The 121,896-nt window shown below is 54.6% G+C and overlaps 1 protein-coding gene across 2 annotated transcripts; it reads left to right on the forward strand.

The window, feature by feature from the left end:
• The first annotated feature begins 33,568 nt into the window (after nucleotides 1–33,568).
• On the forward strand, nucleotides 33,569–121,660 carry PHF21B (PHD finger protein 21B). 2 transcript variants are annotated; one of them, XM_036931473.2, is made up of 13 exons: nucleotides 33,569–34,046; nucleotides 34,876–34,941; nucleotides 99,227–99,319; nucleotides 102,812–103,138; nucleotides 105,286–105,423; nucleotides 109,883–109,934; nucleotides 112,175–112,251; nucleotides 113,325–113,379; nucleotides 114,475–114,497; nucleotides 116,400–116,558; nucleotides 118,158–118,233; nucleotides 118,471–118,574; nucleotides 119,499–121,660. In XM_036931473.2, exons 1-13 carry the CDS (start codon nucleotides 33,993–33,995, stop codon nucleotides 119,715–119,717), a joined length of 1,443 nt encoding a protein of 480 aa, XP_036787368.1. In that variant the 5' UTR covers nucleotides 33,569–33,992; the 3' UTR covers nucleotides 119,718–121,660. The 2 variants fall into 2 exon arrangements, with proteins under 2 accessions (XP_036787368.1, XP_036787369.1); XM_036931474.2 differs by lacking the exon at nucleotides 33,569–34,046 and adding an exon at nucleotides 34,439–34,730.
• The last annotated feature ends 236 nt before the right edge of the window (nucleotides 121,661–121,896 follow it).

Genomic DNA, 121,896 nt, shown 5'->3' on the forward strand with positions numbered 1-121,896 from the left:
GCATGCTGTTCCCGGAGGCGCCCGCTCATCTGCTGGCCTGGATGCTTCTCCCTGCCCCCGTGCCCTCCAGGATGCAATGAAACTGGCTCAGACCGTTTCTCACCATTTCCTCAGGGCCCAGAATGGCTCCTGGCACAGAGCAGTTGGTCAATAAACGGGGCTGAACAAGCAGACCTCTATTTCACAGAACAGAAGTCAAGCCCAGGGCAGTCAAATGGCGAGTCCAAAGTCAGCCTCTTCACAGCAGGCTTGGCACCCAATCCCAGGGCTCGTTGTGAGGAACCAAACCGCCCCTCTGTAAAGGCGAAAATGAAAAAAGGGCATCAAGAAAGATGAGGGAGCTTAATAAGCTCCTGAAATCAAAATAATACTTGTGGAAACATGTGGTTTGCTTGGTGTTGAGAAATGAATTGTAACGCAAGCGTCCGTTACGTACATTTTCTCATAACGTTCTCTGCTGAGGATCATGGGCCCTTGGAACTGTGAGGCAGGTGCCGTGTGATCGCCCACTCCGTGCAGGCAGGCACGGGCGACACATCAGGAATTTGTTCTCTGAATCTGCTATACGTGAGGCAATCCAGGCTGATAAATCATATCAAAATAAAAGTAAGTGCCTGGAATAGGAGCCTGAGAGGTGCTCTCAGGAGCTACACACATAAACCTCAGGGTGTAGGTTCTGGGTGTCTCTTTTGAATGTGAGGGTCCCATCTGTGCTATTTCCAGTTCCAGAGAAATGTTCCGGACAGGGAGGGAGCCGACAGAGGCCGGGTGTCACTCTGGGGTCGGCTTCGTCACGGAGCCTGCCTCTGTCTTTCTTTAGATTGGGAAGAGCTGCTGCGGCCCCTGTCCTCATGGGGCCCTGGGGGAGGGACAAGGGCTCATCGCTTTCTTCAGCTGGTAGGAGAGGCAGTGCCATCGAGTCAGGAATAACCAGCCGCAGGCAGCGGGAAGGCTTCTGCTGGCATCTGAGCTGCCCGCAGTGACTAAGAATGATGCATGAAAATAGCAGCTGAAAATGTCACCGCCTACCTCCCGACTTTCCAAGAAAAAAACGAACCCTGGGGCCAGGGTGACGCAGTCTGTGAGCAAAACGAGGAAGCCACAGTTCATTCGCAGCCAGAGGTAAGGCCTCCCTTGAAATGAATGTTGCTCATGTCCATCTTTGTTTATTGTCCAGAGACAAGCAGATCCCTTGATGGGTCTCTGTGGCTAAAACCCAGTCAATTCTACTTAGCAAGACCCCTTGCCCCCGCCCCTGGAGGGGCATCAGTCAATGGTGCTGACGCAGGTCAGTTCTATCCATAAAATATGCCACTTACAACCCACCAGTCTCCGATCCTCATTTATGAAGTGGAGGTGATTCTTGCCCAGGCAGATGTGAAATTTTGTGAGGACTAAAGTGTTGTCCGCCATTTAACCCAGACAGGAGACCCTGATCACAGGTTGTTCTGACCACCACAGATTGAGGTCTTATCTGGCGAATGGGAAGTGGGGGCCACCGCATCACCCCGAGGGAGGCTGAGTCCCTCCCAGGACCTCACTGGCATCCCCTGACCTTGGACATGAGTGCAGGGTCCATTACTACCTCCATGGGGATGGACTTGGGGTGCCCCACTAGGGCAGGGCATGCTGAAGCATCCTGACCAGCAGGGACCTTAGTCACAGACGATCAAAGAAGGTGTTGAGAAGTTGCTACTAGTGGCTCAGAGAGCCTGTGACCTCAGAGTTGCAAGAAGAGTCAAAGGGTATTGGCTCGCCCTGGGTGAGGCAGACATTACCCCTGATGCAGAGGAGGCAGCTGAGAATCGCTGGGTCATGCCGGCTGCACCCTGCAACCTAACCCCCTCTTGGAGAAAAGCAGGAGGGCTTGGCCGGGCTCCAAACACTACCTGTAAGACCCATTTTTTCACTTACAGCAAACAGGGTGGTTTTAAGGTTCTGATCACTAGTGCTAAGCCTTTAAAACCAGTCCTGCTAATAAGTGTGATCCAATAGGAGGCAGACATTAGAAGGGCGGAAAACCACACAGCCCTTAACCAGACAGGAGAGGAATGGACACAGGTGGTGGTGGAAACAGATGCCCACGGATTGGGGGTTAACGCCACAGGGACCGTCCCTGGTTAGGACGAGGACTTTAACACTGATGGTTGCTGGCGGGTATTTATTGAGCTCTTGCTGTGCCCCAGACAGGTGCTCGGTGCCCTCCTGGGCTCACTCTTTTTGTCTGGCTGACGACAGCCCCATTCTGTTGACAAGAATACTGAAGTTCAGAGGCGTGAAATAAGTCACCCAAGATCATTCTGCTAAGTGGCTGAGTAGCACTAGAATGTCTGTGTGTGTGTGTGTGTGTGTGTGTGTGTGTGTGTGTGTGTGTGTGTGTGTGTGTGTGAATGTGCATGAGAGAGAGAGAGCCTGTCACTGATTTCCAGAAACTTCTCTAAAACTGGTCTCCATAAGGCAGTTGATGGAGAAATCAATTAATTTTGTTTGGACTTGTTTATTTGGCCACTAAGGGCTCAGGATCCTCTTCAGTTCTCTGCCCTTCGTATTGCTGCACTTTGCTTCATGGTCTTCACAATGGGTTTAAAAGAGCCCACCTCCAGGTTCAGGGTGCTCTGCCTTCCCCGGGGCGTCCCTTACCTGCCCTTGGGAGGCGGCCAGGCCAGCCCCTGGCAGCTCCCCTGTGACGTCCCTGGAGGGCCCTGTCCCTCCTGCCGCTGGCCCTGCTCCTCCTGTGAGGTAACTGCCACCTGGCCCTTTGCTAAGGGTGCCAGAATCTCTCCCAAACCTCTGCATGCCACGCGGCCTCTTTGCTCGTTCATGCGAGTCCCTCAGGAGCCTGTCCCCAGTCCACTCTCGGGCTCCAACCCCACACCAGCAAGCCCCCCCAGAGCTGCCCTGCAAGCCCCTCCTCTGCACCCACAACCCCCTGCTCGCCTGGTTGTCCTCGTTGGAGGCTCAGGGTCTCACTCCTTCCCCCCCTCACAGCGCCCACAGCCTCCCCCCCGGGGAATCTGCCTCTCTGTGGCTCTCTTATCCCTTATTTCTGCCTCTGTCCCTTCCCGGTCAGGGGCCTGGGAATGACATGAGTATTTAAAGAGCTCTTAAGACCCTGACTCCCCAGGGCCTTGGAGCGCACGTGGACATGGGAGGCAGGGGTCTGTGCCTCGGGGAACCTGCAGGGGGTGGGGGCGCCCTGCAGGTTGGACACAGGCTTTTTTGATGAGGATAAGTTGGGTCTGCACACCTGGGTTCTGAAGGTCTAGAGGCTCTCCTGCTTGACATTTTCATTTGACAGTTAAGAGGCTTTCAGATCTTAGACTCAGAAGCGGCTGTTGGTGTTGGATTCAGCACCACGAGATCAGAGATTCATGTGCAATAGATCATAAAACCCTAACAGAGGATCTGAATATATTCACCACAGCATGGCTGAATCTTCCAGAAATTACATCAAGTGAAAGGGGCCAGACACAGATGGTATGTATGTTCCATGGCCGTGACGATCTGGAACAGGCAAAACTGATCTCTGGGGACTAAGATCAGTGGCAGTTGCCCCTGTTGGGGGGCGGGGGGCGAGGGGATTAGAGCGGCTCGAGAGGAGTCAGCCCGACAAGCGTCCAGGTCTTCATGAGGTGTGGACGCCGTGGGGACCTGTGTGCGCTTCCAAGTCGGAGAACTGGACTGTGAAGACATGTGCGCTTCCTGTATCCTGAACTTGTGCTTAAATGATGAAGAGGAGAAGTTCTAGGGTCTCCCTCCCCTCTGTGCAGATGTGTCCAGAGACGGGGAACCCATGCCTCCTTCAGAAGCCACACCTGGTGACTGCAGGGCGGCCCCTCTGAAGGGGAAGTGGGGGAACCCAGCCTGCTCCTCCTTTGCAGCCGCCACCTGTCCCAGCCACCCCCCAGCAAGTCTCTCAGGACCTGGAGACCCTGACTCTCAGGTGACCAACAGACTAGTGACAGACAGGGGTCTGGGGTGATGGGGTGAGACGTCCATACGGGAGTCACATAGGAGGCTGTCAACAGCTCACACTATTTATAGGACACTGATGTCTTCCGAGTGGTGATTCATTCTCCTACCTAAATACGTCAATGTCTTTAGAACACAAAGCGTGGCATTAAAAAACTTCCGCAAATGAGGACGGAAGGTGGGCTGACAGGCCTGGCGTTTACACTCCAGACCAGAGAGCAGCAATTTGAAGTCCTGGAATTTCCAAGTTGGAAGTTTAGGGGCCACTGAGCCTCCCTGAACACATACACAAGGGTGCACACACGTGGATACACCATCCACGTCACAAACACACACGTCCCACAGGCACACACCCCAAATACGGACATACACGCCATACCTGCAGATGCCACCATGCTCAGGCCCACCACACACCCCCCAGGGACACACAGACACCACACACCACATGCCTCATAGACACCAACACACGCACACACACCCACACATGTCTTCTTGCCCAAGGACCCGTGCAGAGCCTGCAACGTACTTGATCTCATCTTGTCTTTAGAGGGTAGCTGTGATTTTGGGAACAGCCGGAAGATGGGAGATGAAAAAAACACTGAAGGCGTAGAGCAGTGTCCACAGTGTCACAGTGACACCAGTGTGACCTCCGTGGGCCTTGCCCCGAGGAACCCCCTCCCCTTGGGTGTAGGTGGGCCCCAGGCCTTGCTTCTCACTAACAGAATATGGCGGTGGTGTCGGGGGTCCCCCCGGTGATGGGGTTGCTATCATTTGGTGAAGGTGATAGGACGTCACTCCTCGGTTACATCCCCTTACGTCACACTCCATCTTAGCAAATGGCAGCGAGAGACCCTCCCTTCTGGTTTTGCGGAAGTTAGCAGCTGGTGGGAACTGTGGGGCTCTGGCACTGAGCACGGCCCCTGGCCAACCCCAGCAAGACCAGACCCCAGTCCTGTAACCCCAAGGTGCTGACTGAGCCTGGATGAGGACCCCAGGCTCTAATGAGACCCTGGCCCAGTGGACACTTGACGGCAGCTGGTTAGACCTGAGCAGAGGGCCGGCTGAGCCGACTCCCAACCTTCAAGAGTGTGAGGTAACCGACGTGTGTTGTTTCTGCTGTTCGTGGGAATCATTTACACCAACATATTACCACTTTATACAAAGTAGAATTAATATTCATATTTGCCTCTGTGTACATTAAAATATCCTGAGAGGATACCCAAGAAACTGGTAACTGGTCACCTATTGTGGGAAGGGCAGTGTGGGGGCAGAGACTGGACTCTGTGCCTGTTTACTCTGTGGTTTTGGAAAATGTGAATGTTGAAACCTACTCAATGTGAATGAACTGGTGGTGATCGTGGCCACTAATAGCCCTCGAGGCACCAACTGAGGTACCGTGTGTGAAGTAACTCGGTTAACCTTATGACACCCCTGTGAAGTGGGGCTCCTACCACCTGTATTGAACAGACAGGGAAACTGAGGCCCGTTCAGTTATGTACATGGCATGGTTGGGCTCACAGACTTCTCCGAGGCCAGGATTCAGGCCGGCCCGCTTGTCTGTGTGGCCCTGCCGGCCAGGCCCCGCTGGGCAGTGCAGACGCGGGGGAGCCTCAGAGGCGGCTGTCGGTGCTGGAGCGTGGGGCTGGCCCAGGCGCGGAGAGCTGGGTGGCTCCCCTGCGTGCGGGGAGCCAGGCCACCCGCCGGAGCTGTACAGACTCCAAGCGTCACAGCCTGTGGGGACCTTTTGGCATTCAGACCTGGGGAGGAGGCACCTTGACCTCTGGACACCTCCTGGCCGTGACCCAGTGGTCGCATCTCTGTGACCCAGCATCTGCTCCTGGCCCCGCCACTCACTCCTGAATCTTCCTTGTTAAAAATTCAGTGGAGAAATCTCCTTTGATTTAAAAAACTTGTTCTCTGAGAAGGACTTTCTATGTTCCACCGAGAGGGAAACATTTCTAACCCTGTTATTTCACGTGGAAGAGTTAGATTTCGTCAGTAGGTCCTTTGAGTTTCTATGTTCCATTATATTATTTTTGAAGGTCCATATGCAAGGATTGTTTTCTTAGGCACCACTTCTGATCTCAGTGTGGCTAATAAAAACCACAGTTTATAAATCAGGTGTGTAATTTGCAGGTTCCAGGATGATGCAATGATAAATCCAGCAGTGTATGTCTTCCTTAATTTTCTTCTTTTATTTTTTGTCTGAATTTCCCAGGGGGCACAGCCCTACAAATACTTTCTCTGGGAGATAAGGACACCTATGTTTCTGCTAGCTTTATTTTCATGCCCAGATGCACCTGCAGGATATTTCTTCTGTTTTACATGTCTACTAACTATGAGTATCCTTATATCATCTACCCACCATGTGGTTTTAATCATATTTCTCTTTTTTCCCCTTCCTCTTCCCCTGCCCCCCTCTCAATGGAGTGTCTTGAATAATGATGAAAAGGACAGCAGAGCAGAGGGGTCAAGAGCCTGGAGACCCCGAAATTTGACTCCTGGGTTTGCCACTACCTCAATACCTGTGTGTCCTTGGGTAGTTGCCAAGCCTCTCTGGAGCTTGGGTTCCTCATCGTCAGGGTATCGTCTCTGCATCTGTGTAGTGCTGTGGGGATAGAGGAAATCTTTACGTAAGAGGGCTGCTGTCGTGATAGTTGTGAATATTCCTCAATCAGCACTTGGCACACAGAGAGGCTGGACGCTGGGCAAGCCTCCTCCATTGGATTGCGGTGTGTCCACAGGTCACCATGAGACATTCTCTGTGACAGTGGAACAGGTGGTTCTGGCCTGGCGCACACCAGCCCTGAGGTTCAATCTTAGGAGACCTGGCCAGCCTGGAGTCCTTTTGTATTGGTATCTGTGCATCTGCCAATGGCTGGGATCTCTGGAAGAAAATCCCAGGTGTTCAAATTGTTAACAAGCTTCAGGTGACTGCAAAAGTGAAGGTGAAAAGGGGTTGCAAAGAAAACATAAAGGTCCTTACACATCTTGATTATGTATTTAAGATACAGTGGAAAATTCAAGGCTAGATGAGAAACTTTTACCTACTTGACATATCGGTGCACACATCGGTCCTTCCGCGTGCTCACTGGTGGATGTCTGTGTGTGCCGCACACAGAGGGGCTGGAAACAAGCCAGTGAGTGCGCTACTCCGGCCTCTGGGCTGGGCAGTGGCTTTGCACATTTGTGCATTTGTAGACTTGGTGGCCTGCCTGGTTCACGGAGCTCCTTGGCGATAGCCCTGGGTGGTCCCCCTGCCCCCAGGATGTGTTCTGTGACCTGCCTCTCCCGCCATGGCACATTGGTTCACCCCAGCTACCCCTCCCCAAGTCTAGAGGATTAAGAGTGCAGTGACCTGTCACCACTGTCTCTTCCCTCTCCAGTCCTGGGTGGGTACAGGGAGGTGGGGGCCTGCCACCGAGCAAGCGATGTGTGAACGGTCCTTAAAGGACAGGTGCGGGTTGGCTGGGTGTAGGGGGAGAGGGGAATGGGAAGGAGCATCTTGGGATGTTGGGGGGAAGGTGTGGACCCCTGGCAAATTGGGGGGAGGGGAGTTGGGGAAAGTGGAGGAGGCATATCAGGGAGCCGGGAGGTGGGGGAGGAGCCGGAAGCCAGACTCAGGCCCTAGCCAGGGGTGATGGCCCAGGGCCGCGTCTCACCCAGCCACCGACAGGGGCGTTTGCGTCCTGAACAGAGCAGCTCGAACTCAGCACCACACAGTCTGGATTCCGCAGGCCCTGTGCATCCGTCATTCCTCCTGAAGCTCCATTAGATGGCAGTTAGCTCACTTTACCGCATTTTATGCTGAAGGCACTTCCTTTGCTGTCCCTTCATCTCTGGGGAAACTGGCAGAGCAGAGGCCCCTAGGGTGTTTTTATTTTCTTAGAAGCCAAGAGAACTAATGTGTGCTATGTACTTTAGTGTGTGATCTTCATAAAACCCATAATAGTGTTACTCAAAAACCAGTTTCATTTCCTTTTAAACATGGCAAAGTCACTGGTCCTAATTCAAGAACTCCAGCATCTGAGGTTGGAGGTGGCAGGTGGGTCGCAGGGAGAGAACAGAAAGATGAAATGCCATGTGGACATCCTGAGACCCACAGGGAGACTTCTGAGAGGGAGAGAGGCTGCAGGTTTTAGGTGTAGCTTCAGGTTAAGGAAACGTTTCTGACGCCGTCCTTAGAGCAAAGCCCCCCACCAGACCAGAGCATACAGCGGGCACACCGGCTCGCGACGCCCCCCGACCCAGTCCAGTGAATGTTCCCTGAGGCTCTTCTACTACTTCACTAGGAAGGACTCTGGCTCAGAGCTGGGTGCCCACATGGAAGGGCCCTGAGCGTGGTGACTGGGAGTCGATGCTGGCTCAGCCGGAATGTCCCCCACGAGGCAGTGCGGTGCTTTCTCACGGTACCTTTTACTTCTGATAGCCTCTCATTTACCCTAACCCGCAGGGATCCTCTAAGCTATTTTCCCCCTTGTAACTGAGCTCTGTTCTAGATGAACAGAGGAAAATGACACCAAGTTAAGATTAGGCATGCTTTTGCCATTGTTTGAAACTTATTTCCTTCTGTAAATTAATAATCTCTATTGGTCAGCCCTTTCAGGGTAAATAATCCACTCTGGGAGACAGTGGCAGTGTGAGATTGTACCTGATTTACCTTAAATGGCTTTGAACTTTAAAAATGTCCCCCTCTAACTGTGGAGTTGAAATAGCTCAGAATTCTTATAATGATTGTAATTACAGCAGCTGTTTAGTTAGTACCAGTGATGTACACTTTCCATGATGTACAATTTACAGAATGAGCACTTTACATCCATTCTCTCTGGTTCCCAGAAAACTTCTGCATGCCAGGAATTATTATCCTGAAAGAGAAAGAGAGAGAGGTTGAGAAATTGATTGATTTATTAGGAATGTATATCTTGGAGCGGTTAAATAACTTCCTTCAGGTCACACCGCTGATCAGATGTGACCTAAGGTTTGAACTAGGCCTGCCTGCCCATGCCTCTCTCATTTTCCAGTACAGCTCTGATCCAAGGAGTGAAGCTAGAAAGACTTTAATCTTGTCCCCCACCTTGCTGGCTTTGCAGGTGAGGACACCCACCGTCCGAGGGGAGGTGAGGATGGCTGCAGAGTTCTTAGAAGGCTGTGGAGGGGTGGTCATTTCCTTCTGGAAGTGTTCAGGGTGACAGAGGGGACGGGGTCGAGGCAGAGAGGAGGGAGGGGTCATGGCCCATTGGAGACAGACTGGACCCAGGTGGGCCAGAGACTCATGTGCAGGGGGTGGCAAGGAAAAGGAGTGAGCCTGCAGTGGGGACAGATGGCTGCCAGGCTCAAATGAGCAGAAAGAGCAGGCTGGCAGGGCCGCCAGTACCACTCCGACGCTTCTGCCCCCACACCTTGCCCCTTCTGGACACCTGCTGCTGTCACTTACCTCCCTGTTACTGGTGCTCACAGCTCTTCCAACATGCAGAATCTGCTATGGGTTCGGCTCCTGTGCCGGTTGGGTTTCCCAGATCTCTGTGCTCTGCAGCAGCTAATCAGCCCTCAGTCAAGAATCCAACAGAAGCAGCAGTCCTTAGGTGGGCAGGGAGGAGGGGGCGGGGAAAGAGACCATGCAAAGGCCCGGGGGTGAGCGTGAGCTTGGAGCATTGGAGGGGCCACTGGTGTTCTGTGCTGTTGGGGTGACCAGTGAGGCCAGGAGGGGAGGGCGCCAGCTCACAGAAGCTCTCCTTCCGGGGGGCCGATGAGTTTGGGGAAGGACAAGTTCAAATTTGCTTCCAAGTGGTGAATGAGCTGAAAGGAGGCCAGGCTGGGTGCAGTGAGTTATCCAGGTCAGTGAAGGACTCTAGGTAGCAGGGGACACCTGGAGAGCCATTTTGCAGTGGGACCTGGGGACCAGTTGTCCGTGGGGGTGAGAGCCAGCTCAGAGATGGGCCAGGCTTTTCCGTCCAGCATGGGTGATGGGCCACTCACCCAGCTCACAGATGCAGGAGGAGGAGAGGAGGAGGCTTGGGGTGGAGGGTGATTCTGTTTTGGGGCAGATTCTGTTTGCTTCTCCTGGGGGCCGTCCGCAGACTGATACCTAGAAAGTTCAGGCGAGTGGGGCAAAGGTTTTGCCATAGATGGAGATACAGTAACAAGCAGTCATTTTCCTTCCCAAATCCAGGCAAAACCCTAACAGCCAAGCAAGATAGCACTAAAAGCAATATTAAAAAGATTAAATTTAATAAACATCAAAACATTTTAAATATTTATATTTAGCATATAGATATTACATTAATACATATAAGTATATAAATATGAATATTAAAAATTTACAATTTAGAACAATATGTAAAGAAACCCCTAGACACAATTTAGCCCCTTTGCCCTGAGTCTTGAATCAGCGCTGCTCTGATCCCACACTGTTCGTTTAACCCTAAACCTGAGGCAGAGTCCGATTCCCATCCCTGTAAATCGCTCATCCTGTCCACACTTCGCCCTTCCTCTTTGAACCTGAGCCGACTGGAACCTGCTCCCTCTGCTGATGGAGGCTTCCTGCCATCCCTGCAGCTCTCCACTTAGCTTGCTGGCTGATACGAAATACTTTGGACAGCAGGTGGGCCCCTGCTGACCTCTAGAGCTCTTTGTCCATCGCTTATGGACATTTACCCCAGGTTGCCCTGGTGTGAGTCCCCAGTCTAGTACCCAACTGGAGAGATGCGGCCACAGGCCCAGGACGGGGGAGGCGACCCTTCCCTGCAGCCCTCAGAGGGAGCACCGCCCTGTCCACACCTTGATGTTGGACTTCTGGCCCCCAGACCCGGGAGAGAATGAATGTCTGTTGTTGTAGGTCCCCCAGTTTGTGGTGCTTTGTTACAGCAGTCCGAAGACCCTGAGGACAGACTAGCCCCAGTGTGCTCTGTGGTCCAGTGGCCGGTCATCTCCAGGGGGCTGCTCAGAAAGGCAGCTCTCAGCCCCCCTGTCCCTGGACTTGCTTTAATGGGCCTGCATTTCACAAGACCCCTACGGGTTTCCCGCACACACTAGGACTCAAGAAGCTGGACAGGACCCTGCACCTGCAGGTGCTTTGAGTATACAAATAACTCCTCAAAAACCACCTGTTGAACATAAAGATTCAAACAGTAACCAGAAGCTATTTTGAGACAACTTTAGGGATTCTTAGCACATTGCCTGTTGCATAAAAAAGGCTTGTTGAGGGAATGATTGGATGCATAAATTCTCATTCTTGCAACGTACCTTCCTCTGAGCAGAACTGAGACATTTTTACTGGAATCTGAGGGGTTGGAAGTACCCTCTTGGAGGCTGACCCTTTGCCAGGCCAGGTTCCTGGATTGCTTCGGGGTCTAATGGGGATAAACGGTCTATAGGAATCTGATTTCAGGAAATAAATATTTATGTAAAGAAGTGACAAGAGCAGACACATGGCAAGAGCATAAATTTATTATAACTTTTCACTGAATAAAAAATAAGCACGTAGTGTGATGGAGTTTAGTGGATAGACAGGGAATAACTAAGGTATAGGTTAAAATTTTAAATCTACAGATAAACTGCCTCATCAAAAACATTTTTTAAGAAAGAAGCTTTTTGTTATAAAATAAAATGGTGTAAAATCAGGAAACACAGGAAAAATAAACAATTCTCCAGATCAAGAAATGTGGCTTCAGGGTATCTCTCGCTTGGTTACGAGTATTTAAATAAATGTCCTGAAAAAGGCAGTACACAGAAAAATATTTGAGTTCCTGTTGCTAACTCCTCTGGCAATAACTTGCTAAGCCCAGGGAAGACTGCAGGGTGGTGGGTGGGAAGGAACGTGGTGGTCCAGCTCCGCGTGGGCACGCATCACGTCATGCCTCAGGGAGATAACTGTTGTGTTGGTCTGATGCCAGGTCTGAGCTATCAGGGATTTAATGAAGAGCGCCAGGAGACTGGCATATGCAATGATGGAATTCTAGAGTCGTGAGGACCATGTTGACAGCTGGATCTGATCTGTGTTTAATAGAAGAGGAAACTGTCATAGAGAGATTCAGTGACTGGCCCAAGGTCACTGTGTACCAAAAAATTTGGCCTTGCTCAGGGACAGGTCTGGCTTTTGTTCTTAGCTTCTTGGAGATTACCTCCAAACCCTAGGGATTTCTCAAGAGTGATAGGAGTGTCTTTATTATTTGTGGGGTTTCCTTCAGACCCAGCTGGCAGCTAATGCAAAGAGGCAGCTGATGGTGGGCCCATGGGCCAAGTGGCATCAGCCCAAATCTCTGGGCAGGGGAGCTGGAGACTGAGTTCAAGCAGTCAGTCATGGCTGCCTAATGAAGTCCCAGTAAAATCTCTCTACGCCAAAGCCTGGTTGAGCTTCCCAGGTTGGCAGTTGGGTGAGGGCTCTGGAACCCTGGCTGGCCTTCAGTGGAAGGTCTTGGTGGAGGGACACACCCCTGTAGGGCCACGGAGTCCTCTGCCACCCGCTCCATGCGGGATGTGCAGGCCTGGCGAAGCAGGTAACACACCCCTGCAGGCAGTGTGCTTTATTGTTCACAAATAGGTGGGCAGATGGCACTGCCACCTCCGACCCCTCTACTGCCTGGGGGCAGAGGAGTCCGGCGGCAAAGGAGCTGGGGGCCATCTGCGGCCGGCTTGGGAGAGCAGAGCCCCCAGGTGGGTGGAAGGATTCAGGACGGGGCTCAGGCAGAGGAGGGAGGAGGCGGTGCGGGGGGCCCTGGGTGGGGGTGAGCGTGAGCAATCCTTCCTGCCAACCCCCCGCCGCATGCCTGTCCCCACGTCACACACTCATTTGTGCCTTCATTTATTCCGTGTGCACTCGAGGACCCCTGAGCTCCTCTGGGTTCCGAGCCCATGTCAAGGACCCAGAGGGGATTGGGCCTAGGTACCTGCCCTCTGCAGACGTCCTCTGGATGGGGGCAAGACAGGCGTGCCAACTGACAGGTACAGGCGAGGGCGTGAGGGTGGTAAGACAGGCGTACATGGTTCTGAGGGTGGGCTGTGGAGGGGTGGCCAGCTCCACTCCAGGCATAGTGACATTAAAGCTGGGTTTTGGAGAATCAGTTGAGATTCATCACAAAATTCCCCTCCCTCGAGCACTTGGGTCCGTCCCCTCAGACCTCGCTCTCACCTCAGTGCCGGTGACAGTCACCATCTGTTCCACAGTCCAGCGTTAAGAGCCACCCGATCCTGCCCTACAGGCAGCTCCAGCCAGGCCAGGACTCCCCTCTGCAGGCCCTGGGGGACGGCCTGCTGAAGCCCCTCCTGCTCCCGGCCTGGGCCAGCTCCTTGGCTGTGGGACCTGGGCCGGAGCACGGGGCCCGATGTCAGAAGGACCCGTGCTTGGTTTCTCCACTGTTGCTGCCTTGAAACCCTTGATCAGTTTTGAACAAAGGACCTGCATTTTCATTTTGCACTGAGCCCTGCAAACTGTGTAGCCGGCCCTGGCCCAGCGAAGACGCTAGAAATGTACTTCATGGTTTCTTGGACACTTTACATAATCTTAGTTAATATTTCATTGCATTTTCTGGCCCAGCCATTCACGGGCATTATTCTGCCCCTGGGAATAAAGTTTCTGGCAACAATGCATGTCCTTGTAAGATGTTGTTTTTATTAAGAGAGGCAATATTGTCAATGAAGATTCAAACAGGGCACCATATGAATTAGGGAGTGATTATTCCCATTAAGAAGAGGTTCTCGTTTTTAGAAAATGATTCCCTGTAGAATTCCTTTAAATAGCCAGCTTTCCTAATGCATTTTTAATGTGCTTCAACATATTAAAAATTATTTACACACAGCCTGCTCGGGTCTGGTCGTGTAACCAGCATGCTCCCAGCTCCTGCTCTGTGCCAGCCCACCAGCCACCTGGAAGGGGTGCAGCCGGGGAAACGCACTCCCTCCTGGAGAGGAGGTCCACCTGGCCGGGGGTCTCCAGCCCCATACAGAGCAGGAGGGCTGGCAGGATGCAAGCCCAGGGAGACATCACAGCAGCCTGGGGAGTGTGGGACGCTCTCCCGAAGCAGGGGAGATACCAGTGGGATCTGACAGGCTGCCCTGGAGCCTGTGGGGCAGGAAGTGGCGGGAATGGGGATTCCAGGCAGAGGGAGGCTTGTCAAGGTGTTACAGTAAGTGAGGCCTCTGGGCCAGGGCAGGCGCTGTGCTGGGGGAGGGCTGTGTCCAGAGAGGCTTGGTTGGTGGTGAGAACAAAGGCCTTCACACTAGTATGAAGGGCAAGGCCATGGGGCTGTGGGAGTGGGGAAATGTCACCTCCTGAGCTGCATTCCAGGAGGATAACTTGGCTGCAGTAGGAAGACAGAGCAGAGCCTACAAGCCTGGACTGGCGGCTACGAGGCGGCTGATCCAGAGAGCGGTGAGCGGCCTGGCCGGGCTGAGGCAGAGGCCCTGGGCGTCTGTGAGGGGGCAGATTCTCTCCACGGTGGTGCCGGACAGGACTGACGCATGGCACTAAAGGGTGAGGAGGAGGAGGCGAGAACAGCCGTTTTTCACTCAGGCCAAAGCTGGGGGAAAGGGTGAGCCCAGGTGTGCATACATGTCACCAAGACCCAGTGGGAACACGGGGTCCTGGAGAAGAAGACAACCTGGCCCAGCAGAGGTTGGCTCCTCAGTGTTTACTCTGCTGGAAGTTTCTGACGTGGGAAGGGAAGGTGTTCAGAAGGGAACTGAGAAGAGAAGGGTTAAATGTGGGCCTGCAGAGCCCAGCCGCAGGAGGGGGCGATGGGGTGGTGGGCGCCCCAGGGTGGCAGAGTCCGATGCGAGCCAGAGGCCGGGCGGTCGCCTCAGACCCAGGGGAGGCTGTGAGCTGAGACCCGGAGTAGAAGGGGGGATGGGGGGTCCACGCGGGGTCCAGGCTGGAGCCACCTGATGTTTCCCTAAGGGCGGCTGAGCTCCCCACAGGCATCTTGTCCCTGGGCCCCACAGCATCACGCACACTTACCAGATGGGAGCCTGACCCTCCAGGGCTGCCTGTCCAAGGACACGCAGCAGTGAGGGGCGCCCTGGGTTCACACCAGCCCGTGTGCCCCACCACTGTGTCTTCCCTGACTGAGGAACGGACTTTCTTGAACAGCGAGGGAAGTGATAAAAAGAGGAGGCGCAGAGCTCCCTTAGGACACTGTGTCAGCGTCCCCTTGGCAGGCACATCTGACAGGCCCCTGTTGGTGCCTCTATAGCTGGGCATTCACACAGCCAGCCTGGGTGCTGTCTCCGCGTCAGGGGAGCTTCTGGGGCCACATGGCTGGGTGTGTCCCTGCCTATTCGCCCGTCGGCCAGGCCTAGGCCACAGCACACACAGGCCAGGCTATAGGAACTTCCATAGTCCTGCAGACCCTTCCCACCCAGCCCACACCACCCAGGTGAAGCAGCATGACCACCCTCATTTTGAAGACCAGATGGCTGGGCTGCTTGTCGGTGGTCACATGTCGGGGTCACATGTATGCTTGTCGGGGGTTAGGTGGGACCGGAGGCTGAACCTGCCTTGATTCAAGGCCAGGATGGTTCCCACCACGTCACTCCCACCAGCACCAGGGAAACTCTGTCACCTGCCACTGGAACGCTGTCGCCTGATCAGTGGATCACTATCACCCACTAATGGACTGCAGTCACCCACCATGGAACACTGTTGCAGTGGGAAAAATACAAAGGGACAAGGTTATCTTGGCATGTGCTGGCCTGGAGGCACCTGAGGACATCCAGACGGACACAGAGTCGTCAGTGGGACACCTGGCTCCTCTCCGCAGCCCCGTCAGCAGAACCACATGGGCCGCACAGCCCACCGTCACACACCTGAAACGGCTGGAGCATCGCCACCCTCCCCAGTCCCCGGGGACTCCTGGCTGGTGCTGTTTCTCCTCTCTTCCACTAGAACCGCTCCCTGTGTCCACACTGGGCCAGCTCACTGTGCCCCTGTGTGCTCCCAAGCTCCACTCCTTGTCATTGGCCGGGGGGTAGAGAACTAAGGGTTGGCCTGGGATGGGGAGAGGAGGGGCAGCCAGTGGGTTTGGGGGTAACCAAGAAGCTTGGTTTGGGAAAGTGAGGCAGGGGAGGCCATGGCCAAAGGTGGGGGGGGGGGTGCAGTTTCCATGGTGGTGGCCCAGACCTCTTCATTTTACACCAAGAGCCTGAGTTGGGGAGAAAGAAGAGACAGGGGCAGGAGAGAGTGCCCAGGCTCAAGGTCAGTCCCATGCACCCCCTGCCACGTCCCATGGTGGGAGGTATGCAAGGCTGTACATCAGCACATGTTGGACGTGGATCCAGCCCATACCTCTGACCTGCTGGTGGCAAATGCCTTCACCTGCTCGAGCCTCGTGCCCTCACCTGGAGAGCAAAGATCAGAGGCCCCTCGATCTGCCGCCCTCGTGGGGTCCACATGAGAGTCCAACTGAACCATGCTTCCAGTAACACCCCAGGCTAGATGCAGGCTCCCCTGGGCCTCCTGTGTGCTGGCCGGGCTGTGCAGAACTTGGGGACTGGCTGCTTCATCCCCTGGAAGGGGCTGACAAGGGAGGTAGGGATGCCACATGCATACACTTGTTCCCAAGGGAAATGGGTCTTCCCGCAGGTGGCAGCTCTTTCCTGGCTTCCACACCTGACCCACCAGGTCAAGGAGACCTAGGACAAGCTGCCAGTGAGTCGCTGGTGTGACAAGCATCTGTGGTCACAACGAAAACATCCAAATATGGCCCACGGTCATGGCAATTCACCAGAGGGCCTGGGGCAGGGCCAGTGTGCACCGGCTGAGACATGTTCTTCCAGGAAGCCTCAGACTCCGTGATGCTGTGCACTGTGACGGGGAGGGACTGGGTGCGATTGGAACAACTGGCTTCCACTTGGGAAATCTGCAGAATGTGGACAGGAGAACGGGCTTTCCAGAAAATGCCTTTTCTTCTAGGGCCGAGCAAAAGAGCCCCGGGCTGGGAATCCAGCCAAGAAGGCCCCTGGTTCCTTTACTGTCCTGGTCACGCTGGAGATTCAGCTCCCCAGGTGCCAGGTGAGAACCCCAAAGTCTTCTCAGGTGAGCCCCCCAAGGGGTTGGTGAGAGTAAAGTCCCATAAAAAGCCCTTGAACGCAGGGCCGCTTTGAGGCAGGGACCGTAGAACACCTAGCCCACTGCCTTTAGGGCATCAGGGAGATGCAGTGTCCACGGCCGGCCTTTGCCTGCCATGGGGCTCAGCAGCCCCCTCCTCCCCCAGGGGGACCGGAGCTAACATTTCACCGAGTCCCCCGTGTGCCAGGCCCACCGCCCTTGACAGCTCATTTGGTAGGAGTGGTCACTGGGGGTTACAGGAAGTTGCCTGGGTTGTCCTGCCTCGTATTTGGGCCCAGGTCCATGGGGGGCCAAGGGGAGGCAGACCCCGCCCAGCTCTGAAGGACCAGCACTGTGGGGTCTCAGTGGCCTCGGCAGGAGAAGGAAACAATTCCAGCCTCGGCGCCTCACGGGAGTACTGAGAGCGTCTAGAGGAAACAGGCACATCACGGCACCAGCCCCTGCACTCCGCACAGCCAGGCCTCCGCGGGCGGTGTTTTCTCAACAGCCCCGGCTGTAGTTCTGACTCCGCCACGCGCTACTCTGTGACCTTGGCCGGTGACTCCTTTTGAGCCTTAGTTTCATCATCTGCAGAGTAGGCAAAAGCACTTGGGCCTGGTGGGGCACAGTAGGGAGAAGGATGAATTCAAGCCCCCAGCCCAGCACCTGGCACACAGTGGGGGCGCAGTTCACAGCCACTGTGGCCGCTGTCTGCCGAGGCAGCGCCGGGTCACCATGAGGGCTCTGTGACAGCACCCGGTCTCAGAACAACTCAGAGGATGTCTGCGGCCTTGCTCACGGCCTCTCCTTCCCTCCCTGCCTGCACGTCTTTGGAATCATACCTTACCAGCTTACAACTTCCAGAACCGAGGTTCCCAGGGCAGCCCTGCCGAGGGGGCTGCTCGGGGTAGAGCCTAGAGTTGGGACTTTTCGGGACCCTTCAGATCACCCCGCCCACCCTTCTGTTTCTAGATGGAGAAGCTTAGTCCCAAGGTCAGTGTCGCAACTATTAAAGCAGTGAGCGGCCTGAACCACCAGGCGGTTGCCTGGTCATGCCAGCCTCGGCAGCAAGCACAGGACGACACCAGGAAAGCGGGACACCCTGCACGGTGTGGCGTCGACGGGAATCTGTTCTGGTGAGAACGCAAGTTCCCAGGTCTAGAGAACGTGGCGCTCACTGGCGGCCGTGAGAGAGGATCTGCTGCTCGCGGCCACTGCCCGGGCTCCAGTTCGCATCCAATCTGCACACCGCTTCCCGCCATGATCCACTTAGAATCTGTCTGTAGGATGACTCTCAATGGGGTTTTTTCCTATGAAATGTAAATAATACATCCCATCTCCTCACTGGACTTCTTTGAATCCCAAATGAGAAGGGATTTTGAAGTATTTCTTAAATACAGAAGTGGCGCCGGGGGGTAAGGCATCCCCAGGCATCCCCTTTCCCCGTGCAGCCTAGGAGGCACGCCTGGGAGGCACGGCTGCCCTTTGCAGCCCTTCAGCCCTGGGTGGGCCTCGTGATGCTTCCATCCTCGTGATGTGCCTCTGCTCGGTAGCCCACGGACATGTCCTCCCGTTTGTGGCCTCCCCCGTGGTGGCTGTTTCATCGGGGTAAGTGTAACATGGGTGGACCCCCCCATTACGGTTCTCCTCGTCTCTGGACACATGTGTCACATACTCAATATCATACAGAGAATATTAGGAAGAGAAAGGACTTTAAATAACTTAAGAGCTACCAAACATCTCTGCTCTCATTTCTTTTAATAAACAAAAGTTCCTCCCTCTCTCCTAAATATAACACAGAGACTATATGCACTCTGCTCATCCCGAGGAAGGGAAACTCCAGCCCTGTGACGGGCTTCTCCTGTTAAAGCATTCAACTTGGGCTGTGGGGCTTACTCGGCACATTTTGAGCATCAATCTCCAAGTTTGACCCGAATGTCAGGGGCAGCTGTGGTTGTCCCCGAGGAGGTAGGACCCGAGCATCCTAAGACCCCATCCTCCTGGAAAAGGCCTGCCCCGCCCCCAGCCTGTGGGCCACAGAGGAGGCCGGTGGGGGCGAGTGTGCGGTCAGTCCCGGCTGGATGCACCCTCCTGGGGGAGCTGTTCAGCCTTTGTGGGCATGGCGGCCGTGATTGTAGGTGCCTGGCTTTGTCAGGGGCGTCCTGTGTGAGCCCCGAGGCACCGCAGCTGCGCGGGACAGGAGTTCAGTAAGCCGGGTTCCCGACACGACACCCGAATTCCACCGTGACCCCCGACTCTCTCTCTGGGTGCCTCTGAGCGTCCCAGGGCTGCCCGCAACAAATGACCGCACATGGGGGAAGCTTCAAACAGCAGAAGGCCCCCCTCTGGCCGTTCCGGAGGCCCAAGGTCCAGCCCGAGGGTTGTGTTCCCCGGCGGCCGCAGGCAGGGACCCCTCGCCTCCCCGGCTCCCGGCGGCTCCAGGAGCTCCTGGCCTGTGGCTCCATCACTCGGGTCTCTGCCTCTGTCCCCTTCTCTCCTCTGGGTGTCTCGTAATGACACTTGTCGTGGGATGACCCAGGGTGCTGTCAGCTTGAGTTCCTTAATTTACTTGCATCTGCAAAGACCCTTTTTCCAGATGAGGTCACATTCAGGTTCCAGGAATCATAACCTAGACCTGCCTTTTCGGAGACCACCATTCGGCCCTCTACGGGTGCCGTGTCCAAATCTCCTCTCGCCTGTGTAGTGTCAGGTGGCCGCCTTTCCTTCTTAGGCCTGCCAGCTGAAAAATGGGGGAACAGTCCCCAAGGGCCTTGAGCCCCTGTGATTTTGAATAGTCCCAGCTTGGCCTCTGGATCCCTGGGGTCCCTGGCCAGTGGTTGTGTGGGGGCCAAGGGCAGGGAGCCCCAAGGTGTGCCACCTTGGTGTGCATATTATAGCGAGAGCTGCAAACAATCAAGGCTCAGAGACTCAGGAAGACCCTTTGACCTTCCCCCCAACTGCCTAAAAGAATTTAGATAGAGTTCTCCACAGACGTCATAGCATAATACCAACTAGGGGTGGCAGATGGAGGACTTAGCAAAGTCTGTCTGCTAAAATCCCTATGTCCCATTGTTTCTGTGTAGCCCAGCAGACATTTGTTTACCAAACATTTACTCTTTTTCATCTTCCTGTGAATTGCCTTCTTTCCCTTTGAAGCCCCAAATCCTCCCCCTTCTCCGGAGCCCAGGACACCATATAAGCCTCATTTTGCCTCATTCAGAATCTCATGTCTGTGTGGATTCCCTATATGTATGAAATTTAATTTGATTTTCTTCTATTACTCTCTCTTACATCAATCTGATTCTTAGAACAAGCCAGAAGAACCTTGAAGGGTAGTGGACAATTCGTCCTCCCCAACGGCTGCCCATCTCTGCCTCAGTTTCTCCATGCACACCATTTTCTTTGGCTTGAAGATGGGATGCTGCATCGAAGCAGGGGCTCTCAGAACCAGGTGCAGTGAGAGAGGGCAGGTTCCAGGCTCTGGGCTTTTTGCTTCCCCTAATGGGTCTCTGCATTCAACCCTGGACAAGCACTTTTTGAATGCCTACTGGATACTGACAACACCTGCTTAATTCCCACAGCCAAACGAATTTACCAGTCACTCCTGGAGGACCATGGAGCAGAGACCATCCTGAGCAGGTATGGGCTGTGGCCAGGGGCCTGGGGCCTAGAGTAGAATCTCTTGGTGGAATTTGTCTCATGCTTCCAGGTGGCTGAGTGACATAGTTCAGGGCAGTCACCCGTGGTCACTCAAACAAGGAAAAATAAATTGCTTATGTTCTATCTGCCTTGGATATATTTTTACCCCTCAGACGCTATTTATAAGTGCTGGGTGCCAGTTCTGTGCTCAGCACTGCTAACATGCCCTGCATAGGACCCCTCTCTCTGCTTGACCCAGGCCAGCCCAGCAGGGTTTGCAGGCTGCTCTGCATACAGGTAACTGGGCTGAGCTCTGTGGGACACAGGTGGGCAATGTGTCCCTGACTCCAGGAGCTTCTGTGGTGGGGCAGACACAGATTCCACATGATGGTGGCACAAGGCAGGGAAAGCCAACCTGGCTACCGGAGGGCCTAAGGGACACGGAAGCATTCATTCCTCTGGGAAGATACTGTTCCCACAAGCACTGAATGTGGTGCCGCGGCAGGAGAGACCCGAGGAGGCGGCTCCAGCAGCTGGCATGCGGCCCCAGAACCGGGACTGGGGTGCCAGAGCAGGAAGGCAGCAGCAAGAAGCATCACGGGGGGCTTGGGAGGCTTCCCTTCCCCTAGTGAGAGGACAAGACAGGAGCCGGAGCCAGGAGTCCTCTACCCCTTCTGGGCCTTGGGTTCCAGACTGGGGCGGATCCATCAGCTAGGGCTTCCCTAACACAAGGGGACAGACTGGGTGACTTAAACAGCAGGTGTTCACTTTCTCACAGTTGTGCAGGCCAGGGGTCCCAGATGGCGGTGCGATCAGCGTGGATTTCTGGTGAGGCCTCTCTTCTCGGGTGGAGCCCCCACCTTCACTGTGTCCTCACGTGGCCCTTCTTCTGTGTGTGACAGAGACAGAGACAGAGTGAGATAGAGAAAGAAAGAGGTTTCTGGAGTTTCTCCCTCTTCCTATAAAGGACACTAATCCTATGGGCTCAGGGCCCCACCCTCATGACCTCACTGAACCTTAATTGCCCCCTTAAAGGCCCCATCTCCAAATACAGTCACACTGGGGGTGGGCTTTTACATGTGAGTTTTAAGGGAATACAAACATTCAGACCACAACACGGGGAGGGGCCGGCCTTTTGCTCCAGTATTACTGTGATGATGAAATGAGTCACTTCAGCAAGTGCTTGTCTCAATAAAAGGACACAAAAGCTCTCAATAGTCACTATAATTATTATTATAAAAAATTCCACATCACAGAACCAAAATGAAAGTGACATCGGCTCTTCTGTTTTTGAATCTAAATTTTGCTCACTTGAATTAGATTCTGATTACGAAGTCCCAGGATGATTAAATTTTTAAATGTCATATTTGAAAACTCAGCCTTTATTTTCACCCAGAGAAACTCTGATGTAGGGTAAGGTCTTGGCTTATCTGACACATGAGTGTCCTTTGCAAAAGACTGGGGAGAGAGCTCTGATTCACTAGCTTCTGGCGGTTATTCCTGGCTGTGCGCATTAACCTCTGCGCAGCTGGAAAGCAGATGTGTTCACATGGGTGGTCCAGGCAGAGGTGTAAGCAGACGCTCTCACTGTTTGGAGTGACAGTGGGCAGTGCTCTGGGGCTGGTTCTCGGCTCACTGTACCCTTTCCTGTCATGTGCAAGGTTACCTAGGATCCAGGGCTAGAGCTGCTTCCTACCAAGGTCAGGTCTGTTGCTTCCTAGCTGACCAAGGTTGATCCAGCACCTCCCAGGATTCAGTGGACTTGGGGAGGTTGGTGGGGAAGTTCAATTAATGACACTGAGATGAGAAGTTGCTTGGTGCTGCACGTGTCAGCACGTCTTCCCATCTCTGATCCTGGATTCTTCCTGCGCTGGGGTGGGTGGAGACCAGGACCTTCACATTCACAAAGAAGAAAGCATCCCTAAGACTTTGTGACTTGAGTCTTTTGTAGTACATGGTTTCAACTGGAAATTTAAGGACAAACATCAAGTTTTCATGGTTTCCCAATTTTTAACAAGTTTATTTAGCACCGAGTTGAGTCCTTGTTAGAACACAGAGGCAGACCAATAAATACACACACGCCTGCTAGTGTACGCAGACCAAAGCCTTCATTGGTCCTATGGTATGATGTGTGGGGCCGAGCCAGTGGTTGGCTGGATGAAACGCCCCAGACTTGACATTCATTCACGATGACACCACAACCAGAAACAGAGAAACAGCAATCAGTATGACTTCCATATGCACACATCTTATTTGGGCAATGTTCTGGCTACCGGGAATAAGGTAGTGGAGGAACAGACAGTGCTCCCCACCCCACCCCACCCCACCCCACTCCGCACACCCCGTCTGCTCTGTGCTTCACCTGTATTGTAGTCTGGGCATCTAAATAGCTGCATCTTAGCATGGATAGAATGACCCAAGGGGCCAGAGGGACTTTTCTTTTTTCTCCCTCCCTCCCCTCTTTCTTTGCATTTTTAGATGATCTGATAAATCAGCAGTTATCTAAGGGGGAAATCCTTGGGTAAACAATTGTTCTGAAATTCTTCTCCAGCCACTGTCAGGCAGATATTCAAAACTTCCACATTCACACATTTTCTCACATACTTGCCTTTCTCGTTCCTCCTGATTTACACGCCTTGAGTCATCTTCTTATCCCCCAATAAATTAGTAATCATTGTAATTAACGCTAGTTCATGGCAGCTCTCATTGTTCTAATAATGATCTTGTTTCATTATTATGAGTGTTATTAATAACTCTTAACTCCTTAACTACCATTCTTGCCAGTGACTGCCACGTGGAAGTTGAAAGATGTTTACCCATGCCCTGCCCACAGTGTGATAAACTGGCCTATAACATCCACAGACCACGGCGGCAGTCAGCCCTCCGGCCAGCGCTGGCAGGCATTTTTTGCAAGGCCAGCATAGGTGCGACACGGAGGGTGGTAACCAGGCTTGGACCTGGGTTCGTTTTGGTCAGAAACAATCACTGACAGGCCATGCTTCCTTGGATAAGCCGCTCAGTGTATGTTGGCCTCAGTTTCCACATCTATACAGTGGGGTTAGTAATACCTGCCTCTCAGGGCCTCTGTGAAGGAGGAAAATGATTAAAATGAGACAACATGGAAGGCTGTTGATGGAATACCTGGCATTTAATATGCCCTCATTCAATAAACTTTATCAACATCATCATTATTATAACCTAACGTGTCTCCTGTGGTATCTGACACATGGTGGGTGCCTAATAAATGATCTTTAATTTGTAATCTATAAGCTCAGATGTGAAATGGACGTGGGGGCAGGTGAAACAGGAAGCAATACACTGTTCTGCTCGGCTGCCTTGGCATTCGGCTAACTGAACGGAGAGAGTAACAGAAATCTTTTTGAAAGTCCTTGAAAGTTTGCAATGAACTATGGAAAAAAAGCATGTGCTGAATAAGTGAATGAATAATTGAATTTGACTTTCTTTGCCGGCAAACATAGGCCCCAGAAGGAAGAACTGGCAGGATTAGAGAACGACAGGGCATCGAGGTTGGAGCCGCTGTTGCCCATCGTCACGACCAGAGGGAGGCGTTACACCCAGCCTGCCGGAGCCCAGGGGAGGTAAAAGCCAACTAAGGCCGGTGGGGCGAACACTAATTGGAAGAATCAGACCCAGCCTGGCTGGGGAAGGAGAGAAAGGGCTCGAGGATGTCGGGGGCTGCGTTCGGCAGTACGTGGCTTTTTCGAGCAGACATCGATTCTCCTGATCTGGAGGCTCTTGGTCCAGGTCCGCAGGGCTGTGCTTCCGCTGAAGGCTCTAGGTGGGAACCTGTCCCTGGCCTCTCAGCCTCTGCTGCGGCCGCCAGCTTGGGGCGATCTCCACAGCTGTCCATCCACGTGGGCTCTCTCTGGGTGCCTCTGTCCCAGGTGCTCAGCTGTGAACTCCTGGCCCTGGCCTGTGACTACCCACCCAGCTGGCTGCTGCCCAGGTGACAGATCCACGTGGAGTGCAAGCAGGGTCTGTCCCAGCAGGCCATGGGCAAGGCCACCGACTTGGTGTTCGGCTACCATAGAGTTCTGCTCCTGGCTTGAACTCTGCTCTGTCGTAACAATTTTAAAGAAAGCAAAGCTATATAGGATGATTTACTGCCGTGCCTGTCAGGTGGGCCTGCCATGTTCTGTGATTGTTGAGAGCATGGTGCCACCTGCCCCAATGCTTCTGCTGCCTGCCCTGCTACCAGGGATGCCCAGAGCCTGCAAGGGGCACAGCCAAATGTTGGAGCTCAGCGCTGATAGGAAGGGCTGCCAGGCTGGCCTTGCCATCTCTCTCCACAGCCACGGCTGAGCTGTGACTGCAGAGCTGTGGGACCCTTTTTAATAAATAGAGAATTGTTTTTTAAATAATAGTAAGGGCACAAGTCATTAGATCAGGGGCCTACATTGCTACGGTATGACCTTGTCTTAAGTTGATCACATCTGCAAAGACCCTATTTCCAAATCAGGTCACATTCTGAGGTTCTGGGAAGAATGTGAATTTTGGGGGCACATATCCAACCCCACATAGGGAGGAAAATGAATGGGAGAAGGAACAAGGGGATTGCTGATCGTGAACCTCACCCCCGCTTCCATACCTACCCCTGTACTGGGGCCTGGCCCTTTATGGTTCACACAGTGAACCCCAAACTAGCCTGGACAGGGCAGCGCCTTAACACCCAATCTCATGCTCACCCAGCCTCCCCTCCCCAGCCCACCCAGTCCTGCTCTGCCATCTGGTCCCCCAGGCAAGGAACCTGAGGGCCTCCCCCTCCCCTGCCCCACCTTACCTGTGCACAGGTGCGCCTTCACGCCTCCTCCCCAGGGCTCCCATTGCTTTGCCCCATTTCCAGTCACCGTCCAGCCTCCGGGGCTGGGGGCTACAGCCCCTCCATCCGGAGGCAGCCATCAGGAGGCCGCCAGTGACCAGCAGGTCCTTACCCCACCCAAGGCCCGTCCTCCTGGCCTCTGGTGCCAGGAGGCTGCCTCCCAGTGGCACCACGTGCCCTCTGGGGTCCAGCTGCACCCAGTGCGAGCCCTCGGGGCCAGGGTCCCTCCTCCCACTGGTCCCCGGGCCTGGGGCTGTCCCAGCACCCACGGCACAGCCTTCAGGCTGCCCTCTAATCCCTCGCTGGGGCGGATGCTGCCTCACCCCGACCCTCCCATGCTCTTGCCTTCCTCCCCTGCATCCTGAAGCTGGTGTGGTCTGTGGGGTTCCTGGAAGCAGCTCTTAGCCACTGATGGGCAGAAAGCTGCAGGGGAAGCACCCCAGCCGTTGTCACTGAGTAGGACAACTTGGAGGTGAGGTCCAGGGTCTCCAGAGGGAGCCCTGTGGCCCACCCTCGTGACCTGCTCTGTAACTCGCTCTGCTCGGCCCCCTTCCCACATCCCACAGGTGCTTCCTGGGGTTCACCTCCCAGGATCACCTAACAGCTAAACTCTTTCACTGGAAGCCTGTTCAGGGTCAGCTTCTGGCTAAATCCAAGCTAGGCCACCATCTCCCCCCTCTCCTGGAGCCCCTGCGCCCACACCCACCTGTGAGATCATGCATCCACACCGCAGCTCACGGAAACCTTGTCCTGATATGCCCTGCAATTCAAAGGCAGTGGAGCTCAGACTCCAGGATCTAAACCCTCACTGACGTCCACTAACCAGGTGACTTGCGAATATCCTACCTTGAGCCTCAGTTTTCCCATGCAGAGTGGAGGTGATAGCCATACCCCAGGGTGCTGGGGCAGGGTCAGTGGAAGGATGCGGTGTGAGGCTGCCAGTGGGACCAGGGGCTCCTTCTTGGAGCTCCCCAGTCATGTTTACACATCTCACAGGCACCTATTCTGGACCCACTTGTGAGGTGCGGAGTGGAAACCTGTTGTCCCCATCAGACTGGGAACCCCTGGACGGCGCCAGTGTCCCCATAGCCTCCAGCGTGCTGCCTGACACGTAGTAGGACCGTGATGCCACGGAGCACAGCCAATTCTTCCTCACTCTGTTCCCCAGTAATTACTGCCTGATGCACTTCCACTCTGTCCACAGAGAGAACCAGGCTCAGGGTCAGACAAGTGAAAAATAACTTTAGCATCATTCTGCAGAAAGGTCCCAGGGTCAGAATCACTGCTTGGCCAGAAGCCTGCAAGTAAAAACACCACCAAATGTGAAAATTGGAAACTAATTCAACTCCTGTGCTCCTTGAGTCTTCCAAGCATAGAGATAAATAAATGATTAGGTCACAGTGCGTTCTGGAGAAGTTTTATTTCTCCTTATAAAGGGCATCCTACATATCTGCAACACACGGACTCATCCTCAGAAGAGGATCCAGCGGCTGACTTAGACTCTGTGATGAGGTGGGTGTGCTGCTGAGGACGGTTCTGCTGGTAATGGGAGCTCGAGACAGACACCTTCTCAGGTGGCACCCAGGGCTCAGCTCCCTTTGGGGACTGCACCTGTCTTCGTGGTGCCCAGTGGGATCCAGGTGGTCAGGGATGCACCCGGGGAGCTCCTGTCCTTCTGGGCCATTTCCTCAATTTATGTCCAAGTTATCCACCTTTACCAGGAGGAACCCCAAACTCCCGGAGGTGAAGCCAGCAGCCCACGGGCACCTGCCAAGCCATGGGCCCAGTTCCTGAGTCCGAGGATGGCCAGGTATCCACCTCCCGACTCCTTCCTTCCCTGAGAGAAGCTCGTGCTAGGAGGTGGTGTGGATGCTTCCCAGAGTCTGTGGGCACAGGGGCCATGCCTCCCAGAAGAAAGGCTGAGGATTTTAGACAACAGCGGGCACACGGGGATGCCCATCCCCTCACATGCCCTGCTACTCCCCAGGCCGAGTGCCTCCCCTTTGCTCTTCCTCCTCCTGAATTCCCGAGAGCTGGCACTTTGGGGTCGGGCAGAACCTGGCTTCAAATACAGGGCTCCCAACAGACAGGTGGGAGGACTCTGGTTAGCTCACATTCTGCACCTTGGTTTTCTCACCTATAAATTCGGCAAAATGTCAGTGTTTCCCAGGTGTTCACATTATATAACAGCGTATGTATATGCCTTGGGGTGCTGGCGCTGGAACGCTCTCTATAAGTGCTAATCCTGGTCTCTCTCCTCCCCTGCCAGCCACCCCTGTGCCAGCTCTGACCCTGCCCAGTCTGCACCTCCGGGTCCCCTTCCCAGGCTCGTCACCCTGGGGAACAGTGGTGTTCACGGGGGCCGGGCAGCAAGGCACAATGGGGGCTGCGCTGTACAGCATCGTGTCTGTAGTTAGACACTGCACCGTGTGCTTTAGGCTCCACCAAGAAGGCACACCTCGTGTTAATGCTCCTACCACAAAAGAGAGGAAGTTGAATTAAAAAAAAAATTAATGAAGGAGGTGGGAGGACACTTTGGAGGTGATGGATCAGTTCATGGCCTTGATGGCGGTGATGGCTCCAGGTGTACACTTATCTCCAAACTCATCCAGTTGTATATGTTAAGTATGTACAGATTTTTATACGCCAGTCATACTGTGGTTTCTGTGGGTTTTGAATTCTCCCTTTGAAAATTGTACTGTTGTTTGCAGGGGAGATAAGAAAAAGTACGGGGGTGGGATGGGGAAACAACTCCCCGAGAGGCTTTTTGACTCCTAAACTGATGAGAGCACTGAGGGAGAGACCTGTGCAGACGGGTGGATGGCCGGACGCGATGGCAACATTCTGGGCCAGGAATCAGACAGCCCTGGGTTTGGATCTTGACTCTAGTCCACCCTGGCCAAGACATGGGACAAGTTACTAGCTTCCCTGGGCTTCCTTTAAGAAAACTTGGTAGTTATGCCTGCCTCACCAGTGTACCGGAGGCGTGAGATTTACTTAAAGGATGATGTGATGGAATGGTCTAGTTAGCCAGGGTGGGCACACGTGGTGCTGGGCCACCAGTCCTCATCCTCTCCCTCTCTGAACACCCAGGGAGCCTCAGCCTTGGGGCAGACCCTTAGAACCTTCTCCATCCTGGAAAGAGGTGCCACCCTGGCCTGTGGACGTTCTGTCAGCCTCCAGAGAGGCCTTGTTTGTGTTTAAAGGGATTTTGGATTATCAACATAACAGGGAGGACTTGCCTTTCATCTTTAGCTGACTTATCAATAGGTGTGTGGTTTAGAAATACATTGTGAATCTAAATAAGCTTTTTCAGGGAAAAGCTTTAAGAATTCCAAAATAAAGGAAACACTAATGTCAAACTGTAGTCAACTAATGTGTAGCTGATATGAAGGAGGAGAAGCCAGGGGGCCAGAGCTCCAGTTCCAGGTCCCCTGATCTTGAACCAGAGCTTTCCACTGAGTGTTAATACAGGAGGAAGGGCCCTTACCAGGGTCAGTGACCTGCCCAGGGACCTCCTAGGGTTGGCCAAGCCCTGGCCAGCAAGGCCTCCTCCCACCCCACGCTGCCTCTCCTTCCCCATCTGGTGGAGGGTTCCCAGGGTTCATGACAAGCATCCTGTCGTCTTCCGTTTGTAAATCAGGTGAAATACATCGCTTCAGAATAGAGGGAGGGCAGAAGAGCAGAATCCGCACCAAACTTGCAAAAAGTCCAAATCAGCGCGTGTTTGTAGTTCCTGGGCCTGATCCACAGGACTAGATACATAAATCAGGAACAAGGTCTGAGAACTAAAATGCACGGGGTTAGCGTGCTCAGTGCAGGGATGGGCATTGGTGTTCAGTAAATACGCAGTGAATGCCTCCAAACCAAGTACCCACCAGGCCTCCATGCGCAGCTGGTCGTCTCAGAGAGAAATGTTCCTCATAGGCTGTTAGAGCTGAACTGTGTTCTCCCAAATTCATATGTTGGAGTCCCAGCGCCCAGTACTTCTGAATGAGACCGTATTTGGAAATAGGGTCTATGTAGAAGTCACCAAATTAAAACAATGTCATCAGGGTGGCCCCCTGATCCAGCATGACTGGTGTTCTTATAGAAAGGGAAATTTGGACACGGACACACACAGAGGGGAACCCATGGGAAGGTGGAGGCAGAGATCCAGGTGAACGCCAAAAAATTGCCAGCACAACCCAGAAGCCAGGAGAGGGGCCTAGAGCAGACTCCCCTCAGAGCCTCAGAAGGAACCGGCCCTGCCTGCGCCTTGACCCCGGGCTCCCAGGCTGGGAGAGAGCACATTTCTGTCGTTAAAGCTGCCATGTGAGCCCCGGGATGCTAGTACAGAGAACATGGCATTTCACTTCTGCTCTGGACAGTCACACAGGCTGAAACCCACACACAGGCAACTCTGTGACCAGAGTGTGTGGGGGTGTCCCGGGCTGCCTATGAAAGACCACCAACTGGGGGCCAACAGTAGAAATAGCTTCTCACAATCTGGAGGCTGGAAGTCCTCAGTGAAGTTGTTCGCAGGGCTGCTGCCCGTCCGGAGGAGAGTCCTTGCAGGCGCCTGTCACCGCTCTGGCGGCTTTGACAATCCTGGGAGTCCCTGGGCTTATGGGCTCCAGTCTGCTGCCCCGTGGGGCTGGTGAGCTCAGTCTGTGCATCACCCCAGTCAAGCTGGTGCCCTGAGCATCAGGTCTGCAACCTGTGATGTGGGGCTACCCACCCGACCTCCTGGGGCTCTGGTGAAGGCCAGGGAGATCCTAGATGTGGGGAATGTGTTATGAATAGCAAAACCCAGAACAAAGGGTATTGTTACCTGTCAAGGCTCTGCTCAAATGACCTCACAAGCCCCTCTCAGACCACCCCTCCCAGAATTAACCCTTCCCTCCCATTATCCCATCTCTGTCAGTTGGTGCTATTTTAAATGCAGGGCTCTTTGGATTATAACCCGTTATGCCTGTGTTTTCTCTGTCCAAGCCCTCACTACTACCATGGTCTCCCAGGACCTGGGACCCGTCTAATTGTAGTGTGTCACCCAGTACTTGGCATAGGACCTTGCACACCATATTGCATATTAAATGCTTATTGAGCTGCTTTTGAAGTCCTTTTTCAAGATTCGCTTTGACCTTTTTATAGGAACCTTTCACGTGGGGGAGAAGCCAAAGACCAATCCTCTAGTCTGAGAATATTCACTAATATTTTCGGTTTTTTCCCGCATACTTAGGGCTTTTGTAGATGTGATCTCATTAATCCTCCCCAGAACCTTGTGGTATAACAGCTACAGCTATGCCCCTTAGGCTGGGGGTGCTCCTTCAAAAACAGAAGCACAACACAGCTTCAGTCTGTGGCTGAGGTGCAGTCCTAGGACAGCAAGATGGGAAAGGGAGGGAAGGACAGTGGGATCAAGGTGTGGATTTTGGTGCTGTCTGCCATTCAACCAAAGACAGCAACTTGCTAGGTGATGTGGGGTCACCCAGACCGCTAGCTGGGACCACTGGGCTCCGAGCATTCCAAGAGGGGAGCAATACTGATTTGCTGGCTCCTACCAGAATCCTGCTTCTAGTTGGTCCGAGTTCATTTGATGAGGTACTAACTCCCCTTGGCTTCTGAGTTTTCACTCAGCCAATATTTGGCCACCAGGGGGCCAGGTCCATGCCCTAAGGTGCGAAGCTTCACTCCGAAGCCAACAAAGAGGGAAGCAGCCAGGGCCCCCATGGGTGCAAGGGGTTGGATGTGGTGCATGGACCCAAGTCTCAAACCCAGATATTCAAACTCCCATCCAGGCCCCCATCCGCTTGACCAGTGCAGGTGAAGAGAACCATGGACGCTGGGATAAACTGTAGACATTGCTCATTTCCATTATGAATAGCCTACCTTTCTAAAAACAGAATCTCTCTCTTAGCATTCATTCATACCTTCATCAGCTAAGCACCTACTTGGCTCCGGGACACTGTGCCCTATTTCCACAAACATGTACTGAGCTCTGTCCACAAACTGGGCTTGGAGTTGGCTTGGGCTCCAGTGGGGAAGAAAACACTTACCTTTGTTATGGACCAGAATGCCCCCCGACTCCCCATGCTAAGTAAGCTCTTCGTGGTGGGTCTCCAGAGGGAAGAATAATTTATGGGTAGAAATTAGAGGAAGTTTCCCAGGAAAGGTGAATCTGGGAGGATGAAGAGGATTGTTAAAAGTGGGTTAGGAGGGAAAGGGAGTTCCAGATGGAGGGCACAGTGTGGGCAAAGGGAGGGCAGCTAGGAGTGCAGGGCACGGGCAGGGGAAAGTGCTTCTGCAACAGCAGCCCAGGACTCTTTGCAAGAGGGCTTCAGGGAACCCCAGCTTTGGCTTTGCTCCACAGAACCAGCTCCCACCTATTCAGCGAGCACCCCAGCCCTGGTCTCAGTTGCTTGCTCAGGAATTGGGTAACTATGAAAACAACAAAAGGGCGTGTAGATGATCATTACTGTGACTCAATTAATTAACAGAAACTTGCAAATGGTACTTTAATGGCTGGATGGTAGGAGCCACTATCCTTCAGCCAACATTGCCTGAGTCTGCACAGGTCACAATCTGACTATCCTCTGTTGATTTAATTACACTCATGGCCAATGAAATTATTATGAATTTTTACCAAAAAGCCAGTGACATTTACAGAGATTACAGTAGGGATCCTCTTACATGCACTCCCTCTGGCTCTCTGAACACTGGTCCCATGGGCAGTCCACTTTATCAGGCTGGTGTCTAGGCCAGCAAAAAAAATAAGTAGGGGGGATCCTCAGTTGGGCTGAACCCTGAGGGGAAGGAGCCAGAGCAACTTGGGGTACCCAGAATCAGCCTTTCTGTTCTGCATTTGGGGAACCCTGCTCCTGCCTGGTTGGTGCTACACCAAATGGGTTGTGACCACTTAGCACGTGTAAATTCTGCGTGGGGATAACAAATCTCACAAATTACCCAGTGATCCCTTCCTGAAGGCTGGGTGCTGGGGTCAGGGATGAGAGGCCCCCAGATTTGGGGCAGCTCAGAAGACAAACACATAAGTCACTTGTTGCAAATGCCTTAGTAACAGCCACAGCAACATTGGGGTTCTGACCTGAAAAAAAAAATTCCAGCGACTTCTGCTGATGGTGGAAGTAAGGTGTGGCATGCTGGCCGATGCTGAAAAGGGCACTTGTTGATTCTGTGTACCTGGGTATTTTTTGTGCTATGGAATTAAGAATTATGAAATTATAGTGAAGTTTCTCTTTTTACTGTGAAATACCATTGCCCTATTTCTCCCCAGCATCTTTCAAACATACCAGGATGCTACCAATAGGGTACAAAGCATTCCAACGATATTGATGAGGATGGTAACTCCGTGAAGGTCATATCGACTCGGAGGCATTAACCTCCTGGCTGCGGGGCTGGGAGTTTTGAAATGCGACCTCCGCAGCTGTAGTTATAATTGTTTTATGTCACATTGACCGGGCATGTTTACGGTTTTTAACAGGTCTTAAAAAGTGCAGTGACATCTGTTGAGACTTTAATTGTAAGCGTAAAAAAAAAATCATTAAAGTAACAGCCGAGAGATCAATTTTCATGCTGTTTAAACCACACGGTGGCCATCAGGCGGTGGGGGACCTAGTGACTAGTTTGATGTCCTGAGTCGCAGCGCAGGAGGCAGGAGGGGGACGGAAGATACTTAATTTAAATAAAGTGGGAGCGCGAGGAGGACGGAAGCAGGAGTTAGGAGGGAAATGCGGCAGAGAGGGAGCCGCGCGAGCCCCGGGCGGAAAGAAATGAAAATATGGGCATTTTTCCTCCCACCGGAAAAATGCTACAGCCCCGGCGTCGGGCTGGACGCCCGTTTCCCTCGGGTCTGGCTGGGGCGGGGGCGCTGAGGAGAAGCCGCGCCTGGCCGAGAGGTCGCGGGCCGCGCTTCCCCAAGAGGCGGGCCGGGAGTTTGCGCCCCTCCGCGCCGCTACTTTTGTTCTCGGCTCCGGGCACCGGGCCGCGGCCGGGCGTCAGTGCGCACGCGCGGGAGGGGCGGGGGCGGGGCGGGTAGCGGGCTCCGGCACCGCCCCCTGCCGCCCCGGCCCGCTCCATCCGGGCATTGCCGAATTAGCATCGTGCCGAGGCACAACTTTTCCGAGGCCCAGCGAGATCCAGGCGCGCGCCGGAGGAAATATAGTCCCTGCCGGCCGGCGGCTCGCGCTGACGGCGGCGGCAGTGGGGCGGCCGCGCGGGTGGCTGCGCGGGGCTCCCAGCGCCTGGGGGCCATGCGCCGGGCCGCGCCAGCAGCCCAGGGACCCGGCGCAACTTGCAGGGCAGCCTGAGGAGTTGGGGTGGCCGCGGGCCCGGCGCCTTTCTTCCCCTTCGCCAGCCCCCCTCCCTTTAGGCCGTGGGGAAGGGGGAGCGTGTCCCCCTCCCCGGAGGACAGATCCGCCCCGCCCGCTCCCGTCCCCGCAGGGCCGCGCAACTTCCCGGGAGCAGGGGCCAAAGTGAGCGCAAAGTGCTGCCCAAGTTGCCGGGATGGAGCTGCAGAGCCGGCCCGAGGCGCTCGCCGTTGAACTCGCGCGCCACCAGGTAGGCAGCCCGGGGCCCCGGGCCAGGGTTGGGGGCACAGGGACCCGAACGTGGCGTCCTCTTAATCGTCGCAGAGTGCAGATCTGGAGGTGCCCTGAGGGGGCTCCCCCTGGAGCCTGGCCCGGGGGTGAGGGGAGTGTGTATACGCACGGACCCCACTCTGAGCTCCCCTCTGGTTGCAATCCTGCATAGTTTTGGGGACTGGGGGTCCGTGGGATCCGAGCCCTGCATCTTCTCTTTCGCAGCGCAGGTTCTGCAGGACTGAGGGTGCCGGGAGGGGACCCCTTGGTGAGCCTGCCGTGTGTGTGTGTGTGCGCGCGCGCCGACCCCCACCAACGCCACCCCCTTGCAATCCTGCACAGTTTGCAAAAGTAGTTTTGGCGATTGTTGCTCGAGCTAGCAGCGGCGTGGCGGCCGGAGCACGGGCGGTATTGCGGCGTGCGCGTGTGTGTGTGTGTTGGGGAGATTAGGACGCGACTTGAATATTTATGAGCTTTGCTCGACACGGACTCGCCGTGTTTACTTGGCTCTTTGTTCCTCCCCCCTCCCCCGGCACGCAGGCACACTCACATTCACTCGCACACACACCCCGGCCTGCAAACTTGCACGGCTCGGGGCGCGCCGACGGGTGGCCTCGGCCCCCGCCCCGCCCCGCGAGCTGCCCCGATGAGGCGGCAGCCACAGGTAAGTGAACCCGCGCGGTACTGCCCAGCCGCCGTGCGTGCGGGACGCGGCTTGGGAACTTAGGGCAGGGGCTGCGGCCCGCCGGCTCCGGGCGCACTTGACCTCCGGGGCGGCAGGTCTGAGCCCGCTCTCCTTGTTTCCACAGAACGGCGACGTCAAGAAGCAGCTCCACGAAAGACAGCCGCGGATCGCCGCGCTCAGCGACAAACCAGTAAGCGAGCTGGCGCTGCCCCCAGCCCTGCGCGGGGTGGGGAGGAGGGCTCGCCGGCACTTTGGCTGCACCCTAAAAAGTGCCGGCCTGGCGCCGCGCGGTCAGACTCCCAAAGGAGCGCGTCTCCAGCCCGCAAAGTTGCTCTCGCCCCCCCCTTTCTGGAGAGAAAGAGCCGGGCCCACGGAGGCCTGGGGGGCGAGCGAGGCCACGGCAGTGGCCGAAAGAGAAGAGCTGCGCTCAAGGCGACGAGCCCGGCGTCCATTTTGAGTTGGTGGACATGTTTTTGGAATGTCCGATCTCTCCCGGCCGGGGTCCCCCACTTCAGGCTGTGTGTGAGGTTGGGGTGGGGGACAGTAACTGGGGCTGGACACCAAACTACTTGGAAGCAATTTCCGGGTTCCCGTGTAAACCTGACTCGGAATCCTTTCTCCGGGCTCCCCCACCCCGCCACTTCTCAGCACCACTTTTTATTCTTGGAACCTGACGCCAGCTCCCGGGAACAAAAGAAAAGGTGCCCCCAGGACCCCCCAGTTCTGCCTCAACTTTGGTCTGCGGACGTTAAGCGTAGATCGGGACCCGCGAGGAGCTCCATGTGGTGGGGGACACCGCCGCCAACCCCCTCCCGGCCCCTCGGGGAGGAAAAGTTGACCATTGTGACTTAGTTGAGCTGAGCTCTGAGCTCGGGGTTTCAGCACCACGAACAGATGCCAATGCCGGAGCGCGGCCGGCCGCGCGCCCCCGCCCCCTCCCCCTCTTCCTCCCTCCCCGCGCCGCGCCGCGCGTCCCTCCCTCTCGCCCCGCCCCGCTCCTCTCGCACGCACTCCCGCCCCTTCCCCGCGCAGCCGGGAGCCGAGAACTTTGAGCGGCGCAGCCAATGGCGCGCTCGGGGCTGCGAAGCTGGCGGGGCGGGGGCGCCGGCGCCCCTCCCCGCGGCCCCCTCCCCTTCCGCGCCCGCCCCGCGGGCCGGCCGGCGCCCCCGCCCCGCCGCGTCCCCTGGCCATCGATCGCGCTTCCTTCGGAATGCCGGCCGCCGCCGTCAGCACCAAACTTGGACAGCGCTCGTCCCCGCCCCCGCCCTGCCCCCGTCTCGGCCGGAGAGCCGGTCCCCCGCCCCCTCCCCCAACTCCGGGCCCGGGGCGGCCGGATCCGAGGCCCCCTCCCGGAGGAATTTTCGGAGGGGGTACAGACGGACGAGATGGGCGGGGGTGGCGGCGGCCCTGGAGGGGGAGAACTCGGAGGCCGGGTGTTCATTTCGAGTCTTTAAAGTTGAAAAGTGGTGGGAGGGGGCGTGCGGACGAGGAGGGGGCCGGGGGTTGCGGAAAGAAAGATGGCTGTTCCCGCGGGTCCACGCCCGGTCGGGGGCGCCGCGCTGGACTGGAGGTTGGGACGAATCCATTAACCCTTTTCTGCCGGTGCCGCGGCCCCCTACCCCCGCGTCCGCGCGCGCCCGCCCGGCCCTCGCCCCCGTCCGCGAGTGGAAGCTTCCATTCCTGCCGGAGGGGGGCCCGGCGCGCGGCCCCGGCGAAGTCGGGGAGTTCGCGGGGGGAGGGGACCCGGGACCGGCATTACCATTTTGATTGCTTTGATGCCATTTTTGGAGGGGGAGGGGTTGGAAGACCCTTCTCCGCTGAGCACAAAGATGTTTAATCACTGTGTAGAATCAAATCAGATACTTTCTTTAGGAAAAAAAAAATCCACCACCAAATCTGGTACAGTGTGATAGCCGAGGGCTTATCAAGGGCTTTTTTCACTGGGTAAAAACGGGAAGTTGTTGACTCTTACGCTCAGAGTAGAAGATTGAAAAGAGCTAGCGAGAGAGAGAAAATCCAATAATCCAGCAGCTTTAATTGCAACAATGTCTCTTTATGTGTGCTTCTACACAGCAATAGTTTTACTATTTGGAGTGGATTTTCGGAGCTTAGGTTTGATCATTTCTTCTGTATTGTGGCAACTGTTTCAAGGCTGTTTAAATTTTTATGATATTAGTAAATGAATAGCTGTTTATTATCTGGCATGCCGGAATTTAGACGAGGAGAAACATTTGAAAATTCTGTTTGGAGGCTGCGGCGCCGCTTGGCGAAGGAGCTGACCTGCTCCAGGCTGCCTTTGCCTTTAAATTTGAACTCGGGGAAGGATGCTTGTGAATGGAATGTACCTCCATCTTTTTGTGTGTGAGTGTGTTTAAAAGGAAAGAAAACAAGGAAAACTTTTGTTCTCTGGCCTTTTAAAAATGTTTCCCTTTTAAATGGCTTAAAAATAACATCTGGTGGGCAGCCAGGGTTTGGCCTGGCCATGGGAACTTGTGGTTGTAACTGTGTTGTTTTCCTCTTCTCTTTGTGGCATTTTATATAACAAGGGCTCATAAAAGAGGGAGGGGAGGGGGCTGAGGCCGTGGTGCAGCATGCTAATAAAGCTGCCTTGTCTCTCCCAGGCTCCGCGGTGAAATCTTTCAGAGGTCACCCACGAATGAGTTGGGTAGACCTAACATTTACTCGTCTGTCTCTCCTTGGGAGAGTTTGGTGATGATTGGCAGCTTGGCTGGGAAAAGGTCGATGAACAAGCTCTTATTCTGGGCTACTGCACCCAGGTCTTGAAGAAGAGCCGCGAGGCTCTGCTGGGTCACCCCAGAACCTGCCCTGGAGGAACTGAAATGTGGAAGCCAGTATGAAAAAGCCAGCAATTCAGTTCGTTTTTAATCCAACATAAAATTAAAGGTAGTGTTCATTTATAGATTTGATTGGGGAGAAACTCATAACTATCTCCACTTCCAGAGATGTGTTTTTGTGCTGCTCCTGTTTAGAGTATGGTGTACAAATGTTTAAGTTTCAATTAAAAGTGCACACGTAGATAGTAAAGGAACGGATGTCCCCATTGTCCGCAGCTGTTAGAAATACAATAGCCACCAAGTAATATCTTTTTGGTGCCCAGCCATCAATTTTCCATTCATGCCCTTGGCGCTGAGATTTTTTCAGTTACTTCTAGAAACATGGACAAGTGTTTAAAGATGTTTGTCGAGAACTCATCGAAGTAAGTAGGCTGGTGTTGGTCAGAAGTAGAGCTACAAATGCTATATAGTTCTCGGTGTTGTTCTCAGTTGGTGGGCTGGAGATGAACAGGAAACCAGGTTCCATAGGACTTTGCTATTTGAAAACAGAGTTCATATTTTTTCCCTTACAAAAAAGGAGGAGGTGTGGGGGAATTGGTCAGAGCTGAGTTGTGGCCCAGCCAAGAGTGGCCAGGCTGCATTCCCAGGTGTGGCCACGTCCGGCTGCTGGGTAGTGATTCCGGTGGAGGATGGACCCCTAGTCTTTAACGAGATATGATGTGTGAAGACTCCATTAGTTGCTCCAGTGGTTTTACATCATGAATTTGCAGCACACGCAGAGAGGCAGTAACATTTTTATCTAAATTGTCAAGCAACAAGCACTTCCATGTAAATAACAGGTCCATCATAAATACTGGGGTGTTTTTTTTCCCCTCTTAGAAGTTCTCTGCATGACATTTAGACACCACATGAAGCGGGCATCTCCAGGCCTGAACTTCATGCGAGTTCAGCCTCACCGTAGAGTGAGGTGAACCTGCTGTGTGAACTGCAGTCATGCTGATGTGGGGAGGAGGGGGAGAGAGAGACCCTGGAGGTGAACTTGGGGCCTTGTGCACTGCTCAATCCATTGATTTGATGGACTCTGGATTCCAAGGGGCTGTCCTCAAGTGCAGCAATAAAAATATGTCTTCTTGAAAGGTATTATGTATATGGCATGCCCCGGGGCACTGAATCATGTCTTCACTGTAATTCACTAGCCACATTGGACGGCAGAAGGATTCTACCTTGGAGGTACCCACCAGACGGAATTGCAGGGTGGATTTATCCCAAAAGCTCCCTGGTTGTTTGCAGCCCTTTAGTAAACGGGTGTCCCATATTCTAAGCTTTCTTTCCAAATCTGCTCTCATCCAGGAGGGTACGCTTTAATTTCCCTGACCTAGACACTGAAATCTCATTTTTAAAACAGCATCATTTCATGGTAAAGAGAAAACCAGTGCTGTCTCCAAAAGCTCCACGTGTCATACTCTGCCGGAAAGAATGTTGGATTGAGACAGCTTTGACCACTGCCACCTGTGTGGCCTTGACCTCTGGCTCCTGTCGCACAGCCAAAGTCTCCCAGGCTGATACTTTTATCTGAGCCACATTCCTGGGGCCCCTCTTCCCCCCCATTCTTCCACCACTGTGATCCCTCCCACATCCCCTAGCTGGAATATTGCAGTAGCCTCCTCACTGCATCCCTTAAAAAAAAACCAAAACAGCTTTATTGAAATATAATTACCCCAGTTAAACTGTACAATTAAATGTTTGTATTCACAGGTATTTGCACCCATCACCACCATCAATTTTAGAACATTTTCATCTCAGAAAGAAACTCTCTGGCCATCACCCGCTGCTCCCTGCCCCCTTCCCACCCCCCCACCCTAGCCCTGGGTACCACCTAATGTACCTCTGGCTCTGCAGAGTGGCCTGTTCTGGCTTTCATATGAATGGAATCATACAGTACGTGGTCTTAACGACCAGCTTCTTTGACCACGCACGTTTCAGGTTCATCCACAGTGTAGCATGTGTCAGCCCTTTATTCCTTTTTACATCTGAATAATATTCTGTTATCTGGAGAGACCACATCCTGTTTATCCACTTACCCATTGATGGACAGTTGGGTTGTTTGCACCTTTTGGCTACAGTGACTGGGGTCCAGCATCTACTCCTGCCCCTGGGGCACATTCTCCACACGCATAAGCGTCTTAGAACCTGAATGTGATCATGATGTCCCCTTGCTCTTGGGGTGAAACCTGAAGGCCCACAGAGCCTACGGGGACAGCCCTGCCCAGCCTCTGCTTAGGGCACCTTCCTCACTCCTGCACTTGGCCGTGCAGCACCCCCAGAAGCGCCATAAAGGGCGAGGGCTGTCCGCTTTACCCTCTCCCATGTATTCTCAGAGCAGTGCTTTGTAGGGGCTGAATAATATCGACTGAGCTAGTGACTTTGTTAAAAGATGGGTGTGAGGATTAACAGTGATTTACTTAACGGATCCTGGTAGAGTCCCCAGCCTGTAGTTGGCATGCAATTAGTAGTAGATTGAAGAATCATATGTTTGAAATGAGTGGACACAGGTGAACAAACTAGCAGCTCGCCCCCATGGAAACTCACAAAAGAGTGAGGCATAGATAACTGGGCTTCAAGGAAATTACAGAAAAGTGTGTAAACCATGCCGTGGGTGCACCTGCATCATTCCTGGCTTGGAGATTGAGGACAGCTTCCTGGAGGAGTCTGGGAGGGGGGGTCAGGGAGGGGACATCTGGGTTGTAGACAGGAGTTCCTGGTGGCCAAGCTCGCTAAGAGATAACACCCTGAAGAAACCAGCAAGTGCTAGTGAGTTTTCTGGCAATAAAACCATGAGAGAAGAGGAGAGAGATGGCGGAGGAGGTAAGCTGGGGCCAGAGCAAAAGAGGCTCCAAATGCAGGAAGGACGGATGTGAATTTTACACATTAGTCTCGGAAATGGCCAAGAGCTTTTAGGGCATGGGTCAGGAAGGTGTGGGAATGATGCTGAGGGCGGGTTAGAGGGGAGGAGAGTGAGGAGGCCTGCGCTTCACCGTGGGAGCCCCTGGTATCTGTCACCTGTATGGGCAGGCTCTTGCAGGGACTGTGGGGTCCACACATGATATGTAAGGAGGAAGGGAGGCTGCTGAGGCCACGGCCATGTGGTGACCCTCCTCCTCCTCCTCCTGCCTTCCCCAGAGCCGCTTAGAGCTGCAAAGTTAATGGGAGATGCCTGGAAATCTAGAAATTTCCATATGGTGACTCAGTAGGCGACTCTGCTCACTTTAAGAAAATAAAATTATGTGTGTTTGTGTGTGTGTTCATGCATATACACATATGCATCCACATTTTTATATTGATTTTATTTTGGCTATGTATCAAATGTGTAATAAAATTGATGTAGGTCAACAAGTATATATGAAGCCTGTATTTTAAATATATATATATGTACAAAATCAGTTAATAATTTGTCCAGAATTGTGTTACTAAAATTAGAAGTTCCTTTTTAAAGTAAGGAAAATCATTACCATTCTCTTGCTAAAGTGAAATCTTAACTGAGGAAGGCAGTCATCCATATTCTTTATTCTTTCTGTAACATTCAGGAGATAAAGAAGAATTCTTTTTTAAAAGTTTTTAATGTCAAAGCCACACATGCTTGTTGGAAAAACAGTTCACAATATGGACCTGAAAGTTGTGGAGTGTGAGCCCCCTTCGTCCTGCTGCGTGCAGCTTGTGACCGAGAGCAGTGCCGGTTTTGAGGTGTTTTCGTGAGGTGTGCTCTGTGCGCACAGCTGTCCGTGACCTGCACAAACATGCTCAGTGAACGCACTGACCTACTGCTCCAAAACTTGCTTTTTACATTGTATCGTGGACTAGCTCTGTTTAATTCCACAAACATTAACAAGCTCCCACCAGGTATTGGGGATATGGGGTGTTGGCGGGGTGTCGTGACGTCTCATAAGGTGTTACACGTACAAAATGCTTTCACTTGGTCTCTGCTCACAAACGTTTTCACATATAGCTGGGGACACAGGTGTCTCCACAGTCCCCTGTCTGTAAGGCCCCATGCGGTATCTCTATGAGAAGTCTACCCACCAGGCTCACTCTGACAGCGGATGGGATGGTGGCCCCTGACGGTGCATGGGGAGCCCTCTGAGGGGGTGACGTTTGCATCTGCAGGGAAGTGGGGAACCAACTGCACGCGCCGTACCTCGGCTGTGAGCAGCACCCAGTCTTGGGCGGGTCTGCCTGCTTCAGCCCCTCTTTGATGCACGTGTTTCTCTTTGATTGTCAGGATGATCCCATGGCTGGGTCAGGAGGGCAGGTGAGTCTTCCCCGCTGATGAGAGAAGGGCAGCTTCCCGAGGTCAGACAGCTTGGGACCTTAGAGAGGGTACCCCGTGTGTCAGTCCCTGCACTGTGGAGTGTCATGCCACGTAGCCAGAAGAGCAAAGGCCCGAAGGTCACTGTGCCTGGTCCCTGTCCCAGCTCCTTGCGTCCTGCGGAGTACCCTTGGGCAAGTCCTTTTTGCTTCCTTGAATGCATTCTGTCTTCTCTTGGTAAACTGGGTGTGGTTATAGATCTGTCTCCTCAGGTTGAGGTGAATCAGAGAAGTGACTTTGAAGTGAAGGGGTTGACTTGAAGAACAGTATGGCCTCTGTGTCCCTGCCCAGCCCCGCCCTGCACCCGGGAGCTGAGCACCTGTGTTGTTGCGTGTCCCTGCTCGGGGCATCCTCTTTGAGTGCGGGAGCCCTGTTGCTTTCTACCTCCTGCTAGAGGTCTGCGGTAACTCTGCGGTCTTCTCCAGCCAGTTCAAGGAGTTCACTTTGATTTTAGTCTCTTAAAACACCTGCTGTCAGAACTGTACAATTGATTTCGGTTAACTTTGAATTTTTTCAATGAGACGACTCTGGTAGTAACTTTGGTAATCCCACGACACCTCATTAGAGCTGCTGGTGATGGTGATTAGCCCTGTGATTTAGCAAGTTTTCCTCCGCCTTTGTTCAGGAACTGAATCTTGGCTCGCTGCATCCATTTGACTGGGGCGCCCGGGGCTTGCTGCGGCCTGAGGGCAGCACGGGGGGCTCCTGCTGCAGAGCTCACTCTGCCACAGACGGGGCTTAAGGAGGCCCCTTTGGGGTGCCTGCTGGCTCAGCCTCAGAGCCTGGCCCCAGAGACTGGAGGATTTGAGGGGAAACGGCAGGTTTCTGGAGGAGGCTGTGGTGGTGACCCCACTCATCTTCCCGATGCTGTGTGGACTTCAGGGTGTTGAAGAAAATCAGACTCTGAATTTGATTTCCCTTCCAGAAAAGTGCACCAATAAGCCTTTTCACTTTTGTCTCTGAAAGGCATGTGACCAGGAGGTTTAAAACCTGGCAGCCTCGGATTATGAGCCCAGTGCCATCCTTCAGTGGCTGCACCATGTTCATGGCTGTAAAATGGGAATAACTGCATCACAGGCCAGGTGACAGCGCTGCTCCAGGATGTGGAAGTGATGTGGAAGGGGTGCCAGGAGGGTTAGATGAGATGATGCGGTAAGCTCCGTGTCCACAGTGAGTTCCCAGGTGGGGCTTGGACGCTGTCCTCCGGTCCTCCACCAAGAGTCCGCCTTCCTGTCTGACACTGACCCTGAGCCAAGTCCCTGCGCTCTCCTGGGCCCGCCCATTTATTCACACAGCCCTTGGGGAAGGCCTGCTCTTAATCTCCATTCAGGAGGAGGCTGAAGCCCAGAGAGGCACAGTGGTTTGTTGATGTCACACAGCTGATGTGGTCCAGGTTTGGGCCCGTGTGGCTTCCCGATCTTCGCCTCCACACTGGGGTGTGTGGATGAGAGATGACAGCACTTTATACCATGAATTAGAAAAGTGTGGTGTGTCAGAAAACCCCGGGGCCTGTGTTGAGATAAAAGTAAATAGAGTCAGTGATCCAGAGCGACCGCCCGCCCTCCCTGGCATGTGAGTAGCCCTTCTGTGATGCAGCAGGTCACAGCACCGTGAGGGAGCCTGGGTCTGAATGTGGCACAGGGTGGGAAGCGTGGCAGGCTGGGTGCTGGAGGGGTCTCCGCAGTGTGGAAGCTGAGCCAGCAGCCGGCGGGAGGTTCGGACTGACCCGGAGGAGGCCCTCCTCCCCACCCTGCCGTGGAGAGCCCTGGGTGTGCCTCCCCAGCCCCTGCTGGCCAGCCCCGTCTTGGCCTGAGCCCCTTTGGCCTGACTGCTGTGGCTCTGAGGTGAAGGCATCTTCTTGTCTTGAAGTGGCCTCTGTTCTCTGAAGAAATAAATAGACTTCTTTAAGATTTTTGTGGTTACTTCCTGTTCGCTGGTAGCGGTTTCCAGAGTGTGGTGAGACGGCGCTGGTGCCCCTTCCGTTCTGGTTCCGGCCTCTGCTGACAGCGGGCATCCCGTGCAGACTCCAACAGGCTGCACTTTACTTTTTTTTTGGCACTTGCGTTTGTCTTGTTAAAACAGTGTAAACAAGTGCATCCATGGGGGATTTTAGTTTTTTTGTCCAGGGTTCTGTGGCTCCCTAGACCCCAAGTAAGATAGGAGGGGCAGGTGGATCTTGTCTCAAAGTGGGGATAATGCTGCTTCCCAGGCAAGGCTGTCCTGAGAGTAATGAGGGCACGTGTCCCAAGTGCCGGGTGTAATTCCTGACACACAGTGGAGCAGTTGGGCTGGAGGGAAACTGTTCCCAATATTACTTTATTGACTTATTAACAATAATATGAGAGGCAGAAAGCTGGCAGCGCCGCAGAGATGTTACTGCCATGGGGAAATAGAGAGGCAGCGGGGGTTTTTGTCGGGACAGCTACCCCGCAGATTGGTGTGTCCACAGCCGGGACTGGGCCCTCATCTTGGGGTTCGGTGGAGTGGAGGGCGCATGTCCCCCACACTTGGCATGATGGCCTGAAGCGGAGGAGGGGAGAGCCACGGAGGCTGTGCAGGGCACCTCTGCCAAGCCCCCATTCTCACATGCGGGCAATGACGGCCCGAGTCAGGAGCCAGCCCTGAGGCCCGGGCACCGGTCTTCCTGATAGTGAGCCACAGCCACGGAAGAAGCCTATTGTTTTCATTTAAGCAATTAAATTCTGTTCACTAGAGTTTCCTTTTGGAAGTTGCTTGCCCAAGAGGGCGTCCTCGGTGTATGACCTGCCTGGGTCCTGTGCAAGGTGTCCTCATGTGCTAACAGGGCCACCAAGGAAGGAGCTGGAGGCAGCACGTGAGTGGGTCTCAGAAGGGCCGTTAGACCCTGGGAACCGTGACTGCTGAGGCCGCAAGGGAGGGGCGGGCAGCTGCAGGGGGGCGCGGCGCAGCGCAGAACTGTCCCCCGGTGAACTGTCTGGGTCCGGCTGACTGTGAATCACCAGGTGCGGGTGAGTGTCCAGAAGAGGGCTCTCAGAGACCGGGGCTGTTTGTCACCCAGCGCTGCCTGCGCTTCGGCTTCCAGAGCCTGCCCTTGGGGTACCCACCCCCCAAAATAGGAAAGGTGCTGAGAGATAGGAATGAGGGGAGCAGGTGTTGTTAGGGGAGGTGATACTTGCCTTTGATCTCCTGAGTGGAAACAGCAGGAAGTTACCTGAAACCTCAGTTGGCGGGAGGGTGTGTGGGGGCTTCCCGGTGGGACCGGCTGGCTGTCCCTGGTGATGACATAACAGATTTGGAGAGAGGCTTTTTGCCCCAGGAAAAAGAAAGAGGCAGAAATGGGGCAGGGAAGAGGAGAGAGGAAGAGGGAGATGTGTTTCTCTTTGATGTCACTGAGGCGGAAAAGCCAATCTGCACATGTAAATGAACTTGAAAATGCAATTAAAAATATATACATATCGGAGACCGTGATCTGGGATTTAATGTGAGATGCAGGTTACAAAGTGACAAGCAGCATTTCCCACAATCAGCCACACCGACTCTTGTCTGTGATTAATGCGTCTCGGTGGTAATAAATGCACCACAGATGAATGCCGGAATTATTTCTTAAACTAGTCTGACAGCCTCACTGAATGTGAAGTTTTCTTTGCCCACATCTCCAACCTCCTCCCAACTGCCACTGCCAAGGGGACATGTGCTCAAGAAGGTCCTTTCCAGGGTCATCCCAGCTTGACAAGAGAGGAGACAAACGGCGTTGTCGTCCGGCACAGAGTTGGAAGGGTGCCGCGTGTTGCCGCAGCTGCAGGAGCTGGGAAGTGGGCCATCACGGGAGGGCTGCAGGGCGTCCCCCCCACCCTGTTCCCGCCCATGGCCGGAGCCTTAAAGCAGGAGCCGGAACCTGCCGGACTGGAAGGGACAGGGTGGCAGAGCTCTCTGTGCCTTGAGCCCTTTGGCATCTCCTCTGGGTTGTGTCCACTGGCCTTGGCAGGTCGTATGTGTCCAGAAGAGGGTGCTCAGATGGTGGGGGCACACGCAGTCGCTGTCCGTGATTTAGGTGTGATGTTCAGCACATGCCCACTCAGTGCCCACTCTGCCAGCACCACACTGGCTGTGCAGGACAGAGCGGGGATGGAATTGGCCCCTGAGATGTGCTCACAGTCTCAGAGGGGGAGACAGGTAATAGACAAGGAACATAGTAAATGAATTACGGGGAGGGCTAGGAGGGGACAGTGCTCTGCTGAAAGAGCGGTGAGGGATATGTGTGTCTGCAGGGCAGGTGGCCATTAAATAGGGTGGGTGAGAGAGGCCTCATGGAGAAGGCAGCATTGGAGCAAAGGCACACAGCATCTGCAGGAGGGAGCCCTGTGGCTCTGCAGGAGGAGTGTTCTAGACGGGGGAAAGGTGTGCAAAGGCCCTGAGGCAGTTTCTACCTGTGTTTCCAGTGGCAGCCAGTGTGGCTTGAGAGTGAATGACAGCTCAGTGTGAGAGAGGGTGTCAGAGAGTAGGTGGGGCAGGGCCGGGGCTGTCCTCTCCGGATGACTAAGTCCTGCCTTTAAATAACCAACTGACCGTAACATTAGAGGGAGCTTTTGACTAGAATCTGGAAGTTATCCCAAGGCCTATTTCAGCCCCAGGTCTGGAGGAATTCCCTGATCATGAGAGCTGTCCCTTGATAGAACTGGTTGTCCTGAGACCTTTAGCACCTAATTGGCACAGGGATGGTGAATGGGAGACGAGGCTGGTTTTCTGTGGTGCTGGGATTCTGTGGTGCAGGAATGTTAAGATGTGTCAGGGATTCTGTCCCTGCCTGGTTACAGTCTGAGATGGCTCTAACATAGAATCTCCAGCTCTGATGCTGTGGGACTGGCAAGCGGTCCCCCCATGGAGAGTCCATGCCTGCAGCAGGGCAGCAGTGCCCAGCACTGCCCTGGGCATCACGTGGCACGGGCCCCCTGCAGCCTGCGCCTTTGGGGTTTCATGAGAAGCCAGAAATGCAGGCTCCTGTGACATCTCCTGAGGTTTAGATGTGCGTGGTGCTTTGGGGCCCTTTCTTTGTGCTGCTGGCTAAAGTCACGTGCCCACAGGCCAGGTCCCGCCGATCCTTGGGTGCCCGTCGTCCTCTCGCCCTTCTGAGTCCTCTCTCCTGGACCCTCGGCACCGGGCTGCTTCCTCTTCATCATCCCGGCCCAGCAGAGGCGGGCAGTCACCCTGACCTCGCCAGAGGGGTCAGTGTCCCTCCTCCAGGCTCCATCCTGCGATGTGGTGCTCTAGTAATTTCCCGCCCCCATTCACCATTTCAAGAAGAGCCTACGTATGTAGAGCTGAATAGCTGAATACGGAGCTGGTGAATGAGTCAGCCTGAGCCCTCCGACTCTGTGACCTAAGATTCTGAGATAAAAATAGGGAGCCCTGAGATCCAGCCACTCTTCTATCCCAGGGCCCCCAGCTGCTGTCAGGGGCAAGGGTCCATTGCCCATCTAGAGGACTGTTGAGGTTCTCATTTAGATAAGGAAGTGGGGCTCAAATACATTTTCACAGATAACACAGCCCCCCAGCACCCCACCCCCGCCAAAGTCGGTGCCTTGTCGAAGTTATTTTATTAATGAATTCTGCTGAGTGCGCTTGAACGGGGGCCGCGGCTCTCATATTGTGGATCTAATTATAAACACGAGGGTCGGTACCAAATAAGTAGCATTTAAAGGGAGAAGAGTCTGGCAGCTTGGTTTAAAGTGTCCTTTAATGAACTTCTTTGGCACTTGTATCTTAGCAACACATTTTATTACCTCCTGGTGCAGCTGGACGCTGCAGGGTAATTTATGCCCCCACACAGCCCCCTCCACCCCGTCCCTCTCTGGTGACTGGAGGGAAGAATGTGTGGACCCGCTTTTCCAAGGCTGTGTTTGCATCGCCTCTGCTTTGTTCAGTTGATGAAAAAGGCAAACAGGCGCTGGCGCTGGGGTCCATGCTGGCTGGTCGGTGCTGGCACGGAGGGGCCCAGGGCCTGAATGGTGGGCGGTGCTCCTGGAGCTGGGCCACTGGGCTGCAGGCCGCCTCCTAGATGTGCTGACTCTACTCAGTGCTCCCTGGGTTTGGGTATTTTTATCTGGACTTCTTTTCTTTAATGACACTAATTTGGATACAGCGGAAGTGGGGACATTTGCAAATCTTTGGTTGTAATCAGCAGCCTGTAAGTGGGGATGAGAGAGTGGGGACGCGGGGGCAGCACAGGAGGGGAAAGTGGGCTGGGACACTGGCCCGAGGTGGCCTTCCAGCTTGGCTCAGCTGCTCACGAGCCCAGGGACCTTGGCCAGTTCCTCGCCTGCCTTGCCTGCTGTGTGAGTTTCCTGTGGCTGCTCCAGCAGATGACCACAGACTAGGGGGCTTACAACAGAAATTACTCTCACTGCTCTGCAGGCCAGAAGTCTGAAATTGAGGTGTCAGCGGTCCCCTCATAGAGAGTCCATGCCTGCAGCAGGGCAGCAGTGCCCAGCACTGCCCTGGCCATCACGTGGCACGGGCCCCCTGCAGCCTGCGCCTTTGGGTCACATTCCCTCCGGAGGCTCTAGGGGAGGCCCTTCCTCGTGCCCCCAGGGCCTCCTGGGCTTGTGGCTGCATCACCCAAACTCTGTTCCGTCCTCGCACTGCTGTCTTCCCTCTGTGTCTGTCCCTGTCTTACAAAGACAGTGGTCATTGGATTTAGGGCTGTCCTGCTCCAGTATGATCTTAACTGGTTGCATCTGCAGTAATCCTATTTCCAGATAAGGTCGCATCCTGAGGTTCTGGGTAGACATGCCCTCTAGGAGGACACTATTCAGCCCACTACCTCTGCCAACTGAAGCTGGTCAGGCCTACGCCAGATGGGAACTGGGGCACCAAGATAGGTGGTGGGTGCTTGTTGCTAAGCCAGCACCGGGTGCACCTTAGGCTCCGTGTCTGTCTTCTCCACTCTTTCCCTGTGGCCAAGAGCTGAGACAGAGAAACTGCTAAAACCGTGCCCCGTCCTGCGCAGTAGGATGGCCGTATTTTCTGAACACATTATCTGGCAGTTGGTTTGAATATTTGAAATGACGACTGTCCCAGAAAATCTAGAATGCTTCATTTATTATGGTTTGTGGCTCTCTGGAAGTGGAGAGTGGGATGTCACTTGCAGTTTTGAAAACCAATCAGGTTTTGCCCTGATTTGTTCCCATTTATGGTGGGATGCTTTAGAATAAAAAATAGGTGGTAAGTGGGAATGTGCGCACCTGGGACCTGCATGTACTGCTTCCATTTGCCCTGCAGGAAGGTGAAGGCCCCTGGTGGGAGGCGGAGGCGCCCCCTTACTGGCCACACTCCCAGGAGCTTTATGCCTTTGCACAAGTTGTACATCTCACTGGGCATCACTTTTTGCATCTGTATAATGGCTGTGAAGGACCCTGCCTCTGGGCCTGGGGCGTAGCTTAAATTCCTTATGTGGAAGTACATTTGTAAGCTGCAAATTGCTGAGTATGTGTGAGTTATTTTGGAAATTGTTTTGGAATTGCTGTCTGGTGGCTGTGATCTGTTCTTCTGGCTGACCAGGAAGCTGGGGTGCATGTTTGTCTCATGAGCCACACCCTCTCTGGGCTGCTGTAGAGCCCTTGTGGCCAGGAGAACGGGGCCAGAGCTGTCCTGTGACAGGGGAGAGTGCACCGGCCCCCCATCCCTTTACTGCTTCTGATGACTTCGAGTCCTGTTCGTTCGTGTTCCCATTTTACAGGGGGAGGAAACTGAGCCTCCGAGGCGTACAGTTACTAGTGCAAGAGCTTAGCTGCAGAACTGAAATGTGCAGTCAGGTTGGTCTGGGTTCCAGCCTCTGAACTGTGTGTCCAGTGGGCTGCCTGTCGAGATGGACCCCAACCGCCTGGGCAGCTGGTCCCTGCCAGCAGCCCCAGCCCAGGGATGCTGCACGTGTATGTGGCATTTGGGGTTCCCGCAGGCCCTGCCTGTCCCTGACGCCACACAGCCCTCAGTGTCTCAGGAAGTGGAGGGGTGGGGTGGGGTTGCCCCTGACTGAGTGTGAGGGAGCAGAATCCCACCGTGTCCCTGGAGCCATGTGGGCAAGGTTTTGATCTTTCTGAGTCAGTTTCTGCGTCTCTGACATGGGGTTAAGACTTAACTGTCTACATCGTAGGGTAACTGCAAGAGTAAAATGGAAAACACAAGGGAAGCTGGCTAGGGGGCTCGGAAGGCTGGGCATGGGACTGACGGGGCCCTGAGGCCCTGCTCGTGGGGTAGGGTCAGGTGACCACCCTCTTCCCCATCCCCACCACGTTCTTACTTGCTTTGCACCCTGTGTGCTTGGTGCTTGACATGCTGCGGTGTCACGCTAAGTGGCATACCAGAGCCGTGATCCCCGTTGACGGAACAGCAGGTGGGCTGGAGTGCCTCGACGGGGATGGTAGCTAACAGCACGGGGCTGGGTGCTTAGACAGCTTAACTCTGCTTTTGCTACTCACATGTCCAATCAGAGGTTCCTGGAAAATACCTGGACAAGGATTCCGATCTCTTAGGGTTCTGAGGTTCACAGGGATGATGCACTCAGTGATCGCCCACTGGGCGGCTGTTGGCCACTGTCAGTGCCGGCTGGCGGTGGAGCAGGTGGAAAGCATGCCTGGTAGGAGAACCGTGGGGTTGCCACCCCTCCCACCCGGTGGTTCAGGGCTGGCAGCTCCTAAGGCCACCCTGAGGGTTCACCGCCAGGGTCGCAATGGCTTGAGTTTGGAGCAGCCCCTCCTTTGGCAGGAAGCCTTACGCGGACTCCAGCTCATGTCCCCCAAAGGCACAAGGGCACAGGGAAAAGCCACGGGATCCCATCTCCAGGCCCTTTATTACTTTGACCCCTGCTTATGGCACATAGAGTTGAGCAGTCCTGCAAGGTTAGGAGGTGCTGGGCCAGTTGGTAGATAAACAATTGAGAATTCTTCCCCCACAGAGTGGATCAGGAGGGGGCTGTGTGCCCCTTCTGCCCTAGTGAAGAGACCCACTGCGTCTGCACACAGTTCCCAGCTGCCCGAGCACAGTGGGCTTTGCTCCAAGAAGTCTTGTGATGTTGTAGTGATCAGGCCGCAGGCTTCTGCACTTGCTCACTGCCTGCCCTCAAGGAGCTCACTGTCACCATGGAGAGCAGCTGTGTAGCAGCCTGGGGACAGGGCGTGACGCCCAGAGATGGCATCCATCAGTGTTCCACGGGGCCAGAGGACCAGGAGATTAGTGCCGCTCTTGCTCCCATTCTGTTGGCCAGAGCAGGTCACGTCCACATCTGACAGCAGAGAGGCCCTGAGGGTACCTAACAATCGTCGCTGGAGATGTGATCCCACCAGGTTGTGTAGCTGGTTCTAGGCAAGCCCGCTGCTCAGCCCTTCACCCCTGCACCCCTTACCCTGCAGGTTCTGGAGCCCAGGCCAGGAGGCAGCGGGAGGAGCTGGAAGAGTGGCCTCCGGAATGGACAGACCGGGTGCCCGTCCCACCTCTGCTTCCATGAGCTTTTTGGCCTGTAGGAACTTTTCCTGCCTGCTCCCTCTGCCTGGGTGCATGTGTGCCATCCAGCTCCCAAATCCAGCAGGCCCGGCGGGTCAGGGAGTAATGGTCCATCCTTCAGGCAGTGCCCCCCACCGCCCCACAGAGCCTCTGTTCTGTGTCATTGGACCCGTACCTGCCCTCTGCTTCCCTGGTCATCACTAGTTGAGTGGGGGCTGCAGGGGGCAGGGCTGCCATCCCTACCCCTCCCTGAATCCCTGCTGGTCCTGGAAACACAGCAGGAACTGGACAGGTGGCTTGGCCGGCTAAGGACATTGCTGCCTGTAGAATTTTCCTCTCATTACTGGAAGCATTTTCAGTCACTCTTTAACCAAGTGCCATAGTTTAGAACTGTAGTAAACATCCGTCACTCACCCAGTGTTCAGTGAGTGACTGTTGTGTGCTGTGGCCGTGACAGGCCTGCAACGAGGAGGTGGCCTGCGGTTGCTGTTACCACCACTGTCGTTAACAAGTCGTCTTCACCCCCAGAGGTTCTTGTTTGTCCCGAGCCCCCACTCCTCTGTCTGTCCCTCCCAATTCACAAGGTCCCTGCCATCAGCAAATGCCGGGATGTGGATGTAAACAAGCCGGGGCCTGTGAGAGAGAAAGACATCAGGAGAGCGCATGCCGTCAATGGCTGCATCCAGTCATCCCGCAGCCCTTGGGGTGATGGGCAGCTCCAGGGAGGGAGCACTTGGTTCTCTCTGGGAAGCTCTATGATATGATCCTCCCCATTTTACAGATGAGGAAACCAAGGAGCAGAGAGATTAAGTGACCTGCTCAAGGCCCACAGCAAGCAAGGGGCAGCGCCAGGATTCCAGAAGCTTCTACGTGACTCTAGGAGGCACTTTTATACCCACTTTATCCCTGAGCAGCCAAGTCACTTTCCCAAGTTACCCACCTACTGGGTGATGGTGCTCAGACCCCCACCCAGATTGCTTGACCCCCAAGGCTTTCCATCTCCCCTGGGCCACGCTGGCTCCCAGCGCCCCAGAAGAGCCGCAGCGGCTCGGGGATGGAGCACCCTGCACGCAGCCCTGACCACGAGGCTGCTCGGTTGGAGGGCCTCTTACTCAGGGCCGCACCCTCTCCAAGGGCAGAGTTCCCCCAGGGCTGAGCCAAAGCCCACTCAGGAAGGGCTGACCCCTCATGTGACGGCCTCTTTGAGTGTTCACTACACACGTGGAAAAAAAATGAAAATTTGATGGGTAAGGATTTGGTTTTCAGCTCAGGTCTGGGACCTCCTGTGATGAATTTGCAGGTGCACCTTAGTTTGAGGTCTGTCAGTTCCATTCTGCCATCTCTTCCTCCACTCCCTGAGGAGACCTTTATGATCCGTGGACCAGTAGACACTGGAGTGTGTGTGTGTGTGTGTGTGTGTGTGTCGGGGGTGTGGGGGTACTCCATAGGATTGAGTACTGACTGTGAGCCTCACTGCCTGCCCTCAGGGAGCTCCTGTCACCTTGGAGAACAGCTAGCTGTGTAGTAGCCTGGGGACAGCGTGATGCCCAGCGATGGCATCCATCAGTGTTCCAAGGGGCCAGAGGACCAGGGGATTTCTTGCTCTAGATCCTGACCCTGAGCAGCTGTCCATGGTTCAACTCTCAGATCCCATGTGTGACCCACATAAGTCTTGTGACCTTGGAGAAGTTACCAACCATCCTTATTGCCTGTTTCCTCACCTGTGAGGTGCTTGCCTCATAGACCTCAAAGTACAAGGTAGAATGGTGGGTACCATGGATGCAGCACAGAGCCTGTGCACAGTGAGACCCCGAGAAGTGTGTCTTTGTCTTCATGTCTCTAGGCCAAGCCATTTTCTTCCCATGCTCAGCTTCTGAGATGCCACCTCCCCCAGGGGGCCCACCCCAACTCCCCATCATCTTGCCAATTTCACCTCCTAAATACTTCTCTCACTTTCCCGCACCTCTGCTGTCCTGGTTCACTTCCCAGCGGCTGTCACTTGGAACGTGCCCACAGCCTCCTGGCTGCCCCCTACCTCCGGCACCTGGCCTCCACACTGTTGCTGAGGTTCTCTCTCTTGAGGTCAGCCCTCATGCTCTTCCCGGGGCCGAGGGTAACACCCCCCAACTGCCCACAGCTGGAGCCGCCCAGCTTTCTCTGCCTCACCCAGGTGGGAGCCAGGCAGGAGCTGCTCTGCTTGAAGCGAGCATGCAGGCCTGGAACCCTCTCTGCCCCCAGCTGCAGACCCACTGGCCGTTGACTTGAGGAAGAAGATCCAACCCCCAACTGCCCACAGCTGGAGCCGCCCAGCTTTCTCTGCCTCACCCGGGTGGGAGCCAGGCAGGAGCTGCTCTGCTTGAAGCGAGCATGCAGGCCTGGAACCCCCTCTGCCCCCAGCTGCAGACCCACTGGTCGTTGACTTGAGGAAGAAGATCCAACAATTTTTTTGCAATTGAAGGATAGGCCTTTCATTATCTGGCCTCAGATCGCTTCAGCCTCGTCTCCCGACAGAACCACTGACCATTTCCGGACACACTGAATACCTGTGGATGGTCCTTCCCTCTTTAACAAGATCCTGTTCATCCCCAAGGCCCAGATCATCTCCTGACCCTCAAGAAAGGCACCTCTGGATTCCTTTGGATTGGGTCATTGGTGGTCATGATGGTCCCAGTGGAGGTGATGGTGATGGAGGCGGCGGCGGTGGTGAGGATGCTGGTGGTGGTGGTGATGGGGATCACGGCGCTAATGGGGCTATTGCTGGCGATGGTGACAGTAGTGTCAGTGATGACGATGGCAGCCACCACCTGTGGCCCCCTTCCTCTGGTAGGTGTGAGACTGTTTTCCAGGTTACCTTACCATCACGGCAGCACCCTGCGAGGAAGCACCGCCCCCAGTGTGTACCGGGCGCCTGGCCAGTCTTGGCTTTAATGCTTTGTGGCAGATCAGACTCCACAGTAAAATGAAGATAGTAAGGGGTGTGGTTTGCACCTGACACATAGGTGCTCAAGTTCCATTTTCATTAGTGAGTAGTGGGCATGGACATGCCTTTGAAACTGTAGATTTGATGGAAATGTTTCTGCTGCTACGTCTTGTCCCTAAAGAAAAGATGCTTGTGTGTGTGTGTAAAGGTGAAGCAAAAAGCTTTTAAAAGTTCTGAAGTCACTGAAGTGTATACCCAAGTGACAGATTGTCTTGTGTACCCGGATGCCTTCCTGGGAACCTTCTACAGAGTTAATAACAAGATGACAGAAACACAAAATGTTGCCAACATTACTTTTAAAGACTGTGAGGCTCAGAGCGTCTCTCCTAGTGAGTATGTCTTGCTGTTCTGTGGTTATCGTTGTGACATTCGCTGTCACTTAGTGGGTCTGAGAAGTCCCAGGTTGGCTGCTTGGAAGCTGTCTGTTCCTGTTCTCTCTGAGCCAACAGTTCTCTTGGCTGCCAGTGAGTAGTACCAAGGTTCTGGGGGGGGAAAATCCCAGGAATAGAAAACGATTTGTGGTTTTTCTTAAAAATTAAAACTTTAAATGAAAAAGAACAAGATAAACAGTCCTACAAACTCAGCTAATGAATTGTGGAGTGAGATTAAAAAAAAAAAACATTCATGCCGAGCATTTCCACTGACTTCATTGCTGGTTATCATACTTAAGATGTATATTTTAACTCTTAGGTGACTTGTTATTTTCAACTACAATATTTTCAGGCTTTGCAAAAACTCAGGCCCTGCCTGGACCTTCACTCAGGGTCCCCTAGCACCTGCCGCTTGACTGTTGGCTTCTGGCTTACATTCAGGTCTTTGATCCATTTTGAGTTTACTTTTGTATATGGGGTTAGACAATGGTCCAGTTTCATTCTCCTACATGTAGCTGTCCAGTTTTGCCAGCACCACCTGTTGAAGAGACTGTCATTTCGCCATTGTATGTCCATGGCTCCTTTATCAAATATTAATTGACCATATATGTCTGGGTTAATGTCTGGATTCTCTAGTCTGTTCCATTGGTCTGTGGCTCTGCTCTTGTGCCAGTACCAAATTGTCTTGATTACTATGGCTTTATAGTAGAGCTTGAAGTTGGGGAGTGAGATCCCCCCTACTCTATTCTTCTTTCTCAGGATTGCTTTGGCCATTCGGGGTCTTTGGTGTTTCCATATGAATTTTTGAATTATTTGTTCCAGTTCATTGAAGAATGTTGCTGGTAGTTTCATAGGGATTGCATCAAATCTGTATATTGCTTTGGGCAGGATGGCCATTTTGACGATATTAATTCTTCCTAGCCACGAGCATGGGATGAGTTTCCATCTGTTAGTGTCCCCTTTAATTTCTCTTAAGAGTGACTTGTAGTTTTCAGAGTATAAGTCTTTCACTTCTTTGGTTAGGTTTATTCCTAGGTATTTAATTTTTTTTGATGCAATTGTGAATGGAGTTGTTTTCCTGATTTCTCTTTCTGTTGGTTCATTGTTAGTATATAGGAAAGCCACAGATTTCTGTGTGTTGATTTTGTATCCTGCAACTTTGCTGTATTCCGATATCAGTTGTAGTAGTTTTGGGGTGGAGTCTTTAGGGTTTTTTATGTACACTATCATGTCATCTGCAAATAGTGACAGTTTAACTTCTTCTTTACCAATCTGGATTCCTTGTATTTCTTTATTTTGTCTGATTGCCGTGGCTAGGACCTCCAGTACTATGTTAAATAACAGTGGAGAGAGTGGGCATCCCTGTCTAGTTCCCGATCTCAGAGGAAATGCTTTCAGCTTCTCACTGTTCAATATAATGTTGGCTGTGGGTTTATCATAGATGGCCTTTATTATGTTGAGGTACTTGCCCTCTATTCCCAGTTTGCTGAGAGTTTTTAACATGAATGGATGTTGAACTTTGTCAAATGCTTTTTCAGCATCTATGGAGATGATCATGTGGTTTTTGTCTTTTTTTTTGTTGATGTGGTGGATGATGTTGATGGACTTTCGAATGTTGTACCATCCTTGCATCCCTGGAATGAATCCCACTTGGTCATGGTGTATGATCCTTTTGATGTATTTTTGAATTCGGTTTGCTAATATTTTGTTGAGTATTTTTGCATCTACGTTCATCAGGGATATTGGTCTGTAGTTTTCTTTTTTGGTGGGGTCTTTGCCTGGTTTTGGTATTAGGGTGATGTTAGCTTCATAGAATGAGTTTGGGAGTATCCCCTCCTCCTCTATTTTTTGGAAAACTTTAAAGAGAATGGGTATTATGTCTTCCCTGTATGTCTGATAAAATTCCGAGGTAAATCCATCTGGCCCGGGGGTTTTGTTCTTTGGTAGTTTTTTGATTACCTCTTCAATTTCGTTGCTGGTAATTGGTCTGTTTAGATTTTCTGTTTCTTCCTGGGTCAATCTTGGAAGGTTATATTTTTCTAGGAAGTTGTCCATTTCTCCTAGGTTTCCCAGCTTGTTAGCATATAGGCTAGTTTTTTTAGCATATAGGCTAGTTTCATAGTATTCTCCAATAATTCTTTGCATTTCCGTGGGGTCCGTCGTGATTTCTCCTTTCTCGTTTCTGATACTGTTGATTTGTGTTGACTCTCTTTTCTTCTTAATAAGTCTGGCTAGAGGCTTATCTATTTTGTTTATTTTCTCGAAGAACCAGCTCTTGGTTTCATTGATTTTTGCTATTGTTTTATTCTTCTCAATTTTATTTATTTCTTCTCTGATCTTTATTATGTCCCTCCTTCTGCTGACCTTAGGCCTCATCTGTTCTTCTTTTTCCAATTTCGATAATTGTGACATTAGACCATTCATTTGGGATTGCTCTTCCTTTTTTAAATATGCTTGGATTGCTATATACTTTCCTCTTAAGACTGCTTTTGCTGTGTCCCACAGAAGTTGGGGCTTAGTGTTGTTGTTGTCATTTGTTTCCATATATTGCTGGATCTCCATTTTGATTTGGTCATTGATCCATTGATTATTTAGGAGCGTGTTGTTAAGCCTCCATGTGTTTGTGAGCCTCTTTGCTTTCTTTGTACAGTTTATTTCTAGTTTTATGCCTTTGTGGTCTGAAAAGTTGGTTGGTAGGATTTCAATCTTTTGGAATTTTCTGAGGCTCTTTTTGTGGCCTAGTATGTGGTCTATTCTGGAGAATGTTCCATGTGCACTTGAGAAGAATGTATATCCTGTTGCTTTTGGATGTAGAGTTCTATAGATGTCTATTAGGTCCATCTGCTCTACTGTGTTGTTCAGTGCTTCCGTGTCCTTACTTATTTTCTGCCCAGTGGATCTATCCTTTGGGGTGAGTGGTGTATTGAAGTCTCCTAGAATGAATGCATTGCAGTCTATGTCCCCCTTTAGTTCTGTTGGTATTTGTTTCACATATGCTGGTGCTCCTGTGTTGGGTGCATATATATTTAGAATGGTTATATCCTCTTGTTTGACTGAGCCCTTTATCATTATGTAGTGTCCTTCTTTATCTCTTGTTACTTTCTTTGTTTTGAAGTCTATTTTGTCTGATATTAGTACTGCAACCCCTGCTTTCTTCTCACTGTTGTTTGCTTGAAATATGTTTTTCCATCCCTTGACTTTTAGTCTGTACATGTCTTTGGGTTTGAGGTGAGTTTCTTGTAAGCAGCATATAGATGGGTCTTGCTTTTTTATCCATTCTGTTACTCTGTGTCTTTTGATTGGTGCATTCAACCCATTAACATTTAGGGTGACTATTGAAAGATATGTACTTATTGCCATTGCAGGCTTTAAATTCGTGGTTACCAAAGGTTCAAGGTTAGCCTCTTTAGTATCTTACTGCCTAACTTAGCTCGCTTATTGAGCTGTTATATACACTGTCTGGAGATTCTTTTCTTCTCTCCCTTCTTGTTCCTCCTCCTCGATTCTTCATATGTTGGGTGTTTTGTGCTGTGCTCCTTCTAGGAGTGCTCCCATCTAGAGCAGTCCCTGTAAGATGTTCTGTAGAGGTGGTTTGTGGAAAGCAAATTCCCTCAGCTTTTGTTTGTCTGGGAATTGTTTAATCCCACTGTCATATTTGAATGATAGTTGTGCTGGATACAGTATCCTTGGTTCAAGGCCCTTCTGTTTCATTGTATTAAATATATCATGCCATTCTCTTCTGGCCTGTAGGGTTTCTGTTGAGAAATCTGATGTTAGCCTGATGGGTTTCCCTTTATAGGTGACCTTTTTCTCTCTAGCTGCCTTTAACACTCTTTCCTTGTCCTTGATCTTTGCCATTTTAATTATTATGTGTCTTGGTGTTGCCCTTCTTGGATCCTTTCTGTTGGGGGTTCTGTGTATTTCCGTGGTCTGTTCGATTACTTCCTCCCCCAGTGTGGGGAAGTTTTCAGCAATTATTTCTTCTAAGATACTTTCCATCTCTTTTCCTCTCTCTTCTTCTTCTGGGACCCCTATAATACGGATATTGTTCCTTTTAGATTGGTCACACAGTTCTCTTAATATTGTTTCATTCCTGGAGATCCTTTTGTCTCTCTCTATGTCAGCTTCTATGCGTTCCTGTTCTCTGATTTCAATTCCATCAATGGCCTCTTGCATCCCATCCATTCTGCTTATAAACCCTTCCAGAGTTTGTTTCATTTCTGCGATCTCCTTTCTGACATCTGTGATCTCCTTCCGGACTTCATCCCATTTCTCTTGCGTATTTCTCTGCATCTCTGTCAGCATGTTTATGATTCTTATTTTGAATTCTTTTTCAGGGAGACTGGTTAGGTCTGTCTCCTTCTCTGGTGTTGTCTCTGTGATCTTTGTCTGCCTGTAGCTTTGCCTTTTCATGGTGATAGGAATAGTTTGCAGAGCTGGGACGAGTGACGGCTGGAAGGACTTCCTTTCTTGTTGGTTTGTGGCCCTCCTCTCCTGGGAGAACAGCGACCTCTAGTGGCATGTGCTGCGCAGCTGCGCGCCGACAGGGTTTCTGCTTCCTGCCCGGCTGCTATGGAGTTAATCTCCGCTGTTGCTGTGGGCGTGGCCTGGCTCGGGCAGCTACTCCAAAATGGTGGAGTCGCGCTGGAGCAGGAGCTGCTGGGAGGCTATTTATCTCCGTAAGGGGCCTCCCTGCTCCCTGCAGCCCAGGGGTTAGGGTGCCCAGAGATCCCCGGATTCCCTACCTCTGGATTAAGTGACCCGCCCTGCCCCTTTAAGACTTCCAAAAAGCACCCGCCAAAACAAAACAACGACCACAAAAAAAAAACAAGAAAAAAAATTTTTTTAATTAAAAAAAAAAAAAAATTTTTAATTAAAAAAAAAGGTGGTCGTTCGTTTTTCTTTATTCTCCGGTGCCAGCCTCAGGCCTCTGCTCACCGGTCTTTCTGCCCTGTTTCCCTAGTATTGGGGTCCCTGTCCCTTTAAGACTTCCAAGAAGCGTTCGCCAAAACAAAGCAGCAAAAAAGCGAAAAAAAAAAAAAATGGTCGCGTGCTTTTCTTATGCCCTCTGTCGCCCAGCCTCCAGTGCCCGCTCACTGTTCTTGCTGCCCTGTTTTCCTAGTATCGAGCGCCCTGCACTCTGGCCCGGATGGCTGGGGCTGGGTGCTCGGCAGTCCTGGGCTCCGTCTCCCTCCCGCTCTGCCTGCTCTTCTCCCGCCGGGAGCTGGGGGGAGGGGCGCTCGGCTCCCGCGGGGCCGGGGCTTGTATCTTACCCCCTTCGCGAGGCGCTGGGTTCTCTCAGTTGTGGATGTGGTCTGGATATTGTCCTGTGTCCTCTGGTCTTTATTCTAGGAAGGGTTGTCTTTGTTATATTTTCATAGATATATGTTGTTTTGGGAGGAGATTTCCGCTGCTCTACTCACGCCTCCATCTTCCGCCCCTCCCTGCTGACTGTTGGCTTCTGAATCGGTGTCATTCCATACTTGCAGAACCAGCAGCTCCACCAGTGGACCCAGGAGTGTGTGTGTGACATGCTTCCCACAAGATTCTGAAGCCCCTGAAGTGTGAGAACCAAGGCTTTGGGTGACGATAACCCTTTCTCTGGCCACATTATAAAACACAGCAAGTTTCCTTAGCCCCTTTCCTCTTTTGTGATGATAATGGTGATTATTATGGTGATGGAGATGGTGGTGGTGGTGGTGGAGATGGTGGTTGTGGTCGTGATGGAGATGGTGGTGGTGATGGAGATGGTGGTGATGGTGGTGGTGGTGGTGGTGGTGGAGATGGTGGTGGTGATGATGGAGATGGTGGTGGTGGAGGTGGTGGTGGTGATAGTTGTCATGCTTTGCTAACCTCAGGGGAAGATTTAGGAGATGGGGCACGGGAGAGGGGCCCAGCTCCAGGTCCTCATATTACTTACCCTTGGGTAAGGGAAGGAAACTTCCTGAACCTGTTTCCCTAGGTTATAATGGAAGTAATAATAAACTTATAAGCTGTAAGGGCCTGTGCAAGGATTACTGGTGTTATTATTTTAACTCAGAGGGCCATACTGTATTTTAGTCATGTGCTACCTTCATGTAAACGGGTAAAGGAGGAAAGCAGGCTAACTGTGTAAATAGTCTGTGATGTTAGACTGTTTTCAGTTATATTTTATGTGATTGGTATTTAGACAGTTCTGTTTGTCTGCATTGGTCTTTCTTGGGGTGAATTTTAAAACATATTTCTTTACAAATTTTTGTAAAAAACAAAGTACAAAAGGTAATCTAATAAGCCTCCATTACCTGTCCTTTGGCTGGTGTTTGGGGTAGGGCTGGGCCCCCTGTCCCGTGTCCTGGGTCTCTGAGCTCATCTGCTGATGCCTGCGGGTAACCCTTGCAGTCATGCCCCGGTTCCATGCAGGGGGTCTTTGCCACTCATGGTATCACCACTGCAGCCTCTGCCCGAGTCAGCGAGCTGCCGGAAGCCAAGTGGCCGGACGGCGGGACCTCCCTGTGAGGCACCAGCCGAGGCTGACAAGCAAAGGGAGCCCAGCTCTCTCTTCCCAATTAAGTTTATTAAATAGATTGCCCCCCTCTTTTGCCTTTGGTCAGTCCAAATCAGATTTTGTTTTATCTTCTGGAGCTTCGGTTCATGATTCTGCTGGCTTTGATCTCATCGTTGCAGTTTAGGCATCTTCCCTTGCCAGCTTCTCCTCTCAGCCCCAGGTGCCTCCTTCCTGACACAGAGCCTGCTGCTCCTGTAATACATACTCATCCCTAATGAGCTACTTAAAAAATAAGCATTGATTTCTAGATAAAAATCACAATTAATTTTAAATGCCCTCTGTAAACCTTGTTACAAATAATTGCCAGAAACACACAAAGTCTGAAATTAATTAAAATTGACAGCCTCATTTGATGCGGCATGTGCGTCTCATTTTTTCAGTTATGCATGTGAGCCGTGCGGGTATTGCTCAGCAGAAGCAGTGCTTGTGAGGCCCCGGGCAGCGGGTGTTTGCTGGGGGGCCAGCTGGCCTGCCTGGCCCTGGGCAGAAGTGGGAAGAGCACAAGTTTGGAGTTGTCCAGACCTGGCAGGTGGCCCTGTGTCCTCTGACAGTGGGTGGATGGCCTCATGCTCCTCATCTGTGAAATGGGTTTGGTAGCATCAGCCTCATAGGCTCGCCGGAAGGTGATGGTGAGGATATGGCTGCTCAGAGTCAGGGCTGGTGCCTGTTCTTGCTCTTCCTTCCTCCCCAAGTGTCTGTTGATTCACTGTTTCGTTTGCTCATTCACTTGAGGAAAACAGCGGCTCACAAGAAACAGAGATGTTGGGCCTCCGGGGGAGTTCCTGTCATCTGGGCAAAAACGTAGGCTGGCAGTGGGGAAGCGACTTGATGAGGCCAGGCCCTGCCGCAGCCCTGCCCTCTCGAAGTGGGTAGGGTGATTGGGAGTTGGTGTTCACTAAGGCAGAAGGGCTATGGCTCTGCGGTCCCAGCCGCCTGGTGCACACAAGCCCTTTCACAGCAGCAGAGTGGATGTGCAGCGGTGAGTCCGTTCTTGAGCGGGATTGCTATAGGAACCGGGCACATTCATATCGAGTTGCATTCATGGTCAACCTTTTGTCAGTTCCACTCCAGAATGCTCAGAATCGCCCCAGTGTGTCCTTGAGCAGTGCGCCCTGTAACCCTCCCATTTCCATATCGGTCCCTGGGTAGCTCTTGTTCAGGCCACAGAGGAGCCAGTGCCCCCTCCACCCCATTTCTGGAGGAGCACAGATGGAAAGCCAGACCTGCCTGGGACTGGTTCTCGGGTCCTGCTCTTCGCTGGTCACAGATGCCCAGCAGTCATTTAGTGTCCCTTAGTGCCTCGGTTCTCTCGTCTGCACACAGGAGAGTGATGTGGGTAATGGTTGGGCTTGCTTATTCCTTGGTTTAAGGGTGATGGTGGTTCCTGAGCACCTGCCATGTGCCAGGCCTCGGCTGGGAGGACAGACTGACAACACAGGGTCTCTGCCCTCCACAAGCTTGTAGCCAGGTCTGGGAACAGATCAGGGCAGAGTAGCTTGGTGAGTGAGAGGTGGGCGCTCAGAAGTCTGAGGGTGTCCCAAGAAGAAGCCACCTATCCAGCAAGGCGCCAAGGAGACACTGTCCCCGAGAGTGTGGAGATGACACAGGAAATGTGCTCACCAGCCTCTGGTCTCCCTCGCTCCCCCCATCCCGCCTGCCTGGTCCCCCTCTTCCCTCCCAGTCCCCAGGTACCTCTTATGCTCTCTTTGAGAGCTTTTGGACAGTGAAGGCTAGTCCCTCATTAGATTTCTTCTATGCCTTGGGTCCCAGAGACAAATGCCCTCCACTGACACTCCCTGCCCATGTCTCTGCAGATAGCAGCTACAGAGAAGAGAGAACAAAGCTAGGAAGTTATTTATTTATTTCTCGCTTTGCAGAAACGTTTACTTGAAAGCATGGCAAGGTAGAATGGTTTGATTTGATTAGCAAGTCTAAATGTATTAGCAGCAAGACAGAAACGATATTACAATTAGTGGTAATTAGCTGTGCTGATGACTCTGGGTGGCAGTGCAGGGTGACAGATGTCACTTCCTGGTCCCAGGTTAGACTGGGAGGGCACTTTACCCTTGTGAGGGGACTTGGCTCCCTGGGGATAGGGGACCCTGGCCTAGTTGTCAGCAAGTCTGAGTAACAGCTCATTAGTCACTTCACAGAGACATATGTGCGGACCTGCCTGCATGCTGTAAAGTGACTGCATGGTTTGGTGGGGTAGCAGGCCTGACGTTTGGGGAGCAGGGGCCTTCTACACTGCCCTGATGTGGCACCATCGAAGTCAGCACAGCTTTGTGCAAGACTTTGTTCAGGCCATCATAGCACAGCCCTCCAGGCCCATTCACCGAGGTTCTCAGCAGGCTCTCTCCAACACCAGGGTCTGCGCTGGGGCCAAGACACCCCCAGTTACACTGCTGACATGCTGGATGCCTGGTGACACTGTAAGGTGCTGGGCACAGACAGGAGACACTAGGAACTGTGTGGCTCCATCTTTACTCATTTGCCTCAGCATGTTGTTAGTGACTTGGAACAAGGATGAGGGATGGGGTGGATACGCCCAAGGCTGCCCTGATGCCCAGGAGTTCCCGGGCTTCCAGTGGGGGCACCAGGGCGCAAATACCCTGCTGAGAAAAGCCGAGTGTTTGTTGTGGAGTGATGGGAATGTTCTGGAACTGGAAAGAGGTGCTGTTGCCCAACTTTGTGAATGTACTAAATGCCACTGAATGGTTCACTTTACAGTGGTTATTTTTATGTTACCTGAATTCCACCTCAGTTGTTTAAAAAAGCAGCAAATGCTAAGAAATATTTTGGAGGCCTGGACAGTGTAAACTGGGCACATCTCAGAGGCTGTAGTAAGATAGTTTCTGAAAGCACAGAGCCCGCTGGTGAGGTGGTGATGGATGCTGAGGCTGCCTCTGAGATGGGATGGAGCTGAAAGATGAGGGGGAGGCGGGCCCACTGCAGACCCGGATTTAGTGGAGACCCAGGCGTGGGAAACACAGCGCTTGCTTTGGGTGAGAGTGAGGAAGAGGCAGGGGAAAGTGAGCAGAAGTGAGACCATGTCTCTGGGCCCCCTGCTGCCCTCTGAGGGCTGCAGGAGGCAGACAGCATGTGCCGTTCTCATGGCTCAGTGGCAGCGGCCCCTCCCGGCTACCATGCACGTAAGAGACCACAGCAGCCTCTGTAGTATGGCTGCCCTCCCTGGCATTACAGGGGGACTTGCCCTCAGCTGAGGCGTTTGCCAGGGCTGTTTGGAGGGACAGCCACCAGACCGCCTCCTGCCAGTCCCTCACAGCTGTCAGGAGGATCCTCTGGACTCCAGGCCTGGACCCGGCACTGCAGGGACAGCAGAGTGAGACGGGTGTGGTCTGTCCAAGGGGGCTGTCAGTCCAGAGCTGCTGAGGCTGTGTGGCTGGGGGAGCTGGAAGCGGGTACAGCTTGAGAAAATGGTTTTCTGAACTTAGAGTGTGATTAGAGTTTAAAGGATTATTGTTATGAGGGATGGTGGTGGTGGCTATGTTTATATTTAGCTGTAAGCTGGGAAAATATGCTTCCTTGTGGGGTACCCTGTGGGTTGGTGGGTGGGCCTGCCTCACTTGGAGGCTCTGGGCATGTCCACACAGAACACTGGCCTGGCCAGTCCCCCAAAGGACATGGGTTTGATTCCTTGCAATGAAACTATGGTGCAGAGCCTTCCTACAGGAGTGGAGGGTTGGACAAGCCTACATCAAAGAGGGAAAGAATAGTCAACATGTAAAAACACACTTGGCCCTACCCGTGTCAGGGAGATGCCCATGAAAAGCACAGTGAGAGACCATTTCCTCCTCACCAGATTAACAGCGATAGAGAATGCTGACAGTGCCCAGGACTGGTGGGCATGCAGCCCAGCCCAAACTCTTAACGCAGTGCTTGTGGGCCAGAAATTGGAGAATTTGAAATCACCCAGTAAAGCTGAAGGTAGATACACGTATCCTGTGGCCAGAAATCCCCCTTGTAAGTCTATTCCTTAGAGAAATTCCTACATGGGTGTACAGGAGACCTGCACATTCCCAGCAGCCAAAGCAAAACAAGGTGAGGACTGAGATAAATAAATAGTTTAAATGAATAAATTGGTACATGCACTCACTGTACGACTGAAAAGGGGTGAGCCAGGGCAACAGGAACAGTGAACCTTAGGAATGTGAAGTTGAGTCCAGAAATCAAGTTGCAGGAGAATACTTTGGTGTGATTCCATTTATATAAAGTCCAAATCACGTAAAACAAAACTATATTTTGATAAACACATTTGGTGAGCTGTAAAGGAAAGTCAGGAAATGATAAATATAAAATCATAGTTACCTATAGGTGGGGAGAAGTGGGAGGGCACAGGCTGCCCTTAATGTTTCAAAACTAATGTTCATTTTCTAAGCTGGGTTCTCTGCACAGATGGTATTGTTCTTCTTTAAATGTTATATATACATTTTAGTATTTTAATATCTCTTCAGTACTGAATAAGGCACATGCATGTTTTATAAATGAGTTTGTGGGTGTGGAGTGAAACCCACCGTGAGAGTGTGTGCAGAGGCAGACGGGACAGGGGTGTCCTTGGCCACACAACCAACCGCCAGGAACAGGGCACCTCCAGCTTCCCCGAGGAGAAAAGTGTAACTTTTGGATACAAGACAGAATGGTCAAAAGTGAACGAAAGCAGCTGTGTAAATTGTGAAACGTGTCGCAAATTTGCTTTTTTGCTAAATTAGTAGTGTAAAGGCCCCATTTTTAGTTTTGTTTTTAACAAAGGTTAAGTTTGCAAATGAAGCAAAAACTGCTTAGCGCCCTCTCCTGGGCGAGGCGGGGTGGAGCCCGACGTCCCGAAGGGAGGAAGACTGCGACCGCGTCGGTTCAGCACCGCGGACAGCGCCCGCGGCCCGGCGTCGGGGCGGCTCGCTGACCGGGGCCGCTTTGCGGAGGGATCGCGAGCCTGGAGCCTGCGCTGGAAGCCGCCTCGTGCTCTCAGTGGTCCTGGAGTCTCGTCCCTCGTATCTTAGTGGTGGGGGAGAAGAGTCAGGAAGCTGCTGCCGTGGCACCCGGCGTGTGCCCCACATGGTTAGGAAACCTCTTCTGCTGTCGGAGGGGAAGGGGCTGAAGGGGCTGGAGTGAACAGGTCAGGATCGGAGGTGCCGGACTGGTCCCGCTCTCTGGAGCCCCGTGGTTTGTGAGGGACCCTAATCAGTGGCCGGCGTCACCAGGCTCTTGACGTACGTACTGGGTTGGCTGGCCCAGGTATGAGGATGGGGGACAAGAGTGCCCCCCCTGTGGTTCTGTGGGCACCTCATTGTCCACCACCTGCACTTCCTGCTCAGGACCAGCCTCAGGATGACCAGAGGGGGGAGTCCGGGCGGGCGCTGCATCACCTTGGGCTCATCCAAGTGGTGGGGCAGGCGGAGGAAGCAGAGGTCCTTGGCCAGGAGCTTGGGCCCTTGACCCTTAGTGCCTAGAGAGAAGGTGACTTGCTGCATGATGGCGGGTAGAGAGGTGGTGGTGGTGGTACCTTCTGGAAAGTTCTTTATTCTCATCTTTTCTCAATAAAGTAGAAGCAAGGCCCTCAGCTGAGTGTGTGGATGGGGGAGCAAGTAGAGGAGGTGTGAGGAGAAAAGGTGGGGCATCATTAGCCAGGAGAGCCAGCCCGGTGGCGGCTCTGTCCTGGAGCTAAGGCAGAGGCTCAAGGAAGGTCTCTGAGGATTCTCTCAGCTTTAAATTCTAGGACATTTGCTTCTAGTCAGAACACCACCTATTTTTTAACTCACATTTATTTTTGATTTATTTGTTAAGTGATTAGGCACTGAGTAGTCTTATATGGTCTAAACTTTCAATAACAGTGAGAATGTTACACCATTAATTGAAACGAATTGGTTGGCATCTGTTTGTCTATACACCACCCTGGTCTTTTTAATCTAAATCATACTCATGCTTGGCAGCTCTGACATGAGCTGTAAACCCAGCATGGGGGGAGGATACCTGCTGTTTAAAGAACTGTCTTTCTCCGATTTCTGGCTTGATTTGACATACATGGTACAGAGTGAGGCCACATCTGTGAGAGCTGGTGAGATGGTGACAGCAGTCCAGAAATGACCAGCTGTGGGCACAGTTTACTTGTTTAGTGTAAAAACTCAACATTAATTGCATGGATGTAGCACCTAGTATAGGCTTTATATGTGAAAATGCAAGCATTTGTCCCATCAGGGCATGTCTCTGCAGACCCTTGTGTCCTGAGCCAATTATGACTTCACACACCAACTCTCTAGAGCCAAGAATGGAATGGATATTTCACTCTAGTCTTTTGTCATAACTGCTATGGCCCCAACCTAAAGGTTAGTGCTTCTGAGCAAGGAGAAGGGGTCAGCCTAGTGGAGGGGGTCCAGGGACACAATCCCACCCCCACAAACTCCAGACTTGGATGGCTTCATCAGTGTGGAAAGTGTATGCTGATAGTATTGTTCGTAATTCTGCCTGTGTGTTGGGGGCCGCAACAAAGAACTGAAGGGCAAGACACCGTAGCAAAGCAGAATGAGAGCTGTATTTGAGTCCACTCTAAGGGAGAAGTGGCCAGAGTCAAGGCAGACAAAGGCAGGTTTACCTAAATAAAGCAGAGAGGAAAGAAAAACAGAGGGAGGGAAGGGACGCTCTTTGAACTGCTGGGCAGATCCCTTGCCGACTCCTGAAGCCAGGCTCACCTGGTGTCCAGTGTCCCCTTGAATCTGCACAGCGTGGGAACTAAGTCCCTACCACCTACTGCTTCAGGACTTAGGGGAGCCGCAGAGCACTGGACAGAGTGAGATTATGTTCTGAGAATTTCCCAAAGGCAAAGAAAGGAGATTTTCAGACAGGCTACTAAAGAGCATGATTATAGAGCTGTAGGCCTGTCTGGTCACCCAGGCGACGGGATCAGAGCCCAAATCAGAGCTCTCAGTAGCTCTTCCTACTTATCTGGAGTAGAACAGAGAGAGTGACACACTTGAAGAAAAGCGAGTGCAGGCAGCCTCAGAGGGGAGGCGTGCTTACGGGTCTGGGGTTTTCTAGGGCCTTTTGGGTAGGAGTCAGCATAAGGCATGATGTATACATGTGATTCATAGTTCCTTTGAAGTTTTGTTTTAAGAATAGGGTTATTTAGATGACTGAGCTGGTTTGGATCTCAGCATTCTTTGTCCACATAGGTTTGTTTACATTTCCCAGGTTTGTCTCCTGCCCTGGTTACAAAGTTACTTGATTAAGGGGCTGGAGGAAGAGGAAAAAACAGCATATAGATTAAGTTAAAGAATAAGCTGGGCCTTTTTGCAGGCTAAGTAGATTTTACACTGGCGTGATCTAATTGGTACAATGAAGACATGGGCTGCGCTCTGACACTTTTCTTTATCTGGGGAGTATTGGGCCTTCTAAGTCACTCCCAGCCTTTGGAACTTCAACTGATTAACTGATTCGCCCCGTGAATCCTTTCTTGCTCTCTGGTTTTATCTGGTTGACTCTTTTTGAGTCCCTTTTAGTGGGCATTACTGGTTTTATTCTCCTTCCACCAGCTCATGTCTGTTTTTCTGCCTGACATGTGTCATCCTTTCTTCCCTCCTCCTGGCTTATTGCTGCTCGCCCTTCATGGACTGACTTGGCCCCCTCCTCCTCTGAAATGGCCTCCCTGACTTCAGGGAGCTGGGGGAGGTCTTCCTCAGCTGGTGGCACAGATGTGGGAGCAAGGGCCACACAGTCCCCTCCCCTGGTGTCTTGTCAAGAGCTGGAAATACAGTAGGTGATCAGTAAATGTCTGTCATATTTCAGAAGTTATTTTTCCCCTCCCATATGCCAACCACAAGAGGGTTTTTCCCCAGTCTTCACTGTGAGAACCTGACAGATAAGTTTACTGTAGGTAAAACCCACAGAAGTGTGAGGGGAGCAGGCCTCCTAACTGGGCCCCTGGAGCTGTTCACTCTCAGGCTTGTCCACACTCAGCCTCCAGACGTTTTTTGGAGTCACTGTTGAAGCATTCCTACCGGTTCCGGCAGCAGTGGCTTCTGCTTGCGCTCAGCTGTGATTCTCTGTAGCCACCTGTCTCTCCAGGCAGCCTCCTGCCTCCCTCCCTGGTATGCGGCCTACCAGGTACCAGGCCTGTGCCAGAGCTGAGTTGCCCGGCAGCAGAGACACCATCCTGCTGTGTGAGGAGCTCCCTGTCTGGAGGGAAACCCACACAGCTCTCTGGAGGGAGGGAAAGACGGGAATCTTACTGGTCCCAGGGAAGGGCAGTGCCACAGGGCCAGGCATGCACAAGTGTTCCTTCAGTGTTGACTGAGTGTGTGAATGCCAGTCCTGTGCCCAGCTCTGCCCCAGAGCACTCCCGAGCTGACCCACACCAAGGAGCTTGGACTTGACAGTGGAGGCCAGAGCACCACCCCCAGCTGCCTCTGTTCACTAGAGAAGTCATCTCTGCCAAGGGGGCCTCCAGATTTCTTTAGCTTTGTAAAGTTTCCCCTCCTTAACAAAATGATGAAAATGCACAATAGGCTCAAACGCCCAAATCCATAACTCATTATACATCTTCCCAAATTAAAAAAAAGAAGTTCTTAATCACCTTTCATATTTTAATTAGCAACATCAAAGCGATTAGGTCTGGAAAAACCAATCTGAATCACAGTTATCTCCAAGAAGTTGATGAAGAGTGCAAAGGAATTTCAATTTCAAAGCCAAGCCTTTATCTCTTATTAATGTTTTCTGCTGTGAGGGTTCCCCCAAGATCCAGCCAAGCCTTGTCATCCATTAGGGGAGCTCGTGCATCTGAACAAATGTGCTGTCTTTGCTCACTTTCAAGCATTCAGTGCCCACGGTGTGGGTAGGCCACTGTGAGCCCACATGACCCTCTTCCCCACCCCCACGACCCTCTTCCCCACCCCCACCTCCACCTCACCTGGGAACTCCACTGCAGAGCCTCTTAGCCTCGCTGAGCCAGGGCCCTCAGTCATTTGTCAGCAGCCCTGGGGCTCCTGTTGCCTGCCTGACTCTGTGCTGGGCCAACTGGGGGGCTCAGTCTGCAGGAGGGAACACGCCCCTAGGGAGCTCTCCACCCAGTGGGGACATACACCCAGCCCCGCATGGGAAGGGGCAGCATGTCTGCAGGGAGCGTGGGGGAGGCCTCCCTGAGATGGAGGCCCAGGGGAGTCTGCCTTCTCCAGTGGGTGGAGCAGCGTGGGGAGGCCAGAGACACCCGAAGACCAGGCCTTGCACTCGCCAGAAAGCACTGCAAGGCCTGGAGTCAGGCAGCTGTGTTGGGCATATGTAGGTACGGGGGACACATGATTGGCTCCACTTCCCCCAAAGTCAGGCATGCCCAGACTGGAAACGTAAAGCCCCTCCTCCCCATCTTCCTGACAGGAGCGTTTGCCACGTGCGTTCGCGGGGTGCCTGTGGCGCCACCTCTGTCCCAGCGCTTGAGGCCAGCCTGCCGCCCTGACCGGCTCCTGGGCAGACAGTGGGGCTGTGTACCAGGCATGAGTGCTTGCTTTTATCTGGCAAAAAAAAAATTCAGAAATGGCAGAAAATTCAAGGAAGGACAAACACCTGGTGAGAGGTGCAGAGGAGGCCGTCAGGAGGCCGCACGCAGCCGCACTCGGCAGGCTTCGGAGGCCCACCGCGGGTTGTTGGCGGCTTACTGTGTCCAGCGGCAGGTGAGGAGGCTCCGTGCCAAGTCTTGGCGTCTGGCTTGGCCCTGGAGGCAGGGAAGGGAAGGGGACGCCTGGAGGGGATGCTGTGGGAGAGGCAGGACCCAGAAGCAGATGCCGCGAGTTCCAGGACAGGCCACGATTCCCAAGAGCAGGTCTGAGGACAGGTTGCATCGGAGTGTCCAAGGAGCTTAGGCCACACAGGTGCCCAGCTCTTCATTCTGGGGTGCACCCGAGAATCAGGCTGGGAATTGCTGCTGTTACGGGTGGCAGCAGTGCCCTGGCCACTGCACAGGGAGAGGCGCCTGCCCTGCCTGGGATCAGCCGGCCTTGTTGCCATGCTGGGTGGGCTTAGGGGACCACCAGTGGTTGTGCCTCAGGACGTGATGGACGTGGGGCCGCTGCCCCACACACCCAGCTTGTGCCTCAGAGGGAATGGCGGCCGCACCCCCCTGCTCCCCCAGCCCTTCTTTCACCTGGCACGGGGGCTGCCTTTGGTGTTGTGCTCTGGCCGACCAGCATGTGCCCAGTGGCTTTGCAGAATGGCTGGGATTGCTGCAGTCTCTCCTGAAAACAACGTGCAGGAAAGCATCCCCGCCCTTCCCTGCAGAGCAGGTCATATGGCCAGGCCGGCTTCTGGGGTGGGAAGGTACCACAAAGGCACGTTGCCCAGGGGCTCGGACGTGGGAAGGTCAGGATTTGCCAACCTGGGGGTGGGAGGAGGGGAAGGGAGGGCCTAGGTGGTGAGCCCCTCTTGAGGCAGGAGGCCTGGCCTGGAGACCCTGATGGACGTGTCTAGAGTGGTGGAGAGGAGACACAGAAGGGGGTGCGCTGTCCAGGGGTGTGGTGCCACAGACCCCAAAGGGAGGGAGGGGCCTGGGGAGGAGTGCGGCCCAGCCTGAGGCCTCTGGATTCAGAGATGAGAAGCCCCGCCTGGCAGCTGCTCCGGCAAACAGGCAGGTGGGGACATCCCGCAAAGCCCACCTCCGGGGTGGTGGTTCAGGCTGGGGGGAGTCCCAGGCTGAGTCTCTAAGAGTGCCTGGGCCACCCACACCCCACGCAGGCAGCCCTGCTGGGAGATGCACTGAACCACAGGGAACAGAAAGGACGGTAATGACCTCCTGCTACACATCATCTCCCGACCACCTGATCTCCAGGGCATAGACAGGAAAGGAAGCTGAGGATCAGAGAGGTTAAGGTAGTTGTCCAGGCTCGCACAGCAGGAAGCAGGTTTGGGCCACATGCTCCACTCTGCGAACCATCTAAAAAGGTAGCTTCATGCCCAGTGTTTAGCATGAGTCTCTGGGAGGCCCGGGGGGCCTGTCTCTCGCATTAGGCTGCAGGTGGCTCAGGCCCAAACCTAGGGACTGAGTAAGAGGCTTTTATTCTTCCCCCAAGTAAATAAATCAGGACATCGAGGAGTTATTCTTGTCGAAGTCCCATTAGGACGTTTGCTGCAGGCAAGCACTTTCCCCCAAAGACCTCACCCTGGGAGGTATCTCCCTTTAAAATGTAGTTATTAATCATCACAGCTGAAATTAGCATAGTTGGTTCGTGTAAATGCCGAGTGTGCAGTGAGAATCTGCCCTTGTGGAATGGGGGACCATTTCTTACTGCAGGAGGTCAGAAGTGCAGAAGTGACCCTTGTGCCCCAACTTCCTGGGGTCAGGCCTGAGCTCTGAGTGGGAGGGGCCAGGAGCCAGGATGCAGGTCAGGGCTGCAAGGGGGTGGGCAGGGAACAGGGACCCTGAGGTGAGCCACAGGAGCTCCCCGCCCTCTCTGGGGGCTGGGGCTCTTGGTCCGAAGGGTGACTTCGTGTTGAGTGTGTCTCTGCTGGCCTGTGTTTCGAGGACAGCCACGGTGGGCCCTCTCGCGGGGAGGACTGGGCTGTGCTGGTCGGCAGCGGTTGCGTGTGTTGGCCGAGCTGCATGTTTGTCTCCGTCCCGGCTGCTGCACACGCAGACCTGCATCCACTTCCTCATCCCAACTGCCCTGGAGACACCCGTGCTCACTGGCCCCATTGCGCTGAGTGGGGCGGCTGGCAGAGCCTCCCCGACATGCAGCTGGACAGCATCTGGGTCTGGTGTGAACGCCAGCTGTCTGGCTCCAGGCTGATGCCCTTTGAAGAATAACTTCCGAGTGTCTTCTGCGCCAGGCTTTTCTCCATTATGAGGATTCAGTGGTTTGAGTTGAAGGCAGGTCACATACGTGTTCATAAATTTAGTATATATGACTCATGGGGCTGGTGCGTAGGGTCCCCCACGTGGAGGGGAGCCCTGAGCAGAGGGCTCACACGGCCCTTTCTCTAACTGGTGTTTGCTCCTGTGCTGCCTGGCTGCCCTGGGGCTGGGCCTGCAGGGCATCAGCCAGATGCCCTCATGTCCCCCATGTCGGGGAAGGGCCTGGGTTCTCCCAGCTTTAGTGCGGTAGCGGGACTGTCTGACCACTGCGTTCCTGCTGAGAAAGCCCCTCATACCTGTTCTCTCCTTGAGCAACACCTGTCACTCAGCTCGGAGGAACCATGGCTCGTGCCATCTTGGAGCCATTGGACCCAGCTCCTGGGTGAGGCCTTCGTACCAGTCACTTTCTTTCTGGGTAAAAACGAAACAAATCTGTTGGCAGTGGCACAGCCAGAGTCACCACATCCTCAATACGCGTCCTGAGACAGTCCAGGGTGACAGCGACCCTGTACTTGTCAGTGTAGGTCTTGCTCCTGGGGCCACTGCCAGGTGGTGTGAAAATAGCCCCGATGCTGGGCTCGAGTGAGAGCAGCGCCACTCACAGGAGAAGCGAGCTTACAGTCTGTCTGTGTCACGGCTGCAGTGTCCCCTGCAGGGAGCGCTGAGCTTCGAGCCGAGACCTCAGTTCTGTTACAAGGTGAGACCTGGGGTGAGCCCCTGCAGCCCCAGAAAGCTCAGTTTCCTCTTCTGCAGAATGGGCCTAATAAAGTCTGCTGCCAGAGTTGCTAAGAGAGCCAAACAAGCCACCCAGGTGACCTGCCAGTCACTGTGCAGCACTGAGGCTTTGTCGCCATTGTCATCTGAGCTTGAAGGAAACTCCTGCAGCCTGAGAGCTGAGCCCGGTGCTGCTGAGCGGTTCCCAGAGGCCTTCGCCCTCTGGCCCCATCATGAGCAGGATGCACTGTCCTCTGTCCGCTGTGAGCCATGGAGAGCAGCTCTACACTGTCACATGCCACCGAGCATCAAGTGTCCTGTCTGAGCTAGACACAGGGTGACATGTGACCCAGCTTGTATTAGGGATCTCCAGAGAAACAGAACCCATAGGGTGGAGATTTTATATATAAAACATTTATATATGTGCATGTTTATACAGACATCCATGCGCACAAATTGTCTTTGTTTGTACATCCAAGAGACTATAAGGAATTGGCTCACACAGGCCAAGAAGTCCCCGTCTGCCATTGGCCAGCTGGGGCCCCCAGAAGCTGATGGCGTAAGTTCCAGGCCAGAAGCTGCAAGCTCAAGGCCCTGGAAGGGCTGGTGTTTCACCCGGGGTCCCAGGGCGTAAGACTGACCTCCCCGCTCAGCCTTCTTACTCCTTGGTCAGCCTTCTTGTTCCGTCTGGATCTCCAGCAGATAGGAGGAGGCCCCCCCGCCCTGGGGAGGCTGGGCCGCTTTACCCAGTTTACTGATGCAGATGTGACGCATTCAGAGACACCCGCCCAGACGGACCCAGAATTTTGCTGATCAAATGTCTGGGCTACCGTGGCCCAGTCAAATGGGCTACATGAGATCAACCTCACATAGCTGCTGGGGAGACCAGACCTTGGAAAGAGCCGGCAGCTCCAGGCAGTGTGGGGCCCGGAAGCGTGGAGGAGCTGGGAGTGACTTCCAGCTGGCAGAGGAGAGATGGGAGGCATCGAAGGGGGTGGCCTTGGGCCTTGAAGGGCCGGAGGGCTGCTGTGTCTGCATGATGCTATAGGAACTGCATCGAACCCAAGATTTCTAATTTTTAGAGCAGTGAGGGAAGAAAGACTTGATCTTACCTTTTAAAGGCGACATTTGACACTGAACTTAGGTAGCCATGGAGGGAAGGGGTGTCTTTGTAGAGCTAGGTCAACTGGAAATAATCAGCAGGAAATGGAAAAACACACTCTGAGAGAGGGTCCCTGGGCTCATGGAGGGGTCAGGGTTCTAGGGTAGGTGGTTTTTCCCAGGCTGATACTTATTTAGCATTTACCATGACCAGCAGGTCATAGATGCACCAGGCATTGGCTGTGGGCTGACAGAAAGTGTCCTGGGTGGGCGTGCGGGCTGGGGGGCCCAGGGAGGGGGCAAGGCCGGAAGGACATCCCGTGAGCTCAGGCTGTGGCTGCGGGATTGCCGTGGGGGCTGCGGCCACTGGCAGAGGAGTGCTGGGGGCAACACTCCTGAATGACCCTCGGACGTGTGGGCCGTTGCTCTCCCGAGAGCCCTCCCTCCTGCCCCAGCTCCCGGTGGGGCCAGGTGAGGGGGGTCAGAGGATCAGGAGGGAGAGCCCACCACCTGGCAGGACCACCGAAGAGGCCCAGGTGGGTCCCAGAACTGGGAGCCGCCGCCCTGGGCAGGCCCGACAGTGCCCCGGGGGCACGCCTGCTCTGGGCCTTGGTGTTCCCCATGGAGGCCCCCGATTTCTGGCCCCTCGCCTGGGCAGGGTCGCCTCGTGGAGAAAGCCCAGCGATTCTGAGTGCGTGCAACAACGCCTGATAAGTTCCGATATTCCTGCCATTAAACAATAGCGTCGTGACGGCTGAATCGCCACCTGCAATGAGTAAATTAAATATTGACGATTTCATTGACTGTTAGATTTAATTTGGAGCCATCTTGCTGGGGCCATAATGGGGCTGGAGATGACTTACTATTTAATCTGGGCTGTCATCCCCATTAAGAGCTGAGTAATGAGGGAAAGATGTGCTGGTCAGGGTGAGAAAGTCCTGGTGCCCAGGCTCCCGGGTCAGGCCTTTGCCCCATAAACGTGGTCGGGGCCACTCTCCAGACGGCCCTCCTTGGCGTCAGTCCTCAGCTCCTCGCCCAGGTACAGTCAGTAAGCCTTGTCCTCCTGGGAGGGCTGTCCTCACTCTGTCCCCCACGGGGAGGCCTGGATGTTGGGTGTCCGACTTTCGAGGCCGACCTGCCGGGACATGCATGGAACATCTTGTTTGTGCCATCGGGGCTGAGAGCTCGGCTTCTGGCCTTGCGGGCTGATGGCTCTGATGCCACTGGGGATGAGAGTCACTGAGCCCTGGACACAGTGTAGCGCCTGCCTGGCACAGGTCGGGACTCAGCACCTATTTTTCAGGTCACTGTCCCCATCTGCCCTGCTGACAGGTAGTTGCTGGGCATGGGCCGTCGGCCACCTTCACCGCTAAGCACCCGCCCTGTATCAGCTCACTTAACGGTCACAGTCACCCTGTGAGCACAGGTCACCAGAGAGGTGCAGGGACCTTCCAGAGGTGGTGACCCTGATTCTGAGCACAGAGCCAGTGCTCCTGACCTGGGGTCATGCCTCCACCCGCTGCCCACGCTGGGTCCCTGGGCGATGGTCCACACTGGTTGCTCTGGGCTTAGCTTGATCGTGGCTGCTGGGCTGGAGGCTCCATCCCACCCACCCCGCAGCACTGCTGCCCCAGTTTGCCCCAGCCTCACCCCCCTTCCTGTGGACTCCCTTTTCTTCTCCCTGGAGGGCAGGACCCTGAGCTGTCTGTCAGTATCGGCCCCATTCCCCAAAGCTGATTCCAAGGCCCCACGCAGTGCCTGTCCAGAAAGCCCGCCCTCCTCTGCCCCTACAGTCTCTAAGGACGGCTCCATCACTGATGTCCCTAGGCACATGCCTGGGTCGAGAAGACCTGGTGTCGGGCCCTGGGTCTGGATAGTTCTGCCTTGTCGTGTGGCCTTGGGCAGGTCCCTTCACCTCTCTGAGTCTATTTTATAGAGTAGGTGATTTGGGGTGGAAGATGGCAGACTCAGGCAGGCTTACACAGAAGTACGTCCTGCGTGGCTCGGGGTGGCTGGCTTGGGGCAAGGTGGTCCTGCCACAGGAGCTCTGGGGAGGAGCAGCTGGGCGGCCCACGGTGCTGCCTCATGCCCTGGGTCTGTCTGGCAGTCGCCTTTCCGAACATGGCTCTGGGAGCCTGAGAGGTGGATTTGGGAAGACTCCCGTGTGTGCTGGGCTCGGACCCTAAGGAAGACGAGTCGCACATACACCGGGGCCACTCAGGCGAAAGTTGCCCGCATCTCTGAGACAACAGTGTTCTGGTCCAGAGGACGGAGGGGGCCCTGTGTCCTGGGGGCTGGGGATTCCCGCAGGGGGCCAGGAAGGACTGAACAAGCATTGGATGCTTGCGGGGTATTTCCAAGGGGGTTTGAAGAATTAGAAGACCCAGAAGCACTCTTCAACGGCCTTGATGGCTGTGCGGCCCCTCCCACCATGAACACGGGCACTGGGGCAGGGGGCCAGCTGGGGAGTCTCCTCAAGAAGAGCCTGGTCGGATGGCCTGAAGCCCGAGGACCAGCCTGAGTCCTGGGAGGAGTCACAGGAGAAGGGCAAGCCGGAGGGGACGCTGGAAGGGGCAGCCTCGGGGCCTGTGCTCCAGCTCCAATAAGGAGTTGGTGACCAGGTCGCCAGCCCGCACCTGGCAGCTGCGGGTCTCAGGAGCAGGGCCGGGCCTCCAGTGCGGGGTGTCCATCTCAGCAGGAAGCCCTGTTCCTCTCCCACCAGACCCAGAAAGAGAAAGCACTCGGGGACGTTGGCTGCATAAGAGATCCGCTCTGGAGCTGGGATTATGTCTAATTAATAAATTAGAGCAGGAAAAGTAAAATGAAAGGGAACATGGGCAAATGGGAAGCGATCACACCACGAAAGCCCAGTGGAGCCTGTGACAGGTTGTATTTGCATAAGACTTGGGGACCCACGGGGGCTTCTAATTGCTTTACCTTAAAATTTCCAGTGTGATGTTTCCAATTGGTTGAGCTTCTGCTTAAAACAAATTCGGAAGGTGCCCACCCTGGCAAGTGCCTCCCGTCCCAGGCGGCGGGGTGAGACCCGCAAGCACGTCTCTGCTCCGGCTGGCGTCCTCAGGGTCCGTGCTGAGGTGCTGTGGGTCCTGCTCTCCTGGCTCCGGTGTGCATGGGCGCTCAGGGCCTCTGAGCAGGGAAGGGGCTGCCCGGGGCCAGAGTCAGGCCGGGATGTGGGTTCCTGGTGCCAAGCCCACCCAGGGCCTGTGGAATGGGTGGGAGCCAGGTCAGTGGGGTTGAGCACCCACAAGCTCAGCTTTCATGAGGACTAAGGGGGGCCCCGAGGGTTCACGGTGTCCTGGAGACTCGAAGCCCATCATGCTGGGGAGGGATTCAGGCCGAGGGAGGGGAGAGTGACCCGGGTCAAAGGCTCAGCGCCTGGTGACTGTGAGGCCATGCTCAGGAGAGAGAGGTGGCATCTGCTGAGACCCGGAACGTTCTGCTCTCAGCGGGACTGTTGGCCCTCACGGAGCCCTGCGGCTCGGTGTGTGCGGGCTGCCCGCTTCCTGCTTGCCCGCAGATGCCCACTGAAGTTGGGATGAGCAGGGACTGCCTACACCCCTCCTTCCTGCCATCGGGATTTGGGTGGAGCCTTGTCTGGTGCTGGAAGGCGAGGGGACCCCAGGGTCCCTCATCCCTGCCTGTGCTGCCACTCAGGCCTTCCCAGAGGTGCTAACTGCCCTAAGGTCCAGGTGCAGGAGACCTGAGAAAAATGGGGCCAGGGCCGTGGACAGGGAGGCAAGCCCCAGGCTGCTGGCCACTGTCCTGGCACCCAGCCCGCATTCATTCACTCACAGCAGGTGATTCTGGGATGGCAGAAGCCGCGGAGACCCTGGCTCCCCACGTACAGAAGGGCTCGGGTTCAAGGCACGAGTCTGCACGGGAAGCTCCGTAACTCCTGCCATCTGTCCAGAGTTATGTGCCTCATTTCACAGGGGAGGGGGTGTAGGCCCCAGTCGGGGCATGGGGGAGCCTGGGCAGACCCCGTCTCTCACTCCCTACTGGCTCCTATGAAAACAGGGCTGCCCGTTCTCTGCAGGGAAGGCAAAAAGCCTATGGGTTCCGCAACATGAAGGAGAAATACCATAAAATAACTTCTCGGTGAACTAGGGCTTACAAAACCCAGTTGCTCAGCGCTTTATGCCATGGGCTTTCACCCTCCTTGGTACGTCAGCATCACCACCAGCCGTTTACAGTAAGTAAAGGTAGGAGGGAGAAGGGATCCGCCGCCATCAGCCACCCCCCAGACGCACACTCAGGCCTCTGCCGAAGTCCCGCCGCCAGGTCCTAGGAGGCAGCTGGCCCCAGTTTACAGTGGAGGGTGGGGAGGTGGACGAGGGGATGTGCGCCGGCCCTGCTCTGTCTGCCTGGAGCCTGGGCGCTCTCTTTCCCCGTGTTCCTCTTTCCACGTCCACAACTTTCTCAGTTTTAGAACACTGCCCCGCCCCCCACCGCCCACCCCAGTGGGCTGGGCATGGGATTTGTGCTTCCTTGACTCATTCATTCAGAAACCTGGTCTTCCTCCCTGGCCCTGAGACAGTGCCCCCTGGCAGACATCCCCACTGAAAGGCTGATGCCCACACCGCACACCTGAGGACCGCAGAACCCTGAGCACCCTTGGGTGCTGGGGCAGTGAAGCTTGGACTGGATCCTAGCGGCGAAGGCGGCGTGGGCTGGAGCTGCAGCGCTCCCAGTTTGCAGGTGGGGCCACCCTGCCACCAAGCCCTGGAAGTCAGATTCACGGGGAAACGAAGCTTATTTCCTCCCGTAATTTACCTGAAGGGCTGTGGCTTCCAGGGTCTGCTGACAGTGAGCAGTCTGATTCTGTGAGTGGTGCTGGAAGCCGCCTAGTGCACAGCCCTCTACAGTCTAGGAGACGTCCTCCCAGCCCACATTCCACTTGAGTCCTACCAGTGGGTGGCGGTGAAACCCCCATTTCACAGATGAGGAGACCGAGGCTCACAGGGGATCGGCGTGTTGCTGACGATGAACTAGTGAGCCAGGCAGAGGACGAGCAGCTGGGTGTTGCTGGATTTTCTGCGTCCGGGCCCAGCGCGTTTCCTTCTCACAGGTTCAAGTGTACCATCTTCTGGAGCTGTTGAGTCCAAACGGCTGAAAACATTTTGCTGGGTACCTACTGTGTGCTGAGCACTGAGGGTTTGCATCCACAGGAGACTGAGTTGGGCCACAAGGCGCTGAGATGCCGGCTGGAGGGCTGGGCCGACAGCAGGTTCCTCGCACCCATGACCCTGCCCAGAGCGGGCGCACCACAGGATACTGGTGCTCTGGCCGCATCCTGTGCCAGCACCAAGTCCTGACCCCCCCACCCACAGGGACTAGCTGTCACCCGTGTTACTGAGTGTGGGGCCTGGCATTTATTGTATGCTAGGCTTATGAAGAAAGGGGTTGGGAGAGGGTCATGGAGGCCAAGGTGCGTGCCAGCTGCCGGGATTCTGCCACGGGACCTGCAGGAGCGGGGGAGCAGCTGTGTCCTGAGGAGGAGGCGGGGCTCAGACCAGGCTGCTGGGGAGCAGGCTGGACCTACTGTGCCGGGGTAAGTCACTGTTGCAGGCAGCCCAGCTTCACCTGTGTCCCCCCACTTCCCAACCAGCCCTGCTGGGGGCAGACCCAGGAACCCTGTCTGGTTCAGCTCTGGTGTCCAGGCTTCTAGGGAGAGGGCATGCTGGAATGGAGGCCAGAGGTGGGACTGGCCATGCTGGGGAAGGAGTGGAGGGGTGTACTGGGCTTGAGGGCTGGGCAGGGGCAGGGGCCACACTGAGCAGGGCCAGCCAGATCCTTCGCCTGGCCTTGGTGGGCCGTGGCCCTCTTGGGACTGGGTGGAAGGAGGGAAGACAGGCAGGCATACGTGGAACTCCGCAGGCTGGGTAGGGTCCCCCATCCCCGGGTTCCCTGGGATACCACCCTCACTCCCCTCCTCCTTGGCCTGTTACCATGGGCAGCTCTGTCTCTGACCCAGCTGGAGTTCTGCCTGCAGCCGCAGGCCTCACACACAGTAGGTGCACAGAGTAGTTCTCTGACCAAGGGGGGCTCTGAGAGTCAAGGGTGGGCTTTTGTCCCCTCCTCCTGCCCCTGGTGGTGTGTATAACAGGGTGTCACGGTTTTGCATTGTGTGTCCATCCCCAAGTCCGAGAAATCAGGCGTGCTCGGCTTGTGTGGGATGGTGATCGGCTGGTCTTCCTGCCATACCTCCAGAGCTCACAGTGAAGCAGCAGGCCTGGGGGTGGGGGCCTCCTCCCGAGGAGCAGAAGCAGGAATGTCGGGTGGCTGGCCCTGACCCACGCCTGGGCTAAAGGCCCCGGAAGGGCAGCTCTGTGTACCCAGGGAGGCTGGTGGGTCGGGGGCCCCCGGGAGGGGCCCTGGTTGTCCCCTCCCCCTGGGTCTCTGGAATTATCCTTGTATGTATATGGCTGGAAGCTGGGTGACCTTTCGCAAGTCACTCAACCCCTCTGACCTTCCAATTCCTCTGTGAAAGGGAACAGTAATGTAAGCCCTCTTGGGGGGCCTGGAGGATTAGATAAAATCAGGTCCACGTGACACTGGCGTGGCTGGAGGGGTTGCATAAATGCCGGAGTCGCTATTGCCATTCTCTAATCCCCCTGCTCATTCAACGAGTATTTGTTGAACCTTTAAAACTTGAACAAGCTGGAATGTTTGGAAGTTGGTAAATTAAAACAGATTACAATTAAATTCCATGAAATGACAGTTAGCTGCCGCCCCCTTTGCACGCCGGATTGGCACTCCCACTCTTCTCCACTTGCCTTGCACACTCCTGCCCACGGTGATCCCGCGTCCACCTCTGGCCTCAGCCCTGGAGGAGGTGGCATCGGTTGTCCTGCCCACCCCGGCCTGGCTGGGCTGGTGGACCCGAGCGGGAGGTTCCAGGGGTGGAGGCGGCCTGGGACCCCCAAGGCAAGGGAGCCCCTGTGTCAACCGTGGCCTCTGCAGAGCTGACTCCAGAGCAGGGCGTGTCCCGGGCCCCTCTCCGCGTGGGGTCCTGTCCGTGTCTGTCCCTGCCCCGGCCTCTTTTCCAGCACTCTTCTCCCCTTCTCTGAGGGCTGCTGGTTCACCCTCTTGCATTCCACATTTTGGGCCACCCACTGTGTGCACCAGGGTCAGGCTTGGTGCCGTGGGAGAGGTCCCTGGCTCAGGGCTACCCTCCTTTTCCCCCTGGCCCTCCATGAGGGCTGGAGGGATGGGCTGCACCCCCTTTTGTCCACGCAGCGTGTCCCACCCCAGGTGTGGCAGGGGCAAGCCCTTGCAGGGGTGGTGTAGGGGCTGCTGTTCAGCTTGACCGAAGGGCTCCCCCACCCAAGAGCTGAGCCCCAGTGCCCCAGCCCTGCACTGCCATCCTCAAGCCCCCTATCCAGCACCCCCAGACTGTAACTGCTTCTCCTTCCAGTTGTCCTCCTACCTTGAGACCCAACAACCTGAAATGGATAGGGGGGATGAAACATGCTGCTGCCGGTAGTTAGAACTGTGGTGGGCGTGCCCTCGGCGCAGGCTCTGCGCAGGAGCAGGCTCCCCCTGAACCTAAGGGCTGGGCTCCTGTTTGGAGTGTGGAAGTAATAGAACTAGCTGGGGGGTCTGGGCAGGCCCGCCCCGAGGCCGGCCGCAGGCTCTGACCCTCTTGCCCAGTGGAGGTGTGAATCATTCCTGGTGATCTAAAGGCACAGTGCCCGGCAGAGGTCGGTGCTGTTTTGACACATCTGTGTTTTACCTTGACTGCCCCCTTTTACAGATGGAGGCTCAGCGCGTCTGTGGCTTCACCATGACCCCTGCCCTCATCCCCTGGTTGTAAGCTCTTGAGGAGGGGACTTGACCTTTTTGTATCTTTGTCCCTGTCACCTGTCTTTGGGTTCTCACTGTGTCTTTAGAAGATGCATGCCACCTTCCTGCTTGAATCCCCCCAGAGCCCACCAGGTCTTCCTGCCTCTCACTCATATCACATACCCCCTGGCCCCCTGCACCACCCTCCCTGGCCTCCCTGCCTCCACCCTGCAACGCCTGAGCTGTGCCCTGATGGCTCTGCTCACTTCTCCCCAACTCCCCGTCACCTCTGGCATCACACCCTCCTTCCTGGGGTGGCTTCCAGAACCCTTAGACCCACTCCCCACTGTCCTCCTCAGCCTCTGCCCCCCACCCCCACATCTCCCCTGTGGCCCTGTCTCATGGTCCCCTGGACATCCCTCAGCAGCCCAGTCTGGAAATCAGGGCATGTCCGACATCTCCCTTTCAGGGCCCCACGGAGTTCTGGGCCCCGGCCCCAGCTGAGCTGCTCCGAGGGGTCTTGGCGGGGCTGCCCGCCGCAGGTGACCGGCTCTGCGGATCTGCCTGCTGTAGGTGCCGTGCGCACCCAGCCCAGGAGCCTGCAGAAGCCTGGGGGAAGTCCTCAGCCAGCCGCCCCTTCTCTGCCATTTCCCATGCTTGTCAGAGAAGTGCGTGAGAACAGGCGTCTTTAAAGCCCTGGCGTAGTCCACGAGGCCAGCGTGTGTCTTGTGGACATAAACGACTGGTGGATTACATCGCTTTACCCAGCGCTGCTGAGGAATCTCACTTCCTGATCCCAGGTCCCGGGTCTCCTCCTGGAGGCCCTAACTGGCATAATTAGGAATATAGATTCCAGTCAAAATGCTGCAAGTTAGCTGTGAAGCCGCCCTAAGGTGGGGGGGATCCCCATGTTCTGGTGGGCCTGGGTCTGCTCTCCAGTGGCGCCTCTCCGGCACCCATTTCCTTCCATGAGGGTGGGAGCTGCAGCCCTTGCTTTTTTATAATATGTAATTTTGTCCTTTGAGATGTAATTTCTGTGCATTGAATTTCAGAGATCTCAGTTGTACTGCGTGAGTTCTGACAGGTGTGTGCCTCCGAGTAACATACCCCCCTCTCAAGGTGCAGAATGCTCCCATCACCTCGGAAGGTTCTCTGCGCACCTGCACGTGGGTCCTCCCCGAGGGCCCTGCTCTTCCAGTTGCCGACACCTCAGCTGAGTTCTGCTGGTCCCTGAGCTCCTGAGCTGGTCCCTGGAACCAGTAGGTGCAGGTGGCCTCTGGTCTCTGTCCATTCAGTACCATGCTTTTGAGGCTTCTCCATGGTGCCGGTGTGCTGTTGATTCCTGTGTGTGGCTGAGTGGCACCCCCTGGTGTGGCACCACCCATGTCTGCCCATCCGCCAGTTGATGGACATTTGGGTTGTTTCCACTTTCTGGTGAGTGTGAATAAAGCTGCTGACCGTTTGTGCACACATGGAGGATGCATTTTCACTTCTCTTGTGTGAATACCTAGGAGTGAAACTGCCAGGTCCTAGAGCACAGGTGCATGTTTAATTTCCTGAGAAACTACCAAACTCTCTACCAGAGTGGTTGCTCCCCCTCCCTGCTCCCCAGCAGTTCGTGAGAGCCTGGCTGCCCTACACACTCCGCCTACTTCTCAACACCGTCAGTGTCTCCGTCCCAGTGGCCTCACGCCCCTGTGCGCCTGTGCTCAGACCAGGCGCCCACCCCGGTGTGGATGCTCCCCTCTGCCCGCCTGTCAAGGCTCCTTCCTCCCTGGGACTTGGTCCTTTGGGTTTTCTTGTATCCACCGCTTCTCTCCAGACCCATGGGAAAGTGCGATTTTTGTTCTCTGGGTGTGTCACCTTGTTACCATGGAACAAAAGGCTTTTCATCCTTCTGCTTCCTTGTTAGAAATGGAGTTCCACGGCATTTGTCCTGTATTTGAGACATTGCTCCAGAGCAGCTCTGTCCACCAGAAGTAGAATGGCAGCTACGGGAGGCGTTGAAACCTTCTAGGAGCCCAGAATACCCAAAACATTATCATCTCAACATGTAATCATTTTTTCAAATTATTAGTGAGATATCTTACCTCTTTTTCATACTAAGTCTTTGAAATCCCATGTGTATCTTACACTTGGAGAGAACTTCGGATTGGGCCAGCCACACTTCAAACGCTTGCCAGTGACAGGTGGCTGGCAGGCCAGAACTCAGACGGCCTTGGAGCCATGGAGAACGGAATTCAAGTCTCGGCTCTGCCTCCCTGAGGGTCGGCTCCCATACCTGTGAAATGGGACTCACCTGGCAGGTTGGCAGTGACAGGATAGGGCATGGAGCTCCTCCACGTGGTTGCCCTTCCCTTGGGTCTTACTCCTTGGCAGGATGTCTCGGACCTGGAGTGGAAGCTCGGGGGTGGTGTGGACAGGGAGGCTGGAACTAATCGTCTGTGTTGAAACCCTGGAGTCTTCTGGGAGACACAGGGGGTCAAAGATGAGTCCAGGCACAACCCGAGCTGGAGGTGGTATGGGGCTCCCCTGGCATGGAGGACCCTGGAAGGAGCTGGCGTGAGAGGAGGTGGACCTTTCAGGTGGGGACATCACATGCAGATCTGGAGTGTGAAGGTGGGTCGGGGGCTGCCCAAGCACAGTGGGAAGATGAGGGCCTTAGGCCAGGGAGAGAGCGTTGGCCTCCTGTGCAAGGAGCCGCTTTGAACCGGGCTGGCTGCTAGCAGCTTCCCTGGCCGCTGCTGGACGGTGCTGGGGAGAGTTCTCCAAGGCCCTGTGGGGCAGGTGATGAAGCAGCCCCATTGCCAAAGTCCCTTTCCTGGGAGAGAGCTTCCCCCATTCATTGCAGGAGTGAAGGCAGCCGCACTGCTTCTCAGGACACTCTTGAGAGGTGTTTTCCACTATATTTAGCCTACCAGGGCTTTTTCCCTCCCCTAGCACATTTAACTAAAATCTAAAGCTTATTTTCAACGTATTACTTGTTTCCAGTCAGAAGTGCTGTTCCTTCTAAAAATACCACAGCAGGAGAACAGAACGTTGAGTGCCTCCTGAGGGCAGCGGGCGTGGGCACGCATCACCATGCATGGCACGGCGTGTCGCCGGGTCCGGCTCCGGGCAGGCTCTGTGTGAGGCCTGGGCGGGGCTGCCCTTCCAGAGCTGAGCACCTTATGTTCCTCGTAAGTGCTTGCCCCCCCAGTCTGAAGCTGATGGCAGCATCCCCGCCTTGCAGATGAAAAGATGCTCAGGGAGGTCAGCTGGCCTCATCGAAGTCACGGCTGCCTGAGGCCACGCTGTCCTGCCTCTCGTGGGACTCCTAGGTTCCAGGTGTGTGCCCCATGCTTCTCTTTTAACTGTGGGAGCAAACCTGTGTGGTCAGTCAGTGTCCCATGTTCCAGATGAAGAAACTGAGGTTCACAGCTTGAGTTACTTGTGCAGTGTCCTCCAGCCCACTGACAGCAGGTCCCTGGCAGCGCTTCCAGGGGGTGGGGGTGGAGGTGGAGGGTGGCAGTTGGACTGGTGGCCACCACTGTCCTTGGGACTGTCTCTTGCAGCACTTGAGCGTGTGGTTATATGGCTGGTGTGGCATTTTTCAAGCCCTGCTTCCCCTTGACCAGTTATTCCTGTTGTGTGCAGGTGTGTGTTTAGCCAGGCACCGAGACAGCAGAGGCCCCACCCAGGGCTGCCCTTGAGCAGAGCAGGTGCTGCCCTCACCTCCAAAGCATAGAGCTGGCTGCGTATGGCTTCCACCGAGTTCTCCATGTTACCCAACCATGTGGACCAGCCCAGCAGTGGTGCTCTGGGGCCAGGTGGTGGGGGATGACCTCCAGTCCCCAAGCGGAGATGGCCACTGGCTGCCCTGGCAGGAGAATCTGTCCCAGGGAAGGATTCTGATTGGTCTGCTGGGTCACGTGCCCACCCACTAGACCAATATAATAGTTCCTGGATCATCCAGGGCTCTGATTGGCCACACTGGGTCAGGTGTCCTGGGCCGCACCCATTCAGCAGGTTTTTGGAGGCTGGTGAGCTTCCTTCAGCTTGGGCTGTGGGCATCCCCTTGTGTTGTGTGAGGTTGTGGAAGGGCCGATGGCCTGGCACAGGAACCAGGAAGGGGGCTCCAGGCAGGGGGACTGTGTGTGCATGCCTGTGCATATGTGCACTGACATGTTGGTGTGCAAAGGTGTGGAAGCATGCAGAGTGTCCCCAAGGCTCCTGACTCAAATCTCATACTCTTCTCTCACCACCATACTCTCATCATTAGAGTCTCAGAGCAAGATGCCCAGCCTCCATCCTGAGAGGTAGAGGTTAGCCTTGACACCTGTCCAGCGCAGAAGTGCTCTCGTGGCTGTGTGCCTCTTATTACCTGCAGGGCCACAGGGGACATTAGTGCTTCTGGGAAGGACCCGTGCAGGAGGGCCAGCCTTGCTGTGTCTTCTCGCCCTGTGTTCCCTGCGGATCTCCGTGGGTCTGGGACGCTGTCCAGAGGTGACCGGGCAGAGCCCACTCAGCACAGAGTCGGTCTGGCGTCCACAGGCTGTTGGTGAGAGTGAAGACCAGAAGGGATTTTCTCTCCCGCAGAATGAGTGCCGGACTGTGGCCAGACTCACCACTCCTGCAGCACCCACCACCCTCCCTGCCCTAGGCCTGGGTCAGCCCAGTGTCAAGTTCAGAAGATATCTTCTAGTGACCCGGCTGACCGTTTCCCCTAGACTCTGGTGGTCCCATCACAGAGATGGGGAAACTGAGTCAAGAGATGAGGTGCTGGTCCAGGGTCTCTCTCAGGTGGAGGCAGCACTGGGATTGTTTCCATTTGGTGTGAGCGCTGCCTGGCCCAAGGGCCCCTCCCCTCCTGCCACACAGGGCCACATGCAGAGAAGAGTAATCTCTGTCACAGCTGTCACCTCCCAGTTCCCAAAGCACTGCCACCAAGGGTCTCGGTCCTCCGTCCTGCTCTGGGGAGGCCGTGCAGGGACGCACCTCTGAGAGGAAGGGCTGGGCCCCTTGCGTCTGTCGAGCACCTCCTGTGTGCTGGGCACAGTGTTGGCTGGGACACAGACATGCTGTTGTGCCCAGCGCCCCTGAGTGTCTGAGGTGGCCATGCTGAACCCGCAGGAACACTGAGCCCCTCTCTGTGTGTCCCTCCCTCTTCGCCATGGCCTGGTATCATACTGCAGGACAGGGGTGGGGGGAAGAGAGGGAGGAGTGGGCTCGGGGTGGTGGGAGGACTGTCCAGTTGAAGCCAGGGTTCCCTCCAGGCCCACAGCTGGGGCCCCCTGCCTGCTCGCCTCTCACCAGCTGTGGCCTGGGGCAGGTCATTGCCTCCCTCCGTCTTCCCCTTCTGCATGCTGGGGTCCTGACACTCATCTCCCAGGATTGTGGAAATCAACTGGACAAAGGCTCTGTCAGTCAGCATCACACAGCCCCCGTGCACCTTCCTTATTGGCAGGAGCTTCCCGTCCACCTCCGTCTCTGCTGGCCATGCGCTTGCTGCAAGCCCATCAGCCGCCCACTCAGCTCTGGGTTCACATCCGGGCCCAGCACCTGCTTACAGCCTGTGCCCGACAGTCTGGGTGTGAACCTTGCCTTGCTCACGTCTGTACGTGGCCTGCCACAGGGTAGCTGCCCAGTTAACAGTTGCTGGGTGTTATTAATGCCAACAGGTTAAGAAAATAGTGGGAACATAATTCTATTTTTCTAATAGCTGCAGAGGTAGAGGATCAAACCAGGAGCAGATCACAGAGGGCAGAAGCCTGTTCCCGCAGCAACAGCCTTTGCGGGGATGCGTGGCCCTCCTTGGCGGGGTCCTCGAGAGCTTTGGGGGGTGCTGGAAGGTTCTATATCTTGGTCTGAGTGGTAGTTACTTGAGTGTAGACATTTGTCAAAATCCATGGAGCTGCACACAGCTCTGCATACATAAATGGCGCCTGCTTTGAGAGCCAGGAGCCTTGGGGACACCGGGCCCACCCCTCCCATCGCTGCCCATGGGAGGCTCGCTCCAGGAGGGCCAGTCCTGACAGAGCAGCAAGTCGCAGGCTGTTAGTGAGCTTCCTGGGGCACTGTGCACATGTGTGTCCCCTGAATTAGATTCCGGGGCATTGGAGGCAGCAGCATGATGAGGCCGGGGCCAGTGGGAGGGCGCATCAGCCCATCGCAAGTGGGAGTCAGACTTCCTGAATGACTGTGTATTTCCCGGAGGTCCAGAGCTCCGGGGAGAGGCCAGGGGAGGCGCTGCCGCCACTGCATTTGTCGTGTGTCTGGCGTGGTGGTCCTGGTAGCCGCTCCAGGCCTCCTGCCAAGGAGTGGACACAAAACAAACACCCCCAAGTCTGGCATGGCAGAGGTCCCAGGGTCAGGGAGACAGGTGGACCTGGGGACCAGGGCCATTGAAGGGCAGGCACCGACCTCCATGCTTTCGTCTGGCCCCAGGCACTGGGGAGACAGCCCCTGCCTGTGGGAGGGGGCCACCCTGCCCCTCTCCCTGCCCCGGGGACAAGCCCACCCTCGCGCCTTCCGCTCCTGGATTTTGCTGCAGTATTTCAGGGGACTGACAGATGCAAGAAAGCCAGCCCCAGGGTCTTCCCAGAGCTGTGTGTGGCTCCAGCCCCCGCCCCTGGGTCCTCTGCAAGCCGCCCTGCCCGCCCCTCTCCCCAGCTGCAAGGCTGCACCCTCCCCCGGCCTGGCCTCCTCCCTGAGGGGACCCTTCAGTGGGAGTGGGGGCAGCCTGTTCTCTTCAGCCCCCTAGCCAGACCCAGTGACTTGGGAAACGCTCTGCAGGCAGGGGCGGGCGGGGGTCAGGCGGGCTGCCAGCCTTCTGGGTCCGGTTCTCTTGCACACACAGCATTTGTCTCCCAGATTGCGGGTGTGACATGGCTGCTGTAGTTCGTCCCGTGGACACCCCCCCCAGCCGCAGACCTGGCATAGGGGCTGCCATCTGCCTCCCCACACCTGCGGTTGCCAAGGACTCATGGCTATTTTTGGCCCACCCTCAAGATCACAGCCCTCAGTCTTCAGTCTATGATGCCATTCAGAGTGTGTATTTCCTACTAAATAGCATAAAATTATACCCTTTCAAGTTAATTAAAACACTTTGTGACATGGGACTGCTGAAAAGGAGTTTTAAATGTCAACGCAGAGTAGCCACTTGTGTTTTCTGGGGCTTTCTGATTAAGGACAGCCTCCCCTGGAAAGACCTCGGCGTTGGTTAAGTGGCCCTGGGCAGGCTGCCGCGGCTGGCCCCAGCAGGTCAGGGTCACCAGGACCCAGACGGGCGGGAGCCGCGTGCCGGGCAGCCGGGCCACGGTGGCTGCGGACTGTCCCCCGTGGCCTCCTCAGGAAATTAGTTGGCAGTGAGGTCTGTCGTGTGCAATCTGAGCTTCAAAAATAACTCTCTTTGTGGAGTTTGAAGAAGCCGGTTTCAGAAGAGGTTTCTCGTTTTGAAGACTGAGCATTACGGCCTCCTGAGGGCTCCCCGGGCAGAGCTCCCCCATCTTGGGAGCTGCCATGCAATGGGACCACCTCCCCGACTCCAGGAGAGAGAAGGGCACCCAGGGTAGGGGCCAGAAGGTGTGGGTGGCCCTGGGTAAAACCTCATAACCCAGCCAGTCCTGGGAGATGTAAACAGGCCTGTGCTTCCATGGGAGGTGACCCGCCAGCCAGCAGTCCGCCATGTAGGGGGCAAGAACCCACCCCCAGCCTCCTGCCTGCCCCAGAGGACTCTGCTCTGGCTCACGGTGCACACTCCCTGCCCCCACTGCCCACAGGCTCGGGACTAGCCCCAGATGGCAGGCCCCTGCCTGCCCCCCATGCACGTGCAATGGCTGGTGTCTCCCCAGTGCCTGTGGGCAATGGCTCAGCTTCTGGATGTGCCGTTCGAGGACCCCGTGGTGGGCCTCAGCTGGCATGCCACTCATTCGCTACCCGCCTTTGGCTTTATGGTGCAGCCCCTGGTGCCTAGGGCCCTTTGATGCACCTGCTGCTGGTACCTCCTCCCCTCCCAGCACCCACCTGTCCCTCCTAATTCCATGCACTTCCCTGGCTGCCCGCTTGGAACATTCTGGCCCAACTTTCCAGGCGCAGCTCAGACACCACCTCCCCCAGGAAGCCTTCCCACTTCCGCTCTGCACAGTGAGTTCTCTGCTTTTTTATATGCTTATTTGTTAATTGCAAATGTGCAAAGGGCACTATAACAAACCTCCACGCACTCTCCACCCGAGTGAGTGAACAAGCGTCTTGTCACATTTGCTGATTGTTTTTGAGAACTAAAACACAGGAAGTAGGTGCCCTCCACGCCCCCTCTGCCCCCTCCCCTCTCCAGGGGAGCATCAGTCGTCAGTCACTCTTGCCCACAGACTCTACATCACCAGGCCACATGGTCTTGTGGCACTGACTTCATGTGAACAGTTTTGGTAGCACGTGTGACTTGTGGGGGGTCACCTGGTGGCATGTCCTCATGTTCTCGGTGACACATGTATGTCTGGTTTATTCACTCCGGGTGCTGGGAAGTTTTCCATTGTGAGAACGTTCCAGTTCATCTTTGCCCTGCCGAAGAGCAGTCGAGTTGTTCCTGGTTTTTCCCGTAGCAGGGCTGCTGTGTAACTGCTCCCACGTGTCTCCCTGAGCATGTGGGCACGAAGGACTCTGGGATGTGTGCCCAGAAGGGGAACTGCAGGCCTGGGTTCACTGCACTCATCTTCGTCAGGCAACCTGGTTGCCCGACTGCCCACGTGAGTACACACCTCTTGTCTTCACACTGGCCACCTGCCCTCTGTCCTACTAATCGCCATGCTTCACGTCGGTCCTTGATGTGCACTTTTGATGAGGGGCTGCTGGGATGACCCTCAGACCAGCAGCTCTGTGCCAGGGGCCTCCCGCCCTCCCCCTGGTCCTCAGAACAGGAAGGCAGCTCCCCCTGCCCCTGCCATGGAGGTGAGGACCCGGATGCTTGGCCTGACCCAAGCCAGCGGGAGAATGGAATTCGAATGTGGGTTGGATGGCCCCAGCAGTGACCTTTGCCCTGGGTACTGCCATGTCACAGTGGTAGATGCAGACGTGGGCTGGGAGGAGCAGGGATGTCCAGTGGGTGAGCAACAGAGAGATGTGCATTTCCCAGGGTGTTCAAGTGGCCCCCGACACCCTGGGTAGATGAGCTTGGAGTTAGTGGGAGCAGGCGCGCAGGCACAGAGCTGAGGGATAAGCAGGCCTGGCAGGAGCACGCCAGCAGCCCCAGAAACTATCTCAGCGCCATCCCAACAGCATAAAGGCGGCCTTCGAATTGCAGCTGTGAATAATAAACTGGTTTCAGACACAGCAAAAGTGGTACTTAATGTTATATTAATATTTATTGGCACTTACCAGTGGTGGAGTTCCATTGTTATCTTTGCCCCACATCACTGCGATTCTCTAAAGATGCAAAGATATTGGCTGCATGGCTCATGTGGAGAGGTGGGGAAGCCAGGCCACCCTCCCTGGGGTGCTGGGGCGCTCTGGGAGGCCTGAGCAGCTGCCCTACCTTCCCCTCCAGCCAGCGGAGGCAAGAGCCCCGCTCTGGTCAGCCCAGCACCTCCCCCAGGTGGAGGGGAGAGAAGCGGGACGGCTCCCTTCCTGCTGTTCTCGTGCCACATGGCTCCCAGGCCAACGGAGGGTGCTGCAGGCCGGAGCTGCCCTGACCAGACCCCCGGCCCACCCCAGCCTCCCAGAGGGTTCCTCGAGGTCACGGCGATGTGCCCAGCACAGGGTCCCATCCTCCTCCTGCAGGGGCTCAGACTGTAGGGCAGCTTCTGCTTTGCTGTGCGTCTGCTTTGCTGGCTGGAACCCAGCCGCCTTGGGGCAGGTCCAGCTCCCCCAGGGGACCACGCCTCCACCCCCCACCCCACCGTGCAGCACGTGGGGACCCCACACACTTCAGAAATACTCCTCTCTGTGCTGTGGCCTCTTTCTGCGGCCCGCAGTTTAGTTCATGTGACAAGGTGAGAACTCCTTCAGGTGCAGCCTGTGACCCGGCGTCGCCTCAGTCCACTGCACAGCCCAGACATCTGCTTTGGCCGCTGACTAGGCCAGCACCTGCCTCCCAGCGGGGCTCACACCAGCTCTCCCACCCCTTCCTCTCAGGGGCCCTTGCCACTGGCGAGCGTCAGGGACGGACCCTTGGGGTCAGAATGGACTGGATCCTGGCAGGCCAGGGCAGCACTACACGGGGGAGCTACTCGGGGCATCCTGCCCAGTCCTGGTGGGCCTGTCCCCATGGCTGGGCTTCCGTCTGCCTCAGGAACACTTTCACATGAACAGGACAGAGCCCCTCAAAGCCCCCTGGGCTCATTCCTACCCACTGCAAGGGTGGCCCTGCGAGGCCTGGAGTCGCTCTGGGCTCGGGAGCCGGAGCCGAGGCCCACAGGTGGGGGAGCAGGTTTGCACGTGTGTGGAGAGCAAGCTCAGGTCGGGGATGAGCTGCCCCCGCTCACGGGGCCAGTGGTGGGAGGCCTGCCACATGGAGTGGGGCACTGGGTGACCGGGTCTGCAGGTGTGAAGGTGGAAACCCCTCCCCACCCCTCAGCAACTGCCTGGCTGCTGACAGGGTCCTGGAGTTGGAACCCGGGGGCCCCAGGCCCTCCTTGTGTGATGACACTCACCAGACACCTCCCCCAGAGGCCCTCCAGGGTTTGCCATCCAGCAGGGGAGCAGACACATGAAAGCCAGTCTGGTCCATTGGCTCAGGTGCTAGGATGGGAGCAGCCCTTGTGAGGCTGGGTGCTGCCTGTTCCTGTTCACTACCTGGTTTCCGGGCCACCCAGTGGGTGCTTTGAGGTGTCGGCTGAATGATGATGGAGAGAAGGCCGTCTCAGCAGGAACAGAGCATCTGGTCCAGCCACAGCAAAGTGTGGGGAGCCATCAGCTAGAGGAGGCAGCTGAGACTGCAGGCGTGAGTGAGACCTCCAAGGGGGCGGGAGAGGGTCTGGAGGGACCCCCGCTGGTCAGCGTGACCTTCCCTCCACGCAGTGCACCAAGCACTGTGCCCACCCCATGGCGCCTGCTCCCTTTAACCCCCATGTTCTCCTCGTAGCGGAAACTTTCCTCCTTGGATGAGGAGAGGCACAGGGCTAAGGCACCACATGCGCCTGGCATCAGAGCCAGAGTCTGAGCCCACCCCCAAGCCCAGTCTCCTCTGCTGTGTGTGTAGTCAGCGGGGACACCCGACACCTGTCTTGGTTGTGTCTGAGCTTCTCCGAGGTTTCCCAGGCTGCCCCAGGGACTCCTACGAGACAGGAAAAATTTGAAGTTATCTTTGACTTTTATGGCCGTTTTTTCCCTATTAAAATGCTTAGCGCTGTAAATGTAGTCATAAGGAGCTCATTTATCTTGACAAAAGTGCAGCTATAAACTATGTGGTGCTCAGGAAATAGCCTCTGAGATGATTGTTTCTGCTGGTATCGATAAATTCCAACACGGAGCAGAAAGGTCAGCCCCTGCCAGATAAAATGTCTTTTCAGCTTGTTAATTAAAGGCTTATAAGGACTTGGAAGAACGCACTCTGGGAGTAGGCCTTAGAGCGAAGAGGAGCAGAGAGATGGAGATTGGAGACGTCCAGAACCCATTTAGCACAGAGAGTGGACAGTGGGTGGAAAGCACCTGGGGGTTCTGGAGAAAACCCACTCTTCTCAGACACGGGAGGCGGAGGAGAGACCCCTCTCAGCCTGGTCTGATGAAGTGGCTGTGTGGGTCTTCCAGTGTAGAACCTGCTTGTGGGACGGGCCAGCTCCCTCTCACCCCGAGGTCCCCGGGTTGGCAGAATCACCTGGAAGCTTGTTAATCAAATGGTGCTTCATGCCTGCCCCCCTGCCTGTACGGGTCTGGGCCAGGGCCCAGGGGTCTAACTGTGCACGGGCTTCCCAGGAGTGCTGAGACACCAGCGGGTCAGGGATAGGATCCCTTTGCAGAAGGTAGGACAGAACTTTTACAACGTGGGATCGGACAGCCCTGGGGTATTTTAGCCAGGCCGTGCTGGCGAGGGCCATCAAATAGTATCACGGACCGAGACGCTGTCTCATAAAGTGTCTGCGGCTGTTTTTAAAGCTCTCTGCATTGCACATAAAACTCTGTTCCGGCAATTGTCCACAACGAATTTGCAGTTAGATGTGGATAATTTGGCTCCACACAGAGAGGCAGGCAGCTGGCTTGAAGTATGTGAACCTAGGAGTCTTGCCCACTTGGGGCAGGTGGCAAATTCCAGGGGTGGGGGGGGAGCCATCCCATCATAATCAGGAGAAATAGCTCTCTGGCTTGTGGGGCTTGAGACCCTTGGCTGTGTCATTTGGGGATAGATGATACTCATTCTGGGCACAGAGAGATAAAAAAATAAGGCAGTGGGGGAGAGTAGAAGGGAGTTTCTTTTTAGCAATTTTGTTCAAGTGTGATATACACCAAACTGTACCGAAAGTGTGCACACCGGAAGTTTGCCATACACAGACGCCTGTGAAACTAGCAGAATCAAGATCATGAGCACCTCCCACACCCTTAAAAGTTTCCCTGCACCTTTTGTAATCCCATCCTCCCATCCCCCATCCCTACATGAGCTCTGACCTGTTTTCTGTCCCTCGAGATTAATTTGCATTTTCTGGAATTTTATGTAAATGGTGTCATATGATATGTCCTCCTTTTTTGTCTGGCCCCTTTCATTTAGGATAATTATTTTGAGATTCGTTCCCAGTGTGTGTATCCACTGCACGTTCCTTTTTATTGCCGGGTAATATTCCCCCGGTGGGGGCCACTGTTTGTCCCCTGTGGACTTGCTGATGGACATCTGGGTTGTAGAGTTTGGCTGTTCCGGATAAGGCTGCTCTGAACGTTCCCAAGTCTCTGCGTGGACATGTGCTTTCACTTCTCTCGAATGATGCCTGGGAGCAGGCTGGCTGCGTCATACGGTAAATATCTTAGCTCAGGCTGATACCACAAAAATACCGTAGGCTGGGTTCTTACATACCGGACATTTATCACTCCCAGTTCTGGAGGCTGCAAAGTCCAATTTCAGGGTGCTGGCTGTGATTTGGTTGCTGGTGAGACCCCTCTTCCTGGTTTGCAGATGGACATTATCTTAGTCTGTTTGAGCTGCTATCACAAAACACCACAGATTGGGTGGCTTATAAACAACAGAAATGTACTGCTCACAGTTCCAGGGACGGGAAGTCAAGATCAGGGCATCGCTGTGGTCAGTGTGGCCAGCTCTTTTCAGGTTGTAGCCTTCTTGCTCTGTCCTCACACGGGAGAGGGGGCTGGGATTCCCCCGGAGCCTCGTGTATAAGGCACTATCCCATTCAGTTCGTAAGGGTCTCTATGTCATGACGTAAGCACCTCCCAAAGGCCCCACTTTCTAATGCCATCACACCGAGAGCTAGGGTTCCAACACGTGGATCTGCGGGGGATACAAACATTCAGTCCATAGCAGCAAATGTATGTTTAACTTTTTAAGAAGCTGCCAAGCTCTTTTCCAATGGGATTGTACCGTTTTATAGAGCACACGGATGAGGTGCTCTGTGTCCTCACCAACTCTGGATTTCGTGGGTGTTTTTAATTTTATCCACTTGAATAGGTGTGCCGTGGTATCTTACTGTGGTTTGATTTGCATTTCCCATTAGCTAGTTCCTCTCCACTTGCTTATGTGCCGTTAGCATACCTTCTTTAGTGAGTAGCTGTTCAAATCTCTTTTATTCATTTTTTAATTGGGTTGTTTGTTCTCTGATTGTTGAGTTTTGAGAGTTTTTGTATATATTCTGGCTATAAGTCTCGATCAGATAGGTGATTTACAAGTGTTTTTTTCCCAGACTGGCCTGTTTTCATCCTCTTAACACTGTCTTTCCAACTTTGGGAGTTTTCAATTTTTTGGAAGTCCAGTTTGTTGATTTGTTCTTATATGGATTATGCTTGGTGTTGTATCAAGACTCTGCCAAACCCAAAGTTCCAAAGATCTTCTATGTTTTTTTCTGTAAGTTTCATAGTTTTAGGATTTACATTTAGGTCTCTGATCCATTTTTTAAAAAATATGGAGCTAGGTATGGATTAAAGCTATTTTTTGTTTGATTTTAGTACATGGGTATCTACACATTCTGGCACCATTTCTGAAATGTTTAGCCTTTCTCCACTAAATTTATTACCTATGCAGCCTTTGCTGAAAAATCAATTGACCATATATATGTGAGTCTATTTTTTGACCCTGTTCTGTTCCATTGACCTGTCTGTAACAATTTTAACACTAATATCATGCTGTTTTTGCTTTATAGTAGGTCTTGAAGTCAGGTAATATAAGTTTTTCACCTTTATCTAATGTTGTTTTGTTTGTCTGAGAGTTGTTTTGGCTATTCTGGGTCCTTTGCATTTCCATATGCATTTTTAAATCATCTTGTTGATTTCTGCCAAAAAAGCCTACTGATATTTTGATTGAGGTTATGTTGAAGTCTATAGATCAGTTTGGGGAAAACTGACATCTTAACAACACTGAGCCTTCTGATCCATAGTTATGGGATATCTCTCTCTTTACGCAGGTCTTTTTAAATTTCTCTCAAAAGTGTTTTGAAGTTTTTAGCATACAGGTCATATATGGCCATTGTCATATTTATCTCTAAGAATTCCTTATTTCTTGATGCTATTGCAAATGACATTTAAACAGTTGGTTTTCAAAATTTTTTATAGAAGTATAAATGACATACAATATTATATTAATTACAGGTGTACAACACAGTGATTCAACAATTGCATGTGTTATGAAATGCTCACCACAAGTATAGTCACCCTCTGTCATCATACAAAGTTACTACAGCATTATTGATCATAGTCCCTATGTGTACTTTTCATCCCTCTGACTTTATTTTATAACTGGAAGTTTCATACCTCTTGAACCCCCTTCACATATTTTGCTCATCCTTCCACCCCCTGCTAAACAATTTATTTTTAAATTTCTGAATGTTGGTAGCCAGTATACAGAAATACTATTGCTTTTGGTGTATTGATCTTGTATCCCGCAACCTTGCTAAGCTCATTTATTAGTCCTAACAGCTTCTTTCGTAGCTTCTGTAAGATTCTCCCTGTAAAAGATCTGCCATTTGCAAACAAAGACAGTTTTATTTCTCCTTCCTAATCGGGAGTGCTTTTATTTCTTTTTCTTACTTTATTGCACTGGCTAGGATTTCTAGTCCAGTGGTGAACAGGAGTCGTGAGAGAAAACATCCCTGTCACATTCCTGATCTCAGGGAAAAAGCCTTCAGTCTTTCATCATCAAGTATGATGCTAGCTCTTAGTTTTTATAGATGCCTTCTGTCAGGTTAAGGAAGTTGCTTTCTAGTTCTAGTTTGCTGGAAGTTTTTATCATGAATTGATATTGAATTTTGCCCAGTGCTTTTCTCTGTGTCTGTTGAAGTGCCCATATCATTTTTTTTCTGAGCTGATTTTCAAGTAGTGAAGTGGCCTTGCAGTCCTGGGTAAGTCCAACTTGCTCGTGTTGTAGTACCCATTTTATTATTGTCGGGATCAATTTTCCAATACTTTGTTACGAATTTTGGCGTCTAAGTCCAAGAGAGAACCTTGCCGGTCACTGCCCACTGGTGGTTTGGCTGACTCTGAGTGAGGGTGCCTCTCCCCAGCAGGCAGGCTCATGGGCACAAGCGTGGCAGGTAGAACTGTCCCTCGTCAGCTGTAGGTTGTGGGGGTACCTGCAGAGGGCACTTGAGGCAAGTGGGCACTCTAACATACATTTGTACTTGTGTAGGCCTGGAGTCCCTGGAGGCTGTCATTCCCTACCTCGCACCCTAGACACCCACCCTGCTGCCGGAGTGGCCGTCCCGTCATGCCGGGAGAGAGCCCTGAACCGGGAGCTGGGCCTGAAGGGTGTGCAGGGTGTACCCCAGTCACTGCTCCTCCTGAGGGGCACAGTGAGGACATGTATCAAGCACCGAAAATATTCCTCCCTTTTTAAATTCCCACCTGTTATTCCTGGTTTTCAGACTCTCTCCTACAGAAAAACCTGTGTCACAGAAACGGCTTTATTCGCAGAGATGTTTGTTGCAGTATTGTTTATTAATCAAAACAGGGCAGGGATAAAACCCAGATTTCTAAGAGGAGGGGATTGGCAGAGGAAATACCGTTTTATCTGCTAAATGGAAGACTCAACAGACATGAAAGGAGTGATTTATGAAGATCGTAGCAACACTGGAAAACCTACACATACCCTTAAGCTATAGCTGCATGAAACACACTTTAAAAAGGAAGCTAATGGGCAATAAAGGGTAATTATTTTCTGGGCAATGCCCTTCTTTTTCTTTCTCTAGTTTCTAAATTTTCTTGCATGATTATATGTTTACTTTTGGATTTCAAAACTCACACTTAAGAAAAGAAAGAGCAGAGTTTGCGGTGCCCAAGGCGCCGGCCCTGCCTGGCCAGGCTGGGTGGGGCCGCGCGGGCTCAGCGCCGTGACCTCTGGGCGCCGCTCCTGTCTTCCAGGCTTTGGGAACCATCACTGCAGTGCCTGTCACGGGTCCTCAGGTCAGCTCCTTGCAGAGGTTGGCCGGGCAAGGAGCAGCAGTGCTACCTCAGGTAAGCGGCCTGCAGGCGGGCCCCAGGACGTCCGTCTACCTGTCCGTCCCTGCCGTCTGTGTCCTGGTCCCTCGGCACCGGGGTTTTAGGTGGGTGCTGAGCTGGGTGGGACCCGCATGGGAGTCTCCCTCCTCCTCTGCACGTCCTTCAGAGGAAACTTTGGGACCAGACCTGTTTTCCACACAGTGAGGAATTGCAGTCAGTTCAGTGCGTCATGACCAGGACTGGTTTTTGTAATGAAATAAACTAGGCTGGACTGGAAAGAGCAGAAGATATCAGGGTGCATCATAAACATTGTTTCTGAGTAACCGGCTTCTGGACTTTGGGTTACAGGGCAATGAAGATTTTAAACTACGGGTTTCTGTCAAAAGGTATGAGAAACTCCGGACAAGGTGGTAGATTTGGGGAGGCAGCACAGACGCGAGGTCAGGTGCCCCTGACTGGGCTCAGCACTGGACCGGTCACTGGGCCTCTTCACCCTCCTGGGCTGGGTCTCCTCTCCTGCACAGGGGCTGGTGCAGGCGCTCCCTCGGGGGCCCTGAGGACTGAATCGGGTGGCACAGAGCCTTTCTAGCCACCCCTGGTACAAAGCAAACGCCTGCTGGTCACTAAACAGCGCTCAGCTTTGTTGAGCACCTGCTGTGTGCATCATACTCTTCCAGGGGCTGTTGGCCACAGAGCTGAAGACAGCGTCCTGCAGGGCTGGACGGTTGCCCCCAGCTAGAGGAGGGTGAGGGGTGGCCGACCTGGGCCCTCCTCTCCTCGCGGCCACCTTCCCTGAGGGCACACCTGACCCTAAAAGGCTCAGAGTCCAGGGGAAGGACAGACAAGAAAACTGATGCTTTGAACACTGAGTCAGAAGGATGCACAGGGCGGTAGGAGCCCTGAGGAGGTCCGCAGCCCACCTGGCAGTCAGGGAGGGCTTTCTGGAGGAGGGTGGTTGTCAAGGCAGGCCTCTTGGCAGGCCAAGGTGGAGGCAGGCCCCAGAGGACAAGCCCCCCAGGAGAGGGACTGTGGAGCATAAACGGCACAGAAGTGCAGGGACGGAGGCAAGGGGCAGTGGCGAGGCCAGAACCGCAGTCCTCCGGCACTGGACCTGTCAGTGGCCTGCAGGCAGTGGGGAGCTGTGGGAGGCTTTTGGGCAAGGGAGGGTCAGGACCGGAGCTTCTGATCAAAGTCAGGCTGCCTTCCTAGGAGCTCTCACTCCCCTGTGCGCCTCTTTTGTGAAAGTCAGAGGCCTCATTCCTGTCCTCCCCAAAATGTGCACGCACACACACGCACACACGCTCAGGCATGAGCAGTCTACACTCACTCATCACCGGCCTCTGCACCTTCCTCTCCCCTTTGCTGTTCCTGGGCTTCTGTCTCCAGGTTTTGCCCTTGCTGTCCCCCTCGCAGCCAACATCTGGACCTGCTTGGTGACCTCCAGGTGGGTCAGTTCAGGCCAGAAGGTGCCCACCGCATGCCTGGTCCAGCTCCTGGCTGCCGCTGTTGGAGGAAGCCACGTGCGAGCAGAATGGCACCTGCGGTGGGGGCCATCCTGGGGGGTACCGACACAGGCTCAGAGAAGGGAAGGACCGTCCTCAGGGGGACAGACCACAGGCCCGGAGAAGGAAGGACCGTCCTCGGGGGAACTGAGCACAGGCCCGGAGAAGGAAGGACCATCCTCGGGGGGACCGAGCACAGGCCCGGAGAAGGGAGGGGCCGTCCTGGGGGGACCCAGCACAGGCCTGGAGAAGGGAGGGGCCGTCCTGGGGGGACCCAGCACAGGCCCGGAGAAGGGAGGGGCCGTCCTGGGGGGACCCAGCACAGGCCTGGAGAAGGGAATGAGCACGGAGGGCAGGGAGGCCCCCTGAGGCTCCTGCAGGAAGGAGACCTGGGCGCAGGCCTGCACACACCTCCAAGTGACCCCAACTGAAAGGTCATGTGCCCTGCGGCCCCCCAGATAGGCTTTCTCTGGTTTGGGGCCCACATGTTTGGGCCGAACCCTGAGCCCCTGGCTGAGCTTCTGTCCACAGTGGAGCCCCTGCAGCCTGGGCGTGGCTCCACCACATTCAGAGTCTGGGTATGTAGTGTCCGCTGGCCAGTGTGAACTGGGGCACGAGGGCAAACCCCAAACGACCAGGGAGGAGCCGACAGCACAGAATGGCCTCACTCGAGGTGAGCCGGAGCCTGCAGCCGGGGGCGCTGACCGCCGCTCACCTGGCCTTCTGCAGAGGCAGAGAGCAGCAGCCAAGGGCTGGCAGTGGTCAGAAGGATTCGCTCGGTGGTTTTCCACGTTCAGTGTTGGTGTGTGTGTTAGGCATGAGCCTGGCTGCAGGTGCCACCGACTGGCACAGGATCGCACAACTGGGCCGGTCCCCTGATGGCGAGGAAGGCATTTCTGCCCTTGGAGGCCCCTTTGCCGAGAGCCCACTGTGGCCGGGGAGGGGAAGGCTGCCAGAACTGAGGTTGCTCCGTGGCAGACCCTGGCAAGGAGCTTGCAGACGTACTGCCTGCCTGACTGCCCTGCCCCAAGGTGACCTGCTCCAGGACTCAGAGCCCCCAGGCAGGCTTTAGAAATCCGGGTGCGAGCCCCACTGCCCTGGCAGTACTGGCTGTAGGGCTGCTTTTCTCCTGGGTAAGCCCCTTCCTCTACAAGCCTCAGTCTGCTCATCTGGGGGCCAGCATCCCGACTCCACAGGGCAGTTACATGGGGCTCAAAAAGGTAAGACAGGGCAAGCTGACCCCCCTCTCTCAACCCCTGTCACCTTGTCTCTAAGAAGGTGACGTTAGCTTGGACCTACGGGGTTGGCAGGAGGCTCCTTTGTGACCGCAAGAATGCTGGCATGCTGGTGACGGTCAGCAGCATTTTGCACGTTCTCTGCCCACCCCCAACTAAGGTGGGTCCCATCAGCCCCAGGGCACAGATGAGGTGCGTGCCTGAGAACACACAGGTCCTGGAGAGGCAGGATTGGCCCCAGACAAGCCGTCTAGAGCCTGGCCTGAGCCATATCGTAGCCACTACACATGCTTTAACTCTCATTCCGTCTGGACGTCTTAGCTGCCAGCCCATGGCTTTCATGGGGCCCAGCAGCAGCCCGTCCCAGTCGCCACCCCATGGACAGCACTCCGCCGGCCTGTCGTGTTAAGAGAGCTTTGCTGCTTTGCAGCTTCCTGTGGGCAAGTCCTGGTCCACCACCTGACGCTGATGCTCTGCCCCTTCCCATCACCCCTTACTCTGTCTGCCCCCGGTTCATCTAAGTTGAGGGGAGGACTCACCTAGAGTGCTCTTCCTGAGCCCGTGGCTGGTCAGTGCAAGGTCAGACATCAGCGGCTGTGGTGCATCTGGTGGCCTCTCCGCTGCCGTCCCCTCACCTATGGGCCACGTCACTGCCCAGGCTCTGTCCTTCCCGAGTTCTGGCTCTGCCCAGGGCTGCCCCTCCACCGTGCCCGTTGTTGCCCCACTGTGTGAGTGTCCATCTGACCATGTAACTGTGCCTCCCTCCCCAGGTTAGGCCAAAGACTCTGATTCCAGACAGCCTCCCTGTCACCCCAGGCCGGGACCGGCCACCCAAGCAGCCCCCAACATTCCAGAAGGCCACCGTGGTCAGTGTCAAGAACCCCAGCCCAGCCCTCCCCACCGCCAACAACACCGTGAGCCATGTGCCAACGCCCAGCAGCCAGTCCCAGGCACTCGCCGAGCCCGCCGCCCTCACCTCTCCTCTGAGCAGTGCTGGGGTGGCTTACGCCATCATCTCCACCGCCCCCAGCACCGCCGTGTCCGTGGTCAGCGACAGCATCAAAGTCCAGCCCCTCCTCATCAGTGCTGACAAGAAGGTGAGTGTGTGCCGTGAGGCAGGCGCCAGGTGTGCCCGCACACACAGGAGGCAGGTGTCCAAAGGGCTAGTAAGTGAGTGGGTGGCAGAAAGACAGAGTGGCCAAATGAATGAACAGGGTGTGACTGAGCAATCAAGCGAATGAGTCGGTGTGTGAATGGTGGGGGCACAAGTGAACATGTGATCGAAAGGTTGTGTGGCTGAATTAATGAATATCAGTGGCAAAGCATGTTTTTACTTAGTGCATTGGAATAATTAATTACCTAATAAACTGTGTGGCCGAATGCCAAGAACAGGCCAGTTCTAATGATTGGTCTCTGCTGGTGGTTAGGTAGTTGAGGACTGTTAAGGATCCCAGGTACTGAATGGAAAATGTGTGATTTCTTGCCAAGATTTAAAACTAAAACAGGTCCTTTCCCTGTTCCCCTCAAAGCCCCTTGTTGATTGGGCTGTTTGAGGCCTTTGGGGCTGTGTAGAAGGTGCCATTTCCTCTTTGTGGCCTCTTTTCCTATGTTTCTAATCTGGGGTCTGCCAGGCTGCCCCTCTCTTTTAACGGCCAGTGTCCCTTCTACTTCCCAGCCTGAATGATGGAACTCTACTTTCATGTGACCGTATATTGTTGCTTACAGTATATTCCTGGGAGTACTATAGTTTTTAGTCTTCTCACCCATGAATTGTATCCCCCAGAATTCTCAAAGCCCTAAAGATCTGTCATGAGCTGCGGTCGGTTATAAGTTCCAGTGAGGAAGTGTGCACCCCAGGTGCAAAGGGGTTGCTTAGCAGTCTGTTAGATGAGAGTACCCATTTCATTACAGCGTCACCAGCATTTAGTGTTGCCATTTTAAACACTTTTTACTCATTCAATTGGTGCAAACAGATGTTCATTGTTGAATGCTAAATCCCTTTTATTATTATTAAGCTTGAATATTTTTCTATCTATAACTTTTTAATAACTCTGTCCCCTTCTATGTGACTCATTTGAGGATATTCTTTGCCCTTTTTTCTCCTGGGAATGGGTTTTTCCCCCCATGAATATAAAAACAGGCATTTTTTTTCCAACCAGAGAATTCTGGGGTTTTAAAATTGTGACACAAAGAAGAACAAAGAGCCTTCCCTTAAGCTGGCAGGAAAGTGGAATATGTTTCCTCTTCATGCTTAGGATCCTCAAATTCAAAAGACAGTCACCACATGTTCTTAGGGGCAAAAATACATATTCAGGTTATTCCTAGCTTGGGCCAAACGCTGGTACTCCTGGTGAATTCCTTTCCCTGGATCCAGGAAAGATAATAATTCTTTCCCAATTCCCAGTTCAAAAGAATTAGTTAAGCCACAGATGGAGAGACTCTGGCCCTAGGAGAGACTGGGCTGCAGAAATAGATTTCAGACTTTTAGCTCAGACCCTTCAGTCAGACCGAATGATAATAACCCTGCACCCTGATGAAGGTCATCTGAAGTGGGGCCACCCTGGGCGATGCTGAGCGGGGCCTGGGGACCACCTGTCCACCTCCGCCCCGCAGGGCTCCACAGAGTGAGATTAGCTTCATCCTTACCACCTGCCCCTGCCCCCACCACCAGACCAGGTCTGAGAGCCTCAGATGCAGTGGCCGGGAGCCCAAGGTGCAGGGTGGGTGGTGGGTTGACCAGGGAGTGCGGCTGGAAAGGCCTGGGAAGCAGCCCAGCTCCTCTGACCCCTAACCTGATGGCCTCAGGCGGAGAGCAAGTCGAGCCCTCTAGGCCTCCGGCCACCTGCATTTGAGCTGGGTTAAAGAAACCCACCTCTCTTGAGTCTTTGCTGCTCAGATCTTCACACCCTCTCTGCAGGTATGTATTTCTTGGAAATTGAGGCTGAGAGGTAAAGTGATCTCCCAGAGGCCACACAGCTGGATTGACCCCAGGCCCTCCTGGCTCCTAAACCAGGCCCGATTCTCATGTAGACACTTGACCTGCAAGGCTGTGGGGAGGTGTACACCTTGGGTGCAGCCCCCGTGGTCTGGGGTGCTCAGTGCAGGCTCCTCATTTCTTCGTGGTCCTGCACGTGGCCCCAGGCTCTGCAGATCCAGCCTTCCCAAGGCCGTCCCAGCTCTCCCTTCCTTCAGGCCTCCCTCCCTGCCCCCTGCCAACCCCTCCCCGATCCACTGCACATTCCAGGTCATCATCATTCAGCCTCAAGTGCAGACGCAGCCCGAGAGCACGGCGGAGTCAAGGCCGCCCACGGAGGAGCCATCTCAGGGAGCTCAGGCCACCAAGAGGAAGGAAGACCCGCCCCTGCGCCAGGAGGACCCCGAGGTAGGTGGCCGTGGTCTGGGGGCTGCTGTCTCCGGGCTCTGCAGGCGGTGGGGACGGGCCTCATTCGGGGATCGTCTGACAAGCCCAGGGCACAGCCACCCTGTGCACCCCTTTCCAGCAGGGACTTGCATAACAAGCTGAGGTCTCTGCTGTGTCCCACAGGTTTGCCCAGCTGAGTGGCAGTGTGGGGCAGTGGTTGGTACAGATTCGAGACCCAGGCTGCCTGGATTTACATCCGCACTGTCAGTTTCTAGCAGCGTGACTGGGAGACCACGTCTGGTTCCTCATCTGTGAAATGGGAGTGGGTGTCTTCTCTCTGGCAGTTAGTGGGAGGATTCCAGGGATCAGCATCGGCCAAGCCCGGAACAGTGCCTGGGGCACTGCTGGCTGCCGGGCCGCCCCCAGCCCGGCCGCAGGCCCACATGCCCCTCCCGGTCCTCAGGACCCTCAATGTGGCCTTCTTGGCGACATGGCCCTGGGGCAACCCTGCCTCTTCCGCCTGCCGTGGCCAAACATTAACACCTGAAGGCAGCAGAGCAAGAGCCTGGATGCCTTGGAGAATCAGCTGCTGGCCAGGGCTGGCACGGGAGATGCACAATGCACATGTCTCCTGAAGGTGCCCGTAGAACTTTCCAGAAGTCACATGTAGTGCCACCCTCTGACCGCCACATGAAGGAGGGATAAACGTGCTCTGCCACACCCTCCTAGAGCGTGGCTTTCACACAGCCACCTGCACTAATGGACGGGTACGAGGAGGCAGCTAATCTAAGGCCGTTCTTTGTTAACTTTTGGCTTCAGTAAGTGACTGTCCTTGTGTTAGCTGCAGGCATGCTCAGCTATCCTGGGCTGAAGTCAACCTTCTGGGCCTTTTTTCATGCACCTGCCCTGGCCTGGCCCCCTTTTCTCTCCCTCTGGGCCCTCACTTAGCCTACAAGATTCACCTCAGACATCCTCTCCTCCAGGCAGGCTTCCCAGACCACCCTGCCCCAGTGGGCAGAAGAGACCCCTGTGGGCTCCTAACGCTGCTTGTGATCCTGCTTATCAGCACGCTCTCATTATCAAAAGAAGTCCATCTTTCATCCACTCATTTAGTCACCAAACATGTCTTGGCATTTGCTCCAGGACAGCTCTGTGCTGAGATGGGGACACCACAATGGGGCAGACGGGGAGCCCTGGCCCTGGGGAGATGCACTCCTATTGGCAGAGACAGGCAAGGCCACTGGACTTGAACTTGGGTTAAACATGTCAGGTGTCATCAGATAATTAAAGTCAGAGCTAGAGAGCCAGGGAGACTTTGCGGAGGAGGGGCAAGATCAGCCGGAACCCAGGGGACAGGCAGAGTTTCAATAGAGGGGCAGGAGGCGGGAGGGATGGCACGCCAGGTGCTGGGCACTACCTAGGCAGTCGCAGGGAAGTGAGAAAGGACTCAGCATGCCCAGGGAAGCCCAGGTCTCTGTGGACTGCAGGTAGCGTGTGTGCATGGGAAACCCTAGACACCGGTCAAGAAGAGATGTTGGAGCCTGATCCTGGGGCATCTGCATGCAAGCTGCCAAGGTGGCACTTGATTCCTTGGGTAGTAGGGAGCCATGGAATATCCCTGAGCAGGAGTGATTTGATTATCGTCCCTTGACATGTCCAAAGGGCCTGTTGGGGATTCACAGGGTGGACCATCACCTAGGCTGGGATGGAACCAGGTCTCCTCTGTGGCCCCAGGCCCAGTTTTATCTCGAGAAGCAATCAGTTCCATTCTGTGGCAGGAAGTGTGAGCACCAACTGTTTGCTTGGTGAGGCCCAGAGCTCCCCGAGCAACCCTCTGCCCTCCCATGGGGTTTTGCTGCACCCTTAACATGGGGGAAGTTTTTCTGGGTGGATTCTCTTTGTTCTCTCAAAGTGTATCCTAGTCAATTATTGTGCATTTATACAATTAGTATAATTACATCTAACTACATAATCAGTGTAAATACGTGTAATGACTTAAATAGAACTTGCAATTACAACACATCCTGGTGTAAAAATCCTTATTGAAGTTTCTTTTGAGAGAGGGCCGAGTGCAGTTGTGCTGTGCAGGCACGGGGCTTTGTGGCAGCCCTTGAGCCTGTCCATGAAGGACCTAAGTTAAAAGCACTTGAAGCAGAGCAACAGCTGCCCTGGGAACTCCACCACATGAGCCAGCTGGGAGCCCCTGGGTCCCCGGGTTGGGGAACAGACTTTTTGTAAAGAAACACTCATTGGCGGCTTCTGGGGAGGTGGCTGGTGAGCGTCCCGTGCCAGCAAGCCCTGCACGCCTGCAGCTGGGGCCTCATGCAGCTGTGGCAGGCCGGCCTTGGGATTGTGCTAAAATGGCACAGGAAGTGCAGCAGGAGGGGGCATGGCACCTACCGGGTGCCCCAGGAGACCTCCGAGGCTCCGCCTACTTCTCCCTGTCCCCAGGCCCGCTGCCTTCTCTAGGACAGGGTTGAGGCCTTTCCTGTGCCACCCATTCTCCTGGCCTTGGGCAGCATCTGACAGAGACTGGCCACCCTCAGATCAGCAAGTGCCCTGCAGGGGGCAGCCAGAGCAGGGGTCCCTGCCCCATCCGAGCCCAGCTGCAGCCCCAGGCCTGGCCCCCTCTCTGGTGAAGGCCTGTGCATACCGTTGCCCCTTACCTCCACGCCATCCCTGTCTCCACAGCCCCCATTCCTGCCCCACATCTCAGGCTCCTGGCCCCTTGCCCCTGGGCGGCTTCCTCCCTGTCTATTTGCCCTGAAGCTAGAAGAATCTTACTAAAACTCAGAAATAACCAAGTCATCCCCCCACTTCTTGAAATCCATCAAAGCACCCCGCGCCCCCAGCCCCAGGATGGCCCTGAGTTCCCACTTGGACGTAGCCCTCTGCCGCAAAGCCACAGCAACAGCAGATAAGACGGAGGCAGAGATAGTAGAGGCACAGCTGTGCATGGCTGCGTCCAGAAACAGGCAGTGAGCAGGACTGCTGCCCAGGCCCCTGGGCCCCAGGCTCAGAATCGGGTGAGGGTGACCAGGAGGGAGGGCAGTTCACACAGCGCTGTGGGTCCCAAAACTTCTTTGGGAAGGAGAGGAAGGCTCCACAGTTGCACGTGGGGAGTGGGGCAAGGCCCAGGCAGGTGCAAAACTTGCTGAAAGGGAGGGGTGAGCAGGAGGGAAGAAAACCAAACAACAAAATAAAAGAAAAAGTTGTGCCCCAAATCAGTCTGTAGACAATTCTGGAATACATGAAGTGATCGAATGCTAAGGATGGCAATCAGAATCAACATTTGGAACGTGAATTTATTCAAGATGAAGTTGATTTTGTGGAATACTCTAGCAATGACTTTTAAATAAGTATGTTTAGGATTTTAGGATACTCAAAGAGGTTTAAAAAAAAGGAATAATATCCTCTTGAAATAAATACGGACTCATGAAGCAAAAAAGTCATGAAAACCAGATCAGATGAATATAAATTTTTTTTGAAAATCTGGTAGTGAAAACCATGGTGATTGGCTGGAATAAAAAACTAGACAGGATGAACAGAGATAATTAGTGCTTTGAAATATGGCACCCATGGGTGAGCAGATTTCAGGAACAGAATAAAAGGCATATAAATATACATGATAATTTGGTATATAAAGTGGCTCCTTAAATCAATGAAAAGTGGAAAGTTTGAATTTTTAATAAACAGTCCTGGAACAAACAAGTAGCCGTATGGAATAAAGTGAATCCGTACTTCATAACCATATACACCTGGATAAATTCCAAGTGGATCAAAAATGTAAATGTAAAAAGTAAAACTGTAGGTATGGGAATAAAACCTGGGCTGCAGGCTCAGAATTATGTGATTTTTTTTTTTCTGTATAACCTGAGTCTCCAGCTAAGATTCAAAGGTCCAAACACTGCAAAAAAAAAAAAATTAATTAATTAATTAATTCTATTACATGGAAATCTTTTTAGTCTGCCTGGCCCCCAGTGGAGCAGCATTTCAGCTCCCGCAGTGTGAGTGGTGCGGGGCCGGTCCTCCCAAAGAGGACGGGGGACGGGGAGGGAGAAACCCCCAGACTCGCCTCGGCTGGCGGTCAGGGGCAGCCTCCATGCGATGCATCCCGTTGACAGCATGTACCCCTGACATGGCGGGTGGGACGGCCCTTCACCTCTGGGGTCTTCCTCAGTCTAATGAGAAACGTGAGACAGACCCCAGGGCACCCCACCAAACACCGGCCAGCCCTCCTCGGCCACCACGCTCATCAAAACCAAGGGAGGTGAGAAACCGCCCCGGCCAGGGGAGCGAAGGGGACGTGAGGGCCGACTGTCATGCGGGACCCCGATGGGGTCCCGGACAAAGAAAGGACACGAGGTGAAAACTGAGGACATCCACGTGAGGTGGGCAAGCCCTGTGGGTGCTCGGCACGTCTGTGGAGTGAACGAGTGACTGTGGAAGGCCGTGTAACCCTTCTGTCTCCTTCCCTCAGAAAATCGCCTTCATGGTGGCGCTGGGCCTGGTGACAACGGAACACTTGGAAGGTGAGGTCACTCACGTGGGGTGACGCGGGAGGCCTGGGCTTGGGCAGCACTGGGTGCGGACCTGGCGTCACAGAAGCAGCTGGTCGCAGGATGCCCTGTCAGACGGTGCCCACGGGCACGCCACCCTCTGGGAGGCCTGCCCCAAGTGCCAGCTCCCAGCCCTCCTCGGCTCCATGACCATCTGCACAAAGTCCATGGTGGCACTTTCTTGTTTTCACCGGAGGGACCTTGAGGGACCATGTGGTTCCCCACCCTGTGATTGGAGACAGTGAGTGGTGAGAGCAGGTGGAGGCTGGAATGTGGGCAAGTCCTTTAGCCTCTCTGTGCCTCGGTTTCTTCATCTGTAAAACGGGATTATAACCAAACCTTCCTCATGGGATTGCTGTAAAGGACCAGGAGGCGTGCCTGGCGCCTGGTTAAGCACAGCGCAGGTGTTAGCACCGCCTCCCCTGCTACTGAATTGGCCATGGGCTTACATCACACACACGTCAGTCGAAATCAGAGCGTTACTTTGTTTGAGCAGACTGGGCTGCGTGACTGTACAGGGGCTGTTTGACTTTACTGATAAGAGCAATTACAGATGAGTTGTGAACACTGTCACAGAATCTTAGGGCCTGGAAAGCATGGAAACCGAGGCTCTTGTGGCCCTTGTGGGGAGGCTGAGGCCAGAGAAGTTGATTCACTTGCCCAAGGTCACTCAGCCAGTCAGTATCAGGCCCAGGCTGGAAACCAGGTCTCCTGGCTCCCGACTTGAGTGTTTTCCACAACTCCGACATCACCTGCTGAAGACATTTTGTAAAGTGAAAATACCTACCCAGCTAGACCTGGATTTGGGAAGGACGGCTCATTTGTTTTCCTTCTTAAAATGGAGGAAAGGAAAGGAGTGGACTGAATACCACGTGCCCCAGGCACTGGGGTCTTTGGGGCAGAGGTCCTCTCAGTCCAAGCAGGTGAGTGACTGAAGCCCAGGGAAGGGGAGGGACCTGGTGGGGTCGCACAGCTCCTCAGGGCCAAGCCTTCGCCTGCACGGCTGAGCAAACGCGCCCGGGAGGTGGGCCCAGGCCTTCCCACCTTTTCATTGCTCGGCTCCCACTTGCTCTCTGTTGGCAGCCGGGGCATAGATGTGGGTGGCGAGGGACAGGGACGTGGCCCCGCCATCCAGACCCTGGGCTCCGTGACCTGGCCCTGGGGAGGAAGTCGTGTCTGCACACCCCCTCTGCAGGGCAGGGGGATGGACTGTGTGCTCTGAATTTCCCATCGGATGGAACACCCCTCCTTGAACTTGCTGCACTTGGCTGCCTCCTAGAGCTGTTTATGCTCCAACTTTGAAGCAATGGAGGCAGCAGTGGGTGTGGGGCTGGCCCTGCAGGTCATGTCAGGAGTCCTGTGTTCAAGTCCTGTTCATGCTGCTTGGAGCTCCATCCCCACTCTGAACCTCCATCTCCTCATCTACAACACGAGGAAAACTGTGCCTCTAAATTTTTCAGGGTTGTGAGGACTGACATAAAAGTGCCTTGCCAGTATATTTGTGTAGGTTATTACACTTTTTATAAATAGTCATTTGGAAAACTCTCCCCCCTGCCCATGGTACACTGAATATTTATTTGGACCCTATCTTCTTCCATTGGGTGTGGGGGGGTCCTAGGTGCTTTAAGGAAATATGAATAATATTGAAAAGGTTTAAAAGGAAAAATCAGGTCCAAGAGACAGAGATTAGAAAAAAAATGACAAAACAGCTACACACAGAGACCCTCCCGGGTTCCATCAGGCAGTCAAAGCAAAAGGAAGAAAGAAAACATTGGGGTTTGTGGCGTCCTGTGGGCGAGAGGCCACCTGGGCAGCGGGATCCTGCCTGGGCTCCCCAGGGGCCTCGCCTCTCCGCAGCTCAGCCGGGCCAGTGTCTGATCACTAGGCATCCATTGTCCCAGGGGTCCCAAGAGAGACAGCCCTGGGCTGAAGATGGCACACAGGGGACCCCATGGCTATCTGGATTCTGGATGCCCACCACCCTTCCGCCAGTGCGTCCTTCAGTCCGAGGCCCACAGATCTCAGATCTGTCCTGCCCCAGAAGGAGCAAGTCCTGGAAGCCACAGCCCACCCAAGGCCACTCCGGGGTGTGGGTGCTGGGCAGGCAGAGGCTACGTGGCAGGAGGGGACGGTGGTGCCCAGGGCTTGCAGAGGAAGGCTTTAGGGTTCCTGGCAGGGAGGGTCCAGTAGCCCCTGCATCTGTGCCTTTCTAGAAATCCAGAGCAAGCGCCAAGAGCGGAAGAGAAGAAGCACAGCCAACCCCACCTACAGCGGCCTCCTGGAGACAGAGGTGAGGCCCTGTTGCGGGTGGACGCTCCCTAAGAGCCATGTCCCCAGGGGCCAGTGCCTGGCACATTCCAGACTCAAGCTGGTGCTGCGAGAGACCCTCCAGGCCCTGGGAGTCTGGAAGACGGTGTCATGGAAAGACCCTCCTCAGCCCCGGGGGCTGGTCAGTCTGCACTGGTGAACTGGTACTCAGCCGGGAGGGAGGGCTTCCCCATGGAGCGGTGGCTGGTGCCAGCCCCCGGCTGCCCTGTCGGGAGAGCCCACCCGCTGCGTCCACCAGCTGCGCAGCCAGCTCACCTCCCCTTTCCCGTATCCTGCTGCTCCTGCTCCTCAACACGCCAAGTGTGCATTTTTTGTCCGCAGTAACTTCCTCCCCAATTTTCTCAGCAAGCATGTCCCTGAGACAGGGCGCCCCAGGCACTCTGCCCCTTTTGTAAGAATGTCATCACAGAGTCTGTCACCTCCACCCAAGGAAACCGTGTATTCTCTGTGCAAGGGTCCTGTTCCCTTCACAGCGCTCACTGGTGAAACAGACCACCCACTAGTCTGTGGGCAAAGCCACACCCAGTCCCCATCTGTGGTCAGGGTCAGAGGGTCAGAAAATCAAGAGCCACTCAGAGTCCTGTGACCTTTGAGCCCTGACACATACATAGCCCGACCACGTCGGGAGCGATGGGTCTAAAGCCAGTCACACAATGCTGGCACTGTCTCTGCTACAGCCAAGGCCTCCTTGAACCAAGATGTGGCCTGTGGTTCTAAAGCCACCTTTTGGAATGTACCAGAACCTACATCTATACATGATGCCCTAATCTGGGATCTCTAACATGTCCTTCCTAGTGGGACTGATGTGCCCGCGGGGAGCAGGAGGACTCCACGGCCTCCCAAACGGCTGGCCCACCTCTCCCCTGCTCCCGTGAACCCCGTATCTGTTCCCGTGTCTGCCTCTGGCCAGGGGTGTCCTCCAGCCCAGTCTGGAGCCCTGGGTAGGGAGCCTGTCCTGGTGAGTCCTGGGCAGAGGCCGTGTAGCCCAGGAGGGCTTCACACCAGTGGGTTAGTTTTGTTTTCTGTCCCCTGCAGAGGAAACGGCTGGCGTCCAACTATCTCAACACCCCCCTGTTCCTCACAGCAAGAGGTAAGTGCTGGTGGGCCCGGGGTTCTGCCAGGGCCACTGTGGGGCCAGTGGCCAAGTCGGCTTGGTGGCCCTGCACTCCTGGCCTGAGGCTGCTGGCCTGGCCTCATCCTGCTCCAGAGCAAGGGGTCTGAGTACCTGGCCCGCCCCACCCGCAGTAGGGACAGGCTGCTTTCTGGTGGGCAGCGTGTTACAGCTCCCCAGGCCCCCCGTGCCACGCCGCCTCCGTCCTCGTGTCTCCCTTGGGGAGGAGGCCGGTGGAACATGCTCCCACCTGAAGGGTGGGGAAGCTGGGGCCCTGAGCAGGAGAGCAGGCCGGGGTCATGCCCAAGGCCCAGACCAGGGCTTCAGGCTGCCGCCCCCGTCCCTCCCCAGGTGTGAATCCAAGCAAAGGCCCAGGCCACATGGTGAAGTGCCACTGTGGCAGGCACCGCCCACCCTGGGCCAACGGAGGACAGGGCAGGGCCTCCCTGCCGTCAGCGCCTCTTTCTGCAGCCCTCACTGCACTGGGGGCCCGGGTATGGCTGGCATGGCCCCTGCCCTGAGGCCCAGCCTGGGCCTTACCTGCTATACACAGTCCTGGGCAGGCCCTTCCTCCTCGTCCTCCACACAGGCAACAGACACCCCCGGGCTGGGCTGGCATATCGGCCCGCACCTCACAGACCTCACGTGCTGGCCCTGGGCAGCGAGAGAGGCTGGGCTAGATGCGGGGTGCCTGGGTTCACAGCCCAGCCAGGCCTCTGACTCCCAGTGTGGCCGTAGCCAGGCCCTCCCCCAGCTGCAGGCTCCCTCCACACAACACAGGGCTCGCCAGCTCTGGCTCAGGGCCTCCCATCCTAGGATGCACAGGCCCCTGCCTCCTCCGCCAGCCTTGCCCCTTTGCTAGACCTGTCCCCTGGTGGGTCCGGGCCATGACCAGGGCAGAGACCCTTACTCCCATCGTGCCCTGGGAGACAGTCAGCTGTCACTGGGCCTCGTGATACTCCCATGGTGCCCAGGGGCAGAGCCCCTGCAGCCCTGGGCCTCGTGTCCTCCAGTCCTGACTGGTGCTCCTCCGATGCCCTCTAACATGTTCTCCGCCCTTCTTCCCTGTGCTAGCCAATGAGGACCCCTGCTGGAAGGTATGTGTCCCCTAATCTTCACACCTGGGTGGGGAGGGCCCTGCTTCCCACAGTCTAGGTAAGGTCACAGCTGGCAGGGGGAGGGCCCCAGGGCCCTGTTGCCCCAGAGGAGCAGAGGCCTTCGAGCTCCATCTGTGCAGAGATCTTTGCACAATACCCAGGTCATGTTCCTGCCTGCCCAGCAGAGTCAGGCGTCACCACAGGGCTCAGACCACAGGTTCAAGCATGAGCCCTCCTTGCCAAATACTGAGGACACAGGGACCCCGGGAGCCAGAGGCCTGGATACGTGCCAGCCGGGCTCTACCTGGCTCTGCCCGGCATCACTGTGCGATGTCAGGTGGTGCTGGGCCCCTCTGGTCCTCACTGCACACCTCACAAGGGATTAGACTTGGTGATCCCCAGGGTCTCGCCCCACATGCCCACAGTTCTGTGACCCTGCGAGACCCCAAAACCCCATGCACACACCACGTCCTCTGCCTCCCGGGAGACAGGCTGGTCATGACCTCGTTTGCAGGCATGGCCTTAGAATTGATTCAAGGTTTTTCCTTACTAAGTTTCATATCTAATTCTAAAAGAATTTTCCAGTCCCTCCATGCCTGTAATGGTCAAGCCACTGAGCAGCAGCAGGTGACGGGTATAAACTCCAGTGACACCATGTTGGCAGCCACAGTAACCGCAGGGTCACAGATTGGTGGTGGTGGGCCTGGGCCGTGTGTCCACAGCCACCCTGTGCCCAGCCACTGTGGGCCTGGGGCAGGAGACCCCTCATGCCTGAGTCCCTTAGATGCTGTCCTTGCCCTGCCTCCAGATCACTGTAGGACCCAGGCAAGTGGCTCACCCCCCTGGGCTCTTGCACTAACATGAGAGGGGAACACAGGGTCCTTGAGGCCTCGTGTCAGTCTGCTGCCCTCTCCTTCGGGCCCGGCTCTGGGTCCAGTGTCCTTACAGCATGCGTCGTCCCAGGTGAGGGTGCTCTGCTCTCTTCCAGCTCTGAAGTTGGAGATGCTACCAGCACATAGGGACCAGCTGTCACTTGCAGGGAGAAGGGTTTCTGGCAGGTGGGGGAAATGCACTCAGATTTTGCAGGTCACAGGAAGCATGGGGTTAAGCTGCTCACTTCCTCAGGGCTCCTCCCGTGCAGCATGCTGGCTGGAGGGTAGTGAGCTCCCTGTCCCTGGACGTGTGTAAGTAGAGGCTGAACAACCAAATGAGGGTGACTCTGCAGAAGGAACATTTGAAGTTCCTTTTAAGGGGAAGTTGTGTGCCTTTTCCTGTTGATTCCCCCACAACCTGTGGGGCAGGTACCATCAGCCCACTTTACAGATGTGGAAACAGGGAGTACAGTAACCCACCCTGGATGGTGGAGGTGGCAGGTTAGACTGAGGTGCTGTCGAGAGGATTGAAGGGACCCGTGGGAGGTGCATCCAAGTCCCAGGCCCCGGCCGCCCTCCCCGGGGCACCGTACCCGTGAGGAGCGTGGGCGTGGAAGCCCTGTGAGATGGCCAGGGCCCTGCCCCCCAGGGTGTGGGCCTCCAGTACAGTGCGTTCCTAAGCCACGGCGGGGCCCCTGCTCTGACACTCACATGTGGAGTCCGGTCTCAGCTGGGGAGAGTCAGGCTTCCAGAGCCACACCAAGCCTGACTGTAATGCTTGGTGGCCCTGCCCCCTAGTGAGTGGCTTCAGGGGCACCCTAGAAGCCTGTGTGTCAGGCAGCTGCTCCTCCTGTTCCCAGGCCTGTCCCCACACTGTCACCCTCCAAGGCTGATCTCTGTCTCTCCCAGAACTGCTGAGAAACACTGGCGGAAGCAGGGTCACAAGTAGGTCAGGGTGGCCCCTGCCTGGGGGCCCCCATCCCCGCTCTGGGCCCGGCTGACCCATGCCCTCCCCTCCCTTCTCTTCCAGAATGAGATCAGCCACGATGAGCACTGTGCCACCTGCAAGCGCGGGGCCGATCTGCAGCCCTGCGGCACCTGCCCGGGGGCCTACCACCTCAGCTGCCTGGACCCGCCGCTCAAGACAGCGCCCAAGGGCGTGTGGGTGTGCCCCAAGTGCCAGCAGAAGGTGGGGGGGCTGGGTTACCTGGGGGGCGCCCTGCCTTCACCTTGCATCAGGGCCCTCGCCCACACACCCGAGGCTACTCCAACCCTGTGCCTCCGAGGGAGGGAGGGCAGAGGGGGCTGAGACAAGGGGCTGGGTAGGGGACCGGCTCTCCCAGCCTTGGCACAATTGCCGTTTGTGCCTGGATAGTCCAGTATGGGGCTATCCTGTGCGCTGCAGCATTTTAGCAGTGTCCCTGGCTTCTAGGTGCTTGTAGCACCCCGTCATAGCCATCCCCGACATGGCCTGTGAGGCACCTGGTGAACACTGAACAGAGGTGCCCCTCTGTGTCTCTCTCACTTAGTGAGTCCATCTCCGAGCCCCAGGTTCCCCCCTAGATGGAATTGGACAAGCTACTCAAACCATGAAAATAGTGCCACTTAACATATGCAGTTTCATAATGATGGCATGATGATGACACATAAATGAAAACCTGTCAAATTAGCAAAAAATGGTAACACTCCTGGTGATGATGAGGTGAGGCAGGCCCTCTTACATGCTGCAGTATTTTATCAGGAGCCTTAAAAACATGTGTACCTTTTAAACCCGGAATTTTGCTTTGGAGGATGGCCTGTAGGGTCAGACCGGGCATTCTTTCTGCCTCCCCTGCCCGGGCACGGCCCAGCCACTGTTTGCCTGCCCTTCTCAGTGGGGCCTGGCTTCCTCTCTCTTAGCCTAAGGAAATAATTCAAAGACAGATAAAATCCTGCATGCAAAATAGTCCCTCACACTTTATTTACAGAAAGGAAAAGATAGATGTTATGTGGTCATTGAAAATGATTTTGTACAAAGATTTTGCAATTCTTTGGGACTTGTTCACTATATGAAATTAACTTTGAAAAATTAAAAACAGGCTTTACAGCCTCTGTCTAGTTTGATCATCCGCTATCTGAGAGAACTGTATGCAGAATAAAAGACCCGAGAGGAAATACTTCCTGTGGGCTGTGGGTACGGGATGTGGCAAAGCTCCTTTGCTACAGAATGTATTATTCATTAAATCACAGGGGAGTTGCCTTTACCTCAAAAAAACACTAACTCTCGTGAGTGCCCCTCATCCTGGGCTTTGGGGAGATCTAGGGAGAGGGGGGTAGGGTGGGACATGTGTCACGGTGGGGCTGTGTCCCCTCTGGGGGCTGCTGGCCCCTGCATGTGACTGCCTGAGGGTCATAGCTCTTTGTGCGGGTCCGGAGAGAGAACAAGGTTCTGTTCCCCACTTGAGCCCGATGGGCCCTCCTCACTGGGTTCCCCGGCTGGCCTGGCCTGCCCGGGGCTGCTCTCGGGTCCCCAGGACGTGGGAGAGAACAAGTGGCTGTGCATGGCTTCCTTCCTTCAAGAACTGGTGCCCCTCCGTGCCAGGCACTGCGTGGGGCCCTGGTGATGAGCAGGTTCACGCCCTCACAGAGCTGCTGTTCCTGTTGCACTGTCTGTGAGGTGTGACCCCATCCCCCAGTCACAGCTGAGGAAGCTGCAGGTCAGGGAGCGTGTGTCTCCCCCAGGACTGTGCAGCCAAGCCGTGACAGGTCCCTGCCCACCTGCTTGCTCATTTCCCCATCTGCCCCCCAGGCCTTAAAGAAAGATGACAGTGTGCCCTGGACCGGGATGCTGGCCATTGTGCACTCCTATGTCACCCACAAGACAGGTAAGACACCCTTGGGGCAGCTGCTACCCTCCCTCCAGCCCCGCCCCAGGCCTCTGGGCCCATCAGAGGCTGTTCAGGCCAGAGCTGTGAGCAGCCCCTGCACTCGGTCCCACTGGAGAACAAGGCCGAATGGCCTGTAGGGTCAGACCTGGCATTCTCGCTGCCTCCCCTGCCCGGGCACGGCCCAGCCACTGCTTGCCTGCCCTGCTCAGTGGGGCCTGGCTTCCTCTCTCCTAGTCAAAGAAGAGGAGAAACAGAAGCTGGTGCAGAGAGGCAGCGAGCTGCAGGGTGAGTGCCGGCGGCTGGAGGAGCGGGACCAGCGCCTGGCCTCGGCGGTGAAGGTGCGTGGCTGGGGGGCGGTGCTGCCCTTAGAGCCGCAGGGTGGGAGTCCCGAGCTTCGCTGTCCCGCCACTGAGGCCCCAGAAGAAGACAGGCTCGCCTTGGTCACTCAGCCAGTAGGCGGGGACAGAGCTCGGAGACTCACTGGACAAAGAGGGACTGCGCATCTGGCTGTGCCCCTTCCCCGCGCATCGGCTTTGGCAAGGCCGCCTCTGAACCTGTTTCCTCTCGTGTAAAGTGAATACAGTTACCACTCCTGTAGGGCGGTGATAAACAAGATAGTGGTGGTGGTGGTGGTGGTGGTGCTGGGGGGGGCAGTGGTAACTGTGATGGGGGGTGATTAACAATGGTAAAAGCAGTGCCAGGCCCCAGTGAAACTCTCCGGATGTAGTATCTCATTTACTCCTCTCAATAAACTATGAAGAGACTCTGTGCTGATTCATGTCCTAGAGTTTGGGGCCCCGTCTCAGGGAGCTAGCGATTTGTCTGAGTAAGAACCAGCTTTAGCTCGAGGCATCAGTCCTTAGCCCTTCACTGGATCCCGTGATACCTATAAAGGCTAGATGAAGAGAAGCACGCGGCAGGCAGGACAGAGCGCAGAGCCGGCCGGCCACGCGAAGCTCTGTCTTCTCCAGCTGTGAGCTTCGCCCAGTAGGAGCAGTAGGTGCGGTCAGCCGGGTTCCCACACCCCTGCAGAGCAGGAGCCCTTCCTAGGCCTAAATCCTAAAACAAACTTCTCCTGTGTGTCTGAACTGCCGTTGAATCCCACTTTTCACTGCTGCCTCGTTTTCGTGAGGCCCCTCTGCCTGGTTTCTTTCGGGCCTCTTCAAGGAAAGGGAAGCTCTTTAGGAGAGAGGGCCGGTGGGGTGGCTGCCTGCACCAGGGAATTCTGAGACTCTTCTCTCTGATTCCGTCCCCACCCACAGAAATGCCTGGACCTGAAGACGAACCTGCTGGCCCGGCAGAGGGGCACCCAGTCGTCCTTGGACCGCCTGCGGGCCCTCCTGAGACTGATTCGGGGTGAACAGATGCTCCAGGTCACCATGACGACCACCAGCCCCGCCCCACTGCTGGCCAGGCCCTGGACCAAGCCCTCGGCAGCAGCCATGCACTCTGCCCTCCAGCACCCTCAGGGGCACAACTGACCCCGAGAGACCCATCTTCACAGCCACGGAAAGTTACTGGGACCCTGCTCACAAGACCTGAGGGTTCTGTCAGCCTTAATCCATAAACACTATGAATTTCAAACAAAAATAAAACCAGACAGAGACAGAGGACAAAGGGAGAAGGGGCTGTGTGGGAGTCCTAGAGCTGGGATGGGCGGGTATGGAGCCCTGCCCGCTCCCTTCCGTTCAGACGGGACACCAGGAAGCCCGTGGGGTGTGAGGGGCCCGGGCACACAGCCCCAGGGGTTGGGGGGCTGCCCAGGCCTCCAGCTTCTAGGTACAGCTGTCCCCATGGCCTCAGCTGCCCCGCAGAGAGGGAAGGGCAGAAGTGTGGAGGTGTGGAGGGGCCAGAAGACTGGGCAGGGCTACTAGTGTCCTGCGGGAGGGGCATCGAGACCCTGACACATAGCTGAGCATAGAGGTAGTTGGACAAGAAGTGGATAGCAATCTAGGTAGGACCCCGAGGGCCTCCCTCGCAGGGGCCCACTGGGGCTGGCCCAGGCCTGGGGTGTACCCAGCGCCTTCCCACAACCCCCGGCCCCTGCCTGTCAGTATTATTAGCATTAAGAATCAGAAATGTTTACCTTGAAAGCAGCTCCGTGCTGCACGCTCCCAAGGGGCGCCGTTCTGTCCCCCTGCCTGGCTTCCGTCTGCCCCGATGTCTTCGGAGCTGCCCCGCTGTGCCCCTCCTTCCAGCGGCTGATCTTTCTGGACTCTCTGTGCCATTGATGTATTGTTCTCGTGGAGTTCTTGGGCAAGGTGGAGCTGCAGCCATGCGGGGAAGTCATTTGGCAGGTTTTCTATTTGGGGTTGAATCATTCCACTTAGGACTGAAGCCTTTTATTTCTCCTTTCAAAGAGCCGATGAAGTATTCCGTTCCTCTTTTCTTGCCAGTACAGACACTATGCCAAAAAATAACTTGACATTTTTGTATGGTGTTTTTATTGTAAGATATTCAATGTGAAGCGGGGGGGGGACACTTGCTGACTTCTTTTCCTGCTTACAGGAGTCTCTGCTGCAAGGTACCAAGGGGGACCCCTCCGGGGGGCTGCCAAACTGGAGAGATCCAGAGGGTTTTTTAAAAAATGGGGTGAGGGTGGGGGAGGAAGGGCCATAGCCTGTGGAGGGCTTGGCCTTGGGAATGGAGGGCCTCTGTCCTTTCGTCTCCTTGAGCTGGTGAGAGCTGAGGGTGCGCATGCCATCCTGCGGGGGCCCATGTGTCCCAGGGTGGGCCATGCTGGCCCTTCACCCCCAGCAGCTTCTCCAGTCCCGAGGGACGCAGCACACAGGATAAGCACCCCGGAGCCATAGGGTTCCCACCCCCTGCATATCACATGGTGCCGAACTGCATGGAGTACACGTGTGCGTGTGTGCACGCAGCCCCCACCACCGCGTACACACACGCACACAGACAGGTGCAGAGCAAGGAGGCTGGCCAGAGTCCCACAGACTGCCACGGTCCCCTCTGTCATTCTCACGACTCCGGGAGAAACTGTGCTGTCCGATACAGATCTATTTTAATACACCTAACACTGGGTTGAACAAGATTTTTATATTCTTTTATTGAAGAACAAAGTGAACTGTGAGACACATGTCTTATATATTGGCTACTCTAGATGCCAGTTACGCATTACCGCGTGGCTTGCCATGTTCATGTCTTCAGGTTCCTTTTTGTGGGTTCGTTTTCCTTGGATGGGTTGAATTCGGTTTTTTAAAACATATCATGGGAGGATCTGAAAGGTTGGACCCGGGAGGGGTAGCTGCTGACGTGTCTTGAGACTTAGTTTTTTGGACCAAGGAGGACCGTCCAGTGGGTAGTGAGGATAGAGAAAAGTGTTTGTCCTAAATATGCCAATTAGTTTTCCTTCTGTACGATTAAATTTGATGATTTCAAAGTCCTGTGGTTTTCGTTTTCTTGCCTTCAGCAGAGAGGCCCTGGGAGCGCCCGGGGCAGGGAGGTGGGACCTGGAGAGCCAGAAATGGGGTCCTGTGCCCACCCCAAGGGAGGGGAGCTCTCGGGGCACCCTCCCCTGGCGGATCCCCAACCCCAGCAGGCCCTGCGGCAGCTCGTAGGGCAGGATCGCTGGCCACAAGAAGCAGAGACCTGCCCGACCAGGCGCTGTGCGGAGCTGTGCCCACACCGCTCTCGTTTCTGCTT

The sequence above is a fragment of the Manis pentadactyla genome, chromosome 10 (assembly GCF_030020395.1).
Source record: "Manis pentadactyla isolate mManPen7 chromosome 10, mManPen7.hap1, whole genome shotgun sequence".
Lineage (NCBI taxonomy): Eukaryota > Metazoa > Chordata > Mammalia > Pholidota > Manidae > Manis > Manis pentadactyla.

Excerpts from the sequence above, each read along its gene's own strand:
- PHF21B (XM_036931473.2), top strand. The coding sequence starts at position 33,993 with ATGGAGCTGCAGAGCCGGCCCGAGGCGCTCGCCGTTGAACTCGCGCGC. Across the intron at positions 112,252-113,324 it reads GCGGCCTCCTGGAGACAGAG|AGGAAACGGCTGGCGTCCAA; the intron begins GTGAGGCCCTGT and ends TGTCCCCTGCAG. Across the intron at positions 114,498-116,399 it reads ATGAGGACCCCTGCTGGAAG|AATGAGATCAGCCACGATGA; the intron begins GTATGTGTCCCC and ends CTTCTCTTCCAG.